The sequence below is a fragment of the Eumetopias jubatus genome, unplaced genomic scaffold, assembly GCF_037043125.1.
Source record: "Eumetopias jubatus isolate StellerSeaLion01/CBP00866 unplaced genomic scaffold, mEumJub1_p1.0 scaffold_10, whole genome shotgun sequence".
Lineage (NCBI taxonomy): Eukaryota > Metazoa > Chordata > Mammalia > Carnivora > Otariidae > Eumetopias > Eumetopias jubatus.
In genome coordinates this window covers 128436636-128554450 of record NW_028274816.1, presented here as the reverse complement: position 1 = coordinate 128554450, position 117815 = coordinate 128436636, and the positions used below count along the sequence as shown (strand labels likewise).

Sequence of the window (117815 nt, the reverse complement as noted above, 5' to 3'; positions counted from 1 at the left end):
TTAACACATACAGTGATATCTGAGCTTGACTATAGACCTGGGATAGCTTCTACACCCGGCCTGTGACGCTCCTCCCCGGGAAGTTGGCATCAAGAAAAAAGAAGTGACTTAAGGTAAGCAAGGAAGTTGTAGTGAAAGAGTCAGGGATGGAGCTGGACTTGAAGTCATGTGTATTGATTCCTACCCAGGATATCCAGGTGGAGCAGGCAGGCAGGCCTGAGCTGCCCCATCTCAGCTGCTTGTTCCAACCTCTGGGGATCAGAATTGAGCCCAGGATGGGCGAGGACCAGACCTATAGCAATTCCCATTCTGAGAAGTATGGCCCAGGCTTCTGCTTGTCCATCACCTTTTATCTCCTGGGGCAGCTAGGAGAGGGAAGGCCCAGCCCCAGATAAAGATCTGCCCAAGACTCTGGGGTCCCATGTTCACTTCAAGAAAAAGGAGAGAAAGGGAAGAGACAGGGGGAATTGGCCTTAGGGTCCCCTCATAAACCTCAAGGGGTGCTTGGCTGAACCCAGCCCAGAGACACAGTACACGGTGGAGATTTGCAACGTCAGCACCAGATAACTCAGAGATCATGTAGGCAACCCCCTCATTTTACAGATGGGGAGACTGAGTTCCAGGGCATCTTTAGGACTGTCATTCCTTCCCTCCTGGCAGTTCTGCCCACACAGGTTTGGGGTTGAGGGAGATGGAGCATTTCCTCTCTTATGGGTCCCTGGAGTCAAGCCAGTAAGGTAGGGGGACTCCCTCCTGCAATCCAGAAGTCTGGATTCCTGCTCACCTCTCCAACTCCTTGGGAACTCTGAAAAGGAGGGGGGAATAGGAATGCCCAGGTGAGTGGGTGTATTCATCCTAACACTAATTAGGGAGGTGGGAGGCTTTAAACAGGCTAATTATGTAGGCTAGGTCTCAGCCTTGATAAACCTCCCTTCATACTTCGTTAGCATCTTTACCCAGGAGCCCTAAAGACAGGAAAACTGAGATGCTCAGGAGGGTCACCAGGGCAGCCCTGAGGTTGGGGACTATGTAACAGGAGCCTGCCAGGGAAAGGGGAAGAGGATCTATGGAAACTAAGTTGCAGGTTTTGAGGATGCTGGGACTGGATAGTCACTAGGCCCATGGGCCGATTGGTCGCAAGCACCCATGCTGACCAGTAGGCACTCAGCTCCCAGCCATGAAGAGGACAGGAGAGAAAGGGCCAGGGTAGGGTACAGACTGGTACCTCTCCAAGGTCAGCCTGGGTCTCAGCCAGGCATTGTGGAAATGATCTGAAGCTCTGGATACAAGAGTCAAAACATAGAGTTCACAAAAGAGATATCTACAAGGAAAGCCCACATATTATAAATAATGATGGGGATCAAAGGTGAAACCCTGCGTTGCTAGCAACACTCCCTCCTTAACATCCTGTGGAGCCCTCAAAAGAACTGCTTGGTACTCTCTACATGTGATTCATCCATTCGAACCAGCAAATGTGCATGAAGCACCTACTGTGCTTCAGGCTTTGGGAAGATGCCGGGGATTCCCAGATAAATAAGGTATGGCCCTTGCTTTTAAGAAGTCCCCCAATCTTGGGGCGCCTGGGTGGCTCAGTCGTTGAGCGTCTGCCTTCGGCTTGGGTCATGATCCCAGGGTCCTGGGATCGAGCCCCGCATTGGGCTCCCTGCTCCGCAGGAGACCTGCTTCTCCCTCTCACACTTCCTCTGCTTGTTCCCTCTCTCACTGTCTCTCTCTGTTAAATAAATAAATAAAATCTTTAGAAAAAAAAAAAGTCCCGCAATCTAGGGGCACCTGGGGGGCTCAGTCGGTTAAGTCTCTGCCCTCAGCTCAAGTCGTGATCCCAGGGTCGGGCTCTCTGCTTGGCGGGGAGTCTGCTTCTCCCTCTCCCTCTGCCTGCCACTCCGCCCTCTTGTGCTCTCTCTCTGTCAAATGAGTAAATAAAATCTTAAAAAAGAAGAAGAAGACCCCCAGTCTAGCAGCCACCTGAGTTCTCACCTGAGAACCAGACATGCCAGCATGGCCAAGACAGACTCAGTTTATGCCCGTTATCCCAATGCCATTATTAATTAGCGTCCGCTTTCAAAAGTGTCCTGCTTTGGCGGACATAGTCACCTTAACCATGGCACAATGTCCAGGCACTGGTGGGAATAGTGGTGGAAAGTGGTGGTTGTAGTTGCTCTTAAGACCACGATGAAGAGGGGCACCTGGGTGGCTCAGTTGGCGAAGCAACTGCCTTGGGCTCAGGTCATGATCCTGGGGTCCTGGATCCCCGCATAGAGCACCCCCCATCAAGTTCCGCATCAGGCTCCCTGCTCAGTGGGGAGCCTGCTTCTCCCTCTCCCCCTGTCCCTTCCCTGCTCCTCCTCTCCTTCTCCTCTGCTGGTACTCTCTCTCTCTCTCTCTCTCTCTCAAATAAATAGAATCTCTCTCTCTCTCTCTTTTTTTTAAAGACCACGATGAAGAGACATTGGCGGAGGCAGCTTGAAAGCAAAAAACTGTCTGTTCAATATGTTACTGGAGGTCGGACCACCAGGCTACAGAGAAAGTGGCCAGAGGATGACGCTTTTTGTGTGTGTCTGTTTCCCTATTACTAGGCTTGCTGCTCCTAGTGTTAAAACTCAGCTATGTTTCGGGCGCCTGGGTGGCTCAGTTGGTTAAGCGACTGCCTTTGATTCAGGTCAGGATCGCTGGGATCGAGTCCCACATCGCGCTTCCGGCTTAACGGGGAGGCTGCTTCTCCCTCTGACCCTCTCCCCTCTCATGCTGTTTCTCTCTCTCTCTCTCTCTCTCTCAAATAAATAAATAAATAAAATCTTAAAAAAAAAAACAACTCAGCTATGTTTCTGGTTATGAGTAACGTTACCAAGATGGAGGCGGCCTCTACCTTCAGCTACATTGGATTAGGTACAATTCTCCACATTCCTTGAGTTTCATGGATACAAAGTACCCATCATCAGTTGGGAGCCTGGTTAAAAGAATTATGATACCACCACACAATGGAATATAATCCGGCCATAAAATGGAATGCCATAAAACGGAATGAGAAAGCTCTTTGTGTACTGATAGAGAACAATCTCCAGAATGTTTTGTTAAGTAAAAAATCAGGGGAGGGGCGCCTGGGTGGCTCAGTTGGTTAAATGTCTGCCTTTGGCTCAGGTCATGATCCCGGGACCCTAGGATCCAGCCCCGCATCACATGAGCCTGCTTCTCCCTCTGCTTGTTCTCTCTTTCAAATAAATAAATAAAATCTTTAAAAAAAAAAAAATCAGGGTAAGGAATAGCAGGTATAGTGTGTTGACATTTGTGTAATGAAAGGGGAAAAATATTTATACACACTCTTATATGCAAAGAGTATAAAAGAACTGGTAACCTTGGTGATCTGGGGAGGGAACCTAGGTGGCTGGGGGCAGGTGAGAGATTTCACCGTATATCCTTTTGTACTTTGTGAAGTTTGAACCATGTGAATGTGTTACCTATTTAAAATTCTAGGTAAAATTAAAATATTTAAAAAATAAATGAGTGAATAAATTCCCAGAGTCCTTCCTTCTGTGTCTGCCCATATAATTCCTCTGACTTGCTCATTAAAATCATTCTTACCCTTTGAAGCTCAGGTCAGAGCCACCTCTTTCCAGAAGCCCTCCCTGCACACTTAAAACAGCCATCTTTAAAGGCTTTTATTCTGTAGCTGTGGACATGAAGTTGCTGTGTGCATTTCACTTCATCCACGAGATTGAAACTTCTCCTGGCAGGTACTGGGTCTGATATCTCTGATCTTCCTGCAGCACTGAACTTTTTGCAAGCTGTGCTAGAAAGCCTGAGATCACACTGAGTGTGCACACTATCTAAAGTACTTTGATGACCACTATCTCCTCACAATAGCTAGGTGAGACAAGGTAGAGGTTGCAGGATGCAGATTTCTAACCTAATCAAGGATTAGGTTGATACACATTCCTGACTGCCTGCCTTCCTTATACACCCAATAGTCAGGTCTTTTTTTATTTCCAGGCTTCTTGTGCAATGGTTCAGACTCATCTGCCCCTAGTCTAGTTCAGCGTCCCCTTATCCCCCACACAGCAGTCAGAGCGTTTTTTAAAAAATTTTATTTATTTTTTTGACAGAGAGAGAGAGACACAGCGAGAGAGGGAACACAAGCAGGGGGAGTGGGAGAGGGAGAACAGGCTTCCTGCGGAGCAAGGAGCCCGATGCAAGGCTTGATCCCAGGACCCTGGGATCATGACCCAAGTGGAAGGCAGACGCTTAACGACTGGGCCACCCAGGCGCCCCCAGTCAGAGCATTTCTCACTTCTCTTCCTCCTGCTTAAATGCTTAAAGACTTTCACTAGCTCCTCTTCCCAGCACCTGTACTCCAGAACAAAGTCCGCTTTTCTTTGCAATTTTTACAAGGCTCTAGGACCCGCCCCAGCCCACCTCTGCAGTTTCAGCTTCCCAATTCCCATTCAGATCCTGGCAGATGTCAGGAATAGGCCTTACCTGAATCCCAGGCCTGTGCATGAAAGACCCTCCCTACTCTCCATGCCTGGAGAATGTCAGCTCACTGGCAAGACCTGGCAAAATGTCACCTGGGCGGCATTCTCTCTGACCTCACTTCTCAGTCCCCACCAAAACCCAGACTCCTAAAATAATGAACGACTGGAAAGTGTCCAGGCTGTGGATTTAGCTTGACTCAGCTCTAGTTCTTGCTCTCTGTGTGACTTTGGTCTCAGCTTCCTTCACTGAAAAATGGGGATAATGTGCCAGCCTGGAAGTAAGGACCCATTTTGAGGGGGGGGGATGTCGAGGCCACTGGTGGGAGGAGCAGGTTGCAGCTCACAGCAAAGTTTGGTGGCTCCATTTCTGACACTGCATCCCCTTTAGCTGCCCTGCACCCCTTCCTCAAGAAGCTAGACGCCCCCCACCCCAGCTCCACCCTTTTGAGCCTGGTGAGGAGGGTTCTGTGGGTCACACTGACACCGCAGATTAGAGACCGCGTGGTCATTTGGCAGATTTGCAATAGGAAGCAGAGGGTCATTGGGGGAAGGGACGGTGAGCAATGGCAGTCCTAGAACAATCTCCACCCAAGGTCAGGACGCCCGCGGGACCGACTAAGAACTGCAAGGACGTCTCTCCGCAGCCCCGCCCCTCGAGGGGGCCAGAAGCCTCCCAGTACCCTGAGTCACAGTGCGTTCCCTTTAAGGCGTTCGGGAAAGTCACCGCCTTTGGTGGACGGCCAACGAGCGCGGTGCGTTTTGTCCCTCGCGGGCTTCCGTGGGCCAGGCCGGGCGCGAGGGCGGGGCAGGGGAAGCGGCGGTGAGGTCAAAGGTTACAGCGCGCACCACGTGGGCCGGTGACTCCGTCCTTCCCGCAGCGGCCGCGGCGCGCAGGGCACTTGGGTTAGTGGCGCGGCGGGCGGCGCGGACAGTCGAGCCGGACGCCCGCTCCCGCCGCCATGGTCATCAAAACGGACGAGTTGCCGGCGGCCGCTCCGGCCGACGGCGCCCGGGAGCCCAGCTCGCAGGCCGGTGGCAAGGGGCGGCCGGGCGCGGCCGGTGAGCGGGGCCGGGGCCAGCGGTCAGCCGGGCGGGGAGGCTGGACCGGGCCGAGTGGGCGGGCGGGTTCGGGGTTTGCAGGGACCGCCGCCTTCCCTCCGCGCCGGGCCGGGTTGCATCTCACCGGGCCGCCCCCGCCCTGAAGGTCACCTTCACTGTCGCCCCTGGCTGCGGCCTGGGTTTCGCACGTGGGGTCCCGGGGAGGACAGCGGTAGAGGGGACACGTGCGCGCACACGCGGTTTCGGGGTGCGCCGCCGCCGCAGACTGTGGAATCGGTGGCCCCACCCCCTCCGCGCGCGGGCATGGGTAACCCTCCGGGCTGGGGTCGCTGACACTTGCTCGGTCTGGCGCCCTTCGCGTCAGGATCTCAAGCGTTGCCTGTGTACAGGATTGCAGCCCTGCGAGTAAGGCTCAACCTGGGACTTCCCAGGCATGGTCTGTGGGGAAGAGTGCGATCTGGCTGTGGGTGTGTATTCTGAGGGGGCTTGTCTGGTTCATTCCCAGGGGCAGTGCTTTAACCCCAGGTGTTTAGGCTCTGATTTCTTCCCTGTTGGGTGTTGGCCTGATCTGCAGACCTAGGGGGTCTGCCTGCGTGTGGGGGCAAAGCCAAATTCCTTGGCAGGAGTAGGTGTTTGTGCCAGAACTTGATCATTAACCCGCCTTATTGCGAAAAGTGGATCAGCCCAGGGTTGCTGTTTTTAAGGCAAAGGTCATCAGTGTGGAGTGGAGCTCCCAACTCTCCCCCGTGGGGGCTATGTGGCAGTGGTGCCTGCTTCATCTTTCTCTCCTGGGCTTCCTCTGTTCCTTATTCATTTCTTAGATTCCCTTTCCCAGAGCCTCAGTTGTCATCTCCAAATCATCCTCAGGGTTCCAGGCCTGGGCTATGGTCCCCCTCTGGCGTGGTTGGTGGTGGGAATGCAGAACTACCTCTGTCTTCCACTCCCCCCCCCCCCGCACCCCCTTCTCAGCATGGACTTGTCATCTTCATCTCCCTTTCCAGCTTTGGTGAGTCAGGATGGGAACAATATTTAGGAGGAGGCTCTCTGACCCAGTCAGTCACAGCAGAGTTACCTTGTGTTGGTGGTAGGTACTGTGGCAGCTTTGCTGATTGCCTAGATAAGGCCAAGGTTTGGGCAGAACAACAGATACTGATGACTCCAACCTGCCAGGCTTTCCCTTGATGTGGCTCTGAATCAGTGGGGCAGGCTAGATAAGAGGAAGTCAGGTCTGGCTGATTTCCCTTCTAGCAAAAAGACATGAAGAGAGAAAGTGACTTGCCCAAGGTCACACAGCGCTTGAGCTGGTGTGTGTGTGTGTGTTGGTGGGGGGGTTGGATTTCTAGCTTGTGGCCAGCATGCCAAGGCTTCCCCTACCTGCCCCAGAGGAAGCCGGGACAGGCATGTTGGTTTGGGTTTATATTGAGAACATGGGGAGTGAGGAGGGGAGAGTCTGTTGGAGGGTTTACCCGCGGGCTTGAGTAAAGCCCTGTCTCTGCTGTGTGCCGAGAGCCTCTGTCGGGGGCAACCTGGGTCAGGGGAAGGGCTCAGCTGTTCATTTTTGGGAAACTGGGAGCATGCTAGCGGGTGGGACATTAGCTCCTTATGTCTCTGGGAAGCTAGTATAGATAGGTAGGCTTTGAATTACAGCCAGCCTGAATCTGTTCAAAGAAGGAGGGTGGCCTTAATGGAGACCCCCGAGTAGGTTCTCATCCAGGCTCCTGACCCTTAGGACCCAGCTCTTGAAGGTTCTTCAGTCCCTTTGAGGCGCTAATCCAGGCCTTTGGGGGGGGGGGGGTCGGGGGCAAGGGTCAGTTACCTTCTTGGGAATAAAGCTACCTTTAGGGTTAAGAGAACAGGCAGGTTTTTCAAGTTCACAGTGGTGTGTCAAGTTCCTTCTGCCTAGGGGAGGGCTCCTTGGAGTTGAGGCCCAGAGCAGAAAAGGGAGCTGGCAGACTGGGGAGGAGCTTGAGGGCTTAGGGGAGCTCCGTGATAGAATCCTAAAGCTCTAAATGTGGGGAGGTCTGAGTAGACCAGTTGAGGATCACTGGACTATCTTCAGACCTTGCATACCTGTTTCTGGCCTGGGGGGACCAGATGCCCGTATCATTGGGGTCTTCCATTGGCTCCCTGCCCGCCCCTACCCCTTTCCCCTGAAGCCCTGCATTCCTGGGAGGGGTGATGTGTCTTTTGGGGCCTTAACTTCTGCTGGAGCCTCACCTGCCGAGGCCTTGACTGGGGTGGGGCTTTGAGGCCTTGACTGGGGCGGGGCTTGGCCCTGGCACAGTCTACTGAGTGAGGCCATGCCAGGCCGGGGAAGACACAGAGGCCACTTGGGATGTCCTAAGTTTCTTTTCTAACTCCTCCTCTCTGCTGCCCATGGGGTCTCTTTGCTCCCAGGCCAGGGGTACACTTTTATCTCCTCATCCCAATCCAGCCAGTGAAGAGTCGGGGGGTGTGTATGTGCAGTGTGCAGGGTGCAGTTTAGGCAACCCCTTCCCAGCCCCTGCAGCGGACCACTTTCTTCCCCAAGCCCAGATCCTAGGGGTTCCCCCCGGGATGTGAGAAGAGGGGGTGCTGGCCCAGAGGTGTAGAGGGTTGGGAGGGCGCTATGATTGGAGATAGATCTGCCTCCTGGCCTCAGGCCTGAGGCCTGAGGCCTGGAGGAGGAAGAGATGCTGTGTGCCTAGTGGGTTCTGCAGCCTGGGGCAGTGGCACTCAGAGGCATGGGTTTGGACACCTGACAGACCTGGTTTTTTCTTTTTAATATTATTTATTATTTATTATTTTTATTTATTTATTTGACAGAGACACAGCGAGAGAAGGAACACAAGCAGGGGGAGTGGGAGAGGGAGAAGCAGGCTTCCTGCGGAGCAAGGATCCCGATGCGGGACTCGATCCCAGGACCCCGGGATCATGACCTGAGCCGAAGGCAGATGCTCAACGACTGAGCCACCCAGGCGCCCCCCTCGTTTTTTCTTGACGTGGCTTGGCTGCCTGTCTCCTCCGGGTCCTGGGGCAGCTGGCTTACTGGCTTCTGGGGCCTGTGTTTCCTCAAGTGAGATGGGCCAGTTGAGCTGATGGAGGGACTTGCTGTGGGATGGGCCTAGAGCGAGCGCAGGCTTTCTGGGAACCAGAATGGAGATGGACGGTACATGCTGCTACTCAGAGGTTACTGCTGGGCTGCTGTGCCCCGCCCCCTTTTCCAGAGGGTGAGGGTGTGTTTGAGAAGAGGGCAGGATAAGAGGAGCGCTGCCTGCGTCTTGGCCCTTCTTCCCATCTGGTCAGTGTGTGTGGACTGGAACCCTTGGGTGGGGGCTGAGGAGAGGCCGAGGGCCTGCTGCGTGCCTGGCTGTCAGGGCTGCCTGGGACAGGACTGGGGGGGGGGTCCTGGAGGGAGCCTGGCTCCCTGCCCCCAGTCTGGTTTGCATGGATGCCGGAGCAGTGCTGCCTGGGCCCTGGCAACGAGTCAGGGGCCCTGGGAAGGCGCCCTGGCGAGGCTGGGCATGTTCCTTCTCCACAACCGAATGGCCTTCGGCCTCTTGCTGCCAGCTCTGCTCTCCCCGGGGGGAGAGACTTGGTTTGCTCCTGGCAGCGCAGGGGCTGCTGGGAAGGGAAGATAGAGCCTGCCAGCTTCGTGGTGGAGCTGGAGGCCTGGGGCCGCGGGTGCAGTTGTCCTCTGGGAGACTGCGGGCCCCTCCCCCCTCCCACCAGAACCAGGGACTGTCGGAGAGAGAGCTGCCGGGTCACCTGCAGGGGGCAGCATGAGCCAGCGGCCTCAGCCAGCCGCTTGACCCAGGAGGCCGGGTGCTCGGCGCCTGCGACTGGTGGACGGTGGACGGGCGGCCACCTCATGGCTTGGGCCCGGGTCTGCAGCAGCTGTTGCTGGCAGCTGGCTGAAGCCATCCTGCCCACCCCCACTGGGGTTAGGGCTGAGGAGAGGACCCCCTTACTGGGCCCTGCCCCGGCCAGCCAGTCCCCAGGGCCCTCGGTCCTGAGGGGCCCAGGTACCCCAAACGCTGGGTTCTCCTGCTCCCCTAATGGCTTCGGCAGCAGTGACCCCCCTTTTGGTGGGTACAGGGAGGTGGGCCTGCGTGCTGGTAGCAGCTCCCCCTGGGATCCTGGAGCCACTAGGGCCTCCTGGCCCACAGCCGTCCTTCTGGCCGACCTTGAGCAGGATGAGAGGCAGGGGGAGTGTGCCCTTCCCAGGGCTGCTCCAGCAGGCCTGGCCCCACTGAAACCCGAAGCCAGCCAGAGCTCCAGCCCTGGGCTGACCAGCTGCATGGGGGTGAGGGTGGAGGCAGAGGCCGGAACAGGGGACTCAGGCAGTCCCGAGCCTGAGCCGGAGAGCTGGCCGCTTCGTTGCCATGGTGGTCCCGAGACTCCAGAGTCCAGGAGAGGGCAGCCTCCAACTGCACCAGGTGGGCTGTGGGGGCAGGGAGCCAGGTGGCCATCCTCTTCTGGGGAGATCACTTGGCTTTAATCCAGGGGTAGGGAGACCTTCAGTGTTCCTTAGAGGAAGGAGGAGGGCAGAGCCACCATTCTGGGGCAATGGAGGCCCCTGGGAACCAGCCACATTCCTTTGAAATCTGATAGGGGATTGGGATTGGGTACCATCTGGGACTAACCTGGTGCTGAGGTACCTTCTGGGCAGGCTCCCCGGCCTGGGGAAGACGGGAGGGAGCTGCAGCCATCCTGCCTTGTCTCCCCTGCCCTCCTTCCCATCCTTCCAGGCCCAGACTCAGGGAGCACAGGCTGCCCATCAGGGTCCGCGTTTCTAACTTCTCACTTTTGGGGTCTTAGACCTCAGCGCTGCTGCACCATATTTGGGGGGGCCCTCATCCCAGGGGCCTTCCAACAGCAAAGCCTTTTTCAAGGACCGAGTTAGGGGAAGCGCCTCCTCATATCTGCCATTCCTCTTGCTGCCTTTTGGAAGCTGACCAAGCACCACCCTTCTCCCCACCCTCCTGCCTGCTTCCTCATAGAGTCAGCCGAGTTCTCCCTTTGGGGTGGCTGCTCACTTTAGGAGCTTGGGTTCGCACTGCTGGGGCTGCGGGCTCACTAGCGAGAGGCCCTCGTGTGTCCTTGTGGGTCTCAGGAATCCCACCTCAGGCTTGGAGAGGTGTGCTGGGACGAGAGTGGTAACAGTCCTTGGAGATCCATAGTGGCCGAGATTGAGGGCAGTTTGATGGTCTGGCGGTGGGGGCTCTTGATGGGGAATCTGGGGTCCGCTCTTGACCTTGGACAAGGCTCTGAACTTTTCTGGGCCTCATACGTCCTTATTTGGAGGGAACTGTATCTGAGCTCCTGGCGGTCCTGTTTATCACTAAGCTGGGGGGACACAGGGAAGAGGGAGTGGCTTCTCTGCACACCGCCCCTGGCGTGCCCTTCTGTCCTGGGCTTATCTCCTTCCCTGAGGCCCCTGGCTCCACATTTCTGGTGGGTCTGGGCAGGGCCCACGGAGTTCTGGGGGAAATGCATCTCACTCCTAACAGGGAAGAGGAGGTGGTGTGTGGAGCAGAGCTGGGTGAGCTGACCTGTCTGGACCTCTCAGACAAGCAAGGGGCCTGACCGTGGGCGGAAAGGCCCATGGGCCAAGTGGATATCCAGGCAGGCCTGTGTTTTGCTGGCGTGATTGTGAGGAGGTCCTTGCTCCCCAGGGCAAGGAGGGGACTCTTCTTTATTCCCCTTAGTGCCTGGGTAGAAAGGGAAGGTGTTGTCACCTGCTTATTTCTCTTTCCCCACAGCATGTGAATTGGGTGCTGTTCACAAATACTGGACTTAACTCCACATGTGCAGTAATTAGTTCATTAATTCAGCGCACTTCTGTTGAATGCAAGAAAGATGGAAGGAAGAAGATACAACTGCTGGTGTGAACAGCCCCCCGGAATGACAAAACAGTGCTCTGGGAGGTGGTCACCATGTCTCTGGGGGGCAATGAGGATGCAGTGATTCTGTTGTCAGGGGTCATTTGGGCAGGCTTTAGAGAAGGGGGTTTAGGGGTGCCTGGGTGGCTCAGTCGGTTAAGCGTCCGAGTCTTGATTTCGGCTCTGGTCATGATCTCAGGGTCGTGAGATTCCAGCCCTGCGTTGGGCTCTTGAGTGCTGAGCATGGAAATCTGCTTGAGATTCTCTCTCCCTCTCCCCCTCCCTTGCTTCTGCTCTAAATAAATAAATAAATGGGGGGGGGGCTTATTTCACCTGGGCCTTGACGCATGGGTATGTTTGCCCGATGCAGTGGTATATTGAGGGCAGCATGAACTGCACGAAAGCACAGACATGGGAGGGAAGATGTGGAGCCTGTTCTCAGGCTTCCTAGTAGTTTGTGTACCTGAGACATTGACAGGGAGAGCTGGTAGGAGCTGAGATGGGCTTCAGGCTGGTGCCTGAGAGTGTTGGCCTAAGAAGCTTGGATCTTGTGAACAGTGGGTTCTAAGTGGTGCTCTTGAAATAGGGCAAATGGCCTATCCGGGGCCGTGGCTGCAGAGGCTGGGTTCCATGACCAGTTTGGAGATTAGGCTGGGTGACTGGGGCGGGGGGGCATTTACAGAGCAGAGGCCAGCTTGTGGAGGCAAGTGAATTCCGTGTCAACAAGATGAGACTTGGGTGATGCCTAAAGGATGGCTACATGTTGAAAAGCTTGAGCAAGGCCTAGATTGGCCAGGTTAGCTGCATGACGGGAGGGCGTTTGAAGTCCTGGGAGATCAGGAGAGGCTGGGGCTTGGGACACCCACAGCCTGGGCTGCTGGAAGGGGGGGGGGGTGGAGCTGGAGAGCAAGGAACAAGGGATCAGTGGCTACAGGGAAGGGGAGGAGAAGGAGAGCAGTGATGGGTGCTGCTGAGAAGTCACACACCTTGAGGCCAGAGAACAGTTGGGCTTGGGCCTTGGGGTGACTCTGGGGAGAGGGATTTGGGTGGTGTGCCCAGATGGAAGCCAGACTGGAAGACTGAGGAGCCGATGGAAGGGAAGGCCCAGGATGTGGAAGGGAGGAGGCAGTGGTCTCCAGGTGGCCAGGGTTGAGGGAAGTTGTGTGCCCAGTGTGAGTGGGACTGTGGGTCTGGGGTAGGGCTGAGTCTCGGGAGGAAGTGCAGCAGATGCCATTATGTGGCGCACATGTCCACCCAAGTGGGTGAGGCAGGTGGCCCCACTTACCTCAGCTCCTCCCTTGTTAGCTGCAGAGCTGCCGTCAGTCATGCTACTGAATGGGGACTGTCCAGAGGGCCTAAAGAAGGAAGAAAGGGCTGCTGAGCTATCCCGGGAAAATGGTGTGGATGAGGCCGAGCCGGGAGAGGAGACGACTGGACAGGAAGTCATTGTCATTCAGGACACAGGCTTTTCTGTGAAGATCCTGGCACCCGGGATTGAGCCCTTTTCCTTACAGGTGAGATGGAGGAGAGGGGTGCTGGGGACCAGAGCATGAGCCCTTTAGGGCCTGGCTGTTGCTCGTCCTAGCCTTGGACTGTAGGGAAGGCAGTATGTCCTCAGCACGGTGTTTGGGGCCTTTTCCTTGGTAGGTGTCCCCCCAGGAGATGGTACAGGAGATCCACCAGGTTCTGATGGACCGTGAAGACACATGTCACCGCACGTGCTTCTCGCTGCACCTGGATGGCAACATGTTGGACCATTTCTCAGAGCTGCGCAGTGTCGAGGGGCTGCAGGAGGGCTCGGTGCTACGCGTGGTGGAAGGTTTGTCCAGAAGTTGGGCAGCCTGCCAAGGGAGGGCACACAGAGGTGGGGCCGGGTGGCACTCCACCCACCCTGGCTGGTATCTCAGTGTCACAGATGGGTGTGTGGAGGCTCGGAACAGTACTGAACTTGTGAAGGCAGGATTGGAGCCCAGATCTGCTCCTCAGGCCTTCACATGTGTACTCTCCAACATTATAGGTTAAATATCAAAGTCATGTTTTTTGGTTTTGTTTTGTTTTTAAAAAAACAGTACCAACTGGGGCGCCTGGGTGACTCAGTCAGTTAAGCATCTGACTCTTATTTCAGCTCAGGTCGTGATTTCGGGGCTGTGAGTTGAGCCCTGCATCGGGCTCCATACCGGGCATGGAGCCTGCTTGAGATTCTCTCTCCCTCTCCCTGTGCCCTTCCTTCCCTCCCCCCAACTCAACACTTGCGTGCTTACTTTCAAACAAAAACAAAAAACGGGCGCCTGGGTGTGCATGCGTATGTGCTCGCTCGCTCTCTCTCTCTCTCTCTCTCTCTCTCTCTCTCGTCAGATAAATACAATCTTAAAAAACGGTACCAAGGGCTTGAAATCAGCCCAAATTCTATAGAAAGAAAAGTTAAATCTTGGGGCTCAGTCGTTAAGCGTGTGCCTTCAGCTCAGGTCATGATCTCAGGATCCTGGGATCCAGCCCCCCATCGGGCTGTCTGCTTGGTGGGAAGTCTGCTTCTCCCTCTGCCCCTCCCTTTGCTTATTCTCTCTCTCAAAGTAAATAAAATCTTAAAAAAAAAAAAAATGAAACGGTTACAGCTTAGAATAAAAAAAAAGAGGGAGAAAAGTTAAATCTCATAAAGAAATTAAGTTTCACAGCTCTCAAGTAGAGCAGTCAGGCCCAGTTGGCAGCAGTCGGCTGGTGTGGTGAGGCTGGTTTGCTTGTAAAATAAAAGCTTCCGTGACCTTGGGTCCCCAGGGGAGAGAGATAGCTCAGAGGTTCCGGGCAATGTGAGCTTGTTAAAAGCAAATGTGGAAAGTGTAATGCAAGCATGCCCAAACTTACTTGATGATGAAGTCTCTCTTCTCCCTCAAAAGAGCCCCCATTAAAATTCACGAAGCATATATTGGGGGGTAGTGTTGTAGTTATGGGGAAGTTCTCAGGCCACGCCCGAGCAAGGGCCGCCCTGGGAGAGCAGGATTGAGGCTGCGGTGTAGGGGCCCTGCCACTCCTCGGGCCTTCCCACGTGGGACACCTTTGAGAGCAGGGGGCTTTTGTGGGCTCCCCGAGGTCTGTGTGCTTCAGGAAGCATTTTTTGTGCCCTTTGGCTGAAGGTTCTTTGCAAACAAGGATCCTTGCCTAACGGAAGGGGGTGTGTGTGTTGAATCCAGCTTATGTGCTCATAATGGAATCTGTAAGTGGAGGCCTAAAATGTGAAAATCAATACTACCATGGTAGCCGGATGGCTGCCTTCTCTGTGCTGGGCAGGTTGGTGCAGTGGGGGGGCGGGCCCGGCTCACGTGCTGCCCCTCGCCCTCCTGACAGAACCGTACACAGTCCGTGAGGCCCGCATCCACGTGCGCCATGTCCGGGACCTGCTCAAGAGCCTTGACCCATCCGATGCCTTCAACGGGGTTGACTGCAACTCCTTGTCCTTCCTGAGCGTCTTTACTGATGGCGACCTGGGAGGTGCGGGAGGCATTGGGGCTGGGGGTTGGGCAGAGGGTCCAGGGGCAAATTGACCAGGGGCTGGTGAAGGGGCTAGGGGCCAGGCCTTGCCACCAGGAGGGGGCAGGGCTGGAGGCCTCCATGCTGGGGCCAATTTGCCCCTGGGTGGCCCTGTACTGACCACCAGCCTCGGGTCCCTCAGACAGCGGGAAGCGGAAGAAAGGCTTGGAGATGGACCCCATTGACTGCACCCCACCTGAGTACATCCTTCCAGGGAGCCGGGAGCGACCATTGTGTCCCCTGCAGCCCCAGAACCGTGACTGGAAGGTAGTATACCCGGAACAGACAGGGAGCAGGCCGCTGGTGGGGCGGGGCAGGGAGGGGGGCGGTGCACCACACCCAGAGGCCTAGCCCCCGCTCATACTTGGCCATTCTTGCAGCCCCTGCAGTGCCTAAAAGTGCTCACCATGAGTGGCTGGAACCCGCCCCCTGGGAACCGCAAGATGCACGGGGACCTCATGTACCTGTTTGTGATCACAGCCGAGGACCGGCAAGTCAGCATCACGGCGTCCACGCGGGGCTTTTACCTGAACCAGTAAGTCCCTGTGTGAGCCCACCCAGGTCTTTGGGCGGCTACTTGGGGTGCCCTGTGCAGTGACCACCCTCTCCCCACAGGTCCACAGCATATCACTTCAACCCCAAGCCTGCCAGTCCCCGCTTCCTCAGCCATTCCCTGGTGGAGCTGCTCAACCAGATCAGCCCCACCTTCAAAAAAAACTTTGCTGTGCTGCAGAAGAAAAGGTAGCGCCTTTGCCCTGTCTCTGCTCCTTGTCTCCCACCCCGCGAGGGGGTGGGGCTGCATCTTCCCTCAGAAGCCCTATGCCCTCAGCCCCCAGCACCCCGGAGCCTCACCTTAGGGAGCTGCTAGACTCCAAGACAGCAGTCCTAGAAGAGGTGCCCATTTGCTTCTGTTAGACTCTGCGGGGGCAGGGTCTCCGGGCTGGGAGGCACGAGCGCTGGTGCGGGTGTCAGAGAAGGGGGCTAGGCCAGGGCTCTGAGCTTGGCCGTCTTCCCCATTTCCCCCTGTCGCTGCCACAGGGTCCAGCGTCACCCCTTCGAGAGGATTGCCACCCCGTTCCAGGTGTACAGCTGGACAGCCCCCCAGGCAGAGCATGCCATGGACTGTGTGCGTGCGGAGGATGCTTACACCTCCAGGCTGGGCTATGAGGAGCACATTCCTGGACAGGTGCCTGCAGCCTGGCCCCGCCCTCCCTGGACCCCTCTCTCCCCCGCCGTGGGTGGGTGCCAGGCTGGGTTCTGTGCACCTCCTGGAAACTTTATCTGCTTGTCTGTCTGGTTCACCTGGGAGCGTGTGAGGCTGTCCACAGGCAGGCGGAGGGAGGGGCTACCCAGAGCAGGTCTTGGGGCCTGGGCTGATCCGGCATCTCCCTCCTTGGTCACTTTGCAGACCCGGGACTGGAACGAGGAGCTGCAGACGACAAGGGAACTGCCCCGCAAGAACCTGCCTGAGCGGCTGCTTCGAGAAAGAGCTATATTCAAGGTGCCTACAGCTCCTTCTGCCTGACTGGCAGCCTCAGGCCTGCTTGCCACCTGCCAAGAGGGCCGGTCAGGGTACCCTGCAGGGCACTGGCTGGCTTCTCGCCTCCGGGCAGACTATCCCAGCTCCGTTTTGTGACCTCTCTGAGACTTGGGAGGCCAGGGGCTGGGCGGAGGGTAGGGGGACCTCCTCCATTGTGGGCTGCGTGACAGGTTTCTCCCGGCTTCCCACCCACCGCTGTCTGCCACTGGGACCTCGCCTGGGCACATGTGATACTACCTAGAGAGAGGAGGAAAAATAATGCTTTCAGAAGAGCCGTTTTTAACCTCCTATAATCTTCCTGCCTAGAGATGATAATGGTAAACCTAAGATGGCACTGTTTTGAGTACTGACTTGGCCAGCGCCTCTGTCAGGTGTCTTACAGGCACCATCTGGAACTTTTTGGACACCTCGTAAAGGTTGATACTTTGATTGTCACTGTTTTATTGGCGGGGAAAACAGGTCTGAGAGGGGACCTGGCCAAGTTCACCTGGCACATAATGGGTGGATCCAAGACCTGCTCTAGTCCTTTCCCTCCTTGTTAATCCCTGAGCTCTGTGTCTCAGCATAAGTTAACATTTTTTCAAAAAATGGGTTTCTTGCCTTTTTCTAAGTGAGGAAGCCGATGTTAGACCCCCCCCCCCCCCCCCGTGGCCCCGGGGCCATCTACTTGCCCGCACTGTCTGGGTGAGCTTGGCCAGGCGGGCCGAAACCTGCGGCTCCCGGGGATGGGGCCTTTCTCACCCTCCTGGTCTCGACCGCCCCACAGGTGCACAGTGACTTCACGGCCGCAGCCACGCGGGGTGCCATGGCGGTCATCGATGGCAATGTGATGGCCATCAACCCCAGTGAGGAGACCAAGATGCAGATGTTCATCTGGAACAACATCTTCTTTAGCCTGGGCTTTGACGTTCGTGATCACTACAAGGACTTCGGTGGGGACGTGGCGGCCTACGTGGCACCCACCAATGACCTGAACGGTGTGCGCACGTACAACGCCGTCGACGTGGAGGGGCTGTACACGCTGGGCACGGTGGTGGTGGATTACCGGGGTTACCGCGTCACGGCCCAGTCCATCATCCCAGGCATCCTGGAGCGGGACCAGGAGCAGAGCGTCATTTACGGCTCCATTGACTTCGGCAAGACCGTGATGTCGCACCCTCGCTACCTGGAGCTTCTGGAACGTACCAGCCGGCCTCTCAAGATCCTGAGGCACCGGGTGCTCAACGACCGTGACGAGGAGGTGGAGCTCTGCTCCTCTGTGGAGTGCAAGGGCATCATCGGCAACGACGGGCGCCACTACATCCTCGACCTGCTGCGCACCTTCCCCCCCGACCTCAATTTCCTGCCCGTGCCCGGCGAGGGGCTGCCTGAGGAGTGCAGCCGCGCCGGCTTCCCCCGTGCCCACCGGCACAAGCTCTGCTGTCTGCGCCAGGAGCTGGTGGACGCCTTCGTGGAGCACAGGTGAGGCTTGGGTGGGCGCCCAGCTGGCAGGCGGTCCTGGGGCCTGCTCCTTGACGGGACAGGCTCGGGAAAGTGACGAGCAGCCCGCTCTGGCCACGGTCATTACACCCCCGGCCCCCCTACTGTGACATCGGGCTCCGCAACGTGGACGTCCAGGAGCTTTCTGTTGGTGGAGAGCCAGCAAACCAGCTAGACCAGGGCTCTCAGAGGTGGCGCTGTTCCTCTAAGGGGGCATGTGGAAATCCGCTAAAGGTGGTTTTTTGTTGTTGTTTTTTAAGATTTTATATTTATTCATTTGAGAGAGACAGAGTGATCGAGAGCACAAGCAGGGGGAGCGGCAGGGAGAGGGAGAAGCAGATTCCCCGCTGAGCAGGGAGCCCGATGCGGCGCTCGATCCCAGGACCCCGGGATCATGACCTGAGCCGAAGGTGGACGCCCAACCGACTGAGCCACCAAGGCGCCCCTGCTAAAGTGTTTTTAAATGCCCCAGTGCCGGGGGCTGTCATCACTGCTGGCATTTAGTGCTCAGGAGTCAGCCACATCAAATGTCCCACACTGCAACCAATCTGCTCAAAATGCCGGTGAGGCTCCCTCTCCCATGTGAGCCTGGCCTGCACGGAGCCCCTGGCTTCTCCCCCACTCTCACCCAGCTGTCGCCCTCCAGTTGGGAAGAGCTCGGTTTGGGTGGTGACCTGCTGCTGCCCGTTGGAGTTGCTGGGGTGGCACAGGCCAGGAGTCGGGGGCCTGGCACGGGTCCCTGCCGGCCAGCCAGTGAGGCTTCCGGAGAGCTCTTTCCCATCTCCTGCTCTGCCCGGTCTGCTGTGTTTTAGGTACCTCCTCTTCATGAAGCTTGCTGCCCTGCAGCTCATGCAGCAGAAGGCCAGCAGGATGGAGAACCCCACCTCGCTGGAAAACGGTGACTCCCCGTCCTCAGAATCTAAGCCTGAAGACCCTCCGGGACCCGAGGCAGGAAGTGAGGAGGAAGGTGGCAGTGCTAGCGGCCTGGCCAAGGTGAAGGAGCTAGCGGAGACCATCGCCTCAGACGACGGGACAGGTGGGGCTGCTGTGGATGCGGGGAGGGCCGAGCCCCACTTCTGTCCCAGCAGCTGGTGCTGGCTGAGGCCGGGGGGTGGCGGGTGCTTGGGCCAGCCGGAGGGAGGCCCGCAGGTGTGTCTGCGTGGAGCTAGGGGAGGCTCAGGGTAGCACCTGGTAGTGCTGGTCGCGGGGTGGGAAGCTGCCTCCCAGCCAGCCGTGTCTCCACAGCAGACCCTCGGAGCCGGGAGGTGATCCGCAACGCATGCAAGGCAGTTGGCTCCATCAGCAGCACAGCCTTTGACGTTCGCTTCAACCCTGATATCTTCTCACCAGGCAAGCCCTGCGTCAGGGCGGGTGGAGGACCACACGGGCCATCTTGGGGCCCTTGGTGCTGGTGGGTGCTGGTATCTGTCTCCCCCACCCTCCTCTCTTCTGCCTCGCTCAGGCCTCTGCTGTTCTTCCCACAGGGGTTCGCTTCCCAGAGTCCTGCCAGGAGGAAGTTCGGGACCAGAAGCAGCTGCTGAAAGACGCCGCTGCCTTCCTGCTCTCCTGCCAGATCCCTGGCTTGGTGAGGGAGGTGCCAGGGTGGGGGAGGGGGCTGCACAGGGCATGCTGTTAAAGGCCCTGGTGCCTCATCCATCCAGTTCTGGAAGCTGTGGAACCTTAGACCTGCTGATCTGTGAGGGCGGCGGGCCAGAGTGCTTGCCACCATCGTACGGATAGGGCAGCTGACCCAGAGAGGCCAAGGGAGGCATCAGGCACAGAGTCTGCTCTATTGTGCCTTTCACAGGAGCTGGCAGCTGGGGGTCTGGGCCTCTGAGCCCCCGTGTGACAGGACAGCTTAAGGGAGGGTGACGGGGGGCGGGGCATCTGGAAAAAAGGTGGGGAGGGTCCTATCTTCTTGGCCTCACAAGCCTTGTACATAGGCTCCTTGGATGATGGGGAGCTTGCTCCCTAGTAAGGTAGCCCTGTGGTCGGGTAGCATGCTTGTCTCAGATCTTGGAGCCAAGTGTTCCGTGCCAGCTGCCCGGGCCCCCTGCCTGACCTCTCTGAGGCTTGGCACAAACCTTCCAGGCTTGGCAAAGCTGTGGCCCCCAAGTGGTCACCTCTGCTCTGTCCTGCATGCTCAGAGGGGAGCCCTCACCCCTGCTGCTCTATGGGGTGGGCCTGGCAGTCACAGGGTGACTGCTCTCCCATTTTTCTGTTGCTTGTGCAAAAGGCTGGGGGATACATTTCTCCTGTGTCCTGGCTGCTGCTTTGCCTTCTTCCCTCTTCCCAACTGGGAGCTCGGGTCTCAGTGCCCTCCTTCCCTCAGGACCTCAGGACAGCATGAGCTCCCCGCCAGGAAGACGCAGGGTGGGAGGAGGCAGAGGGTCCAGGCTGGGGGGGCCTGACCTGCTGCAGCCCACAGGTGAAGGACTGCATCGACCACGCGGTGCTGCCCATGGACGGGGCCACGCTGGCTGAGGTGATGCGTCAGCGGGGCATCAACATGCGCTACCTGGGCAAGGTGCTGGACCTGGTCCTCCGGAGCCCGGCCCGAGAACAGCTGGACCACATCTATGTGAGTGGTGCTCGGGGTGGCAGGCTATGCGGCAGGGGGGCTGAGTGGAGGCCTGGGGCGGGACCCAGACTCCCTTCTCTGAACCCTTGCAGAAAATTGGCATCGGAGAGCTCATCACTCGCTCTGCCAAGCACATCTTCAAGACATACTTACAGGTACGGCGGGGCGGGGCAGGGGGAGGCAGGGGAAGAGCCCTGGGCTGGGGCCTGAGGGCCCTTACAACATGAGTCCAAAACTCCCTGCAGGGAGTGGAGCTCTCGGGCCTCTCAGCTGCCATCAGCCACTTTCTGAACTGCTTCCTGAGCTCCTATCCCAACCCCGTGGCCCACCTGCCCGCCGATGAGCTGATCTCCAAGAAGAGGAACAGGAGGAGGAGAAACCGGCCCCTGGGGGCGGCAGATAACACGGCCTGGGCTGTCATGACCCCCCAGGAGCTCTGGAAGAACATCTGCCAGGAGGCCAAGAACTATTTCGACTTCAGCCTTGAGTGGTGCGTGAGCAACACCGCGGGGACGCTGGGCACTCAGCACGAGGGCCGCTGGGGGCCAGGGCCTGTGGTTGCAGTGGGTGGGCTAGGAGAGGAGGAAGGGAGCAGTGGAGGGCTGCTTGCTCCTGGAGTGGGGATGGGGGCTGTTGGTCTGGGTCCTGGCTGGTGAGTACTTGGTACTCAGGTGGGGAGGCAGCTGTGGACAAGGGGCCGAGACGGGCTGGGCTGCCCAGGCCCACATGGCCGCCTCTCCCCCAGCGAGACCGCGGACCAGGCCGTGGAGATGTATGGCCTGCAGAAGATCACGCTGCTGCGGGAAATCTCCCTGAAAACCGGAATCCAGGTGGGTGCCTCGGGGGGGGGGGGTCCGTCCCATGCCCTTGCTCTTGTAGGCTCCTGCAGGGCCACCAGGGTGGGGGCGGGGGGCTTTCTCTCGACATGGGGTGGTAGGCTGGCAGGTGCCAGCCATGTGAGCTTGGGGTTGAGGCCACCTGTGGGGCTTGGGCTGTGCCCCCAGATCCTGCTGAAGGAGTACGGCTTCGACAGCCGCCACAAGCCCGCGTTCACCGAGGAGGACGTGCTCAATATCTTCCCCGTGGTCAAGCACGTCAACCCAAAGGCCTCGGACGCCTTCCACTTCTTCCAGAGTGGGCAGGCCAAAGTACAGCAGGGTGCGTGACCAGGTGTGGCCGGGGGGAGGGGGCTCCCCTGGCCCAGCCCTGACCTTGCCACCCTTGGGGGTGCCCTGCAGGCTTCCTGAAGGAGGGCTGTGAGCTCATCAATGAGGCCCTGAACCTGTTTAACAACGTGTACGGAGCCATGCACGTGGAGATCTGCGCCTGCTTGCGCCTCCTTGCTCGTCTCCACTACATTATGGGCGACTACGCCGAGGTGGGCCTGGAGCACCCTCTGGGCTGTCAGCGGAGGCCTTGGCGCCTGGCTTGGCACTGGGGGATGGCTAGCGAGGGAGCCGGGGCTGTGTTCTCACCCCATTGCCACAGGCAGCAGAGGTCCAGGCCTGGGAAAGTGCGCCCCGTCTGTGGGGCCAAGGGTGCTGCTCTCCCTGGGGTCCCCCCCCCGGGAGGAACAGGCAGAGACCAGGGAGACTGCCTGGGCTTTCTTCCCTTGCTCTGCAGCTCTGGAGTGATGTCGGGAGAGCCGCCATGCTTGTGGACAGAGTGCTGACAGGACCTCCCTTCACAGGGACAGTGGGGAGGGTGGGTTCTCAGAGTCATTAGACCTGGGGCCTTGTGAGAGGTGTGAAGCTGCTCGGAGCATCGCTAAGCGATCCTTGGCCTTGTTGGCCTGGGACTTCAAGAGGCTGCTTCATGGGGCAGGTGCACTGTACGCCCCCACTCCTCAACCGTAGAGTTTTTCTTTTGTGTGTGCCTTTTTTTTTTTTTATTGCTTTATTTTTAGTCTAATGTTAAATTTGTATAGATGTTTGCACAGATTTTGTCAGGAGCAAAAGGCTCAAGACAAGCTATTTAAAAAGGCCTCAGAGTGGGGCATGGCCTTCCATGCTCAGAACTGAGTTTTGAACACTTCTCTGCTGAGGAGGCTGAGTCGCTTGGGGGCTGCTTGGGGGCCAGGCAGACTCGATGTGGGGAGCTCCCCACCCTGGGATGACGATTCCCCACCTCTCCCAGGCCCTGAGTAACCAACAGAAGGCAGTGCTGATGAGCGAGCGAGTGATGGGCATCGAGCACCCCAACACCATCCAGGAATATGTGAGCAGCCGGTCGGGGCGGGGCCTGCCGGGGGGGGGGAGGGCGTGGCCACCGGGCCTGACACGGCTGCCCCCGCAGATGCACCTGGCCCTGTACTGCTTCGCCAGCAGCCAGCTGTCCACGGCCCTGAGCCTGCTGTACCGCGCCCGCTACCTCACCCTGCTCGTGTTCGGGGAGGACCACCCCGAGATGGCCCTGCTGGATGTGAGTGCCGGGGGACCAGCGGGGGGTGTGGTGGGGTGAGCCTCAGTCCTGGGGAAGCAGGACTGACCCAGGCCCTCCCGCTCTCCCCAGAACAACATCGGGCTGGTGCTGCATGGAGTGATGGAGTATGACCTATCACTGCGCTTCCTGGAGAACGCGCTGGCTGTCAGCACCAAGTACCACGGGCCCAAATCCCTCAAGGTGGCCCTCAGGTGAGGCCGTGCTGGCTTAGGGGCAGGGGGCACCCAGGGCCATGGTGACGAGGTCCCAGGAGGCAACTCGGGATAGAGGGTGGACATGGGATCCAGCATCCTGGCTTCCATCTGACTCCTGAGGAATTTTCTCTAAACTTCGTCTCTTCTCCGAGTCCTGGGCTTGTTTGTTCCCCTCGGGTGGATTCCAGAGCCGAATCTAGAGTGGTCTGCACACCCCCATCATGCCCCCGCCCACGCCTGTCCCTCTGTGCCCTGCACACCTCCTTGTAGCCACCACCTTGTGGCCCGGGTCTACGAGAGCAAAGCCGAGTTCCGGTCAGCCCTGCAGCACGAGAAGGAAGGCTACACCATCTATAAGACCCAGGTGGGCCGCGGCAGGGGCTGGGGAGGTGGCGTTGGGCCCGTGGGCTGTGGCATTGCTGATCCCTTCCTGCCTGTGCCCTACCCCACCCCCACCCCCGTAGCTGGGCGAGGACCACGAGAAGACCAAGGAGAGCTCCGAGTACCTCAAGTGCCTGACCCAGCAGGCCGTGGCCCTGCAGCGCACCATGAACGAGATCTACCGCAACGGCTCCAGCGCCAACATCCCGCCCCTCAAGGTGGGTGTCACCCCCCCCCCCCCCGCGGGCGCCCGTGGCCCGGCCTCCCGGCGCCGCTCGTGGCTCACCTGCCCTGCCGCCCCTCAGCTCACAGCCCCCAGCATGGCCAGCGTCCTGGAACAGCTCAACGTCATCAACGGCATCCTCTTCATTCCTCTCAGGTGAGGCCCCCCTCCGAGTGCGCTCCGCACCCGCGTGGAAGTTGGCTTTAGTGTTTTGCTTTTCAAAATAAATAATTCACTGTCGTGGCTCGGAATTGAGAAGTACAGCCAGTGGTAAGAAGCGCCCTGTGAATCTTCCAGGAAATAGTCTGCGTAGTTGAGCAGACACATGTCTGTGATCTTTCCTTTTTTTTTTTTCCTTTTTTCCCTTTTTATTTGCACACAATTGTGGCAGAGCACGGCCAGGGCTGCATCTACCCCACGCTTGCTGTGCCCCGGCGGTCTTTCCCTGTCCGCGCCTCGAGGGCAACTGTCTACGTCCTCGGGCCTCCTGCCCCCACGCGGGCATCGCCCCCCCAGCCGGGCCCTGCCTCCCTGCCGCCGCTGGGGGACGTGGCGTGGCCAGCCAGGGGCTAGGGCGGCTCGGCGTGCCGCCGGGGGTCGTGCGCCTGCCCCGCTGGCACTTGCCGTGTGCGTGAGCTGGAGGTGGAGGCTGAGGCAGAGCCAGCCCTTAACGGGAGGCCGTGCCACATGCGTGGAGCTCGTACTTTGAGCGCTTAGAAGCCTCTGGCTTTGGGGAGGGAAGCACTTGTTCCGCACGTGTCTCTCCAGACAAAGAACGAGCCTGGTTTTGCCCCGGGTGTAGGTGTAACCAGGGCCAGTAAGGTGACAGAGGGCCCAGGCTTGCTCTGACACCTGCCTTTCGCCCCTGTCCTTTACTCAGCCAAAAAGACTTGGAGAATCTGAAAGCCGAGGTGGCGCGGCGGCAGCAGCTCCAGGAGGCCAGCAGAAACAGGGAGAAGGCTGAGGAACCCATGGCCACCGAGCCTGAGCCAGCAGGGGCCGCAGAGAACTCAGCCTCCCAGCCCCGGGCCGCCAAGGACCCTTCCTCCCCAAGCTTGCAGGGGTAGAAAGGGAGAGACAGATGGACAGTCAGCCGGCTGCCCCGTTGCCCAGTGATCCAGACTCCAGGAGAAGGGGGGCATGCCCTGCAGATCGGGAGAGGAAACAGGTCCCTCTTCTTCCATGTTTCCAACCCCAACCCCACCCCGAAGCATCCTCCTGGGACCCTGGCCTGCCTGCCCCTTCCCCAAAGACGTTTTTGCACTGGTTCAATGAATATACGATGCAGAGGCCTAATTGAAGACACGTGGATGGAGTGTGTGGGCATCCGTTCCCAGTTGGGGGGCCAGTGCCCCCTCGGGGCCCCCCCCCAGCAGGTGTGTGCGAGTGTGTCCGTGCCTGTGAGTGTGTCGGTCCGTCCTTCCTAACCTGTACATAGCCCCACGTTGGTTCCGAGTGGATGGCGTGAAGATGAGATTTCTCAGGTCGCTCATATGTTTGACGTCACGGCTGCTGCATGTGCCGCCGCTGCCCCTCGGCCCAACTTGGCCTCAAGTCCAGGTTTGACGCCAAAAAGGGGAGCTTTCCTGTGTCCTAGGGTGGGGAGCCAGACGCCAAAAAGGGGAGCTTTCCTGTGTCCTAGGGTGGGGAGCCAGAGCTCTGCGGCAGGGCCGGAGGGTGGGGGTGCACTTTAGCTCCGCAGCAAGGTGGTGGCTACTGGGCCGGGCCTTGCTGCGCTCGCGGGCGCGGGGAGGGCGGGCGCGCAGCGGTGGTTGCCCAGACAGACGCCTGTCGCCTGTCCCGCTCCCTGCCTCCCAGCTGGGGCCCACCCCGGGGGGCTTTGTCTGAATGTATCCTCCCCCTTGTAACCTGAGCTGCCAGACGCACAGTGGGCACCGTGGGCACCGTGGGCACAGTGGGGCTGGGGTAGGCGGAGGGAGGGACCGGGGGAACCAGGGCTGAGTCCTGGATCCTGGTGGGGAATTGACTAGATACAGAAGTGATTGCCACTTGGTGGTGGAGCCCAGCTCCCTACGTGGTCCTTGTCACACAAGCACCTCCTACAGAGAGGAGCTCTGGGGCGGGGTGGGGGGTGTCCGTGGAAGGCGGTGGCTCCCGCAAGCCCCACCTACTCCCTCTCCCGCTTCCTCTGTGCCTGCTGTCGGAGCCCTGATGGGGGAGGGGGGAGCACCCCACCCTGGTGGGCTTGAGGGACCTGTTCCCGGGCTGGGGCCTCTGCCCGGGGCTTTGTGGGGAGCTGCTTCTGGGTATGGTCTGTCCACATCCCTTGTTTCAAAGGCAGTGGGTGTGAGCTAGCAAGCGAAGCCTCCCCACCGCTGATCAAGAACTTTTTCTTGTTTTTAAACCATCACGTCTTCATTTCACATTGGAATAAAGTGAGTTTTTGAAACCTGCTGCCCCAGCCTCTCCTGTGTGTTCTGTCCAGGCTCGTGCCACGGGGAGGGCTGTTGCCAGAAGTATTACTGGTGCAGGAGTTTAAAGCCCAGGAATGTGTATAAATTAGGTCAAATTGAAGGTTCTCCTGAAAAGGTCTTTTAAGGCGGGTAGAGTCCCAGGCACCCAGCTAGGGTTTCCCTGACTGCCGACACAGCAGGTGTCACCCGTCGGTCACAGAAGAGGAGGCTGAGAGTCACTCCTCTATAGAGATTTGTGTGGTACAGGGTTGGGTGAAGGCCAATTGGAATGAGGGGTGCCATAGGCTGGGGACCCGGGCCCTGGACTTGCTGGCCTTGATAAGTTGCTCAACACCTGATTTTGGGCTGCCCTTGTCCCTTTGAGTCGGGAGAACTGGGCGGTGGCCTCCAGAAGGCTAGGACTGCGGGAAAAACTCATGTTTGCTGTCCTAGGGTAAATTCTGGGTGAGCTAGGCTGTTGTGGAGATGTAGTGAGATGGGGGCAGGGATAGCCGGTGAGCGTGAGGGGCAGGTCCTGTCTCCAGGAAGAGGGGAAGTCTCATAACTGGCCGCTGCTACTTGGCTATCTTGAGCAGGTGGGCCTCAGCAGCATGCGCACGGCAATACCGTCTTGAGTCTTGATGGGTTTTTTGTGTGCGTCTAACAAATTCTCTGAAAAGAAAAAAATACTCCAGCCCGAGTATTGGTTACTTTTCCCGAGCTGACTGGAAAGATATTCTTGACCTTGAAGTTTTTTTTCTTCTTTTTTAAAGATTTTACTTACTCATTTGTCAGAGCTTACAAGCAGGGGAGGGAGAAGCAGGCTTCCCACTGAGCAGGGAGCCCGATGGATTTAACATGCATGTCACTTTTATACTTAAGTATCTTTTTTGAAAAGCTAGTATAACCAAATTAAGCTTTTAAGATTGTATCAGACGACGACGACTGTATCATCTGTCTCCACTCCTTCCTGCCCTTCAAACTGCCATTGTGAAATGGGTATTTTTTTTAAAGATTTTATTTATTTGACAGAGAAGAGCGCGCACAGGCAGGGGGAGCAGCAGAGGGAGAGGGAGAAGCAGACTCCCCGCTGGGCAGGGAGCCCAACACGGGGCTCGATCCCAGGACCCCGGGATCATGACCTGAGCCAAAGGCAGACGCTTAACGACTGAGCCACCCAGGTGTCCCATGAAATGGGTGTTGAGAGGATTGTTGGACCACACTGAGGAACCTGTGTACCCTGAGGCAGAGAACCAGGGAGCCTGCTGTGGCCTGAGTACTTCCACATTCCTACTGCCAGAATCCAAGCTGTCAAATCCAGGGGCGCCCTGGTGGCTCAGTTGAGTGTGCCTTCGGCTCAGGTCATGATTCCAGGGTCCTGGGATCGAGCCCCATATGGAGCTCCCTGCCCAGCGGGGAGTCTGCTTGTCCCTCTCCCTCCGCCCCTCCCACCTGCTCCTGCTCACTCTTTCCAAATACATAAAATCTTAAAATCAAATCCAGCAAAGCATGCATATCAGGACGCCTACGGAGGACAGGTGGCCTTGCTCAAATGCAGACTGAAATACTCCCATTAGACAGGCAAATCCATCGATAAAAAAAAAAAAAGATGCAAACCATGCAGGACCCAATTATCCTGAGAACAAGGTCATTTCAGAATGATTTAGGAGTTCCAAGTGTAGGCAACATAATCCTTGCTGACCCATTCCCAGGCTCCGCCCTGTTCCCAAGGGTCATCTCCCCAGGGAGTTCGCAGTGTGACGTGGTGTGATAGAGGGCCTGGGGCGGGGGGGAGGAGGGTTATTCCCGCTTTGCTGAAGGTTAAAAAACTGAGAGGTCAGAAGGTCCTCCTTACACTTTAGATAGCTAACAAGATGCGTAACATAGGCAGAACCAGATTAGGGAAAGAGCGTGTGCATTTGGGTTTGAGTCCCAGCTCACCGTTTTAGCTGGGCTTCATACCCTTGGCATAAGACTTAAAGTGAGCTAAACTCACAACCCCGAGATCAACCACTGATTCTAATCAATGAGAAGCTAGTTGAATGAGAATGAGAATGAGAATGAGAATCAGTGGTTTTCAAGCTTGAGCCTACATCAGAATCATCTGGATGGCTTGTTAAAATTGATTTTTCATATAGAGGTTTCAGATACAGTAGGTCTGAGCTGGAGCTCAAGAGCTTGCATTTCTAATGAGTTCCCAAGTACTGCTGCCACTGGTCTGCTGGGGAACATCGTGAGAATCACTTTCTTAGAGAATTCTGGTAGGTCTATCAGCATCCAAAAATTGCATGCAAGTCAAGTTTCACCAAAGCCCAAACAGGGACAGAGCTGCCACATTTAGGATGCTGTACCATTTCCCCAATTCTTCCACTTTCCTATCCCTCATCTTATGTCAGGGACACACCCAATGAGCGTTGGAAAGAAGCTTTAAGTGATACACCAGTGGGTGAGTTTCGAATAGCTAACTGCATTTCAGGATGGTGATATACCAATGCTGGAACTCTCTACCCCCAGGGAAAGTGGTGAGGCATGTCGGCATCTCAAGCTAGGGGAAAAGAGGAGCCCTGAAGGGAAATGGAAAAGCTGCAAAACTCAGAAGACTCGAATTGCAAGTAATTACTTTGGTGCTCTTGAGGATTCCCATTTTGGGATGGGGGAGGCAGGAAAACAACTGGGCTGTGAGTAAAGAGACACCACATCATCCAACTTGTTCTTTATCCATGAGAAACGCTGGAGACTTCCTGGGTGCCCTGGACACCACAGGCCCCAGCTGGGCAGTAGGAGGCATGGGAGGTAGGACATAGCCAACATGTGTAAAGCAGAGGGAAAGCCATGGGGTTTCTGGGGCAAGAGTGAAGGCGATTTGGGTACCTTTCGACCAAAATTTAAAACAGTATTAAGAATCTTCAAGAATCCAAGACCACCGGACAAAACAGGAGGCTCATTCATTAGAAGAACGAAAGGGGACCACGATCCTTCTGTCTAGGCCCTGACCACCACAAGAGGGCCAAGTCTTTGTTGGGGTGTGTGGGGGTGGGGGGGGTAGTGTTTACAATAGGTTTTTTTCTGGCCTCAGCTCTCCAGTGCCTGGGCCGACGAGTCAACTGTTGAAAAAGGCTGCTGGAGAGGAGGGCGGTGCAAGCCCACCCACCACCATCGCCAAGAGCCCCTGCAGCCATCGCTCCTAGATCCTGACCTCCTAATAAGGTGAAGGAAGCGGACAGCGAAGGCAGTGCCAGCACGGCCCTCGAGAAAAGCCCTCCATCGAGGCCCTGCTACCAATCTACATCTTACTCTATGGCTGATGTTGAACACAGTCCCATCTCCTATTAGGACTCGGCTTTAAATCTCTGCACAAGGACACACACACAACACACACACACACACACAAAATCACATCTAGTTTTATAGGCATTTAATAGTTTACCAATTGGTACAATAGGATTTTTTAATATGCAGAAAACATGAATAAATTTTGTTTTACACAGTCTGAGAGCAACAAATCTTACTGTAAAACACAAGAGCAATATTATATACATTCCTTTACTGATTTTTTTTTTAAATTGTGTCAATAACTTGTTAACTCTTACTGTTTTCTCCAATCACCACCACCTCTGCAACATTCATATGAAATCAATGCTTGCCTTCATGTCAGTGTCAGGATCAACATCTAACCTGAAGATTTTGTGTTTGTTTCTATCATCTTCAGAGTGAGCTTTAGGGATGCCTGCAGGATAGGCAGGACAAGAAAGCAGCTACTTACATGATATAGTGGAAAGATAAAAAGGCCAGTTCAGTCCAGTCGTGACTTGTAAATCCAGCTTGCCCTCCCCCCACCCTACAGAAAACAAAACAAAAAACAAAAACCCAAAACCTTTTTCACCGATTTTGTACATGTCGCTTCTCTACCAGGAGATTCTTCTTTGCATCATCTAGATTAATTAACACATTGGACTTATATACAGCTGGACAGAAAGAGTAACCATTTTAAGTGCCTTTTCCTTCAACAATTTTAATTTCAGTTGCTTAAGGATTATCAAGCCACCACTGTCAACAAAACAAAATATCCTTTACTTTTAAATAGTTTTTCTTTAAATAAATTTAAAAGAAAACTATTTAATGAGTGATTTGACCTGGAAGTTCACACAGAAACAGGAAGAGGCAAACAGGAGAGCAGGGCACTGACAGTAAGGAGACTGGGCTTGGTGATCTAGAGCCAAAGCTTCCAAAGACTACAGCGAGCGCTCCACAGCCTGGACGACTTGCTAACACTAGTGATTTTTAGAGCAGTGCTCTGGGCACACCATTGGTCACACCACACATAGACAAAACAGGACGATCTTAGTCTCCTAAAGTGCAAGATGCCATGTCAAAAAGCAACTATTCTCCAAGCAATGTCTACACCACAGTTTCCGTGGCTTGCACGTTCAAGAGTGCAGCTAGGACTCCTTGGGCACATTATTAAGGGTGGCACTGGAATGTCTGTTTTCACACACACAAAGTCAAATAATCATCTGAGGATACAATTCTACCAGCTTTTTATTTCTTAAATAAGTGGCCAATTTGATTGAGAAAGTGACAAAGCAGCAGTGAACCTCTAAACCAATTCATAAATTCCTCCACTTACAATCCAAACCAGTAACCTCATCATTGTACTTATCCCAGGCAAGGCACAGGGTCAGACAGCAGACAGAGAAAACGGAGGCAACAGGAAGAAAGGGCATCAACAGGGCAGTGTCAAACAACAGTGCAGGAAACCGCGCACCTCCGACTCCGGACTGTGGATGGATCGCTCTCCCCCACCCCCTTCATTATTCAAACAGGGCTCGTTACATTTGGATCCAGTTGAGGACCATCCCTGAGATTCAGTGTTTGCTGCTTCTTAAACGGAGGATGTCTGGTAGCTCATCTAAGCAGCAGGCTGTGGCAGTCTCCCAAGTAAGGATAACTTTGTTTACAGAGTAATATTGTTTCTCCTCCTTTGTCAACGAAGTCACTGTATCCTGCAGGGGGGAAAACCCAGCGGACAGCAGCTTTGTTAGCTTTGTTTCCTCCTACATTGGTACCATTTTTTCCTTTATTGTTCATATCTATGAGTGATTTCTAGATGTTGTGGCTTACCCTTAAACAATTCGTGTTGCTACATGCTAAAAATGAATTAAAATACAAGACATTTATACATGTACAAATGTTAAGATGCACCATTTCTATGTATTTATATTTCTTAAAATAGGACAGGAAATAGCAGCAAACGAGAACAAAGGTATCTTCCATAGCTTTTGTAGAAAACTCCAGTCAGAACAGCTAAAGGGAAACAAAATAAGACTTCTGAGTGTGAGCAGGGTTGTGAGGCAATATTGTCCTGAAAGTTATTCTACTGTATTTAAGGAATTAGCTTAAGTTGTAATTTTTGTCTTCAAAAATAGCCATTAGTTCTCAAAACACTTTTCCTTCCAGAGACGTCGCTCAGGAGTTATTAAAAACAAAGCAAACAAACAAAAAGACACAAGTTAGACATAAAGCTGCTTCTAGTAAACATTAAGGCCTAGTCTCTGTGTGTGTATCTAGAGGATACTAACTCTAACCCTTTGTCTTTTTCAGGAACCAAATTTCCATTAAATACTAAAAGGGACACTTAAAAAAACCATATATTATGCAAATGAATAAAATGCAATTCAGAGTAAGTTTCTTTGTTAAACTTTGTTATTTCTTTGTTAACTTTTCAAATGACCTTAAAAAAAAAAAGCTGTTGGTTAGCTAAGCAATAGAATTATTTATTTAATAATCTGCAATGAAATATTGTTTCCAAAGTCATAGATAAAAATTCTCTTAAACCTACTTGTCGTAACTTTGGATCACAATATACATCAGGCTGTGTAAAATGCTGAACAGCCAAACTGTGGGGGAGGGGTGTGTGTGTGTGATTTTCCTTTTAACTGGGAAAAATTCCCACAGAGTCAGACCTAGTTTTCAGAAGCATTAGGATCAAAAAGGGCTTGTTCTAAAGCATGGTATTCCACAGCAAAATTTATTCTACTTGTATGTTTTAGCACTTCTTCAAAAACCCAGGACCCAAAGACATGGAGGTTGTATGTGTGTGATATACATATACAGACTTATCCACTTATAGATAGGCCCATATAAACATTTATATATAAACAAAAGGTGAAAACACAGTACATTTTTATGCATGCTCCATTAAACCCTGTCTTTTTTTTTTAACGTGTAAGTTAAATACAATTCAAATCGGTATCAGATTCATGTTGAAAAACAAACTGCTGTTATTTCTCCCACTTCTTTAAAATGGGCAAACATAACCTTTTCAATATCTGTCATCATGTAATGCACATTGCACATCCCTAAAAAACATCAAAACAAATAGTGATTTGTACCATGACACACTCAATGGGAATTAAATTCTACTTGGAAGTCACATCACTATACAGTCTAATAGTATGGAGAATACAACTAGAAGTGTGTCTAGTGTGAAAAATAGAAGCTTAGAGTATTACAGTGTTTTGTTAACCTGTTTACAAAGCATTAAAACCCAAATGAAATAAATGATTTGCTATTAGCTGCTGAGATTTTTCTTATTTGAGATTTACAGTCATTTTCTTACATAAATATACCACTAGCCTCTGCTTGATAGGCTGCCAAAACAAATGTATCCTATTGATTTGGCAAATGTGTCATGACAAAAATTCCAATGTGTAATCCCCATTAATTACATAGATGGTTCAGAAGATTTTGAATTGTAGCCTTATCATCTAACATCCTTAAAGATTTATTAAGCACACTTAAGTGATGTTACATAGATACACATTTCAGAAAAAGCCCTAATAATCACCACTTTTCCCCAAATGAGGCCATCAAGTCAGGCACCAACAGAGAGCAGAAAGAAAAACAGGAATTAATAATCCAACATAAAATGACACTGTCAACTATTCAGTTTAGTGCCCTAAGTTCAATTTATTCAACTTCTGCCTTCTTAGGCCTGGTGTGACCAATGCCAGCCCAGGTTTTTAAACCCTATGTACTTCTAGACAACGTATGTAAATTTACAGTATACAATTTGGATTCACCATGCATGAATACTTTGTGTGTAACATTTAATAAGCTCAATCTACATCCAGAATAATTTACATGAAAGGACAATATTTATTTAAACAGAGCTCAATGGGGTAACCATGGTATCATCAGAGTGCATCCAGAGGAAAAATGGGAGGAGGGGCCAAATGAGACTCAATCAACGGCACTCCCACACCTTTACTGTTTGATCTACACTGCCAGTAACCACATATGGTGCCGTCTTATGGAAATCTGAAAGAAAAAGAAAAGGCTTATTTTAAATCCAGATAAAATTTTTAACAAGCCACAAAATAAGCAAGTCCAAGTGCCAGGGATACTCATTTTTTTCTATATACACCCACACACCCATCCCTGGTTTAGGGAAGCTGAGATGTAATGATTAAGTCCTATGTTAACATTTCAATAAAAATCCCTCCCCCATTAACACCCACCCCAACTAAATCTGAATAAACACTCAAATCTAACAACAAGGGTAGCCTCAATGTATCTACTTACTTAAATTACTATGTTTCTGGCTTAGTACTAAATGCTTTATATTCATATTTAATTTCTGTAACAATCCTATGAGATCGGCATTAGTTTTATTTTTATCATTAGATCCATCAAACACTAGGTGTATTATATTTTACTGTATTCACTATTTTAATTCTAGATTCAGGTCCAGATAATTCTGAGGATATTTATTAAACTTAAATATGATTCTGTGAGTTCCCAGTACATGGTAGTATATACCTGCCAGAGGAGAAAAAGGCTGAGTAAAATTTACTTTGAGAAACTTACAAACTAGTAGGGGAGAAAAATTACCCATCAGAGTGGTTAGTAAGCATCCTCTTCACAATCCTAGTTTCCAAAACCAATGTTGTGCATGGAGAAAGTAATTTTTTTATTATAAGGCTGATGATGGAGAGAGAGAGTTAAGGAAAGGAGAATTTAAAACAAATGATAGGAATCCACAAAGTTTTTAAACTGTCTTCTCTAGTCTGTCCTGAAAGCACACAGTCATTTCTTACCTGGAAAATTCCACACGATTACATAAAACTGTTTATGCCTGGCACTCCAAAACCTAATTGCTTAGAAACCTCATTACTCGTACATACCCAAGGAGGTAACAAAGTGTTCATGCGCATTGAGGGTCTTCATGCATCGCTTGTTCTTGTAATCCCACACACGTAGGGTCTTGTCATCAGCACAACTCAAAATAAACTTCCCCCCAGAATGGAACAGAACTCCACGTACCCAGTTATCATGACCCACCTTAAAAACAAAAAGGTATTTGACTTAATAAAGGGATAAAGTATATAAATAGCACCTAGAAAAATAGTAAGTCATTACTCAAAGTGCAATAAAAAATGTCAATGTCAAAAAAGAGCCATTGGGATAATTGGAGAAATTGTGAATATGTAGTATTAATGTCAAATTTCTTTTCTTTTTTCTAAAATCATTTTCTTAAAGTAATCTCTATACCCAATGTGGGGCTTGAACTCATGACCCTGAGATCAAGAGTCACATGCTCTACCAACTGAGCCAGCCAGGCACCCCAATGGTAAGTTTCTTGAGTATGATTATTTTATTGTGGTTATACAGAATACCTTTATTTTTAGGAGATAAAATTGTCATGGTATCTACAAGTAACTCTCAAATTGTTCAGCAAAATGTACACACACACCCACACACACACACACACACACACACACAGGAAAATGTTGGCAACTGGTGACTCTAAGTGACGGGTACACAGGTATTTACTGCGTATCCCTCCATCCACTCATCTATCTACATCCCCTAACCCAGCAGTTCCAGTTCTTGCTATTTACCCTAAGAAATAATTAAGAATGGCCCAGAGATTTATTTAACAAAGATGTTCATCAAAGCACTGTATGTAATCAGTAATAAAATATCTAACAACACGAGCAGTGTCACATACCTCCTAAATTAAAGGTTTGCTACAAAGCAATATGTACAATATGATTATCATTTATATATAAAAATCCCCACCATATTAATCTACATAGAAATTAATGAAAACAGCTTAGAACTGCACAGTCCAACAGGGTAGCCATTTAGTCACATGTAGATTTTTTTTTTTTTAAGATTTTATTTATTTGAGAGAGAGAGCATGAGAGTGGAGTGAGGGGCAGAGGGAGAAGCAGGCTCCCCGCTGAGCAGGGAGCCTGATGCGGGGCTCGATCCCAGGACCCTGAGATCACGACCTGAGCCGAAGGCAGACGCTCAACCGCCTGAGCCACCCAGGCACCCCAATGTTAGTTTATATTTAAAAAGCTACATGTGAGGGGCACAGGTCTGCCTACTTGTGCTCTTTCTCTGTCAAATAAATAAAAATCTTAAAAAAAAATAAACAAATAATACTATCAGCAATTCAGTCCTTCAGTCTCACTAGCCACAACACTGGATAGTATAGATATAGAACATCATCACAGAAAGTTCTACTGGGCAGCCCTAGACTAGAAAATATACTTGGTAGGTATTATTATGAGTGATATAAGGGTGATTTTTATTTTCTTTTAGCTTTTCTGTATATTTCTAATTTTTCTACAGTGTAAATAACCATATTGCTTTTGTAAAAGAACTAAAAAAAAAGGGAGTTAATTAAAAAAAAAAAAAAAAGATGACCAAGGTGACATATCCTTTGCCTTGACCCTTATTTAAAATACTTTGTTCTAGGGGTGCGTGGGTGGCTCAACTGGTTAAGCGTCTGCCTTCGACTCAGGTCATGATCTCAGGGTCCTGGGATCGAGCCCTGCATCGGGCTCTCTGCTCAGTGGGGAATCTGCTTCTCCCTCTCCCTTCTGCCCTCCCACCCCTGGCTTGTGTATGCGCGCTCTCTCTCAGATAAAATCTTTTTTTTTTTTTTTAAAGATTTTATTTATTTATTTGAGAGAGAGAGAGAATGAGAGATAGAAAGCACGAGAGGGAAGAGGGTCAGAGGGAGAAGCAGACTCCCTGCTGAGCAGGAAGCCCGACGTGGGACTTGATCCCGAGACTCCAGGATCATGACCTGAGCCGAAGGCAATTGTTTAACCAACTGAGCCACCCAGGCGCCCTCTCTCAGATAAAATCTTAAGAATTAAAAAAAAAAACCTGTTCTATTATAGTGACCTATAAAAGTCACCAATCACTAGACGTAGAAGCTTCAACAAAAGTTAAATCACATTTCCGTGGCTACACCAAAATAAAGCAGTAAAAAGTACCCTCCTTCAGCTGAAAAAATAGGAGCCAGAAACCTCTGGGGAAATTAAGGTGACCTGTGTTATTACAGGAGAGCAGAGCACATGCTTTTCTTTCTTTTTTAAAAGATTTTCTTTTCTTTTTTTAAGATTTTATTTATTTATTTATTAGAGAGCGAGCGAGAGAGAAACAGCATGAGAGGGGGGACAGTAAGAGGGAGAAGCAGGCTCCCTGCTGAGCCGGGAGCCCAATGCGGGGCTTGATCCCAGGACTCCGGGATCATGACCTGAGCCGAAGGCAGTCGCTTAACCAACTGAGCCACCCAGGTGCCCTAAAAGATTTTATTTTTGAGGACTCTCTATACCCAACATAGGGCCCAAACTCACAACCCTGAGATCAGGAGCCTCCACACACCACTGACTAAGCCAGCCAGGTGCCCCATACACACTTTATGATTTTAAGTGTAGATCATCTTATTTTTTATTCTGTTTAATTTTTTTAAAAGATTTCATTTATTTGACAGAGAGAGACACAGCGAGAGAGGGAACACAAGCAGGGGGAGCGGGAGAGGGAGAAGCAGGCTTCCTGCTGAGCAGGGAGCCCAATTTCTTTTTGTTTGTTTTTTTAAAGTAGGCTCCATGCCTAGCATGGAGCCCAACGTGGGGCTTGAACTCACGACCCTGAGGGTCAAGACCTAGGTTGAAATCAAGAGTCAGACACTTAACCAACTAAGCCACCCAAGTGCCAATTCTTAATGATACTTCCGAAGTGTCTACCATATCCTACAGAGAGACAATCACTTCAAGGTATGGTTAAGAAATCTCTAAAACAGGGGCGCCTGGGTGGCTCAGTTGGTTAAGCGACTGCCTTCGGCTCAGGTCATGATCCTGGAGTCCCGGGATCGAGTCCCACATCGGGCTTCCTGCTCAGTAGGGAGTCTGCTTCTCCCTCTGACCCTCTTCCTTTTCGCGCTTTCTATCTCTCATTCTCTCTCTCTCAAATAAATAAATAAAATCTTAAAAAAAAAAAGAAATCTCTAAAACAAACATGGATGCCAAATTACAAAAAACTGCTACTGAATTAATACCCAGATTCCCTCAGAACTTCCTTGGGCAAATAAGAATGTCCACAATGCTGTACTATATATCCTTTTTTTTTTTTTAAGATTTTATTTATTTGTGAGAAAGCACAAGCAGGGTGAAGATGTAGAGTGAGGGAGAAACAGATTCCCCACTGAGCAGGGAACCCGCTGTGGGACTTGTCCTAGGATCATGACCTGAGCTGAAGGCAGACGCTTAACTGACTGAGCCACCCATGTGTGGCTCAGTCAGTTAAGCGTTTATATATCCTAATATATAAATCCTCATTTATATATCCTAATACCAAATTCTAGGTGCTCCTAAAATGAAGTAACATTTTTTTATTTTTAAAGATTTTATTTATTTGACAGAGAGAGACACAGCGAGAGAGGGAACACAAGCAGGGGGAGTGGGAGAGGGAGAAGCAGGCTTCCCACTGAGCAGGGAGCCCGATGTGGGGCTCGATCCCAGGACTCTGGGACCATGACCTGAGCCAAAGGTGAATGCTTAATAACTGAGCCACCCAGGTGCCCCTGAAATAACATTTCTAAGTCATAAAGCTAGGTAACAACATTAACATCAGAATGGTAAAATAAACCAAATAAAGTGGACCATGTGAACAAGTAGATAATAGTTAAAAGGTTTCATATTAAAATTAAACACAGTGAAATACAGAAACAGTTTAAAAAATGAACAAGTCTAGGGGCGCCTGGGTGGCTCAGTTGGTTAAGTGCCTGCCTTCGGCTCAGATCATGATCTTGGGATCCAGGGATAGAGCCCCATGACAGGCTTCCTGCTCAGCAGGGAGTCTACTTCTCCCTCCCCCATCTGCCCCTCCCCCAACTTGCGCGCACACACGCGCGCTCTCTCTCTTAAAAAAAAAAAGTCTATAATAATACTGTTTATCTCGCATAGGAGATATATAATTTTTAAAGATACAGTGAGCTAGGATCTCCCTCCTGGCATTAACTGGCTTTGTAGATCCTTTATATAAACATGACATTCTACAGCAATAATTTTCTTATCACTCTAACAATGGAATTAAAAAAGTTTAAGAAAAAATGTCTTTACAAGAAGTTCTTTTATTTTTATTTATTTTTTTTAAAGATTTTATTTATTTATTTGAGAGAGACTGAGAGATAGAGCGCACGAGAGGGAAGAGGGTCAGAGGGAGAAGCAGACTCCCTGCTGAGCAGGGAGCCCGATGTGGGACTCGATCCCGGGACTCCAGTATCATGACCTGAGCCGAAGGCAGTCGCTTAACCAACTGAGCCACCCCGGCGCCCAAGAAGTTCTTTTAAAGCCTACAAAAATTCAGATTATTTAATAAGATATCACAAGGCATCTAACCCAAAAAGGTTTAAACCTAGTTAAGACGCAAAAGAAGCAGTAAGATTATGCAAACTTACTAGGGTCATAAGGCACATGCCAGTACTGACGTCCCACATCTTAATAGTCTTGTCTCTGGATCCAGACAGTAAGAATGGCCCAGGCTTGCCACTTTTTTTAGTCTATAAAAAACATACAAATATTAAGTTTCCCATGTAAGAAGTTAGGTGAGGACTTTAAATGACTTTTAGCAATGATCTATATTTCCAATTTTTATAAAAATGCAATTTGGGGGGACAAATATTGTACATGTTTATTACACAATCTGATGTTCTGAGATACATACATATTGTAAAATGATCATCATAGTCAGGTTAATTAATATAGCCATCACCTTGTATAAACATTCCCACCCCCCCCTTTAGGTAGTGAGAATACATTTTTTTTTAAGCTGGTAAGAATACTTAAGATCTACCCTCTTAGCAAATTTCAAGTATATGACACAGTATTGTTAACTGTAGTCACCATGCTATACAATTAGATCTCTAGGACTTAGTCTTCATAATTTTCTCTATTGAAATACATAGGTCTTTTGACATACGCAGGCTGTTACACAGGAAGGACCCAGATAACATAAAAACAGAATATCTCCACTAAGATTAAGATTCAGTTTCTAATAATACTAATGGGATGATAAATTTACTGTTCAAGACTTCTGTAATCAAGAAAAATTTAAAACTATGTAATTAGGTCTATATAAAATCCAGCCAGAATCAAATTTATGACATGGTAAGTAACCACCACCAGAGGGCAGTAAAAAGAATTTGAAAAGGCAACCAGTCAGCCAAAATCTAAAGTTACTATAGAAGCCTCATTTTGGAAAAACAGTTTTGGGGCGGGGGGGGGGGGGAGATGGGGACTTTGGGGGAAGATTCTCCTCCTTCATTAAAATGTAATTTAAAAATATCCACAATAGAGGGAAACAAGCTGTAAGTGACTCAATGACAGAGAACAAATAGGACTGATGTGATAGAGAACAAACAGGATTGATGAAGGGAGGTGGGTGGGGGATGGACTAGATGGGTGATGGGTATAAAGGAGGGCACTTGTGAAGAGCACTGGGTGTTGTATGTAAGTGATGAATCACTGAATTATACTCTAGAAACCAATACTGCACTGTATGTTAACTAACAAAAGCAAAAATCCCCAATAGGACTATATAAAAGACATGTGGTCAATTTTGGCTCATGCAATTTATTCAAAGAAATAATATTCTGTAACTTGTTTTTAAGTTATTAATCATAAAGACTAAAATCATGAAAAGTACAAATTAAGAACCATGAAGAAATATAATAAAACTCCAGACTAGAAAACCCAAAAGACTCCACCAAAAAATTGCTAGAACTGATAAGCAAATCAGTAAAGTCACAAATGTACAAAATCTGTATTTCTGTACAAAATCAATGTACAGAAATCTGTTGCATTCAATAATGAAGAAAGAGAAATTAAGAAAACAATCCCATTTATAAAGGCACCAAAAATAATAAGATACCAAAGAATAAACCTAATCAAAGAAGTGGAAGATCTGTACTCTGAAAACTATAAAGCACCGATGAAAGAAACTGAAGACAACACAAAAAATGGAAAGACGTTCCATGCTCATAGACTGGAAGAACAAATGTTGGTAATATGTCTATACTACCCAAAGCAATCTACACATTTAATGCAATCCCTATCAAAATACCAACAGCATTTTTTACAGAACAATCCTAAAATTGGTATGGAACCACAGAAAAGCCCAAATAGCCTGCTTCTCCCTCTCTCGCTGTGTCTCTCTGTCAAATAAATAAATAAAATCTCAAAATAAACAAATAAATAAATAAATAAAACTACCCTATGATCCAGTAATTGTACGACTGGGTATTTACCCAAAGAATTTAAAAAAAACCCTAATTCAAAAGGATGCATGCACCCTTATATTTATAGCAGCATTATTTACAATAGCCAAGACATGGAAGCAACTGAAGTGTCCATCAACTGATGAATGGCTAAAGACATGATACACACACATACAATAGAATATTATTCATCCCTAAAAAATGGGGGAAAAAATGAAATCTTGCTATTTGCAACAACACGGATGGAGTTAGAGAGTATAATGAAATAAAGTCAGAATATAAGTCAGAACACTATAATAAAGTAAGAGAAAGACAAATACCATATGATTTCACCCCCATGTGGAATTTAAGAAACAAAACAAACGAGCAAAGGGGAAAAAAAATGAGAAAGAAACAAACCAAGAAAACAGACTCTTAACTATAGAGAACAAACTGATGGTTACCAGAGGGGAGGAGGGTGGGAGGATGGGGGAAATAGGTGATGGGCATTAAGGAGTGCACCTGTGATGAGCACCAGGTGATTAAAATAAAAACTTAAAACAAACAACCAAATAAATAAAACTCCAGACTCAGTGCTTCTAGTGATCAAGAGTATCAAGAGGACTCCATATGAAATATTCTTTAAAATAAATATTTAAGGACTGAATTGTATTCCACCAGAAATTTTTAATAAAATAATTATGTTCATTAAAGGCAATTCTTCTAAAAGATAACTTTAACTTCTCCCATTAAGTTTTACTTTGCATAGGTATACTAACAATGACATTTCTGATAAATTTAATGACCACTTTTACTCTTCAGGAGAATCTACCATCCTCACCACAAGTCAAGGGTCAGCTGACAATAATCATCACTGGTTAAAAAATACAAATACTTCTGCAAGTTCAAAAGAGTAAAAAGTTTCAAGATCAGAATTTTGGGATGCAGATTCGTCAATGCGTTAACTGCCCTAAAACTGAGAATCAGAAAAGTTACCTAAGGTTCTGATATCATCAATAAAATCATGCAATGACACATAAATCACATACCTCAGATCCTGTTGCTTCAGAGATGGAAGAATATGAGCTTTCTGGAGCCCAGGAAATACATTCTACCACATGCTCATGTTCTCGAAGCTCAGCCTTACATTCCTTTGTTGCTACGACCCATACGCGCACAGTCTGATCATTGGAACAGCTGGCTATCAGAGTGCCGTCCTGATTTGGCCGCACCATACGTACCCATTCTCTGTGTCCTGTGAATGTCTTCACACAGTAGCTGTCGAAGTAAGTAATAATTTACACTGTGAATGGCAATTATTGGGCTACTTCCCAGAAGCAATATAAAACTAGCTATGCACTGGAATGAAGAGGCTGGCACCAAGTTAGAGTAATCACATGCAAGTCAACAGAATAAATGTACATTCACAGTTAATAAAAGATGGGGACAGGCTGGAAAATCAAACATCAATCAAAATGTGCTGACGGGAGTATCATTAAGGAGCTAACCAATCAACACATTCTAGAAGGTAAAATATAGAGAGAAATAAAATCTTCCAGAACTAAACACACACAATAAACCTAACAAAAATATTTATAGCCTTGTTGGGAAAAAGGCACACTCTACTAATCTGGGTAAAACTAGTAGTAGGTTAAGGTTTTATGATAACAATCATGTGCACAACCAAACTCAGCCTAATAAGGGAATACCTGCACAAATGTTATTTACGTTTTATTTCAACCCACAGAAAAGACCACAGAGAAATAAGCCACTGGGGGCGCCTGGGTGGCTCAGCCGGTTAAGCATCTGCCTTTGGCTCAGGTCATGATCCCAGCATCCTGGGATGGAGCCCTGCATTGTAGGGCTCCCTGCTCAGTGGGGAGCCTGCTTCTCCCTCTCCCCCTGCCCCCTGCCATGCACTCACGCGCTCTCTTTCTCACTCTGCACTCTCTCTCAAATAAATAAATAAAATCTTAAAAAAAAAAAAAATAAGCCATTGCATAGAAAATGGCTCTCAAGGACAGGGAAGTTATTTTATAATTTTCCTGTTCCTTTTTGGGAAACATATTTAGAGATTAAAATCTCGTTTTAAAGTATATAACACAACCAGCACCATGATCATTCTGGTTTAAAGTCAAAATAATTGGTTCAGAACACATTTTGGTTGTTTAATATCTCTTTAGCTGACACCTTTTCAACCAAACCTACTCACCCAGTTTGCACTTCCCACATTTTTATAGTTTTATCCCTTGAGGCAGACACTATATGATCTCCATTGGGCATGATGGCTACTGAAGAAACATTGTGGTCATGGCCTAAAACACATAACACAGCAACATATTAAGTGCTACATCACCAAGAGCAATTAAACCTCAGTTTACCATGAGATTTCAAATATCGCAGCAACTTTAAATATACTGGGCTTTATATAAATTTGATAAGAAACTTGGATTTACACACACGAGTTAAGGAATTAGCAACTTAATAAAACAATCCATAATGAATTAAGTAGCTAGCTCAATTTATGATTAAATTTCAACCTGTACAACTCTTTTAACATCACAAGTCATCAGTATCATCAGCATTTGAATATATTAATATGCTGAATGTTTATATATGAACACTAGAAACACAAAAATTTCCATGTTTTATATTCTAGGATACAGTATAGATTGGAAATAAGATTTACAAAGCTAAACAGAAAGAAGAAAAATGGAGATTTGGTTCCATATTTAAAATAATGGTTGAAAATTAAATGTCCTTGGGGGTAAAAATGCATTATTCTATATGCATTATTCACATTCCTAATTAGCTATTCTGTGTGGAAAATGCCCTAGAGGATCCTCATAAATATCATTATTTAAGAAATATACAATGGTTGGAAAGAACTCCTTCTTAAAAAATTGTTTAAATTTAAGTATAGTTGACACACATTACATTAGTCCCAGTTGTACAACACAGTGATTCGACAAGTTTATACACTATGCTATGTTCACTGCAAGTGTAGCTGCCATCTGCCACCATACACCAGTACAATACTGTTCACTCTATTCTATTCCTCATGCTGTGCCTTTTAGTCCCTTGATTTACTCATTCCATAACTGGAAGCCTTATCTCCCACTCCCCTTCTTCACTAAAGTCACAACAACAAGATACAGGCTACTCAAAGAAACATAAACACCAGATTTTACGAAAGGATTCAATTCTTTTACGAAAGAATTCCTTTAACTGGTAAGTTTCCCACTTAATTTGGGGAAAAAACACCCTTCAAATTATACTATCTAATCACATAGCTTACATCACTGGATTATCTATTTAAAAAACCCCTTTTAGGGGCGCCTGGCTGGCTCAGTCGTTGAGCATCTGCCTTCGGCTCAGGTCATGATCCCAGGGTCCTGGGATCGAGCCCCGCATCGGGCTCCCTGCTCAGTGGGAAGCCTGCTTCTCCCTCTCCCACTCCCCCTGCTTGTGTTCCCTCTCTCGCTGTATCTCTCTCTGTCAAATAAATAAATAAAATCTTAAAATAAATAAAATAAAAAACCCCTTTTATTACCAACACAGCATGTGTTCCTTATGTAAAATCCGAACATTCAAATTTTATCATGTTCAAAGAAACAACAAAAATCCTTAGTGAGCATCTTCTATGTGCCATGTACTAAACCAAGATGATTCATGTATACGATTTCATTTTATCCTCACAACAATCCTATGACAGGTATTATTACCTCTATCTTGCAGATGGGGCGCCTGGGTGGCTCAGCTGGTTAAGTGACTGCCTTCGACCTCTATCTTGCAGATGAAAGAGGTTGAAATTTCCCAATGCCACAAGTAAACAAGAAGGAATTTGAACCCAGATACCTGATTCCAAAGCCCATGTTCTTTCCACAAGGCCAAACTGACTCAGAGAATAGTCTCTACGACAAGACCCAGGAAAACCACCTAACATTGAGACTACAGTGTATGTGGAGCATTATAAAATGAGCAAGAAATGCTAGGTTCCAGCTTTTACTGTACCTATTTGCTCTGGACTTCAGTTTCTCAAGTGAGAAAAATGAAAAACAAAACAAAACAAAACAAATCCCCATTTTCTTTCTTTCTTGAAGACAGATGTCCCAGCAGTTTTTCTTATTCAAAAATATTCCTGAAAATGAATTAAGTATTTTATATAAACCAGTACTAGGAGATACTTAAAACCTCATAACTGAAACAACTCTCAACTACTGTGGCTTATCCATGGGCTATTGACATCATATACTCTTCCACTGATACAATAAGGATTAAATGTAGGGGACTGCACACTATCAGAAAACAATATTCTTTTCTCTGGAATGTGATGTTGCAAATCAATATCAAAATACTATCTTCTACCCCTTACCGTGCATGGTTCTGATGCATTCAAAGCCCTGAAAATCCCATAGTTTAATGGTCATATCTGCAGAACAGGAAGCCAGAAGCTTGCCACTGTGGTCAAATGAAATATCCTGTACAGAGTCTGTATGTCCCTTAAGAGTTCGCTCAAAATCTCCAGTCTCATAATCCCACACCTGTCAAATGATCAGAAACTTAGTTAACATCACCCCATCCCTTCTCATTTCACATCAGCACTCAGCACACTAGTATGAGCAAATGACAGAGAGCTGTCTTAGAAACAGCACGTCTTCAAGTATAAATTGGTCTTTTCTGTACAGAGAAAACTGAAGTTATAATTATTAAACCAGACTTCTAGTACCACATTATCTACCATATACCTAATTATGCTAGTGAGTAGGTATATAAAGCCAAAAGACAGACAAAGTCTCTTCCCAGTCTGACAGGAGACAACAGACATGTAAACAAGTAAATTTAAAGACAAAAGTTTTGAGGGCAGTTATGAAAGGCATCTATATGTAGAATATTAGGGGACAATAAAGAGTGCTTAATCTAATAGACAAGCAGAGCTCAGACACCTAAGAGGCAAGGAAAGACTTCATAAGATGTTACTGTCCATGAACAGTAGATTTATCATTTTGATGCAAAAATGGGAATTCACGGACACATTTTTTAAAGATAATTCTTCTAAGATAATAGACATAATAAGCTATCAAGAATAAATATTAGGGGTGCCTGGGTGGCTCAGATGGTTAAGCATCCGATTCTTGATTTCGGCTCAGGTCATGATATCGGGGTCGTGGAATTGAGCCCCACACTGGGCTCCGCGCTCAGTGCGGAGTCTGCTTGTCTCTATCCCTCTGCTCCTCCCCTCGAGCGCGCTCTCATTCTCTCTCTCTCTCTTTCAAATAAATAAACAGGTAAATAAAATCTTTATTAAAAAAAGAATATTAGAAACAGACCTCAAGAACATACTAAACTTTCACTCTGGTGGTCAAATGCTAGTCTGAAGTTCAATCTTTACCCGACACCAATTATATGCTCTAAAATCAAATGATTGATTCCATTCTTCTGATGGTAGGTTCAAATTTACCTGCAGTAGGGTATATACCAACCAATTTAAAGAAACTTAGAAAATGCATTTTGAAAACTTGGAAACAGTTAGGGGAAACATGAGGGGTATGGCTAAGTAGATGTTAAGACCTGCAATTATAAGGAACTTGTTACATAAAAAAGAACACAAAATTACATGTGATCACAACTACATAAAAAACTCACCTAAGAAAAGTAAACTATCTTCTAAAAAACATTTCTTTTCCAGAAAATGTATATACCCTTCTCAATATAAACAGATTTTTTTCTTACCATATATTCAAGTACTTCTACATAGAAGTGATTTCTAATTTTGCACATATTTTGTTAGATTAATCCTAAAGTATCCTGGGGTTTTTTGATGCTATGTGGCATTTTAAAATTTCAATTTTCAAATTATTCATTGCTAGGATTATAGAAATACAATGACCCTTTGTATAGTAACCCTGTATCCAGAGTAGTTCTAGTAGCTTTTTGGTAGATTCTTTGGGCTTTCTACATAGATGATCATGTCTGCAAGTAAAGACAGTTTCATTTCTTCCTTTCCAATCTGTTTGCCTTTTATTTCTTTTTCTGCCTTACTGCACTGACAAGGCACTCCTTTACAAACATGAATGTAAGTGGTTGAAACTGAACATCCTGGCCTTGGTTCCTGATCTCAGGGGGAAAGCACTGTTTTCCACCATTAATTATGCTCAGATACCTTTTAACCTTTTATCAGCTTAATGAAGCTCCCTTCCTAGCTTGCTGTGAGCTATTATCATGAATGAAGGCTGGAATTTTGTCACAGATGCATTTTCAGAACCCATTATGTTTTTTTATTGATGTGGTGTATCATACTGATTGATTTTCCCAATTCTGCACTCTGGGATAAACCCTACTTGGGTCGTATTAATTAACCTTTTTATAAATTGCTGGATTTAATTTGCTTATAATTTGTTAAGGATTTTGCATATGCGTTCATGAATGGTATAATACTGTCAGTTGCTTTCTTTTTTTGTAAGATTTTTGTTCCATTTAGTTATCTAATGACACCAAAAGTTCAGATGAATATTTTACATACTAAAAATAAGCTGTGATCTTGCAGTTCAGTTTCAGTTAACTTTCCATGCATTTGTCAAAGAACACTATAGCATTTTCTCTAAAATAAATACTCAGAAAATGAACTGTCTCTCTTCATAGATGGTGAACAAGGCATTTTAATGTTAGTTTGCAAATATCAAGAATAAGAATTAATTTTATTTTTCCTTTACTTGCTATTTACCTTTTGTATGATTATAAAAATAAGTGCTCATGATAAGCTATAATGTACTTATCTAAAGGCAATAAAAATAACCACTATCCTACCAAAGGAATGGTTTTTCCATTCTTTCTATGCTATTTTTAAGTATAATGACAGTGTATACTTCATTATCCCATTTCTTCTCTGCTTCTCACCACAAGTATTATTCCATGCCATTAAAGACTTGGCAAACATTTTTTTTTAAAAGATTTTATTTTTAAGTAATCTCTACACCCAATGCGGGGCTCAAAAATTGCATGCTCCACCCATTGAGCCAGCCATGTGCTGCGCACCCCTCCCCCTGCCTTTTTGGGGCAAACATCTTTTTTTAAAGGAATTCCTATTGTTAGCTAAATTTTTTGTGGGGGAAGGGAAGGACAGAGAGAGAGAATCTTAAGCAGGCTCCATGCCCAGCACAGAGCCCACCAAGGGGCTTAATTTTACAACCCTGAGGATCATGACCTGAGCTGATATCAAGAGTCAGACAACTCAACCGAATGAGCCACCCAGGTGCCCTACAATTTTTCATTATCATAGAAAACATTATATAAATGAAAATCTTTGAATATTGAAAAATATCTGTCCTCATTTTCCAATATTAGGTCAGATGGTGAAAAAGAATTTTGGGTCAAAAAGTATAGACTTTTTAAGCCCTTCTGCTAAATTGTTCTCTCATAAGACTGTATCAAATGTAATGAGAATGCCTGATTCATTAAATTCTTATCACCACTGGGAATTCTCATCTAAGAAGTAAAATATACTGACAGATTTGAGATATACTGTAATATTAATATGCACTTTTTCTACTATTAGTAGCAAAGCCAAAACTTTTTTTACTGTTGGTAAGCCATTTTTTCTTCTTCTATGAATTGTCTGTTTACACTCCACAGTTCAATTTTCTATTGTGAATGATTACTGTTTTTCACATTTGTTTTGAACTCTATAAAAAGTTGGCAGTCCTGGTGCACCTGGGTGGCTCAGTCAGTTAAGCATCTACCTTTGGCTCAGGTCATGATCTCAGGGTCCCAGGATCGAGCCCCTGCATCATGCTCCCTGCTCAGTGGGGAGCCTGCTTCTCCCTCTCCCACTCCCCCTGCTTGTGCTCTGTCAAATAAATAAATAAAATCTTAAAAAAAAAAAAGTTAAAAAAAAAAGTTTGGCAGTCCTTCATCTGCTTCATTTGTTGAATGTATTTTTCAGTTTTGTTTGTTCATTTTTAAAAATATTTAAGAATACTCTACATGACAATCAGAAATAACATTTCAAGGGGTGCCTGACTGGCTAGGTCAGTGGAATGTGCGACTCTTGGTCTCAAGGTTTTGGGTTTGGGCCCCACATTGGGTGTGGAGACTACTTAAAAATTAAATCTTAAAAAAAGAAAAAAAGAAAAAGAAATAACATTTCAAAATACTGTTATGAACTATTTCAAATATCTATCCTACATTTTCCCTAAATTATTAAAGGTTGATGATGTAAATGAATTACTATAAAAGGAATAAATCTGTTGTATTTACCAGATGCACAAGGGAAATAATATAATAAAAATTTCTGTTACCATTAACTACATTTTACTGGGTCCTTACCATCTACCTAAATCTCTCAGGCACTATACTGCTAATATGTTATGTACACATTACTTAATTTTAAGCCAAAGAATTGTATTCCCAAAAAATAAGAAAATTGAGCCTTAAACATATCAAGCACTTTGTCCAAGACAGTCACAAAATTACAAAAAATTCTATGTTCTCCTTTGAGTTTTTGGGAAAGTAGTTCTATCACAATCTTCATTTAGCAATCACCTAGGTTTTACTACAACTGAATAATAAAAGTATGGAAGGAAAGTAGAAAAAGTTTTTTTAATTCCCAAAAACATACACAGAGTTAATTTAATGAGAGGAAAAAAAGCTTTATGGGTAAGAATGAAAAGAACATTATTTATGATAGTAGATGACTGGAAATGACATAAAACGTCCAAAGGAAGAAAGTTTGTTCATGGTACTGAAACACTGCTGGCACCAAGTACTCCTCTAGTGTCTGTCCAGTACTGTTTTAAGCAGTTTCTACATATTAACTCATTTAATCCTATCAAAAGCCCCAGAGATAAGTATTAATTATCTTCATTTTATAGATGAGGAAAGAGAAGCACAAAAAGTTAATCTGCCCATGATCACATTAATTTTGAATGATGGGGTCAGGACTCTAACCAAGAGCATTAACTCCCCTATATAAAGCCTCCACATATAAACAGAACTAGCATAAAATCATTAAAAATGATTCATCAGAAACAAAGAAACCTATTTTTAAAATAATTTAATAAAAAAAGAATCGAAACTAAATACAAATGATTTTCATTAATGAAACCACCACGTGTACACACATTAAATAAAGAGTAAATGGAAGGGAGAACTAGTAAGTAGTTGCTGAGATATATGGTATGATTATTATACAAAGAAATTTTAAAACTTCCAATTTTAACATTTTATTTTATTTTTTTAAGTAGGCTCCACACCCAACATGGGGCCTGAACTCACCACCCTGAGATCAAGAGTTGCGTGCTCTACCAACTGAGCCAGCCAAGGCACCCTGATTTGTAATATTTTGAAGTTCACTCAATAGGTATATTTTAAGATTTAAGATAACAGTTTTGTTTATGCTTTTATACCACTGCTGTAAAATCAATAATTAAGACTGGGTTTTTAATCTATTCACCCTTAAGCCTCATGACAGCAGTACAGTTTTTACAGCACACAAAACTATCATGAAATCAATAATTTAAATACATGTCTACATATATTTGAAAAACAGCAATGGTTGGGGCGCCTGGGTGGCTCAGTTGGTTAAGCGACTGCCTTCGGCTCAGGTCATGATCCTGGAGTCCGGGATCGAGTCCCACATCAGGCTCCCTGCTCAGCGGGGAGTCTGCTTCTCCCTCTAACCCTCTTCCCTCTCGTGCTCTCTCTCTCAAAAAAAAAAAAAAATCTTAAAAAAAGAGAAACAGCAATGGTTAATGTATTAGGTATGTAATCATTTCAGACTACATGGTACACATATGATTTAAGACTCTCTTCCAATTACTCTGCAGCCCACCCCATGGATCACCAGCCCATGGGATGGAAGGAAGCCACTGATTTAGAAACTAAAGAAAGAAACCACATTAGGAAAATATAAAACAATGTTTAATTTGAAGAACAAATTAAGTAGAGTCACATTTAAGTCATTACGGTATTTTAAACTGGACTACTGCTAGGCGATATAGGCTTAACAACCTGCTCATGTTTTCTTAATTATACCTCTATAAATGAAACTTTTTAAAATCTAGAACTTAGGGGCGCCTGGGTGGCTCAGTCTGTTAAGCATCTGCCTTTGGCTCAGGTCATGATCCCAGGGTCCTGGGACTGAGCCCCGCATCAGGCTCCTTGCTCCATGGGAAGCCTGCTTCTCCCTCTCCCTCTAGAACTTAATCTGGAAAAAGCCTTAAAAGAGAAAAACCTACCTAAACCTTTTAACTATATTTTACTTATCTTTCTGCAGGTAGTTTATATAACTGTTACTGTATTGTGTCTGGATCAAAGGGAATTATAAAAACAACTTTTTTCTGGATTAAAAGATAAAACATTAAAATGTGTATACTTACTGTAAAAAATACAAAAATGAGAGAAATACATAACTTATAAAGTGAAAACCCTCTATATCCCCACACCCCTGGAGAGAACTACTGTTTGGAATCAAAGCCAGTATTTAAAATACATCAAGGAGAGCCCAATTTGAACAAGTCCCCTGCTGAATTCTTTTGCAGAATATATTCATCCCCTGAAGTACCCATGTTGTAATCTTGTATTTTCATCTATCATCTCTGCTTAAAAGCAAGGTACACTTATGTCTTCATTCTCCAAAAACAAAAATTATTCAAGTACTAGGTGACCTATGGCCCCACACTCAATCAGTGACACCCTACTTTCTCAAATTCATCAGTAAACTTACTTGGCAGCTTGCCTCTCAGGAGCTACAAACTCTTGTCTTTCCTGTCTTGTACAAGTCTGCATTTTCAGGATCATTTTTTCCCTTATACCCAATTAACTTTAATCTGCTTTTAACATTTTTAATTTTTTTGAAAAAATTACCTTAATTGTAGCATCCTCTGAAGCAGAGACCATAACACTGAACACAGGATGGAAAATTACTCGAGTGACTGGACTCCTATGACCACTCAACGCATATTTTTCTGGTGGACGGGGAATCCATTCTTTTGGGTCTCGTTTCTGACCAAGGGGCCCACCCGACGTAAACTCTTCTTTTGCTTCATTTAGTTTTGATTCTAATTCCATAACCTTGAGAAGGAACACGGTTATATATAGATAGATTCCAATAAAAGTAATATATTTGATATTTTTAAAAACTGCCTTTAGTTTGCATCTGTTTATGCAGGATACTTGAAAAAATTTCAGTAATTTACAAAGCATTCATCAAATTTAATTGAAAAGATTTTATAATACACTACCCAAAATTTTATTAGTGTGACAAAACTGAAACTTGAGAAAAACTATGACTGTATCAACTACTTAACTAAAAAAATTTCAGTTTCTATCTACTAATTAGAGGAAGAGCAGTGCAATAAAAGCTGACATTATGTATGTGCTATGCAACTTTCTAAGAGCTTTTTATGGATTAACTCATGTTAAAGAATGTTATTTATTTATTCTAACTTTGCCTACTGAAAGTATAAATTTTAGGACCAGAGTATTATTTGTTGCCTTCACTTTACAGATAAAAACAAAAGCTCAGAGATGAAAATGACTTCTCTAAGTGCACACTTTAGTGCTCTTTCCCCAGCTTCATACTGGCTCCATGCTTTCTTCCAATCTAAATGCACAAATGAGTTCGTTCATTATCAATTCTTTCAAATCAGGGTTATGTATATTCACTGGAGCCAACATTTGGGTTGCATGAGTTAGCATGTATTAGGCAAAGACCTGTCTAGGTCAGTTTTTTTTAATGCATAAAAATGACTTTTATTTGCCTTTCAGGAATAAATATAATTATTAATTAATGCAGACTAATTGATATTAATATTTTCAGAAAGTTTATATAAGAACACTCTGAGTACCAGTGACTTTAAAGAAAGAAGACGTAGATACCTTCTTTTGTAATCTAATAACGGATGTCCATTTTTTTTCCAAAAGACCAGCATATTTCTTATCTAATTCTTCATTCTAGAGGAAAAAAAATGAGAACCTTTTGAAAAATGGCTCAACTACATTGTTTAAGGCATACAGACCATTCACCTAAGCCCAAATGTTACTAAATATATGATTATACAAAAAGGTGGGGGTGAAAACCTAGGGCCAAAGAACCACATAACAAATGATAGCATTTGTGAATAATTGACATGACTGTTCAATACTGATACTTGAGTAAAATCCACTTATTAGCTATACCACGAATAACTGTAAAAAGGCGAACATACCATATCTAATTCAGCTTCCTTTTTAAAAACTGAATATGCCTCTTCATAGCCATTTGAACGAAGATAATCTGCTATAGCTCGATTTCTGAAAGAAAACAAATTCAAATGACTTCTAACAGAATCTGATTTTTAAATAAAATTTTATTTACTCATTTATTTAAGAGAGAGCGAGCATGTGCAAGCAGGTGGAGAGGCATAGGGGGAGGGAGAGGGACAAGGGAACTGCACCGAGTGGGCATGGAGCCCTACGTGGGGCTCGATCCCATGACCCTGAGATCATGACCTGAGCCAAAATCAAGAGTCAGATGCTCAACCGACTGAGCCACCTGGGCGCCCCACAAAATCTGATTTCGATGTTAAATATTTTATTTAAAATCTCATAAATCTTAAAACACTCTTTTGAAAGTATTCCGTTCCAAATCACACAAGTATTTCATAAAAAAAGGAACCCTCCCCCAAAGCCTCTAAAACATTTAGTCCTGTCATAGTACATCCATAATATTAAAACATTATTCTTGAGCTTTTAGTTGTAAGTTTCTAATGTATTGCTTACCTTATAAGATGAGGGGACTCTGAGGGTCAAGATACAGCTTATAGAACAGCTAGTGATTTGTGACAGTAATCATCGTTTTGTTCATGTTTACATTCAGCCTTCCTTTACTACTTGTTATGCTAGCAGACGCTCAAGGACTAGCAACTGAAATTTAGTTTTACAGAGAAAATTGTTCTGATAAATTATAATTAATAAGTATTTAATATCAGATAATTTTAACCATTAGAATGGGTGAAAAAAGGGCACAAGCTCTAAACTTAGTATATCATAGAATGAGACATTTATTTAGAATTAGAAAATTCGAAGGTTAGAAAAGCTCAATTAGCAGGTGCCTCTTCATGCTGTCCTTATAATCTTTCAAAGAGAAAATCAGCTACCTCCCCTCCTAAAGCAACCTATTCCAATGTGTCTATCAACTTTTCTGAGCCTTAAGTACCACTGTGACCGAAATAGCTGTTTAGGATTTCCTTTAAAACATTGTAATTTAATTAAAAAGTTAACATATATGCAAGGTTAAACAAAACTTAAATATATAATAAGTACACAATAAAATATCCTTTCTACCACTGACCCCTCATATTCCATTCCTAAGGTAACCACTTAATCAGTGTTTTGTATATTCAGAATCTACCTAAACACACAAATTCCTGCATAGTCTTCTAGAGATAATCAATATTTGTTTCTTACACAGTCACATAAACTCAATCTAAGCCATCATTCTTTACCAGCAGACATAAATTTGCCTTTAAAAAAATATATTGTATTCCATTATAGACATATGCTTTTACTACCACAAACAATGTTCCTATGACTACCCTATCAAGGCCACTGCCCACCTAATGCTTTAGGAAATAAAAACACTCTAGTAGTATCGTAGAATTGGTGGAATCAAGTTTTAATTCAATGGCATGTTAAAAGTAAAACAAACGGTGGAGAAAGATAATAGGGAATTACATCAAACACTTAATATTCCAGGTAATTATTAGCATACCAAAGATTAAAGCATAGTAACCAATGGATAACAGGGTCAAGCACATCACATTCATGAAAATGGGGGCTGAGGAAAGATAAATTCTTACTATTATTTTGAGTCTGTCTGTGTGCTGCTCATATCACACAGCCTGTACCTTCTGGCCTGTCCTACTAATGGATAACTTGATTCATAAGAAGTGTCTTCTTTACATGGAGCTGAAATCTATTCCGTCTTAATTTCCAAGTAGTTCTACTTGGGCCTTCCGAAACAATACAAAATAGGAAGGCAATGGATCTCTCAAAATATTCCATCAAATACTGTGTTGTCAGAGCCTGTGTTACAAACCTTCAACAAAAGTAAATTTCCCTTGGTTAGAATATCCCAAATAATAAGGGAAACAAGTTAAAAAACATATCTATTTCTTAGCTTTATTTTTTTCTTTAAAAATGTCAAGGGTAAACAAATTATATATAGTACTTGCAAATATTTAATGTTCCTACCTAGCTCCATTCTTACCTCAGGGTCAAACCCTAATGCCTGAAACTTTGCCTGAAGACACAGCACACAGCTTACAACTCTGAAGCTCATATAAGAAATAATACGTATATATATGTAATACATGGACAAATTATAACAATTATTATCTTAAAGAACTTACTTTCTGTAAAGATAGATAAATGGTGGTACTTTTCCAGAAAAGAATAGTAAAAGGAGAAAAATGCAAACCAACTATTCCTTTTCCTTATTAAAAAAGTCCCAACATTTTCAGATTACCACTGCTAACCCTTCCGTATAGTCATCTCATACCATGTTCTTTGCCAATAAATTCACATCGCCATGGATGCATTATATATGGCCTTTTTTTCCAAGAATTTAATTTATTTGAGAGAGAGAGACAGAGCACCAGCAGGGGGAGGGGCAGAAGGAGAGGAAGAAGCAGACTTTCCCCCCAACCCCCAGAAAGGAGTCCAGCCTCCATCCCAGGACTGCTGAAATTATTTATATGACCTGAGCCAAAGGCAGCTGCCCAACCGACTGAGCCACCCAGGAACCTCTGTATGGCTTTTTATCAAGTAACTTAATCTGTTCACCATGTTATGAAACTCTTCCCTGGTCAGTAAATATTCATCTCTAACATTATAGCTATTAATATTCGAACACAATATTCTATGATGTAGATGTACCAAATTTTATTTACGCAATTACCTACTGTTGGACTTTCAGGTTGTTTCTAATTTTTCATCATTTTAAACAATGTTGCAAATAAACATTCATATAAAGCCTTTCTCACATCTTTAGAGTCAAAAGATGCTACACATTCAATGTTTGTATGTCATCCTCCTCCCCGCCACCAATTCTTATGTTGAAACCTAATATGATGGTATTTGGGGATGGGCCCTTTGGAGGTGCTTAGGTCATGAGGGCAGAGCCCTCATGAATGGAATTTAATGCCCTTATAAAAAGAGAATGTTAACTAGGAAGCAAGCACCACCAGACACCAAATCTGCTAATGCTTTGATCTTGGACTTCCCAGCCTCTAGAACCCTAAGAAATAAATCTCTGGGGGCACCTGGGTGGCTCAGTCATTAAGCATCTGCCTTCAGCTCAGGTCATGATCCCAGGGTCCTGGGATCGAGCCCCACATTGGGCTCCCTGCTCAGCAGGCTTCCTGCTTCTCCCTCTCCCACTCCCCCTGCTTGTGTTTCCTCTCTCACTCTTTCTCTGTCAAATAAATAAATAAAATCTTAAAAAAAAAAAGAAAGAAATATCTGTTATTAATAAGCCACCCAGTTTACAGTATTCATTAGAGTAACTGAACAAAGACAAAAGTTATATACATTTTTAGGACATTTTGATAGCTACTGAAAAATTGCTCCCCAGAGTTATACCAATTTATATTCCTATCAAGAGTTATGTCATCCCTTTACCATCTTTACTTGTCAAACATTTGGATTAGTATTTACTGACTTAAAAAAAAAAACCCAAGTTTTTTTTTTTTTAAAGATTTTATTTATTTATTTGAGAGAGAGAGAATGAGAGACAGAGAGCACAAGAGGGAAGAGGGTCAGAGGGAGAAGGAGACTCCCTGCTGAGCAGGGAGCCCGATGTGGGACTCGATCCCGGGACTCCAGGATCATGACCTGAGCCGAAGGCAGTCGCTTAACCAACTGACCCACCCAGGTGCCCCCCAAAAAACCCAAGTTTTTATCCTTTGATTCTGCTTATGTAACTTTTGATTATTTATTTATTTATTTATTTATTAGAGAGCGAGCGAGAGAGAAACAGCATGAGAGGGGGAGAGGGTCAGAGGGAGAAGCAGGCTTCCCATTGAGCTGGGAGCCCGATGTGGGACTCGATCCCAGGACTCCGGGACCATGACCTGAGCCAAAGGCAGTCACCCAACCAACTGAGCCACCCAGGTGCCCCCTCTGCTTATGTAACTTTTATAAAAAGTGGACTAGATGTTAAATTTTTAAAACTTCTGCAACATTTCTATATTCTATGTAGCTTAACCCAACATCTGCATTTTAGTATTTTTTTTAAAGATTTATTTACTTTTTTGAGAGACAGAGAGGGAGTGTGCATGAGCAGGGGGAGGAGTAGAGGGAAAGAAACTCAAGCAGACTCCTACTGAGTGTGGAGCCCAACACAGGGCTCGATTTCATGACCCACAGATCATGACCTGAGCCCAAATAAACGGTGAGATGCTCAACAGACTGAGTCACCCAGGCGCCCCTCGACATCTGCATTTTAAAAAAATGTTGTGTGGCAAATGCAATGAATTAGAAAGATGCAGGTGATTACAAATGTGCATAAAGCAGCACCTCATTATAGTTTTGTCACATTTATACTTTTTATAAAATGTTAAATACAATTTAAAAAACAACATTCACTATCTCTTTTAATCCTAAAACAATCCTGCCAAATTAGGTAAAAAAGTATATTACCCTATATTATATATTGGCAGATTGTCTTATCAAGGCCACAAAACTAGCAAGTAGTAAAATAATCTAGGATAATAATTTTTTTTTAAAGATTTTATTTATTTATTCATGAGAGAGAAAGGCAGAGGGAGAAGCAGGCTCCCCACAGAGCAGAGAGCCTGATGTGGGACTCAATCCCAGGACCCTGGGATCATGACCCGAGCCGAAGGCAGACGCTCAACCGACCAAGCCACCCAGGCATCCCTCTAGGATAATAATTCTAAAAAACATTTACTGAGTGGCTGGGGAAGAAACTGGCTAAGCAGGTGGAGCTCTGCACCTCCCTCCTTTCATTAGAGTGGTTCCATTTTTATATATTTCCATATATTGTATTTTTTTGTAAGTGCTTTAAAAATGGACTTATAATGGGGCACCTGGGGCACTGTGAGTTAAGCGTCCAACTCTTGGTGTCAGCTCATGTCATGATCTCAGGGTCGTGAGATCGAGCCCTGCATCAGACTCTGTGCTCAGTGCAGAGTCTGCTTAAGGCTCTCTCTCCCTCTCCCTCTGCATCCCCAGCCCCTGCACACACACTCTCTAAAATATATAAATAAATATTAAAAATAAAAGCCTATACTGCTCTTTAAAAATCCCTACACCCAAATCCTTGAAGCCAAAAATGAATCACACTTTTAACCACTAGACTTTTGTTTTGATAACTGACTAGATGTGAGAGATGGGAGAACACAGTTAATTCACAAGTTCCTAGTGAATTGTAGTACCAAGAAGAAAAAGAGGTAGAATATGAGTTCAGTTTTAAACCTGCTGACTTGAAATAGCTGTAAGATATTTAAGTAAAGATACATGATATGAGAGGTAATTAGATATACAGGTCTTGGCTTGAGAGAGAGACTTGATGTAAGAAAAGAATTTGGGAAAATTAGCAATCAGGGAGTAGTGATTCAAACCACGTAAGTGGTGAAAGACAATTCAGAAGAAGGTATATTATGAGGGTCAAAAAAGGAGACCAGAAAGTAACCGATGGAACCTTGACAGATACCAATACTTAAGAACTAAGACAGGGAACAACTTCCGTTTCTGCTTGGCTCCGGCTGGAGGATTGACTATTGAGTGTCGTGAGAGGTCAGATTGCTGTCAGACATGGCCCACGGACATGGGCATGAACATGGCCCTAGTAAACTGGAACTTCCAGATCATAAACAATGGAAGGTAGACAGGACACCATTAGCAACTGTCCAGGAGAGGCTGGTTGCACGAGGGCTAAGGGATCCATGGGACTGCAACGAAGCTTAGAGATACATGGGTGGCTTTGCAAACAATGTTTCCTTTGTTGGTGCATTATTAAAAGGATTCAAATGGGGATTTGCAGCATTTGTGGTAGCTGTAGGGGCGTAGTATTACCTGGAGTCCAAGAATAAAGAAAAGCATCACTGAAGATAATACCTGGAAGTATCTTAACAAGATTCTTAACTCTCTTATAAGATTTCTTCAATGTTAAAAAAAAAAAAAAAGAACTAAGGGGCACCTGGGTGGCTCAGTCAGTGATGCGTCCGACTCCTGGGTTTTGGCTCAGGTCATGATCTCAGGATCCTGAGACCTAGCCTGTACCAGGCTCTGCCCTAAGCAGGGAGTCTGCTGGAGATTCTCTCTCCCTGTCTGTCTCCCTCTCCCCCTACTCATGCGCATGAGCTCTCTCGCTCTAAAACAAATAAATCTTAAAAAAAATAAAATAAAGAGAAGACAATCAAGAGAGATGTGAGCAAGGCAATGGAGAAGGAAGCTTCAAAAAAATGGGAGATGGACAGCAATGACAAACACACGTGAGAGGTCAAAGTCAGTCTAAAAAGCACTAAAAGGTCCCTGTCGACTTTAGCAAGCAGTTTCAGAACTTCAAGTGGCCTCAGTATTCCATTCCACAATAAGGTTTCAAATGAGTACTGTAAAACACTGGAGTTGGCGAGAGCAGCGAGTTTTGAGAATATCAGGAATGGATTCTCTTTTTATTAGATGAGGGTAAATGCTTGGTTAACACTATGATATATGAGAGTTTGCAAAGAGGTATCACATGGCATTATTAGTATCACTACACAGAACAACGAAAGAGCAAGATATATATATAAAAATACAGAAAAAAAATTAGAACTTAAGTTTAAATGAGTCTGATGCCATTAGGGATAGCTGAATCCAGTGAATGTGGAACCTCTACCAGGGAAGGTATACCATTATCACTTAAGTAAGAGTAAGTAAAGACTGAAGAATCTCTTGGATCTAACAGCTAACTGTGCTTCTGGAGTTTGCTACTAATTTTGGTTGTTAATCTAGAGTTGATTTTCATCAGTTTTATTAAGAATGGAAGACTTAATCTCTTTTGAAACAAGTGGACATCAAGGCACAAGTTTATAATCATCTCTCCAAGAAACTTCATACACATGACTTAAATTAATCTATTAAGCGGTGCCTGGGTGGCTTAGCCGTTAAGCGTCTGCCTTCGGCTCAGGTCATGATCCCAGGGTCCTGGGATTGATCCCTGCATCAGGCTCCCTGCTTGACAGGAAGCCTGCTTCTCCCTCTCCCTCTCCCACTCCCCCTGCTTGTGTTTCTGCTCTATTTCTCTCTCTGCCAAATAAATAAATAAAATATTTTTAAAAAATTAATTAATCTATTAAGTCTCAGGAGATGAAAAAAAGCAACCAATCACTGGAATCAAAGCAAAATTCACACATAAGTGTAACAGATCATTCTGAGTAGACCCAAACTGGTAACCCTATATACAAAGCAAACGGTTAAAATAGAAAGAACGAACTGAAATGAAGGACTTTTATCTATGAACAAACAGAATTGGCTACACAGAGCTTAGGCTTACATATGAAAATACTGTTATCCTTTGAAACTATCACGAGTGAGATCTGTGTTTGCCTTCTAAACAACTCCAAGTTTATTAAAATGCCAGGGTTAGATTTTAAGCATTTTAGCTGACTTCCTACATTCTCTTCATTGTTCTTTTATCCCCCAGGAGAATTTTTGTAGCTGTAATATCACTTGTAACATCCCACCACTACCAACCCTTATAAAGGGAGGTAAGATTTTTAAAAGTTACTCCAAATGTGGGGTGCCTGGGTGGCTCAGTCAGATAGTTGGTTAAGTGTCTGCCTTCAGCTCAGGTCATGATCCAGGGTCCTGTGATCGAGCCCTGCATCAGGCTCCCTGTTCAGGAGGGAGTCTGCTTCTCCCTCTCCCTCTGCCCCTCCTCCCTGCTTGTGTTTTCTCTCTTTCAAATAAATAAATAAATAAATAAAATCTTAAAAAAAAAGTTACTACAAATTCTATGAACTGATAGTTAAACAGTATCAACTCTAAAAGACTGGATAGCGCCAACAATAAAAGCAAAATACTTCAGGGTCCCCAGTATCTCCGACAAATTTAAATCAGAGGAGAAGGAATTCCAGAGCATGCATTAGAGGAGATTGAGGTGGAAGCTGTTTTTCACAGATAAGAACAGAGGCTCAGTGAATTTAACTGGCCTTTTGGCTAGCAAGCGGTAGAGCTAGGAATCAAACTTGGGTCTTTTGAAGCCAATGTGACAGTAACAGTGTTTTTCAAACTGTGTACTCTAGCACTCTCAGGATGAATAAAAATGTTTTGTGAATTCTATAAGTATTTTACTTTAAATTCATTGTCTATATGAGGAGAAACAAGGTTAAATCAAAAGCTGACAAACTGAGTAAGATGTTTTCTTACCAAGCCCATTAAAAGAGAAACACTGAAAAGGCTGAGTTTACATGTTCAGGAATTAGGAAAGCAGTGGAGTTAATGTTCTTTGTTCTAAAAGGCTGCAGTGGCCCAATAAATCTGGGATGTCTGCAGGGTTATGAGGGCACACTGTTAAGGTAATAAAGAAAACCAGTCAGGATCAAGCATGCCAGTTCACAGCACCAGGAGGATACTGTCACCTTTAGTGCCCTGCTCCAGATGACCCTCACCAGCTAGGCTACACCATTTTACACAAACATCAAGATGAACTACATAGTACTGGGGGAAAATATGAATAAAGTTCATTTCAAGCAGAGACACTACTGAGGGTCATTCCATAGCTGCTGCCATAGGACATCAACTAAGTTTCAGACAGGTAACATGACTTCTTAAATATGCTACAACTGCCCATTGGTCACAGGTCTTATACCTCTCCAACCACATGTGCCCTGACAAAGGGTTACGATGATCATCCTTCACTATCACACTTGAAAAGATGTACCTACTTCGTAAGGGTAGATCAGGATTCAACAACTACTAGTCTTGGGATAAGTATGAGCACAGCAAGAGGTCACAATGAAACCTTATCTTGGCAGTGATGAAGTAAAAGAAAATGAAATTAGGGTGAGTATGAGTGGACCCTCATCTTCACCATTAAGCAAAAGAATATATATCTGGTATACTGGCCTGTTAGTTACCACTGCTCTTCAGCAGAGCTCTGGGTCTGAGGTAACATCCACCCCTCCTTCTCCACACATAGGAGCAACAAAACTATCTACTAAATAAGTATACTATGTTGGACTTTTTTTTTTTTAAAGCAAAACAAAAATAAACAAAAATATGCATTACTGTTCATTCTCATATTTAGATAAAATTTTTTGAGTTATGGAACCACAAAGCAGAAGTCACTATTTTTTTTTCTTTAAAGATTTTATTTGACAGAGAGAGAGAGTGGCGATGGAGGGAGAGTGAGAAGCAGGCTCCCCACTGAGCAGGGAGCCCAATGCGGGGCTCGATCCCAGGACCCTGGGATCATGACCTGAGCCGAAGGCAGGCGCTTAACCGACTGAGCCACTCAGGCACCCCCAGAAGTCACTATTGAACAGATCAGTTTTGATCTCCCTTATGTTTTCTTTTTTATACTCTTTTAACCTGTTAAGAAAAAGAATCTTACTGAAAACTAAGGTAAATGAAGGTATGATTATGACATGATTTCACACTAACTAGGCTATACTTCTGATTATGCTTTTTCAAATTAATGATACATATATTACTGACTGACATTTAAAAAGTTGCATAGCCTACTATAATCAGAAATCAGTGATGTCAACAAACAGATGGGAGATTTTGCCTCAGTTCCTCAGTACAACTTCCAAAACATTTTCTCCCTTTTCCTCTAACTTTAATATAAAGTCTACAGTAATTTTTAAAGATATTTATTTTAACTGTGAGAGCCACTTAGAATATATTTCTGTAAGAAATTATTATGCAGGGTGCCTGGGTGGCTCAGTTGGTTAAGTGACTGCCTTCGGCTCAGGTCATGATCCTGGAGTCCCGGTATCGAGTCCCACAGTGGGCTCCCTGCTCAGTGGGGAGTCTGCCTCTCCCTCTGACCCTCTTCCCTCTCGTGCTGTCTTTCATTCTCTCTCTCAAAAAAAAAAAAAAAAAAACTTAAAAAAAATTATTTTGCATACTTAAGAAACCCATAAAGTCAGGTTGTTGGGGTGCTTGGGTGGCTCAGTTGTTAAGTGTCTGCCTCCGGTTCAGGTCACGGTCCCAGGGTCCTGGGATCGAGCCCCGCATCAGGATCCCTGCTTGGTGGGGAGTCTGCTTCTCCCTCTCCCACTATCCCTGCTTGTATTCCCTATGTTTCTATTTGTCAAATAAATAAATAAAATCTTAAAAAAAAAAAAGGAAAAGAAAGTCAGGTTGTACAATAGGGATAAACAATACTGAGCTGTCATATATTGGGAAGTTTGAAACATTTACATTTTTAAAATGTAAAGCAAAAGGGATGAGTGTCTGTTATATTCCCAGCTTCACACTAGGGAATATAAAAGAGGATTAGGTTATGGTCCCTTGTCTTCCAGGAGTTTATAAATCTATCTAAGGAATAAAACCAAAGTTACCAAAATATGTGACACCTAATTAAAAAAAGAGAGAAACAAGAGTAAATGGAAGAATTTTTTAAAAAAAGGCAAGATGTGAGCTGAGCCTTAAAGGAAAAAGAAATAGCAGGCATTATAAGGAGGTGGGGAAAGGGAATGAGAATGGTACACAATGAAGATCTCAATGTATATTTAATCAAATCATTCAACATTCTTTGATTTTTTTTTTTTAAGAGATTGATTTATTTATTTGAGAGAGAGAGAGTGCGGGGGGCAGAGGGGAAGAGAGAGAAACCTTAGCAGACTCTGTGCTGAGTGAGAAGCTGGACATGGGACTCGATCCCATGACACCAAGGTCACGGCCCCCAGCCAAAAACAAGTCTGGCACTTAGCTTCTGTGCCACCCAGGCACCCCTCAACATTCTTGACTTTAAAACATTCCTTAACAATGGAAAGGTCTTCATAACATTAAAGAAAGGTACCTCTTCATTAATATATTTTTTAAAGATTTTATTTATTTATTTGACAGAAAGAGACACAGTGAGAGAGGGAACACAAGTAGAGGGAGCAGGAGAGGGAGCAGCAGGCTTCCTGCTGACCAGGGAGCCCGATGTGGGGTTCAATCCCAAGACCTGGAATCATGACCTGAGCCGAAGGCAGACGCTTAACGACTGAACCACCCAGGCGCCCCTCTTCATTAATAGTTTTTAAAAAGATATCTCTCAGGGGTGCCTGGATGGCTCAGTCAGTTAAGCCTCCGACTCTTGATTTTGGCTCAGATCATGATATCGGAGCCCTGCATCAGGCTCCACACTGGGGCGTGGAGCCTGCTTAAGATTCACTCTCTCCCTCTCCCTCTGCCCCCTCCTTCTGTCCCTAAATAAAAAATAAATAAATCTCAAACCTTCAACCAAAAATTGAATACTTAATGGCAAAACACTACAAATATTTGCACTAAAGCCAAGAACAAGAACAAGGATGCCTATAATCACTACTATTATTTTAAATGGTTTCAAAAGCAATCCCATCTAATAGATATAAATACTGAAATGAGATTAAGATAATGAGAGAAATGGCTGAAAAGACAGGACAGAAGCAGAATATGAAGGACATGCAAGGCAAGAAAAGCCAGTTTAATGAAAGTGATATTTTAAAAAGACCTATTTATCAGAAGTATAGTGGCAGATTAGATGGAAGGGAAACCAAAGGAAGACCATCATATAATAAGTCAAGCCCTAAAGAATAAAAGTGAAGATCCCTTAAAATCAGGTCATCATAAATTGCATCATCACTAAATATAGCTTTCATTTGTTGATGGATCATAGTTTTTACCCTGCAACGAACTGGAGGATAGTCAATAATCTACAATGGGTCAAGTCCTAACATATGGTTGTCATTCCACCGCTGCCTGATCAATCATTTACTTGTCCCTTGTCCCCTTGCCTCAATTCTCAAATATCTGGTTGTATTCCAGCCTTGGGTTGACCTCCAACCTCACACAGGAAATAGGAGCTACTCAGTATATAACATTCTCAACTTATTGTTATTTGTGGCACTGTCTTTCTCTCCTACAATGTTTCTTCTTCTAATACAATAGAGTAAGATCAAATCTTTCAGTGAAATAAAATGTGATATATAAGCACAATAAAGGGGATTTGTATGAGTTCTACAGAAAGTCAACAATTTTGGTCTTGATGACCATATCTTGTTTTTTGTTTTTTTTTTTAAGATTTTATTTATTTATTTGAGAGAGCGAGCAAGAATCTGAAGCAGACTCTGGGCTGAGCGAAGAGCCCAACACGGAACTTGATCCTACAACCATGAGATCCTGACCTGAGTCAAAAACCAAGCCACCCTGGCTCCCCTTGCTTATCTCTTTAGAGATGCTTACACTTCATTCTTGTTAACAAATGCTGAAATATACTTTTTGAAACAATCAACAATTTCATAATTTTTGGTTCAAACCCACAAATGAAGTATGTGTTTTGGTTTACTGGTTTATTGTTTTGACAAATCTAACATGAACAACAGGAAAAAATACCAGTACTCCTACAGTATAGGGTAGCATTACTTGTTATCTGGAATGATCAGAATATGACACATTCTACTGAATGAAATATTTCAATTAAAAATCAATTTTCAAAAAATAAAAAGAATGGGGCGCCTGCATGACCCAGTTCGTTAAGTGTCCGACTCCTGATTTTGACTCAGGTCATGACCTCAGGGTGGTGGGATTGAGCCCTGTGTGGGGAGGGTGCTTGTCCCTCTTCCTTCCCCCACTTGCACTCTCTCTGTTTCAAATAAATAAATAATTAATTAAATAAATAAAATCTTAAGAAAAAAAACTACTCAAAAAATTAAAAGATTATGGGGTACCTGGGTGGCTCAGGTGGTTAAGCATCTGCCTCTGGCTCGGGTCATGATCTCTGGGTCCTGGGTGGAGCCCCACACTGGGCTCCCAGCTCAGCAGGGAGTCTGCTTCTCCCTCTCCCTCTCCCTCTCCTTTCCCCCTGCTTGTGCTCTGTCTCTTTCTCTCTCTCTAATAAATAAAATCTTTAAAAAAATAAAATAAAAAAATAAAAAGATTAAATATAACAAATGGAATACTTAAATCTCCCTTTGAAGACTCAGAAGGCCCCTTACAATATTTTATTGCAAGGCAATAATTAGAAATTTTAGTGATCATTGTATGGGATGTGATAATATAGGCAATATGGTTATAGGCTCCACGATTGTCAACTTTTTAAAGTTTAAAAAGCAGCAGAATCTCAAAGCATAAGCTAGATAAAAGCAATATATTAAGAAGCTTATATTTAAATATACAGTTAACCCTCTAAAAAACGGGGTTTTGAACTGTGTGAGTCTATTTATATTGTGGGAGTTTTTCCCCAATATATACAGTACAGTCCTATAAATAAATTTTCTCTTCCTTATGATTTTTTTTCTTTTTTCTTTTTTTTAAAGATTTTATTTATGTATTTGACAGAGAGAGACACAGCAAGAGAGGGAACACAAGCAGGGGGAGTGGGAGAGGGAGAAGCAGGCTTCCCGCTGAGCAGGAAGCCCGATAATGCGTGACTCAATCCCAGGACCCCGGGGTCACGACCTGAGCCAAAGGCAGATGCTTAATGACTGAGCCACCTCAAAAAAGAGGTGACCCTCTTTTTTGTTTTTTGAGAGAGAAAGAGCTCACGAGCAGGGCAGAGGGAGAGAGGGAATCCCAAGCAGGCTCCCACTCAGCACAGAGCCTGACTCAGGGCTGGATTTCACAACCCTGAGAGATCATGACCTGAGCAGAAATCACAAGTCAGACACCCAACTGACTGAGCCACCCAGGCGCACCCCCCCCAGCTTATAAATTTCTTAATAATATTTTCCTCTCTCTAGCTTACTTTATTGTTAGAATACAGTATTTAATACACAAAACATACAAAATACGTGTTAGTCAACTCTTTATGTTATCAGTAAGGCTGCTGTTCAACAGTAGTTAGGTTTTGGGAAGAGTCAAAAGTTACATGTTGATTTTCAACTAAGCAAAGGGTGGGAATCCAAACCCCCACATTGTTCAAGGGTCAACTATATTTACTTTAAAGTCAATGAAAATATACAGCTATTTTTGTGAATATAAAAACCTGAAATTGAGAGGATATGGATTACAGACACAGTCTTATTTCAGCCCCAGCATCAAATTCATTATTTTGCTTTCATTGCCCGATATGAAGAAAATTCTAATTCACACAGATGAGCAGTACAAACAGTAACTGGATTTAAACAGCTCAAATGCAGTATCAGAGTATTCTTTAAACTGAACCAAAAGATTTTAAAAGGAATGGGAATGCCTATTTGAAAACTGAACCACTAATAAGATCTAAACATTGCTCTCATTCCTATTATAGATCCTAAAGCCAGACAAGAAGTGTTCAGAACTTTAAACCCTAAAACTACCAGTAATAGGATACTGCCATGATTCTATTTGTTGTGCCTACAACTTGTCTTCACAACTATTTCCAACATGATGACAATGTGCACCTGTGCGAGCCTTGTGTGGCATCTAACTCAACTCCATGAACATGTGTAACTGTAGTGTATTCTCATGTACAATTTTACATGTACAGGTAAGGGCAGATCTTTACTTTTTTTTAAAGACCAGGGCAGAACAACTTTCTAATCAATGCTAAATATATATATAATATTCATATATGCACAGGAGTAACTTGAACACCTCAATTAATAGCAGAAGTTAGTTTTTAAAAGCAAAATACAGCTTAAAAATACATTACAGTCATGAAAAGACATGGAGGAACCTTAAATGCATGTAGCCAAATCAAAGAAGTTATTCTGAAAAGGCTATATACCATATGAGTCCAACTTTCTGGAGGTGGAAATTACGGAGATGGTAAAAAGATCAGTGGTTGCCAAGGGATGGACAAATAGGTGGAGCACTGGGGATTTTTAGGGCAGTGAAGCTATATATAGGTAAAGCAGAATTGAAGAGTAGGGTAAAGAATATTAGCTTTAATGTGTTGGCCAGAATTAGCTAACAGAGATAAACAATAAATTATCTAAAAAGGGTTTCAGATCACTTTTAGGAAAGTTGCCAGCTCACCTGAAGAGGATCTGGGAAGTCGAGAGACAACATGCCTCCCGGGCAAAGGACTATAATAAGATGACAGAAAGGTGTTCTAAGCACACTTAATTTCAAGCTATCTCATTTTTTCCTACAAACAGAACTATCCTCAAAGATGGCTAAGAAGAAGGAAGGATGCAACACAGAACCTATGAATATTTTCTTAAGAGAAGGGGAAAAGTACGCCTGGCTGACTCAGTCAGTAGAGCATGCAACAATTGATCTCAGGGTTGTAAAGGCAAGCTCCACACTGGGTGTAGAGATTACTTAAAATCTTTAAAAAAAAAGAAAGAAAGAAAAGAAAAAAGAAAAGAAAAGAAAAGAAAAGAAAGAAAAGAAAGAAAAGAAAGAAAAGAAAGAAAGAAAGAAAGAAAGAAAGAAAGAAGGAAAGAAAGAAAGAAAGAAAGAAAAAAAGAGAAGGGGAAAAGTAATAAAGCAAATAAAATAGAGGAAAGCATGCTTTAGAGAGGAATAACCCCAAGAAGAAGGGGAAAATTAGATAACTCTATATTCTCAAAGAAATCTGTGGTAACATAAAACTAACTAACTAACTAAATAAATAAAATCTTTATTTTTAATTTTTATTTTTTAAAGATTTTTTATTTATTTATTTGACAGACAGCGACAGCAAGAGAGGGAACACAAGCAGGGGGAGTGTGAGAAGGAGAAGCAGGATTCCCGCCGAGCGGGGAGCCCGATGCGGGGCTCGATCCCAGGACCCTGGGATCATGACCCAAGCCGAACGCAGATGCTCAATGACTGAGCCACCCAGGTGCCCTGATAAATAAAATCTTTAAACAAAAAAAAAAAAAAAAGAGAACGTTCCTAAAATAAAATCTAGCTTGGTGAATATGAAGATAGGAGAAAAAACACACTATGGATACACAGGCAGAAAAGTAAGGAGAAATACCAGGCTGACCTACAACATCTCCATTGCAACTTGTTATCTATACTTCCTTTGTTTAAAAGAGAATTCAATAAATTTTACTCTTATTACACAAAAAATAAGAAGTATATTTGCCTTGTAAAATATTCAAACAATACTGTCACAAATCTTTGCTCCACTCTCTCCAAATCTTACTCTTCTCTTCAGAGGCAACCACTGTTCACAGTTTAGTGTGTATCTCAGGCCTTCATCTGTGCACCTACACATACAGAGGCACGGAAGAAACATATGTAGTTGGGTGTGTGTGTTTGAGGGGATGTTTAATATAAATGCATCATAACATCTTATTTAGCAAGCTATTTCACTCAACAATAGATTTTAAAGCTCTCTGCTTGTAGATAAACATGGATATACGACATTTCTAAGCTGCTATACAGTATCCCAGATTGGATGTACCATATATGGTTTTTTTTTTTTAAAGATTTCATTTATTCATCTGAGAGAGAGCAAGAGTGAGAGATCACATAAGGAGAGGAAGAAGAGGGAGAAGCAGACTCCCTGCTGAGCATGTAGCCCAATACGGGGCTCAATCCCAGGACCCCAAGATCACGATTTGAGCCGAAGAAGGCAGATGCCTAACTGACTGAGCCACCCAGGTGCTCCTGGATGTACCATATTTCACATACGCTTACAGATCAACATTTTAGGTTGTTATCAGTTTCCTACCACAAACAACGCAAAAAACATCCTTTTACATAGCTATTCCCTAGAAAAATACCTGCACATGTGCTAAAAAAGCTCCTTATAAATAAAACTGTTAAATCAAAGGACATATTTTAAAAGATATTGTCAAAACTGACCTTTAAAGAAATTTTAACAATGTATATACTCCCACCACCAGTGTCTGAAAGAACCGATTTCCCCACATCCTTGCTACCGAAAGCTACCCATCATCGGAATTTTTTCATTTTGTTCAACTGCTTGGAGAACAAACTGTGTCGTTTTGTTTACACATGTTTACTGGCCAATTTTAAAATTTGTTTTGTGAATGGCCTTAGTACTATCTTTATCTCATTTTTCTACTGACTGTGATAATTGTTATGATTTCTTTATATATTCTAGATGCCATTCCTTTGTTACATGTGTTGCAAGCATTCTTCCCAGCTGGGTCACTTATATATTGTTTCAAGTCTTTCTTCATACCAAATTTTATATTTTGATATAGTCACACGTATCCATTTTTCTTTTGGTTGTCATGTTTGGAATCTGTGGAAAGTCCTTTCCTACCAAAGGCTGTATTTTTTTCTACTACTTTGACATTGTTACTTTCTATGTGCTTAACATTTGGAATTTTACTACATTTGAATCCAAATTTATTTTATTTAGTGCAACCTATGATACTGATACTATTTGCTGAATAGTATATCTTTTTCTTACTGCTGTAAAATGCCATATGATAACATACGCTAAATTTCCATAGATAAAATGAGCCTGTCTCTGAATTTTATTTGTTCCCCTAACCTATGTGCCTATTCCAAAAATAATTTACTTACTACCATTACAGCAATGTTTGGATATCTGGTACAATTAGTTCCTTTCTCACTGATCCTTTAAAATTTTTTCTTAACTATTTTTCAGTATTTTCCTGTTCCAGAAGAATTTCAGAATCAAGCTGGTCAAATTCATGAAAAATTCTGCTTGGATTTTAACTGGGGTTGTATTTAATTTTATTAATAATTTGGGAACTCTGACATTTTTCCATTATTCACTTTTTTCCCACCAGAAATAGGGCAAAAAAATCTTTTCTGTAACATTATCCAGTAACAAAAACAATTTATTCTTGTATGCCATCTTATTTATGGACAATATACTAAACCCAGCAATTCTTTTTTTTTAATTTTTTATTGTTATGTTAATCACCATACATTACATCATTAGTTTTGGATGTAGTGTTCCATGATTGTTTGTGCATAACACCCAGTGCTCCATGCAGAACATGCCCTCTTTAATACCCATCACCAGGCTAACCCACCCCAACCCCCTCCCCTCTAGAACCCTCAGTTTGTTTTTCAGAGTCCATCTAAACCCAGTAATTCTAACTGTTGATTCACTTTCTTAAGATTTTATTTATTTATTTGAGAGAGAAAGAGAGAGAGCATGAGCGGTGGGGGTCGGAGGGCAGAGGTGAGAGGGAGAAACAGACTCCTGCTGAGCAGGGTGCCTGATGCAGGGCTCAATCCCAGGACCCCGGGATCATGACCTGAGCCGAGCCACCCAGGCCCTCTCTGATTTTCTATACAGATACTAGCACCTACAAATAAGTTTGCTTTCTTCCTTTCTAGTAGTTCTATCTATAGTTCTTTTTGTTGTCTTATTGCATTGGTTAGAATGTCAAATCTAAGTTTAAATGGTAGTAGAAACATGGGAACTCTGAACTTGTTCTTGACTTTCTTGGGAATGTACTTAATACCTCCAACATTTGCTGTAAATTTCAGGCAGAGAGCCTTAATCAAGTTAAGAAAATATACTCTTCCCCATTTTTTAAGTTTTTTTAAAAAGATTTTATTTTTAAGTAATCTCTATACCCAATGTGGGGCTTGAACTTAGAATCCTGAGATCAAGAGTCACATGCCCTACTGAGCCAGCCAGGCAACCCAATCCTGGGGTGCCTGAGTGGCTCAGTCAGTTAAGCATCCAACTCTTGATCTCAACTCAAGTTTTTTTTTTTTTTAAAGATTTTATTTATTTATTTATTCATGAGAGACGGAGAGAGAGAGAGAGAGAGAGAGAGAGGCAGAGGAAGAAACAGGCTCCCAAGGAGCAGGGAGCCCAATGTGGGACTCGATCCCCGGACCCTGGGATCATGACCTGAGCCAAAGGCAGACGCTTAACCATCTGAGCCACCCAGGCGCCCTCAGCTCAAGTTTTCATCTCAGGGATGCTTCACACACAGTATGGAGCCTACATAAGCAAACAAACAAAATTAACAATCAAAGTGGGTATTAAAAATATTTCTGTATCTTTTGGACTGATAATATTTTTCTTCTATTATTGATACAGTAACTGCATTAATAGGTTTCTCAATGCTGGAAAACTCTTGTGTTCTTGGGTATATAATACTTGGCCATAATGAACTTTTTTCATATGCTACTACATTCAATTGTTATTTAGTATCTTTTATTATTTGAATTCATATAAAAAATTAGCTTGTAATTTTATTATTTTCCCCTTGCTTAGTGCTACTAACGGGGCTATTCTAGCCTCATAAAATGAACTCTTAGTTTTCCACCTTTTTCTATGTTGTGGAAGACAATATAATCTGGAAAGTTACTGGTCCTTAGAAACCGTCTGGACTTGATGTCTCTAACTGTATTTACAATTTCCTCTATAGTTACCTATAGAGGAACCTATTTAAGTTTTCTACTTCCTGAACGAATTTTATCACATATATTTTCCTAGAAAATCACCCTGGTAATTCAGATTTCCAAATTTAATAGAACATTTTCAAAATTTTGAAAATCACCTCTGAGTTCATTTTATGTTGCCTTTCTCATTACTATATTGTTCATTTGTGTCTTTTCTCTTTATTCATCAGTTTTATGGTCTTTCTTAAAAGCCACTTTTTAATTTTGCTAATCAAGTTTACCAGGTTATATTTTCTATTTTATTAATTTCTGCTTTTTAAAAAAATATTAATTCTTTCCCTCTGCTTCCTTTGGGCTTATTTCATTGTCCTTATTCTTTTTTTAAAAAAGATTTATTTATCTGAGAAAGAGAGAGCAAGCAAGTATAAGTGGGGGAGGGGCAGAAGGAGAAAGAGAAAGAATTTCCAGCAGACTCCCTGCTGAGCGTGGAGTCCAAAGAAGTGGGGCTCAATCTCACAAACCTGTGATCATGACCTGAGCTGAAATCAAGAATTGGTCACTTAACTGACTGAGCCACCCAGGCGCTCCTGTTGTTCTTATTCTTGAATTGAACCTGTAGTTCATTTCTGACCTTTAGTTTTTTAAGACTCATTAGACCATCTAATTTTCTGTGTGCTACATTGGTTTTTATTATGAGTAACACCTCATTATTACTGATTTCTTAATTTCCTACATTTCATTTTGTTCTCTTAACTCCAAAACATTTTTTTTAAATGTTTTATTTATTTATTCATGAGAGTCAGAGAGAGAGAGAGAGGCAGAGGCAGAGGGAGAGGGAGAAGCAGGCTCCCCGCAGAGCAGGGAGCCTGATGCGGGACTTGATCCCAGGACTCTGGGATCATGACCTGAGCCGAAGGCAGACGCTTAACCATCTGAGCCACCCAGGCGCCCCAAGACATTTATAAGTACATTTTTATTTTTTATTATTTTTTGAAGGTTTTATTTATTTATTTAAAAGGGGGGGGAGAGAGAGAGAGAGAGAGAACAAGTAGGGGAGGGGAAAAGGGAGAGGGAGAAGCAGGCTCTCTGCTAAGCACGAGCCCAATGTGGGGCTCGAACCCAGGACCCTGAGATCATGACCCAAGTCAAAGGCAGATGCTTAACTGACTGAGCCACCCAGGCGCCCCTAGAAGTACATTTTTAAATATCTACATGGATAGGTTTCTCTTAGCTCTCCTTTTGCTATTAATTTTTATTTTATTGCATTATGGTCAGCAAATGAGGCCTATGTGATTTCTGCATTTTTGGAATTTGAGATTTTTCTTTGCAGTCTTATACATGGTAATTTTTTCCTTAATATCTAACTCTGAGTGGGAAAAATGTGTAACCTAAGAATCGTTCATTTACGGAAGCAAGAAAAAAATTAATCCCTAACATGTAAAGAATCCACCAAACTAACAGAGTAATCAAAAAGAAGAATGTTCCAAACTCATCAAATTGTACACATTAAATATGTACAGTTCTTTGTATGTCACTGACACTACAATACAGCTGTTAACCAAAAAAGGAACACAAGAATGAGAAAGTTGTGGAACAAAGAATTAGGGGTGAGCAACAAATCAAATAAAGTGCAAATGTTATCAATCAGGACAACCTAAAAAAAACCCAGACTTTCTTCATCTTTCATGGAGCAGGATCAACAGGTAAAAATTTGATACAGAAATAGAGGTGAAGCTTATGTCACTAAAAGTAACTACGAGATGGGGCACCTGGGTGGCTCAGTGGGTTGAGCGTCCGACTTTTGATTTCTGCTCAGGTCATAAGATTGAGCCCTGTGTCCAGCTCCACGCTCAGTGGAGTCTGCTTCTCTCCCTTCTCCCTCTCCCTCTGCAACACCCTCCCAACCCACACACATGCATCCTCTCTCAAATCAATCAATCTTAAACAAAAAGTAACTCTGAGATGAACTAACAGACAATACCATTTCCAAATTCACAGAAAGACTGACAAAAAATTATTAAAAACAGTTGTAAAACACAATTCTATTTACAAATCTGAAGGAAAAAAGATGTTCATGAAATTTTTGTAAATACATGAAAATATGTGAAAAGATTATAATATAAAGGCAACAGTGGCCACCACTGGAAAATGGGACTGACAAACTGAGGAGGGGTAATGTTTACATTTTGACATATATTAATTTTGGTAATAGAATTGTGTTTTTGAATAGTGAACTTATACTGGAAACTGATCATTTGAGCAGTACTACTAAGTATGATTCAGCTCAGCAAATGTATATTACCTGCCTTCTTTGTTTTTACTATTCTGTGGCATACAAATATTGAATAATAACAAATTCATTTATATGGATATGACAGATATCTTTATTTTACAGGTAAATTGAGGATGGGAGAAATTAAAATTACCAGTTTCATGACTAGTAATAGAGGCAGGATGAGTTTCCCAGTTTGTCAAAATTCATTTCATTTCAACCCCAAAAATACCTCAAAGTATTTTACAAGCTAATTGCTTTCCGGCCTATTAGAAATGTTAAAATGTTACAAGGGCAAACTGAAGTGCCAAAATGTATCTTACTTCTAAGAGGTACATACACATTTGTTTCTACCTCAGTAAATACATATTCATATTATTTTCAAAAATGGGAGAAAAGGCAAACACCATTATTTTATCTCCTTACTAAAAACTCCAAGATTTTTCTATTCCCCAGGTTTACATTTAGATGTAAGACCAATTTTCTTTGCTTAATGAGCACTTTTAAGTCAATTCTTACCTAAAATTCCCTACAAATTTAGCCACCTAAATTAGGTTCTCTCAACCGATTTTTACTCAAATTAAAAGCTCTAGTCCACGATAGTCAAACTGTGGAAAGAGCCAAGATGTGCATCGACAGATGAATGGATGAAGAAGATGTGGTATATATACACAATGGAATATTATGCAGGCATCAAAAGGAATGAGATCTTACCATTTGCAATGACATGGATGGAACGGGAGGGTGTTATGCTGAGTGAAGTAAGTCAATCAGAGAAAGACATGTATCATATGACCTCACTGATATGAGGAATTCTTAATCTCAGGAAACAAACTGAGGGTTGCTGGAGTGGGGTGGGGTGGGAGGGATGGGGTGGCTGGGTGATAGACAGTGGGGAGGGTGTGTGCTATGGTGAGTGCTGTGAATTGTGCAAGACTGCTGAATCACAGATCTGTACCTCTGAAACAAATAATGCAATATATGTTAAGAAAAAAAAAAAAGAAGATAGCAGGAGGGGAAGAATGAAGGGGGGGAAATTGGGAGTGGGAGACAAACCATGAGAGACAATGGACTCTGAAAAACAAACTGAGGGTTCTAGAGGGGGGGTCGGGGGGGATGGGTTAGCCTGGTGATGGGTATTAAATAGGGCACATTCTGCGTGGAGCACTAGGTGTTATACACAAACAATGAATCATGGAACACTACATCAAAAACTAATGATGTAATGTATGGTGATTAACATAACAATAAAAATTAAAAGAAAAAAACTTCAACAATAAAAAAAAATTAAAAGCTCTATTTTGGGGCGCCTGGGTGGCTCAGTGAGCTGGGTATCTGACTTTCGCTCAGGTCATGGTCGTGGGGTCCTAGGATTGAGCCCCATGTCGGGCTCCCTGCTCGGCATGGAATCTGTTTCTCCCTCTCCCTCTGCCCCTCCACCCGCTTGTGCGTGTGCTCTCTTTCTCTCTAATAAGTAAATAAAACCTTTTAAAAAAATTAAAAGCTCTATTTTGGGTCATAATATTTAAATATTAATCTTGGTTATGAGGGTAATAAGGATGACTGCAGTTGGTGCACACAAGGCATCTACAAGATCTGACCTGACTTAGGAACAAGAATGATTAAAAACCAGATATACACAAAAGTACATATGCAGAGTTATTAATTACAGTATTATTTACAGTTACAAAATAGTGGAAACTACCTAAATGTTCAAATATGGGAGAATGGTTGAAGAAACATGGTATATACACAGTAGACTACTATCTAGCTGTTAAAAGAATAAAAAGGGGGATCTCTATGAACTGATATGGAGTGAGTTCCAGGAGATACTGCTAATGGAAAAAAAGCCAAGTGCAAAAGAACACATAAAATATGCTACCTTTTACTTAAGAAAGGAGAAACAAGGAGTGCCTGGGTGGCTAAGTCAGTCAGGTCATGATCCAGGGGCCGTGGGATCAAGCCCCACATGGGGCTCCCAGCTCAGTGGAAAGCCTGCTTCTCCCTTTCCCTCTGCCCCTCCCCCCCGGCTCGTGCTCTCTCTCTCCATCTCAAATAAATAAATAAAATCTTAAAAAAAAAAAAAGGAGAAACAAGGAAACATACATGTATCTCTCTTATTTTTTTTTTCTTTTATAGAGGGAGGGAGGGGCAGAGGGGGAGGAAGAGAATCTTTTTTTTTTTAAAGATTTTATTTATTTATTCATGACAGACAGACAGAGAAAGAGGCAGAGGCAGAAGCAGGCTCCCCGAGGAGCAGGGACCCTGATGCGGAACTAGATCCCAGGACCCTGGGATCATGACCTGAGCTGAAGGCAGACGCTTAACCAACTGAGCCACCCAGGTGCCCAGAGAGAATCTTAAGCAGGGGCGAGCCCAGCAATGCAGACCTCGATCCTATGACCCTGAGATCCTGACATGAGCCAAAATCAAGAGTTGGATGCTTAACTGACTGAGCCACCCAGGCGCCCCTCTCTTATCTTTATAAAACAGTGAATGAAGTTGGTTCTTACAGGGGGCAAGAAGGGAGTAACTTCGTAGAAGGGATTCAGGAGAGAGCAATACTCCTGAGTATACATTTTTGTATAGATAATGTCCTACATATTCAAAATACTAAATTAACAAGGATGGGAAAGAAGAGGAAATGCAGAACACACAAAACTGAAAAACTGGAACAGATGAACCCAACTAAATTTCAAACAAATAATATAGCCACAGGAGAGGGAGAGAAACAAAACTAATCCAAATAACTTAAAACGCAGTATTCAATTATTTATTTTCAGTCTCGGGAAGAATGGATGGGAGGAAAACTGAATACAAATTGTAAACCCTTTCCAGGAAGCTTTGTTTTCTGAAGTGGTAAGAGTGTAACAATTCTGAAACTATTCTGGAAGTATTATAGGATTGAGCAAATGAGTCAATGTGTTGATATTGCTGGGAGTCAGGTCTTAACCATAGCAGGAGAAAGAGATGGTGGGGAGGAAAACAAGAAGGAACCTTGTGGGAATAGACTGGATTTAGAAGTATCGGGATAGCCTAATGATTTCTAAAATAAGTACGTGTACATGTATATGTATATCAGTGGGTCTCAACTCAGGGAGAATTCCACCCCCCCCCGCCCACACCGCCCAAGGAGAGTTGGCAATGTCTGGAGACATTTTTTATTGTGGCATCTAGTGGGTAGAGGCCAAGGATGTTGCTAACAACTGACAGTGTACAGGACAGATCCCACAGCAAAGAGTTATTTAGCTCAAGATGTCAAGGTCAATAATGCCAAGACTGAGAAACCTTAGTATACATGTGTACCAGGGTGTCTGTATATGTTTATACATACATATTTCTTGGTTCTGTCTACTTAAAGAGCCCAGAAGCAGACACCCCATAGCAACAAGTATACTTAGTACCCATATCTTGATGTCTAATACCATGCCCTACTAAGAGAAATCAGGGCTTATTGGAGCAATGACTGATTCTAGGATTAAAGCAGGATGGGTACACACAAGCATGGACCACCTTGTTATGCTAGAAAGTAAGAAAGTGTCCACAAATAAGGCAATAAATAGAGCCACCTGAAGAGGCTCCTATGGGCCAGTCTGGAATACTCAAACACCAAAAGTATAAGAAAAGGAATGAATGATAAAAACTATTGAAAATATGAGAACTTAGGAGTTCATACCAATAATGAAAAAAAAAACAACTAAATAAAAAGGAATAAAGAAAATGCTAAGTGATGACTAGTAATGTGGAATGAGTGGTTGTGTAGGAAAATCATCACTTTGCAACCACTGTACTAAAAAATGGTTCAGGCAAGAATTATCAATGGATGTTAAATCTAGTTGGGGAATTTGATGGAAATAAGAATGTTTTGCACGGAGGTGCTTGGGTGGCTCAGTCAGTTAAGTGGCTGGCTCTAGATTTTGGCTCAGGTCGTGATCTCGGGGTTGTGGGATCAAACCCTGCATCAGGCTCTACACTCAAAGGGGAGTCTGCTTGAGATTTTCTCCCTCTACCCACCCCCCACCCCAGTCTCTTGCTCTCTCTCAAATAAATAAACTTAAAAAAAAAAAAAGTTTTGCATTTTCTTAAAATGTCTCCCCACTTATATTTGTTGAAAAGAAAATAAATGTAACTAAACAGTGGAGAAATCAGGCATTTTGACTGAGGGATCAAAATTAGCATCACCACTGGGAGATAGATACACATGTGTCTCTAGACAGGATATCCTGATAAGAATACAAATTACTTATGTAGTATTCTGGCCAAGAGTACATAATCTGAATCTAATCATGAAGAAACACTAGACAGCTGCAAAATGAGGAATATGCTATTTAAAAAAAAACCCAAACAAACAACCATTCCTCAAAAATATTGTCCTAGGGACGCCTGGGTGACACAGATTGAGTGTCGGACTCTTGGTTTTGGGTCAAATCGTGATCTCGGGGTCCTGAGATCGAGCCCCATATTGGGCTCTGCATGGAATTTGCTTGAAATTCTTTCTCCTCCCTCTGCCCCTCCGGCTTGTGCTCTCTTTCTCTCTCAAATAATAAAGCCCCCATCGGGCTCCGTGCTCAGTGGGGAGTCTGCTGGAGATTCTCTCTCTCTCTCTCTCTCCATCTCTCAAATAAAGAAATAAATCTTTTTTTTAAGATTTTTTATTTTTTATTAGAGAGAGAGAGCACAAGCAGGCAGAGCAACAGGCAGAGGGAGAGGGAGAAACAAGCTCCCCGCTCAGCAGGGAGCCTGATGTGGGGCTCGATCCCAGGACTCCAGGATCATGACCCGAGCCGAAGGCAGCTGCTTAACCAACTGAGCCACCCAGGCGCCCCAAGAAATAAATCTTTAAAAAAAAAATAAGGACTAAAGAGAAGTGACAACTAAATACATCACCTAATCTTACACTGGATAATGTACTAGAAAGGAGAGACAGAAAAAAGAAACCCAACAACCCTGCAACAAAGGATATTATTGGGTCAACTAACAAAATTGGAATATGGAAAGTAGATTTAATAAGCGTACTGTGTCAACGTTAAATTTGCTGAAATTGCTAACTGTCCTGTGGTTTTATAGAAGAATATCCTTATTCTTAGGAACTGCACATCCAAATATCTGGGGTAAAGATCCTTGGTGTATGCAACTTACTCTCAAATGGTTCAGGAAAAAATACTGCATGTACACACACACACACATAGGTACAAAGTACAAATAATAAAGCAAATGGTACAAAATGGCACAAAACAGGTGAAGTGGATAAAATGTACACTATTCTTTGTACCAATCTTAGAACTTACCTTTAATTTGAAATCAAATAAACAGTCTTGTAAAAAGCCACAGAAAAATTTTTTAAAAATCTAGAACATAAAGCTAAATTATTCCTCTATATTCTTCACCTAAAAAAACAGAATGCTATAAAATATGGGATGTTATAAGATACTATCAAATAGCAGTGGTGAAATCATTTTATGTCTCTCTAATTAATGCATTTACATTAACTATTATGTTATCTACCTCATAAAGTTCAAATCCTCTAATAGCCCCTGGATGATAAAAGATAAAAAAAAATACAATAAGGCAAAGGAAAGGAAATTAGCAATAACAACAACAAAGCTTTCATTTTTCTTTCTTTTTTTTTTTAAAGATTTATTTCTTTATTTGACAGAGAGAGAGACAGTGAGAACAGGAACACAAGCAGGGGGAGTGGGAGAGAGAGAAGCGGGCTTCCCGCTGAGCAGGGAGCCCGACGCAGGGCTTGATCCCAGGACCCCAGGATCGTGACCCGAGCCGAAGGTAGACGCTTAACGACTGAGCCACCCAGGCACCCCTCACTTTTCTAAAACACATATTCTCAACAAAAAAATTCAGAAGAGCTTTTAATGATCTATTTTCCTACTGAACATAATATATTTAAGACAAGCTTAAAATAAAACTTATCCCAACTAACTTCTTTGTTCTGCTTTTAACTAACTTATTTGTTCTGCTTTAAACTTCTACACAATAAAGTCACAAGGGTAAATAACACTACTTCAAAGACCCAGTTTTTAAAATCAGACCAAACTGCCCAAAACAATATTTGAACACTTACAATAATTGTTTTAAAGAATAGATCTCCCAAAGCATTTTAACTTACTACTTTGTCTTTTATGAGAAGATTTTTTAAAAAACACAAAACAGAGAAACTTACAGTTCATCTCGTTGTCTCTGGGACAGCACCATTTTGGCTGTAATATCAAGCTTCTTTGATATAGTGGTATGTCCCTCCTTTGGGAAAATCAAAAAGCTTTGTGATCCCTGGATTTATAATTAAATATGCCACTAAGTGGCGTCCACACAGGGGAAGACGATTCTTTTACAAGTGAATCCAACCAGTAATCAGGAGATAGTCAACAAACAGGGTTCATTCCACCTAAGGGGGGGGAGAGGGAGAGAGAGAGAGAGAGAGAAGATAATTTCACTCACTTAGAATTTAAATTATTCCCAAATTACTATTTGCAGTATACACTTTCAAAGACGAGGTTTTCTTAATGCTAATATGATTATTAGATGTTTTCTGTTATAATTAATTCCGTAATATTAGTATATATTTTAAACTACCTTTAATAGTTTACTGAGCCAAAACAGCATTATTTTCAAATTTACCCATGCCCAACCATGTCACCTGCCAGAAAATACTGATATCAATTTTATTAAATTTCAAATATTAACATATAACTTCTCTAGACTATAACTCTCCCTCAAAGTAAAAAAAATTGGGGCACCTGGCTAGTTTAGTTGGTGGTGCATGCAACTCTTGATCTTAGGGTTGTGGGTTCGAGCCCAATGGTGGGTAGAGAGATTACTTAAAATTGAAATCTTTTAAAAAATCATAACCAAAGTAATCTTCAAGACTGAATATAAGTCAGTAATAATCTTAGAATACTTGATATTATGTAATAAAGTATTCAGCAAACACATGCCCTCTTAACCAATGCATTTAATCAAGAAACAATTTCATGTTATTTCAATTTATTTTGTGTTCTTTAGAAGCACCTGTTTTCAAAATAAAAAACTGCATGAACTACCCAAAAGTCTATGTGCTCATACACTAATCCAATTCTCTAACCCAGTTTTTGGATAATATTACTCAGTATTTCAGAGCTCTTTCCTTATACTTGTAACACTGTAAAATCAATTTCTATATAACATCTAAAAAGCATTGTGATCAGTTCAATCAGAGTAAATGTAGGTAAAAGTTAAGAAAAATCAAAAACTATTTCTTTTCTTAAAGAATTATTCTTTAAATCTATTTTACAAAAAAAAGTAAGTTTAGTTTATCTTCTCACACTGTACAAAAAATAGCTAGATAGAATTTCCACTGTGTTTAGAAAATATATTTGAGATAGTCTTACTTAAAATGCAGACTACTGGTACATACAAAATTCTGTTGGCAGGGATACTTGAAAGAAACAGGAAATCATCCTGTAAATAAAATGAAATTAACATCTAATGAAGGGCCTGTGGGACCACCTATCAAGAGACACATCATGGACAGAAGAGACAAAGACTGTTTCTTGAGTACCTTTTTCGTGCTATGCCAGTCACACTGTTCTATGCAAAGGGGATACAGTGGTGAATAAGCCAGTCAAGGAGTAGAAAAAAATGAGAGCAAACCCTGGTTTTAAATATGATCCTAAGTCAAAAAGTGAGTGCTCAGATGTTCCCAATGGACATGGGAAGATCCTTCTCTGTTTAGCAATTCTAGCAAATGTAATCAGGGATTTATTTTATGATCTTTTTTTTTTTTAAGATTTTATTTATTTGACAGAGAGAGACACAGAGAGAGAGGGAACACAAGCAGGGGGAGAGGGAGAGGGAGAAGCGGCTTCCTGCTGAGCAGGGAGCCCGATGTGGGGGCTCGATCCTAGGACCCCGGGATCATGACCTGAGCCAAAGGCAGACGCTTAATGACTGAGCCACCTAGGTGCCCCTTATTTTATGATCTTTAATGATTCTTCCAACCTAGAGACCACCTGGCTCAAAATGACAGCTGAAAAGCACCACATCTCTTTAAATCTAGAAAAATATGACTAAATATCAGTAATAGTGGAATGAGAACCAAACACAATGGACACCCCAGAAAACCATCTCTCTTTGGTATTTAACAACTTCTAGTTATTTAAGCCTTACTTTTCTAAGTCTTTTTTTTTTTAAAGACTTATTTATTTGAGAGAAAGTGCGCGTGAGCGTGGGGGGTGGGGCAGAAGGAAAGGGAGAGTCTCCAGCAGACTCTGCGCTGAGTGTGGAGCCCAATGTGGGACTTGATCTCATGACCCTGAGATCATGACCTGAGCCACAACCAAGAGTCAGCTGCTTAACTGATTGTGCCACCCAGGCACCCCTCACTTTTCTAAGTTTTAACCATCACCAAGCAAAAGCATCTAAGGACTCCTATACTCTGATAAAGGTCACATTAGGGTAAGGCTTATCTGATGGTGATGACTATCTGAACTGTCTACAGGTTTCTATTATCTGGAACAATGGTAATCCACAGGGTCCAATTTAATTATAGAAAGACTACCTCTAGCCAAAAAACTAAACCAGTGTACAAGAATAACAGCAGTACTAGAATACTAGGATGATCTAATAACAATAAAACCAAGAAGTAAATAAATCAGTGAATGTGTAACTGTGTACTGCACAATTTATTAATTCATCAAGCATTTACAAAACACCAGTACCAGGCACCAGGTCTAATGAAGGAAAATACTTGGTCTTTACACTCAAGAAGTTTAAAGTCTAGTGGAAGAGTCAGTTAAAACAGTGCAAAAAGGGGCACCTGGGTGTCTCAGCTGGCTAAGCGTCCAACTTGATTTCAGCTTAGGTCATGATCTCAGGATCATGAGATCGAGCCCCACACTGGGCTCTGTGCTAGGCGGGGAGTCTGCTTGAGATTCTCTCCCTCTGCCCCTCCCCCTTGCTCTCTCTCTCTCAAATAAATAAAATCTAGAAACAAACAAAAAACCACCAGTGTAAAAGCAGAGTAAGTACTACATAGGAGGCGATGACTCAGGATGAAGATCATAAAACAAGCTCAGGTCTTTACATTTATCCTAGGGGAAATGGGGAGCCATTAGATAACGTTTTTCAGAAAAATTACTTTTACTCACATAGTTAAAAATGGACCAGAAAGACAGGAAAGGAACAGACCAGACAGGAGGCTTACAGTAATGAAGGGGATAGATTATGGGGATTCACACTAGCATAGCAGCAGTGAAATGAACAGAATTACTTGAATTTAAATTATTAACCAGGTAAGTTTTACATGACTGGTGACTAGATTTGAGCAGCAAGGTGTGAGAAGGGTCAAGCAAGGAGTCAAGGATAACTTCTAGAGATTTCTGGCTTAGAACTATGTTAAACAGGAAACTCCTATGTGTGAGGGGATGAGGAAAGTGATGATTCATTCCATTTTAGGTACAGTTGATTCCAAGGTGCCTGCAAGGTTTTTAGTAGGAAATAGTACAAACAAGTCAGCTGTGAATAGAACCAACCTACCAAAAAAAACCCAAAACCCAAAAACCAAAAAACGATTTGGCACTTATCATTTTAGAGACAGTATAACTGAAGCCATGACAACGGAGGAACCATGGAGAATGCGCAGAGCTAGATGAGCAGAGGGCCTAGGCTAGAGCCAAGCAGAACAAGACCAACACCTAAAAAAAAAAAAAAGTCTACAACTGAGGCTGAGAGAAAGCAGTTAAAGAAGTAAAAGTAAAAACAGGAAAGAGTACATCACAGAAGCCAAGGAGTATTTCAAGAAGAAGTGGCAATCAACAGTATCCAACATTATCCAACTACTAAGCAAAATAAAGCTGAAATGGGTCTACTCCATTCCATATAGAGCCCACTGATAACCTTGATGAGAATGGTTTCAGTAAAATGATAAGGATATGGTTGAACATGCAGAAACCATATATAGATGTCTGACAAGTGCAGTGAGATGAAGTAAAGACAGTACCGTAAATAAGTATCTTAGAAATAGCTGGAAATGTTAAAAGGTTTTTCTCAACCAGATGAGATGCTTAAATGCTACTGGTGGAGGAAAAAAAAGACACAGAAGAAATGAAGAAAGGAATAAAGAATTTTAACATCACCATTTTCACCCCCTAATCAACCAAAGGCAAACAGACAACCAGACACGATGTATCCCATGACAGAATAACACTGCACCACCTATAAAATACTCTTGCCACAAAATCAAATCTGAATCTGTTTAAGTCTCTGGCTCCAACTATCTATTTGCAAGAAGTACAAAGGGCAGAGGAATATGTTAAAGACACCATGGGGATACAACCAGGAATATCCAGACTGTGAAAATCCTTGTAAAATAAATGACCCAGTTTCTTCAAATAAATTCCAAGGAAAGGAAGAAAAAGAGCCAGAAAGGGAAACCTACAGACTGATAAAGACAAAAGTGACATATCAACAATCGCAGTTTACAGACCTTATTTAGATCTGGAATTTTAAAAAACTGTTTGAAAAATAAACTGCAAAATAAATCAATGTGAACACTAGATGGAGGTCTGATATTAAAGAGTAATTGTGAATTTTTCAAGAATCATAATGGTATTGTGGTTTTTACTTATTATTTATTTTATTTTTAGAGAGTGAGCGAGCTCGTGCATGCAGGGGTGGCAGGGCATAGAGAGAGGGAGAATCCTAAGCAGGCTCCAGGCCCAGCCGATGTGGGGCTGTATCTCACAACCCTGAGATCATGACCTGAGCCAAAATCAAGAGTCAGGTGCTTAAACAACTGAGCCACCCAGGTATCCCAATAATGTGGTTATTTTTAAGACTTTTAGAAATATACAAGGGGCGCCTGGGTGGCTCAGTCGTTAAGCATCTGCCTTCGGCTCAGGTCATGATCCCAGAGTCCTGGGATCAAGCCCCACATCGGGCTCCCTGCTTGGCAGGAAGCCTGCTTCTCCCTCTCCCGGTCCCCCTGCTTGTGTTCCTGCTCTTGCTGTCTCTCTCTCTGTCAAATAAATAAATAAAATCTTAAAAAAAAAAAAGAAATGTACAACAAAAAATTTATCAGTAAAATATGTCTGGGATATGGGTCAAAAAAATTTGTGCAGTGGGGCGCCCAGCTTGCTCAGTTGGTGGACCAATGCAACTCTTGATCTGGGGTTGTGAGTTCAAGCCCCACATTGGGTGTAAAGTTTACATAAAAATAAAATGTTGGGACTAAGAATCTAAGAATATAATGTACAGTATTTCTCAGATTTACCTTTAGCCTGATTAATATTTTAACATATAACTGCAAAATATCACATGACAAAAGACAGAAATGGTTCTCCAACAGAACAAAAGAGACAGTTTAGAATATTTTGCAATGAACAATCTATATTTATAACCAACAGTACAAATAAACCAGGCAATATTTTCATACCACCTGGTAAAGGAGTTCTTAATCTTTTTTGGGGGTCACTAGATTCCTTTGAAAATGTAATGAAAATCAAGATCTCTTCCCTCAAAGAAGCACATATAAACAAAATATTACATGCATTTCAAGGCGGTTTCCAAATTCTTCCAAAGTCAACATAATGAATGAGAAGACCTAACATTTTTTAAATGTATTCTGGCAGCACTTCAATAATCCCTTCTAAGCTACTTGTATATATTACAAACATATTTCAAAGAAAAGTCTCATTTATTCATTTGCATGTCAATATCTAGGCATTCTTAGAGATCAGATCTGTGTTGCCTAAGCACTAGAAACAAGCTTCAGTATGGTTTTTGGAATGCAGAATTCTTAACCGTTCTATATTCTAATATTATATCTGTTCATCTGCTATACAAATGCAGCTCTCCTAAACAACGTTTATTGCTTGGATAAGTACCTCACCATAGAAAGAAGGGGAAAAGTAAAAAAGAAAAGATAAATAACTGAGCATTAAAAAATGTTACAAAATTGAATGGTGAGTTAATTTAAATTCTTTTCATTTTCAGTTTCCATGTGTTATCATAGGTTTCACACTTATTAAAACAACTTATACCATATTTCATTAATAATTTATTTTGTACATTGGTCCCTAACCATGAGTTTATGAAATAGGGAAAATACAGAAAATAAAAGATGTGTGTAAGAGAAAAACAAACAACTATATGTTAACAGTAGATATTAATACATATACAATGGAAATAATCAGATTTGTTATTAGATGTAGACATAAGAGTTTAGGAGAGACACCAAAGACCTACACTACAGTAATTGGATAATTACCAATAACTCCTGCTCTCATGAAATTGTCACTTGACAATGCTTTATTTAAAGAGGGTCAGCAGAAAGGTGCCTAGGTGGCTCAGTCAGTTAAGCGTCTGCCTTCGGCTCCAGTCATGATCCCAGGGTTTTGGGATGGAGCCCCGCATCGGGCTCCCTGTTTCTCTCTCTGCCCCTCCCTCATTCTCTTTCACTTCCTCTCTCAAATAAAATCTTAAAAAAAAAAAAAAGGGTCAGCATATTATCTACCTTGCTTGAACAGCACATATATTATAGCTCATAATCCTAATCCAAACAGTATTTTCCAGATACAGCAATGAGGCAAGGCAGCAACTACTGCCAATCAAGATTTACTGAGTACCTTTGCACACTAGTTAATTTTCAGAAGTTAAATAAAATCTGTTGTTTCCCAATTAACTGCATGTTTCATGGTACTTTGCAAATCATTACATTTTTAGCATAGTTCCAAAAAACAGAATTTTTCTCAAAGTCACTAATAGGATGTAAGATATTTTATTAATATGCATGACTATTCATATTACAGATATACCCCTCTTGGTGCTTCCAACTATTTTACCTATTATCCTTACATAGATTTTATATATAATAATTCAATAAAGAAAAATAAAGATAACCTCTTTTTAAGAATATTTTTATTGGGTGCCCGAGTGGCTCAGTTGTTAAGCGTCTGCCTTCGGCTCAGGTCATGATTCCACGTCCTGGGATCAAGCCCCACATCGGGCTCCTTGCTCTGCGGGACACCTGCCTTCTCCCACTCCCCCTGCTTTTGTTTCCTTTCTCGCTGCCTCTCTGTCAAAAAAAAAATAAAATCTTTTTTAAAAAACTAAAAATAAAAAATAAAAAGATTTTTATTTATTTGAGAGAGAGAGAGTCAGAGAGCAAGAGCACAAGTGGGGTCAGGGGCAGAGGGAGAGGGAGAAGCAGACTCCCCACGGAGCAGGGAGCCTGACATGGGGCTCAATCCCAGGACCCTGGGATCATGACCTGAGCCAAAGGCAGACACTTAACCAACTGAGCCACCCAGGTACCCCTAACCTTTTTTTTTACAAGGTGGTAAAAAAGGATGAAAAAATACTTGTCTATAATTTAATGAATTAAGATCTCAAATTGGCCTAAACAACTAAAAGCTACTTTCCTAGTTGACACTGGCCATACATTACATTTCAAAAGAATCAGACCAAGGGGTGCCTGGGTGGCTCAGTCGGTTAAGCCTCCAACTTCTTTTTTTTTTTCCCCCAAAGACTTTATTTATTTTTGACCTGAGCTGAAGGCAGATGCCTAACGACTGAGCCACCCAGGCACCCCAAGCCTCCAACTCTTTTGAGTTTGGCTCAGGTCATGATCTCAGGATCATGAGATAGAGCCCCACGTAGGACTCAGGGCTCACAGTGGGTGTGGAGAGTGGAGCCTGCTTAAGATTCTCCCTCTCCCTCTGCCCCTCCCCACCCTCCCTGTTGGCTTTCTCTTAAAAAAGAATCAGACCAAGGTTTTTTAAAGAACAGATAACCAGCATCAAACAAAAAAGAGACATAAATAAAACTGCCTATTCATGTTATATGCCATAACTATTTTTAGATAATCAAATTAACACATAGTTAAGTTCTAAGCTTCTCTCAACTATGAAATGGACTTAAATGTGAAATATACCTCAGGATTTAGTGAGGATTAACCAGGATAATAATATAAACAAATTCTATAATTAATACCATACATGTTAACCTCTGCCATCAGTTTTGAACTTTAAATGTATTTTAAAAATCCCAGCTTAAATACGATGAATACCTGCAATGAACCTGGGATATGATTTCTTATCAAAGTTCTTGTTCACTTATTTTTGACACTTTTTTCATAAAGTATAACAAAGAATGTGTATGGTCCAGTTAGTGTCACATGACTGATGTTCTATAAATTTTGAGAAATGAAAACTGAAGCAATCATCTCCCAAAGTGGTTCTAATGTACACCTGGTTATTTCCTTCTTCAACTATTTTAATATGTCCAGTTTGACAAAAATACACATGTGGCATTTATTGTTCCTGAAGATAATCATGGTAAAGGGTCTTATCCTCAGAGATTCTGAGGAGACATCTAAATTTTTTAAGTCTCCAACTGATTTTGATGCACATCCTCAGTGGAAAACCATACCCTCAACAGTATAAACTACAGCCAGTCCTAAAGGGTTAAAAGCAAAATTTCATCAAGAAATCATCAGTGTCAAACAATGAATCATGGAACACTACATCACAAACTAATGATATAATGTATGGTGATTAACATAATAAAAAATAAAAAAGAAATATACCTAAATACTTAAAAAAAAAAAGAAAGAAATCATCAGTGTCAGAAAATGTTATCTGGGCTCTAAGGGCAAAAATCAAATTACAAGGCCAAGTTACTCAGATTTCAATGGTAATTCCAAACTGCCACTCAAATTCAAAAAAATATTTACAAGACTCCTCAGATATGAAGAGGTATATTAACAGGAAAAAGAGGTCAATCCAACATTTTGAAATAAGTATTTTTCATTAGTTAAGCTTTTATTAAGATTTTTTAAAAAGATTTTATTTATTCATTTTATTTGAGAGAGTGTGTGTGCTCATGTGCCCACACGCAAGCAAGGGGAAAGGCAGAAGGAGAGAGAGAATTCCAAGGTGACTCCACGCCAAGTGCAGAGCTGGAGGGATATGGGGGTTGATCTCACACCCTGGGATCCTGACCTGAGTGGAAACCAGGAGTCGGAGGCTTAACCAGCTGTGCCCCTCATTAAAAATTTTTTAAAAATACTTCAAGAAGGGGTTCCTGGGTGGCTCAGTCGGTTAAGCATCTGCCTTTGGGTAATGATCTTGGGGTCCTGGGATCAAGCCCTTCATCTGGCCCACCACTCAGCAGGGAGTCTTCTCCCTCTGCCCCTCCCCTTGTTTGTGGGCTCTTTCCCTCGTTCCCTCTCTCAAATAAATAAAATCTTAAAAAAAATACTTCAAGCTGGTCTGTTCATTATTTAAATAGTCTTCCTGGTATGTTCTAATAGACAACATTCTTTTGCATCTTATTAACTTTGTTACCTTTTATTTTGATTGTGTCTTCTCCCCAAGAACCAGAAAGTAAGTATTTTAGGTTTTGCCAACCTCAGTATCTATAGCAAGAAAACAACAATAAATATGTAAAGCCATTTGCAATGACATGAATGGAGCTAGAGATGCTATTTGTCTTTCTCTGACTTATTTCGCTTAGCTAGAGTATTATGCTAAGCAAAATAAGTCAGAGAAAGACAGCACGATTTCACTCATATGTGGAATTTAAGAAGCAAAACAAATGAATAAAGCAGAAAGAAAAGACTCTTAACTATAGAGAACAAACTGATGGTGACCAGGAGGAAAGTGGGTGGGGGGATGTGTTAAATAGGCGATGGGGATTAAGGAGTGCACTTATGATGAGCTTAGGGTGATGTATGTTAAGTGATGAATCACTATACTGTACACCTGAAACTAATATTACATTGTATGTTAGCTGGAATTTAAATAAAAACTTAAAAAAAAAAAAGATGAGGGGCGCCTGGATAGCTCAATCAGTTAAACATTTGACTCTTGATTTCGGCTCAGGTCATGATCTCAGGGTTGTGAGACTGAGCCCCACATTGGGCTCCAAGCTCAGTGTAGAGCCTGCTTGGGATTCTCTTTCCCTCTCCCTCTGTCCCGACCCACCACCTTGTGCTCTCTCTCTCTCTCGGGATTGTCTTTCCCTCTCCCTCTGTCCCAACCCACCACCTTGTGCTCTCTCTCTCTCTCACACACACATACACACACACACACACACACACTCTATCTCAAAAAAAAAAAAAGATTAAAAAAAAATGTAAAGGAACAGGTGTTTCTGTTCCAATTAAACTTTATTGAAACCGAACTGTGAATTTCATGCAATCTTTTTTAACAAATTGATAATTTATAAAATTAACAAATTTTTTACAAAAAAAAGTTTACAAGATATTCTTTTGCTTTTTTCAACCACCAAAAATTGTAAAAATCATGCTTAGCTCACAGGCTGTACAAAAACAAGTAGCAGGCAGGATTTGGTTTGCCAGCCGTAATTTCCAAACCCCCTTAACCAAACAAATGAAGTTAACTGATACAGGCCCCTTTTACTAATAGGATCTATTTCACAGAATTGTCGAGCAGACTGAATGAGTTGATTACATATAAAGTGCTTACAACAGTACCTGGTACATAGGAAGTGCTATATGATTTTATATATCTATACCGTAATTTTTTTCTGTATCTTCTCTATTTTGTTTAATATCCCCTCCCCTATTAGCCTATCACACTGAAATGTTTTGTCTAAAATCTGTTATAAAAAGGGAAAATCCTTCATTGTTGAGGGAGAAAAAGTATTCAATTGATTCATTAGTTTTTCCTTGAAACTAACTTTTCAGTTACTGAAACTAACTAAAGCTCTCTTTTCCAAAAATCTAAAGTAAATACCTACCTGCAATTTATCCATAGCAGTAGTATTATTAACTGCAATCTCAGGCAAAACAAAACAAAACAAAACATCTTACCTACCTACTAAGACCTCAGAGGAGGACATAGAGATTCCTAATTTCCAACACACTAATGCAAATGCATTTAGGAAGGACTTGCCTGTGAATGTACCATTACACGATAAACAAGGCATAGCTTACAAATTCAGGTTTAAGAGTACTTTTTTCCTTTAGTTAATCAATTAGCAAAAGAAAGTTAGTGATTCTCATCCTGGCCTGGCCCAGACTAGTACTAAAATGTGAGTCAAAGAATCTAAGGAAAAGCTACCTTAGAAAACGAGTAAGGCCATTATCTCCAGAAAGGTATAAAGAGGCAGCATTCCACATGTCCAAGTCTTCATTATTAAATGTTTTATTTTGGGTACACTCCCCTTACCATGTTTTGCAATTTTCCTTTCCCCTTCAAGATTCAGCCTGAAAGCAGTCTATCACTACCTCTGTGAAGCCTACCCTGGCTAGCCCACTCCCCTTTGCAGAGGTAGGTTCCCTCTTTTTTAGTCTTACTGTATCATGTATACATATATATATAACCCTAATAACCATTTACTGACATTAGGTGCTACGCTTCTTTACTACAATGTTTAATTCTCACAATACCCAGCAAGGAAACTAATATCCTCATTTAACAGATGAAGAAGTCATGTATCCAAGGTCAAACAGTTGGATATTGGCAGGGCCAGGATTCAAACCAGGTTTGCTTTTGACTCCCACACCAATGGTTTCAAACAGCAGGAATGTGAACAGAGAGGAGGCCAAGTAGGCAAGACTCTCTTTTTATCTGCTTATATATTGAGTTTCTGCATACAAGGTTTTTTGGGAAAAGTTTCCGCTCTTAAGATAAATTTGAGCAGCACCTAGGTGGCTCAGTCTGACTCTTGATTTCAGTTCAGGTCATGATTTTGGAGTCCTGGGATTGAGCCCTGCTTCAGGCTCCACGCTCAGCAGGGAGTCTGCTAAAAGATTTTCTCCCTCTCCCTCTGCCCTTCCCCCCCTGCCTTCACACACACCCTCTCTCTCAAATACATAAATCTTTAAAAACAAAAAAGACAAATTTGAAAAATCACTGATACTACCTTGTGTTGCGCATTCTTTCTAAGTAACTCTATATATGCCGTCTCTAGTACCACACTGACCTCCTTAGAAGGCAAACACTGAACTGAACTTCTTTGCCTCTAGAACCAGGCATAGGGTCTTGGCACTCAACAAATGTTTGTAGGGAATCAAGCCTTCAAAGCAAAACTTTCCAAATTAATTAACTATACTTCCACAGTTACAGGCAATTATAAAGTTATTTATAACTGCACAGCAATTTATACTTAATGAAATTCTTTCATATATATGTTATCTTCTTAAAAAAGAGAAACCAAGCTGAACATTTTACAATGTTTTCCAAAATGGCACATTTATTCAATATTCAAGGCTTTATTTTAATAAGACATCAGTTATCCAAAAAAACCGTGTTTTATTTTGTTTTAATTGCCATATCAAAATACTATCAGGGTTAACCATATTAAATTGCCAATAACAGCAATTACACAGGTTCAACCTAATACTTATCAATACTATTTAAAGAGTATTAGCAAAGTTCTCAGCATAAATAGCAGAACTTGAGGGATTTATTTACATTTTTAACCAAAAAAAGTAAGCAGAGTAACTCCCTCCTGTGATTTCATACTTGTCTGTATATATACGCACAATTTAACAATTCTCACACTATACTCTAATTATCTGCCTTGATATCTCTTAACAACATTCCTCCAAAGCCTCCAACCTTGACATATTCCTTTTTGTATCTTTATATCATGGTAATTCTTTAAAAAAAAAAAAACCATGGTAATTAACATACAACTGGTATTTAGTAAATGTTTCTAAATGACTTGTACAGGCATCAATAGTAAAACAAATAAAAATCTACTATGTCCTCAGAACTAAAGATGCACTGTATCGCTTTATTCTCATTCTACTTTTTTAAAATTCCAAAAAATTCAAATTTTGAAATGTAGGCAAAAATCAAAGTCCAGCTCCCTGGGGCTGGTTTCAATATAATTTTTTTCTTTTTAAAGGCTGAACACTGATTATACTACAACTTTAAAATTGAAGACCTTTTTACATTCTAACATGTGTATTACTTTTCCAGTTTCTGCTTATAAATGTTACATTTTCAGGTGACAACTAGACAGACATAGCTACAACCGCCCTGTAAGCCTGATGTTTTAAGTTAAAACTAAGTCACACACAAACACACAAATCCAATGCTGTAACACAAGAAAAAAGTTTCCTAATGCTTTCCAATCACACAAATAATAGATATACTGCTTTTTTTTTTAAGATTTTATTTATTTATTTGAGAGAGAGAGAGCAAGAGAGAGCAGGTGCAGGGGGGAGGGGCAGAGGGAGAAGCAGAGAAGCCCGATGTGGGACTCCATCCTAGGACCCTGGTACATGACCTGAGCCAAAGGCAGACGCTTAACCGACTGAGCCACCCAGGTGCCCCAAAGATATATTGTTCTATGTGTCCTTTTTTTTTGGAGTAAGGTTTGGTGAATACTAACTAATGCAAATAGTCCATTCTGACAATGCAGAAATCACTACAATTCCTAAGCAAGGGAGCAGTGTTCTAAAATTGGTATTTCATGGTGATTGTTTTGGAGATAATACCTAAGAGATACTAAAGCAAGGGAAAGCTGGAAGTAGAAGATGACAGAGGCCTGGACTGGGATGGAGCAATGGAATGATGAGAAAAAAAGAGCTTTTATGGTCAAACTACAACTCAGCATAAGTGGAATTTTTTTTTTTTTTGACACAGTCCACTACTTGCTGCTCTTGGTCTTGAAGATGACCTTTCTCTAGTCCTAAAGACAGAGCCCTGTTTACATCCAAGGACAACTGCCCAGGTATTATGACAACACAACTGGAAAACCTTCAGTGTCTCTCAACTGAACTGATTTCTAGTTTACTATTATCTATAGCAGTGTTTGCCTCCACTGAAACAGATAACAGACAACTGAGAACTGTATTCTTGGTGTCAGTTATTCAATTTGTTTCCTGAGGATCTTCCAGGTACCCAGTATTCAAACCCAACAATACAGATCTGTGTCCCATGTAGCTCAGCACATAGGAAAGCTGCCTATGACATAAAAGCAATGTTAAGAAATCGTTCCTGTCCATAAGAAACTTATATATGTTGAATATAATTGGAAGATGTGAGCTATACATATCCTTTCATTCATTCATTGATTATGCTAGGCTCTGTGCTAAGAGGTTTTAAGATTAAACATGATAGTAAGGTGGGAAGGAGGGACAGGAAAGAAGGCAAAAACAAGAATATAACATAAGCTGAAGACTAAGTCAGCTTTATAAACTAAAAGACTAAAAAAACAAGTGATTAGAAATTTTTGAGGCAGGTTTTGGAAGAAGGAAAAATAATATGTTGAATAAAACATGACAAATGCAAAATTATTTTAAGCAGTTGGAAAATACAGTATTGCTGAAAAGTTGAGGCTAAAGATGGCAAATACAAGGAGTCATGAGAAACTAGGTTTTGACTGAATTCAAAAGATTCAGTAGTGAAGGTAGTAACAAGATACAGAACTGTAGTTCTAGTACAGATGAAGAAAAAAAATCTTATTTTTAAGGGGCAGAGACATATATTAGTATGTTTCTTGAGGGTAGAGACCATCTCTATTACAGACATAATAAATAAAAAACAATACCTCCTTACATTTAATCTATGCTAAAAACTATCATGAATTCTGATCCATAGGAATGGTCTTCTGCTGAGGCAAATTCTAGCAGCATAAAACAGGGTTGTGTATTGGCCCTTTTTTCTTTCAAGTCTATTTCTTAATGATTTTACCATTTGGGGATACTCTGGAAAAATAATGCTCTGAGTACCTTCAAACATGACAGTCGTGTAACAGATTTAAATTTTTTTCTAAGAGGAATCTTAAGCTACAAGCCCTCACACAAATTCTATTTGGGTAAACTAGGTTTTCACAAAAATATTTAAATCCTACATAAAAATGGTCTGTATTTCATGTACGGAACATCTGCACTTTAAGGTGCTTGCCAAAGAAATCAATCTCAGTATGTATGGAAGACTGGGTTGAGAGAAATTCTATCCATTGGTCAGACAACAAAGGGCAATCTACATACTTTTTCAGACTGCCTCTCCCATGTGGTTGATCTTTCCATATTGTGTAATTAAATACTAGACAACCATCTACCTTAGAGATGTTAAGGAGGGTAATGATAATACATAATCCCCCTTACGAAGACCCCTATGAAAAATTCTAATCTGACAGTGGTTAGTTATCTTTCTGAATTAACTAGTTTACTTTTATCATAAGAACATTGTGAAAATAACAGGTTTTTTTCATTGTTAGCTCATAGAAAGCTAAGAGTTAAATTTGTGCTCTGCCTGTAGCAAGTACATTGTGATACACCTTTTTGGCCTAGATTCTGATTACATTTTATCCTTACCCTTTGTTTGTTTCTTCTTTCTCTTCATTTTTTATTTTAAACATCTTATTTATTGATTTGACAGAGAGATAGAGCCAGAGAGCCCAAGTAGGAGGAATGGCAGAGGGAGAGGGAGAAGCAGACTCCCCGCTGAGCAGGAAGCCTGATGCAGGGCTTGATCCCAGGACCCTGGGTCATGACCTCAGCCGAAAGCACATGCTCAACCACGGAGCACCCAGGTGCCCTTTCTCTTCACTTTTAATTTATGGTATTTTGTAGTATGTGCATCTTTATAAACTGCCTTAAATAAAGGGTTACAAATCAAATACAGAAACTAAACAGGTAAAACTGTGAATCAGCTAGAAAAAAAGACAACAGTGGTAGAACTGGTTTTTTTTTTTTTTTAAAGATTTTAGAGTCAGACACTTAGCAGACTAAGCCATCCAGGCACCCCTAGAACTGGGTTTTTAATATAAGTTAAATTAAAATTAAAAACAAAATGATGAGAAGAACTATGATTGCAACCCAAACTCTGGACCACCTGGGGCACCTGGCTGTCACTGGAGTGTGCTGGAGTGTGCAACACAATCTCAGGGTTGTGGGTTAGAGCCCTGTGTTGGGTGTAGGGATAACTTAAAAAGAAAAAGAAAACCCTGGACCATGCACTTGTAATCTGTGGATAAGGTATTTAATAAATACACAGTGCTGAAACATAGGATGGTTGAAGAGTTTTCAACCCCTCTGCTTAAATAAACCTTTCTAGAACAAGGGTATATATAACAGCTTAAAAAAAAAAAAAGGTGAATATCTTGCATTGTACAGAACTTCATGAATTACAAACTATCTTAATATCTTTTTGATCTTCAACTGCACTGTGTCCTCAAAGCAACTTACACAAGAATGAAGAGATCACAAACAGAGGTCTACAGAGAACAATGCAGGTAATATAAATGAGAAAAGCAAGGAAGGTTGTAATCTTTCCATACAAGACTCATTTTGTTTGCATATTACAATATTCTTCACTCCTAGAGAAATATGCTCTGTTCCACTTTGTTGACTATTGCAGTCATCCAACTATACTTTTTTCCATTTTTTTACAGAAACATCAACAAAGAAGTATTTCTTCACTATAAAAAACAGTGCAAGGGCAATAATTAAACAGTAATGAAGTGGTAGGAACTTGTTTCACTGGCGAGCTTATGCCCATCTAAAGGAGGGCAGCTGCAACTCCGCTTGGACCAACTGCTGCCATGGGAAAATGTGAGCCTCACAGTTGCAAGAGCTCCTAATTTTTCAGGATAATCCAAAAATGGAGACCTTATGCAAAATAGCTAATTTTTAAATGTTGACACAAAAGAATTTTTTTAATGATGCAAGGCAAAGATAAATGCAATTACAGATTTGGTTTTGCCTAAAGACTGCCTACCAGTGTGTAAACCCTAGCTCAGTACCAGATTAATATGGGTTTTTGAATAGTTGAAGAGACAAGAAAGAAAAACAGGATTTACGAATTTATGGTCTAAAAAAAATATATATATATATATATATATCAGTGCTAACAATATGATCTATTCTATTTATTCAATTAAAAGCATACAAATTACTAAATAACAAATATTTAATTAATAACCTTAGGATAAATTCTGCAATGCAAAAATAAAAAATAATTTTATGTTATCTATAGACAGCTTCATGTTTACTGAAGTACTATCTATAATGAAAATTTAGAAACAACCTAAATGTCTATTTTTGTAGTACAGATATAAAGAAGCTACAGTATAATCATATATGATAAACTATACAACAAAATAAACTAGATCTACATATTAGTAATATATCTAGAAAACACTGTTAGGTTAAAAAAATTTTTAGAATAATATAGAGTATATAATTCATATAAATTTTAAGCATTATTGTTTTTTAAAGATTTCATTCATCTATTTGAGAGAGAGAGAGAGAGAGAGAGAGAGGGACAAGCAGACTCCCCACTGAGCTGGGAGCCAAATGTGGGGGCTTGATCCCAGGAACTCAATATCATGACCCCAGCCAAAGTCAGATGCTTAACTGACTGAGCCACCCAGGTGCCCTTTAAGCATTATTTGTTTTCTTTTGTTTTGTTTAAAAACTTTGAAAGAGAACATGGGGGAGGGGAAGGACAGGGGGAGGAGAAGCAGGTTCCCTGCTGAGCAGGGAGCCTGGATGAGGGGCTGGATCCCAGGAGCCGAAGGCAGACGCTTAACCGACTGAGCCACGCAGGCACCCATATTTTAAGCATTATCATACATAGTTTATGGATACATATATGTATACTTTACTGTTATAGTATAAAAACAGAACAAAAGGATATATACAAACTTTAAGAGGAACTTTACCACTGGGAAGAGTGAGGGAGGGGTAACGGATTAGAAAGAGGTATAAAAAGGACATCAACTACAATAATGCTTTATTTCTTTGTTTTTTTTTAAGATTTTATTTATTTATTCATAAGAGACAGAGAGAGGCAGAGGGAGAAGCAGGCTCCCCGCTGAGCAGGGAGCCCGATGCAGGACTCAATCCCAGGACCCTGGGATCATGACCTGAGCTGAAGGCAGATGCTTAACCATATGAGCCACCCAGGTGCCCAATAATGCTTTATTTCTTTTCTTTTTTTTAAAGATTTTTATTTATTTATGTGACAGAGAGAGACACAGCGAGAGACGGAACACAAGCAGGGAGAGTGGGAGAGGGAGAAGCAGGCCTCCCGCGGAGCAGAGAGCCCGATGTGGGGCTCGATCCCAGGACCCTGGGATCACGACCGGAGCCGAAGGCAGACGCCTAACGACTGAGCCACCCAGGCGCCCCAATAATGCTTTATTTCTTAAACTAAAGCAAATATGACAAAATGTTAACATCTGTCAATTCTGGTAGTAGTGTATGTGGCTTTTTTTACATTACTGCAAGTACTTTTCCTGCATGTTTGATATATTCCATAATTAAAATAAATAATAAATTAAACTGGAGATATGTAAAATAAAAAACAAAAGCATTCTGAGTATAGGTCCCATCACAGGGCCTCCAACAGCAAACTGATGAAAGCACTGAAGGAATAAATCCTACACTTTTGAGGTCCTACTGTGTTGAGTTTTGGAGTTCAATAGTGGAGGTTCAAATGTCAACCTGGCCACTTAAAAACTGTGTGACCTTAGGCAAATTTTCAAATTTCCTAAGCCTATTTGCCCATTTATAAAAGGAGTTCTACTACCTACCTCAAATAGTTGTGGTGAAACTTAATGAGATAATCAGTGTTAAGAGCCTGCCTGCCATTTTAATTCCCTCAACAGAGCTCAGGAATAATGAAGAAGAGATAGTAATTTCACTTCGAAAAATGGCAATATGGCACAGTACCTTTTGCACTTTTACATACATAAGCAAAGTAAAAGAGACCCTTGCTCTCCTAGTGTCCAAGGACAAGAACAAATCACTTTTGCCATCACAAGATGGCAGAAAGTAAAGGTGGACTGCCCTATTACCATTATCAACTCATCTTAATCATCTTCATCATCACCATTAATAACAATGATCAACATTTACTAAATGTTCAGTTTTAGTGAGTGCCAGGTACTGTCCTAGGCTCTTTAAATGCATTAACTCATTTGCTACATCACATAAAATTTGATGTAAGCCAGAACAAGAGTGAAAGTAACAGATACCATAAGATTATGAACTGAGAAGAAAAGAAAATTTCTTTCAGGTGAAAAAAATTAGGGAGTTGCCTGGAAAAGGAAAATTTGGTATGCAGATTTGAAAGATGGACAGGTCAGGGTATATACAGAGAAAAAGAGAAGGGAGTGGCACAGTGAAAACACTAAGGAATAGGAAGTATCTTCATAAGGCTGAATTACAGGATACATGGAAGGCAGTAAGAAAAAGGGTAAAAAGATGAGCCAGGACACAAGAAAACTTCTTTGAGTACCTCATCTGTTTTAAGCTGGTATCTATTAAATAGCATGTTTCCAGCAGCGTGCCCTTTGCCCTTTGCTCACTAAAGACAGTAAAAAGCTAATTTTTGGCAAAGTGACTTCTCAGAACTGTGGTTCAGGAAAATTAATCTGGCTGCTTTATGTAATATCCCACATAATTCCTCCTCTTATTCTCTCCTATGGCTAACAACACCCAGTTTCTCAATTTTACCCAGACACCCAAGCTACAAATCCGAGATGTCTTCTAATACTTCCCTCTCCCCATCACACTACTCATTCACAATTCTACCTCCTAAACCTTTCTCTCATCAGTAACCTTCACTGTCATGACCTTATATCAAGCACTAATCATTCTTTCCTGAAAAAGTTTCCTAAGTGACCTCCAAACTCCAATCTATATCCCTCACTGCCACCCACATAAACTATCTAAAATACACATCTGATCATAATGCTCATCTTTGCTTGGAACTGTTTGTTGACTTCCAAATTGCCTACCATATGTATACAGAATATAATTTACAAAGTCTATCAGTCTACCTTGGCAGCCTCATATCCATACATACCCTACAAATCCCCTCTGCCAACTACTTTCCAGCATACACATAATAGTTCTTCATGCTTTTGTACCTGTGGACGTTGCTGTTTCCTCTACCTAATGGCCCTGCAATAGCCTAAGTGACAGATATCATACACAATGCATACCACTATAATCCAGGACCCAGATTTTAAATACTACATAAGAAGGAAAAAAAAAACCTATGAATACTAAATTTCCTATCCATTTAATTATATTACTAAGAATCTAGAGAAAATTCAAATCCAAAAGTTCTACTTTCAGTCAAGTTTCCCCCCCTTTTTATAAAACCATTTGATGGTAAAAAAAAAAAGAGCCCTTCTTAAAATCTGACAAATCCTTATACTTAAAACTACTGTAACACTGTATGTTAACTATACTGGAATTAATAATAATAATAATAGTAAAATAGCCCCCCCAATCTAACAAATCTAGGAATAGGGAGGGGAGCAGGGAGCTAAGATTTACCCAAGAAATGAGTAAGTGATTAAATATTCTGGCTATTAAAGTTTATTACCATAGGGGCACCTGGGTGGCTCAGATGGTTAAGCATCTGCCCTCGGCTCAGGTCGTGATCCTGGGGTCCTCGGATCGAGTCCCGCATCGGGCTCCCTGCTCCGCAGGAAGCCTGCTTCTCCCTCTGCCTCTGCCTCTCTCTCTCTCTCTCTGACTCCCATGAATAAATAAATAAAACATTAAAAAAAAGTTTATTACCATATTTTCATAAACAATGAAAAAAATTGGATATAACAGAATTAACAAATTTTAATGTTTTTAATGATTAAACAGTCACTTCAAATTTTTAAAATTATTACGCCATGATGCTAGCTATTATCTTTACAATCATAAATCTCAACATAAAGATATAACATAAAAAACACATAAAAAATTATTCAAGCTTTCTGGCTCTTTGGAATTGACCTAAATAAGAGTTTTCTGCGTAACGGTATATCTTTTTTTTTTTTAAGATTTTATTTTATTTATTTGACAGAGTGAGAGAACTCGAGAGAGGAACACAAGCAGGGGAAGCAGGAGAGGGAGAAGCAGGCTCCCCGCTGAGGAGGGAGCCCAATGCGGGCGGGGCTCAATCCCTGTACCCTGGGATCATGACCTGAGCCTAAGGCAGATGCTTAACAACGCCCCATAACAGTATATCCTTAAAGAGAAATTTATCTCTACCTAGAAAAAAACAAGGGCCTATTAATTTAGAGAAATTAAAAACTATCTTAGGTCATTAGTTCTCATTTTTATGGAAGCATCACAATATACCCCCAAAGCTTCAAATACCACTAGCACAGAGAATATCTAAGATCATAAGTACTTTAAAAAGTATTGCTTTAGAAATGTTAGAAATAATACTTTATGTGGGAATCCATCTTGACTCTTTATTCCTCTATAACCGATTACTTTCATCTGCCAAGTTTACCTCCTCAACATTTGTTGGATTATTCTTTTGTCTATGCATATCACCATCATCTCTCACTTGGACTAATTTCAACAGGTCTGCCAAAATCCAGTCTTGGGCTGTTAACATCTATCCTCTACACAGCTTGCAGAGCCATCTATTTAAGATATAATCTGACCATATCACTTCTCTACTTAAAAACAAAACCTTCATCGGCCCCCTATTTTTTACTTACTTAATATTTACATAACACTTAGTATATGCTAGTCACTGCTTTTAAGTGTTTTACAGGTGTTCATTTACTCATAACTGTTTGAGAATTTAAGTAACTAGCCTTTATATAGTGTGCATGTGTGTGTACGCACACACGAGTGTAAAATATAGATAACACAGTTATGTAAGCAACAGAGCTGAAAGCTGAACCCAGCACCTGGGGTCCATAGGTGGGGCTCTTCATCACTCAACTATGATGTCTCCCTACTTCCTAAAGTCCACATGCTTCAAAATAGTTTATAAGGCCTTTGATGACTATCTGATCCCTGCCCACTTTTCAAGTCTCATTTTTAATCAGGTCCCACTTTGCTCACACTCCAGTAACACTGAGCATCATGTAAAGGAGGTCAGATCTTCCCTCTCCTCACTTTGTGACCTTTATGATTCTACTGCTGTCCCCAGTCTGGAGCACCTTCTAGTACCTCAGCATGGTTCCTACAACAGACTGCACTGAATACATCCTGATGACAGAATCAATTTTTTAATGCTTCATAAGGTTATTGAGCAATAAGAAACAAAAATTTCCTATTATTAATTACACTGGCAGACATATGAAACACAAAAACACCAAGTGTTTTAGGACTCAAGTCTCCAGTACACCTAACTGGTTATCCAGTTAAAACACACACAAACAACAATAACCAAAAAACCTTCCCCAACCTTGGTCCTCCTTCAACTCTTTCTTAAGTCTATGATGGAGCCTGGAAATTTACATTTTTAACAGATAAAAACCTACCTCTGATGAAGACGGTCCATTAACACCCTGCTTTACAGGCCAGACCAAGGTAATCAGGCCAAATCAACTCCTCTATACTAACTCATGAACCCAGCCATACTGACCTACTTGAAACTTTCCTCACCAACCAAGCTGTACTAATGGGACTGGGTACAAATCATTTCCTCTACCTGGAACCCCAAACAACGTGACAGGATTTCTTCAAAAATGTTCAACACCTTTGTGAAGACTTCCTTGAACAGTTTGGGCCCTCATCACACCAAGTACGTATTTTGATTATAGCAGTGTTATGCTACCTTTGTATATTAAATTATGTGTTTATATACTTTAAGACCTTCAAGGGCAGGGACTGACAATCATGTTTGTATCCCTAGTACTTGGGATATAATTTAGCTAAATAAATGTTTGCTGGACAGAAAATACGATGAAAATTTATTTGTTTTAAAGATTTGTTTTTAGAGAGAAAGAGTGAGAGTGCAAGAGGAAAGGGAGAGAAAGAATCTCAAACAGCCCCCACTGAGCGTGGAGCCCAAGGCAGGGCTCAATCCCACGACCCTGAGATCATGACCTGAGCCAAAAACAAGAGTCAGACGCTTAACCGACTGAGCCACCCACGCACCCCTAAAAAAAAAAAAAAAAACTGATGAAAATTTAGAAGAGAAATATATCTAATGGTGTTGGATATTTTTTAAGTTTTTATTTTTTTAAGTAGGCTCCAGGCCCAGCATAGAGCCCAATGCATGGCTTGAACTCACAACCCTGAGATCAAGACTTGAGCTAATATCAAGAGCCTGAGCAACCCAGGCACCCCAGGGTTGTTTGTTTTTTTTTTAATAGAAAACCAATGCAAGTCTCTAAGTGTTACAATGGAAGGGCAAGATATAAAGAATGTAGTAACTGCAATTCTCAAAAATAATCTTACTCTCAAATTATAAATTCTCTTTAATATAAAATAGTATCTTTTAGGACAGGACATGTCCTGTCCATTTACCAGTTCTGTTTTGAAAGTAAGAGTCTAATCAGTCAAAATGTTTTGTTTTCTGCTGCACTATTTAAAATTTATTATTTAGAATATTCAAATACTAGGAAAGAATCAATGACTAAGATCCCCTATTTGCTTTGCTTCTCAGATCACAGCAGTCTCCCTCTACATAAGCCCCAAAATGGAGAAATGGGGAGCTCTTCTCTAAAATCCCAACACTGAACTTTACTCTCAGAATGATTTCTAAAGGGATATATAATTCACTTAAGCATATTTCTTCAAAATTTTTCTTTGATCTTTACTTTCCAAACTATAGTTACAATACTGTTTAGAAAACCAGGCAAAATTTAGGGTTATTTGAATTAATATTTAAGATTCTAAACAAAATTTTTCTGATAGTCAAAAATGTAAATTATTTTAATAAATGGGGGAGAGGAGATGAATCTATTTTATAGAACTCCAATTAACACATGTAAACACTGCCCCCTTCCTAAACACTGAACTTGACTAGCTTTCCAAAGGATAAAGCAGGAGAAAGAAAAAATACCTTTAGGGTAGAGAAAACTAGCACATACTACATTAACTAAATGATGAAGGTTAACACCACCAGTCATGTTTTGTGTGTATCATACAGCCCTAGACATGATATGATGAGAAGTGCACTTCACCTCTGTGGTATTTCTTCCAAAAACCCTTAACCCGAGTCTACTGAAAAAACACCACACAAACCCAGTTTGGGAGACATCTTACTGGATACCTGACGAGTACTACTCAAGACTGTCAAGGTAATGAAAAACAAGGAACCAATAAACTGTCACAAACCAGAAGAGGCATAACCAAATGTAATACGGTACCCTGGGCTGGATCTAGAACAGAAAGAGGACATTAATGGAAAAACTAGTCAAATCCATATAAAGTCTGGAGTTTAGGTAACAGTAAATACAAAGACTGACAAATGTACCTCAAAAATTAAAATGTTAACAATGGGGAAAATTGGGTTCAGGGTGTATGAACTCTCCGCACTATCTTCACAACTTGTCTGTAAATCTAAAATTATTCCAAAATAAAAACTTTAGGGGCACCTGGGTGGCTCAGCCATTAAGCATCTGCCTTCAGCTCAGGTCATGATCCCAGGTGCTGGGATCGAGCCCCGCATCGGGCTCCCTGCTCGGCGGGAAGCCTGCTTCTGTTCCCTCTCTGTCAAATAAATAAATAAAATCTTAAAACAACAACAACAACAAAAAACTTTATTAAAAAAACACAGGAAAAATGTGTTTAAATTAATTTAAATTATTTAAATTAATATTTAAAAGTACAAAAATGTTCTGACTGTTAAAGATGTAAACCATACTTTACAGTTTAAATAAAATGCTTATTTGCAACATACTTTTACATTAAAAAAGATGAATTATTCCATTTGGCACTGATTTACATAGCACTCTTTGCCTATTAAGAAACTTTGAGGGGTGCCTGGGTGGCTCAGTCAGTTGAGTGTGGGACTCTTGATTTTGGCTCAGGTCATGATCTCAGGGTGGTGAGATCAAGTCTGCATCGGGCTCCAAATTAAGTGTGGAGTCAGCTTCAGATTCTCTCTCTCCCTCTCCCTCTGCACAAGCCTCTCTAAATACATACATACATACATACAATCCTAAAAAAAAGAAACTATGAAGACATCATTGGTTTTCAGATACACATAACGAATACCAAAGAGAAAAAAAATCCCTAACACTAACCTTGGCATTGCGCTCCCTGCTCAGTAGGGAGTCTGCTTGTCCCTCTGCCCCCCCAATTCCATGCTCTCTCTCTCTCTCAAATAAATAAAATCTTTTAAAAAAAACCTACTATATTAATATATTGACTACTTATTTGATTAACTGTATGTTAAATTCTCCTTAAAAAAAGTCTCTAACAATAAAAAAAATCATTTACTGAAGGATTTATAAGCCATTCTTCATTCAATAGTAGCCATTATTCTCTGAGTTAGATACTGTCAACATTATCCACTTACAGATAAGGAAACTGAAGCTTCTGCTCAAAGAACATAGCTGGCAAATTGTGGAAGTAGGACTACTAGAATATTCAGATATGGTTTTAGTCAATAGCTTAATCTGTTTTCTGTGATAATGCTGAATGTATAACTCCCCCCCTTAAAAAATAAAAATTAGCAACAAAAAAACAAATAATAAAACTGACTCATCTTCACCTTCCCTTTTTTTGCAGTCAGCATATTTTTTCTTAAAGTTTTTATTTATTCATTTAAGTAATCTCTGCACCCAATGTGGGGCTCAAGCTCATGACCCGAGATCAAGAGTCACACACTCTTCTGAGCCAGCCAGGCATCCTGCAGTCAGCATATTTTTGATAAAATAAAAACAAATATGGAAAGATGAATAAAATATAAAATATGCCTTAAGCATACAGAACACTAATATCACAAAACATCTATCTTTGCCATAGACTTATTAAAGTGGATTAATCAATATGCAAAATCTTAATAAACATAAAATTTTGTATTCATTTAAAAATTAAAGTCCTTGAAAATTTCCCAGATTTTTCTTTTTTTACGATTTTATTTATTTATTTGACAGAGAGAGACACAGCGAGAGAGGGAACACAAGCGGGGGGAGTGAGAGAGGGAGAAGCAGGCTTCCCGCTGAGCAGAGAGCCCGACATGGGGCTCCATCCCAGGACCCTGGGATCATGACCTGAGCCGAAGGCAGACACTTAACAACTGAGCCACCCAGGCGCCCCAAAAATTTCCCAGATTCTTAATTTCACTGTTATCAAAGGACAGTCTCTCAGAAAATTTGTTAACAACCTTAGTTAACTGTTAATAATTCTTGTCAACACATAAGAGCTCAAAGAACAGATAATCAAAATGCAAAAAACAAATAATACAAGATGCAAACGTAATGCATCCAGGTGAGTTAATTCACTTCTTATGGATGAGAATTTTGTGGCCCTGATAGGTATGTCGGGAGTGTAACCCTGTTCCCTGGAACAACATAAAATCCCTTTAAAGGAAGTATGAACACTTTTCCCTCCTTCACCTCAATTCCTGAAAGATCACTGGAAGTCAGCTATTACTAAGAACTATAGCTTAGCACATTTCCTTTCACATAACCCTGCATTCAATCTATTAAAACAAATATTTACTTATTAATACAACTTATGTATATTTACTTAAATATTAATTTAATACCTAATATTAATTTATTAACACTTGCTTGTTAATACTACCAGCACGTATGCAACAAGTATTTATTTGCTTATTAATACTACTGTAAAACAGTATCAGGCACTCTCTGGGAGTCCCTACTCAAATACCTAAGGCCTTATGTAAGCAAAATAGTTAACAATACAAGACTGTATGTTAATAAATGCCAATTTAAATGATGCAGGCAATAAATGCTAATGGATTTTCACCATTTTAGAAAAGGAAGAAATTCACAAACACAAGAATAGTCATAAAAAGGGTCCATTTTGTCAAAAGAATAAGAAATCATGCAAGGCAATACCCAAGTGGTTAAATTCCTATATTTGGGGCGCCTGGGTGGCTCAGTCGTTAAGGGTCTGCCTTCGGCTCAGGTCATGATCCCAGGGTCCTGGGATCGAGCCCCGCCTCGGGCTCCCTGCTTGGCGGGAAGCCTGCTTCTCCCTCTCCCACTCCCCCTGCTTGTGTTCCTGTTCTCGCTATCTCTCTGTGAAATAAATAAAAATAAAAATAAATAAATAAATTCCTATATTTACCTCAATCTAGCTGCTGCCCCAACATGTGACCTTAGGGAAAGACATTCTCTAAATTTTAATTTTCTCACCCATAAAAATACAAATCTGCCTCCAAAAGTAGCAGAACAAATGAAAATGAGTACCACATTCAATATATTTACAAAGTTCCAGAGAAATGTTTATGACAATGTTAAATGACAGTAACTTTATTTTTTTTAAAGATTTTTATTTATTTGAGAAAGAATGAGAGAGAGAGAGAGCATAAGAGGGGGGAGGGTCAGAGGGAGAGGCAGACTCCCCGCTGAGCAGGGAGCCCGATGCAGGACTCGATCCCGGGACTCCAGGATCATGACCTGAGCCGAAGGCAGTCGCTTAACCAACTGAGCCACCCAGGCACCCAGATGACAGTAACTTTAGAGGATACCTTTCCAGAAGTATCCTTAATGCACAGATCAATCCTACCTAGGGACATTTCAACCAAAAGCCACCATCTTTTAAAGAGAAAACAATAAATCAAAATCATAAGCACTTATGATGCCTGCATCCACTGAGTATAAAGCATTTCACAAATATCAATTATATCTAACTGCCATGGCAAGGTTAAAAATGATACATATAGCAGTTCAGACACATAACCAAGGTTCTGTTTAAATAACTACCTGAAAATGTCATGCCAAACTAGCAACAAAGCTAAAACAATCCAAAAAGCCTTAATTGCAGTTCATTATTAGGCTCATGTATTATAACATTTTTCTTCACGAAGTACAGATTTCTCAAAACACTTGGCCTTTACAACTAAGATTCACTCTACAGCTAAACAACTTCAGGAGGACAGGTTTTCATCTTTTTTTTTCCTTTATCTTTTCAGAACTCATTGCATACCATTAGTTTTATTTTAAATAGAGCAACATTTTAAGTAAAAACAAAGCAATTACAGTCCTATTGTAGAAGACTTTAAGAACAGTGACAAAGAATTTCCACTTCACATTTAACTATTTCTCTTTCCAACATTGTGACAGGTTACCTGTCATAATGAAATATTTCAAAATAGAGACTTAAGACGTGAATAAAAAACTCTCTTCTAGGACCACAGCAGACATTGGCTAGCTCAGTTTAAAACCAACTGAGCCTTAAGTCCCCTTGGCAAAAGAGTATGTGACTCACTATTGTAGAACTCAATGGAAAGAATTGGAAAATTCGTTCTGATTGCTCTAAGATTTTGCTTTGAGTCTGTTTTTTAAAGACATTTCCATACTGTTGTCAACTTCCATAGTTTCTATGGCTTGTTTATTAAGATGACAAGTTGTGAATAAGATGAGCCATATGTAAACAAAAAGTAAGGTCCTATTTTTTCTTGAATACCTAAAATATGAGTCACAAGGTGTATACATGCACGTATGTGTGTGTATGTGTAGTATGTATTGACATACATATTATTTAGTACACAGAAGGGAAACATTTACATAGAAAAAATAGAGACAATGAAACATGGATGTTCTAGCTAGAAAAAGAAAAGTTATGATACTGATTTTTCCCTTCCAGAAACATCTCCAAATTTCTAATATTCTAAAGTTATTTTAACTGAAAAAATACATACCAAACAATTCTACTAAAAAAATGAAATCTATCATTTTTTAGTAGAATTATAATTATAAAACTATCATTAAAAGTTTCATAAATATAGGATTATGAAGAATTTTAAAAACTGATCTACAAATTAAGCAAAAGATCCCGTCACATGTATCAGAAACATCCACAGATACATTATTTGGACTAAAGCTCTCTTAAGTCAAATTATTTTAAGCTCCTGATCAACGAATAGTCTACTGAAAAATCACCACTCTTAGTGCACTTTTATACCTTAAAAATACTAGGATGGGAATATGTCACATAACAGTCAATTACCATTCTCTACCTTACTCGTTCCTCACCATATGAACCCTTCTACCTTCTAATCACATTAAAAATAACAAAAGTGTGAAAATATATCATACACTGACAGTCTTAAGTCTCATCAAAATCACATTTACCATATGAATCTGACATTCTTTTGAAGATGTCTATTCACATGAATGCTTGATGGAAGACATTAAAGTGACCTACCCTCTCTTATGGTAGTACCTTACAAAAGGTCCCTTTCAAGGGACAACACAAGAAAACCTTTATAAATAGCCTTTAACACAAATTATCTTATCCTTTTTTACTCATCTCTGATATTATTAAAAAATCAGATTTACTGTTTCAATGCAAACTAAAGTAAAAGAAAACATCTATAGTATTCTTAGATTTTTGCCATATTATCTATTACTATTTCTTGCCAAATATTTCTGGCATTCATTAACTTACATTTACTTGACTAAAACAATAAAAAAAACATTAACACAGGTTGTATACGTGTGTGTATATGTATACACAAATACAGAGAGACAATAAGTGTCTGCTTTAGAGCAGGGACATTGCTTTTTACCCCAACTGCAAAAATGTTGGAAACTAAAAACATCAGATTTTAAAATTTACTAGAGAGAAATGCCTTTGTTGTAGCACCAATTAGTATCAAATAACCTTACAAAACATAAGCAAAAGAAAAATGCTATGAAAGGGCAATCTAGCATTTCACAGCTTCTGCTCTCTTACTCCACCCAGTCTCCTCAGCTCAATGGCTGTTCACAGCATCCACAAATATTAGCCCATTTTTAAAAGGAGAGGGGATGGGTACCAAAACAGGGTTATCTCTATCAAAATCAATATACAGAGAAATATCTGGTGAAAAATTCGGTTCCTTTCTCTGATTTATAAAAAAAATAACAGCTTCAAATTTGTTTTAAGAGATCCTCCCCTTCTGAACAATCCAAACAATGATCATTTATAATAGAACATGAAAGAATAAATCACCCTAAATACAGATTACAGTTATGCTTTAATAAAAACTGCAACTTGCAATTGCCAGTTATTTTGCAAAACTGTGTCTTGAAAGATACCATGAGAGATTAAAAGCTAGCTGATGTCTTAGAAGCAAATCAGAATTTTTTAAGTAAAAGCCTTTTATTTATTCAACATTATATCACTGCCGACATACTCAGGCAGGAAATTTTCCTGATTAAAAGACTGAACCCTGCAGTAATCAAGCCCTGCTGCAGAAAAAAAACAAACACACACACACAAAAAATTTTTAAGCAAATACTACTGTGGCAAAGGAGGAGGGATGACATTACTGGTATGAAAGGCCCAAGCTCTCTCCTCCGCCCTAGACTCAAATGAAATTCACACAAAACAACCCACCTCCCAACAAAAATAGAATTACTAAAAATGGCATAAATTTTTTGTTTAGCCTTTAAAACGTCATGAATCTTGAGGACTATGTATTAAAGTAGAGGTCGGGATAACAGTAATATCTTTATTCTCTCCCGATTGCCTCTTAAGGAAAGGGGGAGGGGGGGACCTTGGCATGACATCGCCCATTGAGAATGAAACCACAAATCTGGTTCTTCTCTTCAAAAGCACAAATTCTTAACCAAAGGACGGATGTAATTTGGACCCAAACCCCAACCCCAAAAGAAAATTTCCTGCCCTCCTCCCAGGGAGTTTCTTGCTAAGTCACTGAAGAAAGGTAGAAAAACAAATAAAGCCAAGGCACCTTGCTCTCTTATCTAAAATACTGAAAACCTACTCTTCTCTACTGTTGAGAGAGTTCAAATTTGCCCACCACCTCAAAGACATTTTCTATTTTGTCACCTGGGAGACTAAAGAAGGCACTGCGTTTCCTAAAGGAGTGGGGAGATTAGATGAAGGGGAATGGCTGAGGGCCTCGAAGCTGTGTTACAACGTCAAAAGGCAACTCCCGTCTCAGGAGCCAGGGGCAGAAAAGAAAAACCTGCCTGATTCGGTGGGTGGATGCGGCGGATGGTTCAGAGGGTCGGACCGCTCTTTAGCGGGAGTAGAGGCTGGACCACCGCACAGAGGGACCAGGGAAGGGCTGGGCCATCCTCCTCAGGTCAACCCCATCCTAAGGACAGGTGGGGGACGGAACGCCTGAAGGCCTATGGGTGCCCAGGCCGCGCGGAGCCGAGCACAGTCCCCGAGCCGCCAACCACGGGTGGGGTGGGGACTGCGGAGCTCGTCTTCCGCGGCCAGGGAGAAGAGGGCCAAACCATTTCCCCAAGATCAGAGAGCGACCTGCTCTCCACGCCCTTCCTACCCAAGAATACTTTTCTTGCTAAGTCACTGAGGGAGGAGGGCGATCTCTTCCCGGGGAGGGCCGCGGGTGGAGTCGCGGCGGCTCCGGCACCCCCCGAACCCGGGTCGGGGAGGACGGGAGCGAGGGCAGCGCCCTCCCCGGCCTGTCCCCCCTCCTCCCGTGTCTCTCACTCAACGGCCGTCGCGGCCGCCATTTTGAGAGCGAGGAGAGAAGAAGAAGGAGGAGGCGGTGGCAGGGGGAGGGGAGAATGGGAGGGAGGGGACCGGCGCAGCCACCTCGTCAGGCCGCCCGGCCCGGCCCGCAGCCGCCCGAGCGCCGTAGAGAAGACAGAGGGGAGAGCACAGACCCCCTCGCCGCCTTACCGGAGCGCTGCACCGCCGCCTCCGCAGGGCCTCTTCCGTCCTTCACTCCCATCCACCGGCGGGGGAGGGGGAGAGGGAGAGGGAAGGGAGGAAGGAGGGAGGGAGGGAAGGAGGGAGGGGGAGGATGGCGCGCTGGGCCCGGTCCCGGGGAGGGGGAGGGGAGGGGAGCGGGCGGGCTCCTCAGCCGTTCCGGGGCTCGAGCCCAAGCCTGGCCCTCGCGGCTTTTCTCGCTCGCGCCCGAGCGCTCCTCCTTCTCTTTCTCGCTCCTTGGGCCCCGGGATCACTGCTCGTTCGCTCGCTCACTTGCTATCTCAGCCGCCGGACTCCGCCGCCGCCCCGCCGCTCCAGCTCCGTCTGTCACAGGAGCTGCCCCAACGCCCTGACGTCACCGCGCCGCCGCCGCCGCCGCCACCGCCGCCGCCGCCCCAGACCCGCCGGGATGAGAGAGGGGAGGGGGGCCGGGAGCGGAGAGGGCTGCGGCGCATGCGCCGGCCTGGGCCGGGCCCTGAGCCGCGCTGCCTTCCGCTTAGCCGGCGGCCTTGCGGTGCGGTTTGGCGGTACCGAGTGGCGGGCGGAGGAGTTTGCGCAGGAGGTGCTCCTTCTCGCGTTCTCCTCGCCTCTGTAACCTTGAGGTTCTCTTTTCCTAGACCCTCGTCTGATGGTTCAGGCACCTCGTGAACTCCGGCTGTGTTCACCTCCCCGCCCTGCTTTTGCCCACAAACAGAGCTCTCCCCGCTTCTCCCCGCCAACAGCGGGGACCCGTTGGGACCCGTGGATTCCGGGCCCCGATAGGCTTCAGGCTAATGTGGAGCCTAGGCCAAGCTGTGGCCCCTTCTACCTCCGGCCTTAGGGTTTATTTTCCAGTTTGGTGGGGGCAAAGAGGAGGGAAGTAGGTTGGGTTGGTTTGGAGAGAAGAGCTGTTGAGGTTAAAAGGCTGATGGAAAGCCCAATTGTTTTATTTTTTATTATAGATTTTTAATTGGGAGGACTCGCTTTTAGACATGATTCAGCTATTCTTTTCCTTAGTCACACACACGTTTGAGACACTTGAAGTCTCGAAACTGACACCCAAAGAAAGACCTGGAACTTTATCCTTAGAAGGTGTTCACGCCTGCGTGTATGTGCGTGCATGCGTGCGTGCGTGTGTGCGTGTGTGTGTGTGTGTGTGTGTGTGTTTGCTAAATTATAGGTTTATATACTGATGACAAGTCTTGGGGATTTGCAGTCTATTTATTCCACACGGAGATATTTGATTTAAAATAGGCCAGATTTATATTGCACTGTATGTTAACTAAAATTTAAAATAAAAATAGGCTAGATTTGAAGTTCTGACACTTTCAATATGGAATATTCTCTTAAGTGGTATCTAGTGTGATTATTTAATTTATATTGTCCAAGGAAACTCGTTTCCTAAAACATAGGTTTAGGCTTTTGTTTATTGATTTTATTAATTCCCTGTGTAGGTAAATGCATACACTGACTTTGAGAAGCAACTGGGTTAATGAAAGAGACACCTTGGGTGTGAATCCTGGATCAGCCATTTACCAGAAGTGCAACCTTCGCTAAATTACTTGTCTGGCCTGGGTTTCTCTATAAAACAGACCTAATGAAATAGCTAACTTATAAGGCTTCTGTGAGAAATGGAGAGGTGATGCTGCATGTGTGATATATTGTCCTTAATGGGGAGTCCTAGGTAACTCATGTAACCATTTCTGTTGCTTGATACCAAAGCAAGTTCACTTTTCCAGAGAAAGGTTGTCTCTATCCCTGGAGGTGTTCAGGAAGAGCATGAGTGAGGGTTGGTTGTCTGGAGGGCTTGGGTTTTTCTTCATGAAGGCAGGGAAGGAAGTCAAAGGGTCTCTGGAAGATCTCTTTCAGGTTTACAGCTTTGGAGTTAGACAAGGACAACAAGAGGAGGCACAGAGGTTTGGTCTGTGCTGTGTCCAGTAACAGTAAACATGAAATAAATTAACCTCTCTTGTTCTAAGAATCCACCTTTGGTTCATTTTTACCTTTTTTAAAATATTTATTATTGTATGATATCATACTACTTAGTATTTAATAGCTGAGTAAATCAGTTATTTTTAAAATGAATGTTCCAAAAGCCAACAGAATTGCCCAGAAAGAAATCAGAATCACATTGATAAACACTGATTTGAGACAAGTAGGTAGTACTGACTGCTGTAAACCTTAAGCTCATAGACTCATGTATTTAGAATCTTTAAAATCTGTTTTTATGTTATTATACACTAAACTGAGATCAGGTTTTATTTCTGTAGCACTCCTTTAAAATACAAACTCCCTTGGGAGGAATGTATAAAAAACTTTCCTTGGATTATAATTTTTCCGAATGGAAATAAAACTGTTATATGCTTAACTTGATGTGGAGTGATGTGTTATAGTTCTGTGCACTTTCTTTTCAGTTGCTAAAATGATAGATCCATCTTAATAAACACTTGTCTTTTGAGAATGGAGAATTAGGACATCTATGCCATCCATCATAATTCATAAGGACTTACATAGAACCTACTACATCCAAGAAACACTTAATAATATTTTGGATGATGTTTCTTGAGAAAAGATTAAGTATAAACATCCATTTTACTTACCACAATTTAACAATCTCCCCATTCATTTGAATTGCAGATCTTTATTTTTCCAGCAGACATTTTCAAAATGGAAACATTTGTTTCAATTGCTGCAGTAAAATTAGTGTTAGTTTAAACAATTCTGCAAATAACCTAACGAAGAAACACTCCAAAAATACTATTGGGGAGAGGACAAAATGTCTTCTAAAATCTGTTTACAAGGAGAACAAATGTTTTTTTCTTTTTTCAAATTACTACTTTTATTATTACTTTTTAATTCCAAAATAGTTAACATACAGTGTTATATTAGTTTCAGTTATAACAATGAGCATAAATGTTAAAACTTTGAGAATTAAACTGTCTTCGTTTAAAGGCAAAGACACATTGTTGTGTGTTCATATTTGATAGAGAACAATTAGATGGTGAGAAGATTCTGTCAAGAGACTCACTATAGGAGTTTTTAGCTAATTAATTTGTGTATCTGCATTTCTCCAAAGCATGGACATGTCAATGAGGGCAAATCCAACTAAACTAGTCATTCTTCATCTCAGCATCATGACATCCTCATGTGTCATGAACATTGGGAAGCCATAGAAACAAAGACTATTAAAAGAGGGGAAATTCTCAAACTGGACATAGAAAAAATGTTTAGAAGTTACACTTTGTAATCTGAAAACTTTTAAAATATATATAGAAAATAATTTCTAAGGGCGCCTGGGTGGCTCAGTTGGTTGAGCGACTGCCTTCGGCTCGGGTCATGATCCTGGAGTCCCGGGATCGAGTCCCGCATCGGGCTCCTGGCTCAGCGGCAAGTCTGCTTCTCCCTCTGACCCTCTTCCCTCTCGTGCTCTCTATCTCTCATTCTCTCTCTCTCAAATAAATAAATAAAATCTTAAAAAAAAAGAAAATAATTTCTAAAATGCTAACATACAAAAGGACATACCAAATTCATTCTAGATGTCACCACCATAGACCATGAAGAAAGTAAAACAAGCTTTCTTCCCTTTTATGACTGTGTGTACACCTAGTAGAGTAAAAGATTCTCACTGAGAGGACTCAAAGAAGGCTTTATGAAGGAGGTGATTTAAAGCAGACCTTAAAAAATGGCTAGAATTTTAATTCATTCATTCAACAAATATTTATTGAGTGCCTTCTGTGTACCAGATACAATGAACAGAACAAATAGAATCCCTGAGGTCATGGAGTTTGTATCCTAGTAGAAGACACAGAAAAAAAGGTGGCAATAAACAGTATCGAGGTGAAAAAATACGACAGACTACACTAATGAGGGTAATAAGAGAAAACATTTCTGAGGAATGAATGACATTTAAACGAAGACTGGAGTAGCCAAGGGATTCCAGATTAAGGAACACGTGCAAAAACCCTGAGACAAGAAAATGCACTTGCTGTGTCCCAGGAAATGAAAGAAGGTCCTGGCAGATAGAATGAAATGATGGTGAGGAAGGAGGTTTCTGGACTACACTGGTCCAGGGGACACCATTCACGTTTTATTCTCTGAATAGCCCAGGAAAGGAAAAAAGTAGGAAACAAGATCAGAAAAACAAGTAGGAATCAGTACAGGGCCTTGAGAACATAGTAGAGAATTTGGATTTCATTTTTTTAATTATCATTTATTTATTTTTCTTTTTTGAGAGAGAGAGCATGCAAGAACATGAGTTAGGAGGGGCAGAGGGAGAAAGAGAATCTTAAGCAGGCTCCACACATCACGGAGCCAATGCTGGGCTCGATCTCACAACCCTGAGATCATAACCTGAGCCGAAATCAAGAGTCTGACGTTCAATGGACTGAGCCACACAGGCACCCCTGGATTTAATTTTTATAGCTGTGAATAAAGATAAAGACAAAAACCAAACACATTTTAACCCTGCCTTTTGATCTTAAGGACTTAAAAAATAATTATGTTATTGGGATGCCTGGGTGGCTCAGTTGGTTAAGCGTCAGACTCTTGGTTTCAGCTCAGGTCATGATCTCAGGGTCGTGATCTCAGGGTCATGAGATGGAGCCATGCATGGGGCTCCGAGCTCAGCAAAGAGTCTGCTTAAAAAAAGAAAAGACTCTCTCTCCCTCTCCTTCTGCCCCTCCCACCTGCACTCTCTGTCACATATATAAATCTTTAAAAAAAAATAATTGTTATTATTTTACCTTTTTAATATGTAAAATTTCAAATGTATACAAAAGTAGACAGAATGATATAATGAACCCTCATATGCCCATCACCAGGTTTGACAAACTCATGGCTAACCTTATTTCATATATACTCCCATTCATTTCCCTCTCCAGATTATTACTATTTTTATTAAGTAAGCTCTAGGCCCAGTTTGGGGCCTGAACTCATGATCCTGAGATCAAGAGTTGGACACTCTACCAACTGAGCCAGCCAGACACCCCACCATATTATTTTGAAGCACATTCTAGATATCACATTATTTCACTCATCAATAGTTTAGTATGTCTAAAAGAAAAAAAACTTTTATGAAACATAATGATGATACCATTATTACACTTAAAAGAATAACAGTAATTCCTTAAGGATATTCTGACCCTGTCCTTTGATCTTTGCCTCACCAAAGGCATGGACTGATCAGAAGTTATAGAGAAATTGGACAAGAAATATAGTTAAGCAATCTTGGGCAAAAGTACTATCCTAGATTACCTGAGATCTGCCCACAACTTTTCAAGCATAAATTTAAAAATTAATACAAACAATTGGTCTTTTATCCAATTAAAATGCATATTGCTAGTAGAAATGATTTGCACAGCATGTAAGTGGCAAGGGCTAAAACAGCACACAGTTGGGGAACCTGGGCGACTCAGTCAGTTGAGTGGCAGATTCTTGGTTTTGGCTCAGGTCATGATCTCAGGATCATGATTTTAGGGTCTTGAGATCAAGCCCTGAGTCAGGCTCCATGCTCAGTGGGGAGTCTGCTGGTGATTCTCCCTCTCCCTCTCCCTCTGTTCCACCCCTGCTCATGCTAGCACTTGCGTGCTTGTGCACTCTGTCTCTCTCTCTCAAATAAATAAATAAATAAATCTTTAAAAAAAAATAAAATGGCACACAGTAAATTTTTTACCTATAAAATCTGACCCAGGAAAATTGCATGTGATCAAAATCATGACCACAAAAGGATACTCACAGTAATAGAAAACACAAAAAAGAGAAAAAAAACATTAAAAAAGAAAGTATAAGAAACTCTGATAAGTCAAATTTCCTTTAAAAAATTATTAGAAGAGGGGCGCCTGGGTGGCTCAATTGGTTAAGCGACTGCCTTCGGCTCAGGTCATGATCCTG

General features: G+C 42.7%; 2 protein-coding genes and 1 pseudogene across 4 annotated transcripts; 2 read left to right on the top strand and 1 right to left on the bottom strand.

The window, feature by feature from the left end:
• Positions 1-5339: 5339 nt before the first annotated feature.
• On the top strand, positions 5340-26187 carry CLUH (CLUH binding protein of NUMT mRNA). Of its 3 annotated transcripts, none has more exons than XM_028109277.2 (26): positions 5340-5546; positions 12716-12924; positions 13058-13229; positions 14750-14893; positions 15075-15199; positions 15313-15467; positions 15548-15673; positions 15971-16118; positions 16341-16433; positions 17239-17933; positions 18764-18987; positions 19200-19301; positions 19436-19536; positions 20380-20532; positions 20625-20687; positions 20778-21022; positions 21278-21362; positions 21537-21690; positions 21771-21910; positions 22669-22749; positions 22828-22953; positions 23044-23165; positions 23439-23532; positions 23633-23767; positions 23855-23928; positions 24653-26187. In XM_028109277.2, exons 1-26 carry the CDS (start codon positions 5447-5449, stop codon positions 24837-24839), a joined length of 4053 nt encoding a protein of 1350 aa, XP_027965078.1. In that variant the 5' UTR covers positions 5340-5446; the 3' UTR covers positions 24840-26187. The 3 variants fall into 3 exon arrangements, with proteins under 3 accessions (XP_027965078.1, XP_027965077.1, XP_087884535.1); XM_028109276.2 differs by having other exon boundaries at positions 19197-19301; XM_088028409.1 differs by lacking the exon at positions 5340-5546 and adding an exon at positions 10964-11070 and having other exon boundaries at positions 19197-19301.
• A 3397-nt stretch (positions 26188-29584) lies between these two features.
• On the bottom strand, positions 29585-112297 carry PAFAH1B1 (platelet activating factor acetylhydrolase 1b regulatory subunit 1). Its single transcript, XM_028109063.2, has 11 exons — positions 111918-112297; positions 80610-80831; positions 52953-53037; positions 52624-52698; positions 51610-51816; positions 45122-45290; positions 42959-43061; positions 41796-42024; positions 38950-39051; positions 34373-34529; positions 29585-33506 (listed from the first exon to the last, which is right to left on the bottom strand). Exons 2-11 carry the CDS (start codon positions 80639-80641, stop codon positions 33433-33435), a joined length of 1233 nt encoding a protein of 410 aa, XP_027964864.1. The 5' UTR covers positions 80642-80831; positions 111918-112297; the 3' UTR covers positions 29585-33432.
• On the top strand, positions 58506-58857 carry LOC114213785 (NADH dehydrogenase [ubiquinone] 1 beta subcomplex subunit 3 pseudogene; annotated as a pseudogene).
• Positions 112298-117815: the final 5518 nt, after the last annotated feature.

Bases quoted from the DNA above. Each gene is read 5' to 3' on its own strand.
- PAFAH1B1 (XM_028109063.2), bottom strand. From the start codon at position 80,641: ATGGTGCTGTCCCAGAGACAACGAGATGAACT. The intron at 53,038-80,609 runs GTAAGTTTCTCT...GTTTTCTTTCAG, and splicing joins CAGAGACAACGAGATGAACT to AAATCGAGCTATAGCAGATT. The intron at 43,062-45,121 runs GTAAGGGGTAGA...TATGTGTTTTAG, and splicing joins ATGCATCAGAACCATGCACG to GCCATGACCACAATGTTTCT.
- CLUH (XM_028109276.2), top strand. From the start codon at position 5,447: ATGGTCATCAAAACGGACGAGTTGCCGGCGGCCGCTCCGGCCGACGGC. The intron at 12,925-13,057 runs GTGAGATGGAGG...TTTCCTTGGTAG, and splicing joins TTGAGCCCTTTTCCTTACAG to GTGTCCCCCCAGGAGATGGT. The intron at 22,954-23,043 runs GTGAGTGCCGGG...CGCTCTCCCCAG, and splicing joins CCGAGATGGCCCTGCTGGAT to AACAACATCGGGCTGGTGCT.